The sequence below is a fragment of the Bactrocera dorsalis genome, chromosome 4 (genome assembly GCF_023373825.1).
Source record: "Bactrocera dorsalis isolate Fly_Bdor chromosome 4, ASM2337382v1, whole genome shotgun sequence".
NCBI classification, from domain to species: domain Eukaryota; kingdom Metazoa; phylum Arthropoda; class Insecta; order Diptera; family Tephritidae; genus Bactrocera; species Bactrocera dorsalis.
In genome coordinates, this window is record NC_064306.1 from 25,728,286 (window position 1) to 25,855,554 (window position 127,269).

The window sequence follows — 127,269 nt, forward strand, 5'->3', positions numbered from 1 at the left end:
TTTTTGTTTAGCGTCATCACCAACTTATATATCTGAATGTATTGTCGATATCAGAATGACCGCTTTATTTTTTTTTAGGAACGTAGGAACACATGGTAACGTTTTCGTGAAATCCAAAAACTGTCGAATACTGATCCCGTGTCTTATTCGCTCCCATAACACTAGGGATGTAAGGTTTATTCTTTTTTAGCGTGCCAACAATGGTAATATTTCACAGCAAATGTTTAGCAACTGGTACAGTAGTAAAGAAGTTATCCATGCAGATGTTTCTACCACTACCTCGGTACGGAGCCGCCAATTCTTTCACTACTGATTCACGATTCTACGTTGTTATTTTTTTTCTTTAAATTGTCACCGACTATTAATATTTAAAGAAAAAATTGTTTAGAAAAAATTTAGAATTTTTTTTTTTAATAAAAGAAACAAAATTTTTAATACTCAGATCGTGGGTACCCGGGACCCGGTTGCTAAAAGACGTCGGTAAAGTTGGTTACTAACATAAGGGTTAAATTCAAAGAGTCAGTATCAAGAACGAGGACGTCTTCAAAAGGAACATAAGAATGAGCTGAAAATATTTAGAATGCCTCTTCCCATTCTGTTTAGTCGATCACATATTTGCTTTCAATATCTTAACAGTATTTACCTCAGTGTTTAAAGTTTTCGAGACGAACTTCTATTTTAAACGATGGTAGTCTTCTATATCTAACTAAAGTTAAACCTACGAATATGTATATAATGAATGTATTTTATTAATATAACTATTTCACAAATTTATCGACTGTTTTGGTAAAATGTCAAAATTAGACGAGTACGGTGGTTGCGACTCGTAACTAATAGTTGTTGAAAATTTGGCAAAAAACTCACGAAGAATTGATGTATTTTACGAATAGCTTCGCGTTAACGACGCATAATGCTCAAACATAAGTAATTGTTAACAGTTTCCGGTTGGAAGGAATTCGGGTACCACAATAATCGAGGACAACTTTTAACATAACCTTGATTTTTGACTTGCTTCGACGTGGTTTTGTTTCTGGGTCGTAAGCATAGATCCAAGACTAATGGCCAGTAATAACACGTTTCATGATATTCTAGTAAGTCAGAAAGTATATTTTTAGTGATTTTAGAACAAATCGAGCTTTCTCTTTTCTTACGCCAAAACGTTCTTTCTAAATGGTTTGCACTGGTTCTTTCGATATTCCAACGATGCCAGTAAAATGTCTGACACTTAATCATTACTTTTCAAGGACCAATTTCTTTATTTTATTGCCATGTTGATCATCAGTTGCTGTTAATGGTTGTCCTACACGTGATTCGTCGTGAACTGTTATATAGTTAGATGGGATATTTCCATTTGCCAACTGTTATAGGAGAGTAATATGAACATGTTATGGATGTCCAATAGTTTTTGGATAGCGTTAAACGAAAGCTGGTTAAAGAGTTGGTTGATGTAGATAAGGTTGATTGAACATTTTTCAAGGGGTATTCATTAGTCCTTTTAATTTGAGATTTCCTAGCTTTTTACACATGTATGTTCGTAGTAACTGTATAATTAATAATAAATAACTTCATACATACTATATTTATTTATACCTCATCCATATTGTTTCTCGTCAATATGATTCTTCCAATTTTTTTTCCAATAAACTCAATATTTTCCAATCTGCGACCCTCTCAAACATTAAATTTCAGAAAACATATTTTTAAAATAATTTTATTTCCTATAATAACAAAAAATGAACATAATCTCGATATTACAAATTACAACAATTTAATTATTCTTAAAATTACAACTACAGGCTAGCATTTGTGTTCTGATAAGATGTTGAGATATCGTTTATACCAAAATTACAAAATGAAAAAAGTTAAATAATTTTTGAATAAAATATAATTTGCTGATAGATTTTTTTTCACTAAAATTAAAAATGAAAGTAAATAAAGTAACATAATAATATATGCTAATATATGTATGTGCAAGTAATCTAGAGCAAAGTGCAATGAAATTTGATTTTAAATTACCTGTTTAAAACTATTTTGGTTATGAAACGAATGGATGAGAGTGAAATGAAAATAACTAAAAGTTAATGAATTTTTCATAATTTAAAATTTTCAAACACAACCCGTTTTTTCAGTTTTTCTTTTTGTGCAATTAAATTTAAACATATGTGAATGAGTCAAAAATGCATGAAACTCGAAACAAAAATATTTTGAAATTTTTTTGGAATTTTTCTAGAATTTGACCTCTGTGAAAGTTATGTAGAACAAAATTCGGATAAATAAGGTTAAAAGATAGGTTAAGGTTTCCAGAGAAGAAGAAGAAATCATTAGTTATGAAAATGAGTCGTTATTGAAAAATAAACTAATTTCTTGGTATTGTTGTAAACAGAGCTTTCGTTCATAGCATTGCTTTGAAATGCTTCAAAAATGAAAGCTCCATGAAAATTGTGAGCAATAAACGTATGAAATACATATTATGTAACTATATTTGAGCTCGGCTATACTGAAAAGGTTTCAAGTAATATAAAATACGATGCAAAGTGAAAGTGTGATAAATACATTTTCGGCAGTGAGCAAGTTTCATCAAATGATTAGTCCTAAACTAAGGCATTAGCCGACACTAAGTGGTTTCAAAATTGAAATTTTTTTTACTGCCAGCATCCAACTTTAAATGCGCACTCCTTTTCTAACCGTTATCAACAACAATTATGAAACTATTTTGTACAGTGAATGTTATGAAAGGAGAGAAAATAATGATTATGATAACTGCCACGCTCGCCTTAACGGTTTCATGCTCTTCAGCGTGTATTCTGCCAAAGTTTATTTCTTACTTTCGTAGTTTTTGTTTAACTGTATTGCCATCTTTCACTTACTTTATAAATAATGTCATATACTATAATTGGCTTAACCACCCCTACCACTAACAGCTTAACTTAAGGCCAAGAGCGGCTCATAGTCCAGATCTTTGGGACTCGTCTTCTTCTTATACTTCTTTTGCAATTTCGTTTTGGAGAGCTTCGATTTGGATTTGCTCGCTCGTCGCTTCTTTTCCTCCTTCTCCTCTTGCTCCTTCTCGCGATCCAGCAGCTCCAATTGCTCAAAGATGTTCTTCGGACGTGGATGTGTACTTGGCTTGGTTGAATTTTTCGCCGCATAAACAACAACAAATTGCGAAAACGCCGAATCGGCCGGCGTATTTATATCGGCAAAGTCACGGAAATCGGCAAATTGCTCTTCGGGGTAAGTATACTTCTGCACGAATTCCTCGTTCGAGGGGCGTCCGTGTCCATTAGCATCACCGTAGTATTGATTGAAATCGCTATTATCATCGGTGTGATAAGGCATTTCCTCCTCGGGGTAGAAAGTGCCGCCGCGCAGCACGCCAAAGTCGCCGGAACCTAAAATAGTGGGATCAAAGCTGCGTTGTGTTGGACCTAGTGGCACCTGTTCGGGATGTGGCGCTGCGAATTTCGGTATCACTGGGCTGTCGGGTATGGGGAAGTAGGGGCGTGAATGGCCCAGTGGTGGCGCCTCACGGAAGAAAGGTGGGTAGTAGTTTTGTGCAGCTTGTGTGTGTGAGTCAACAGGCGTTGGCTGTGGTGCATTGGGGTGTACATCCGAACGTGCCACGACATGAGGATTGGGTGGTAATGGGCGGAACTGGTAGGTGGGTGGTACGTGGAATTGCTGTTCCTGTGAGCGCAAAACGGTAACTGGGGTGAAGTCATTCGGTTCCATTAGCATATCAGCATCCTCTTCGGGGAATTCAGCTGTTAGGGAGAAAAGAGAAAGGCATATTTGAATGAATGTTGAAAATTGATATTCGGCATTATGAAAGAATTTAATTACAAGACTTTTACAAATATATATGCAATTATCTACTCTAAGCCACTTTTAAAACACATTTGCTTGAAAAAAAGTCGGATTTGTGGATTTATCGCTTCTGGCACACCGCCTCATCAATTCTTCTCAATTTTGGAATTGGAAAAACTTTCACCACTTGTCTTCATTTATCTTCTTATGCTTTTGTTTAACGCTCTGACTTCGTTAACAATGGATTAATTTATATAAATGTGAGCACGAAGCCAGCAGCGACCAATCTATAGACCTTTCTTCTGCTGATATGGCTGCGCAGCATTGCCATTGAATCGCAATAAATATTAATAAAGCGACAACGGTAGTTTATGTACCAAAATGTAAAACATTTAAAACAAGAAAAGAAAAAAATCTTGAACCTCAAAAACCTGTATTGATAATAACCAGCGAGAGAGTGTTGACAAAAGCCATGCAATGACCGAGCAATACGGTGAAAGCGTTGCAACGACCAAAAGGCTGCGACAACCCACATATTATGGTTTGTGGCAATTGAAAGTCAGCGGTAGATCGCTGTCAGCAGGAATTTGGTGCAAAACTTGATTTTTCAGTTAGCGAGTTACGAGCGTTGCGAACTTTTTGCGCTTTTCCTTGTCTGTATTGCTTGTAGCGGGCCAGCGAACAGTAGCGCCAAACTCATACGTACATATATAAATAAATTTATGCATTACTTGTTCACAATAGCAGTTCATGTTATCTATGGCTTTTGCTCTTTTTAGTGTCCCCAAGACAAGATCGTGGTCAAGTGGCATGTTTAAATTGCTCACAGTAAGCGCCCGCCCTCCGTGGAATAATGATATTGCACTTTTTAATTACATGTAAATATAATCGCTTCCAGGTAGTAGCGGCAAGTACGAGGGTTGCCTTTTATATTTCGGGATTAGAGAACAAAGACAAAGATTAATCATTGAATAACGCTTTATTGTTTGTCAAAATATTCTCCATTAAGATCTAGCTTTTGCATGCTTTGGAGGAAAATGCCGAAGCAATTTGAGGCATCTCCAAATCATGCGATCTAAACGTCTCAACATAACTAAATAACTTATGGGCATACATTTTCGTCTTTTGAATCTAGTATTTTTTGAACAAAGTGCGTAGGTTGAATCCTTAGGCTTTTCTGGGTGAACCGTGAAAGCTTACTTGAAGTTTTCTCTGACCAATTTCTGTGATATTCCAAAGGAATTTTGAGTTGACCGGATCACTGTTTCGCTCACAATAAAGCCAGAAAGAGTTTATCTCATTCCTCAAATACGTCATGAAAAAGAGTCTTAGTTTGAAGCAGACCACATTTATGCCACATTATAACATTAATTCATCTGAGATTTTATAAACGTCATATGTTTTACATAAGAAGTTCTCTAAAACTTAAACAATATTTGGTGAAAGGATTAATGGAACCGAAACCTTACCATAAAGGGTAGGTAAATTAAGATGTTGATCATAACGGGGTCTCACTTCGACAGATTATAAGACACTCACAAATAGACAAAGTGCTTTGAGCCTAATACAAATTGGATAAGACGGCTAACATGAGTTTTGGCTATGGCTCATCGTTCAACAAAGGTAAGATTGCTGAGATTTTTCGACTTCAGTTTTGCAAATAACGGGTGATTTTTTTGAGGTTAGGATTTTCATGCATTAGTATTTGACAGATCACGTGGGATTTCAGACATGGTGTCAAAGAGAAAGATGCTCAGTATGCTTTGACATTTCATCATGAATAGACTTACTAACGAGCAACGCTTGCAAATCATTGAATTTTATTACCAAAATCAGTGTTCGGTTCGAAATGTGGTTCGCGCGACAAATTTTGTTCAGCGATGAGGCTCATTTCTGGTTGAATGGCTACGTAAATAAGCAAAATTGCCGCATTTGGGGTGAAGAGCAACCAGAAGCCGTTCAAGAACTGCCCATGCATCCCGAAAAATGCACTGTTTGGTGTGGTTTGTACGCTGGTGGAATCATTGGACCGTATTTTTTCAAAGATGCTGTTGGACGCAACGTTACGGTGAATGGCGATCGCTATCGTTCGATGCTAACAAACTTTTTGTTGCCAAAAATGGAAGAACTGAACTTGGTTGACATGTGGTTTCAACAAGATGGCGCTACATGCCACACAGCTCGCGATTCTATGGCCATTTTGAGGGAAAACTTCGGACAACAATTCATCTCAAGAAATGGACCCGTAAGTTGGCCACCAAGATCATGCGATTTAACGCCTTTAGACTATTTTTTGTGGGGCTACGTCAAGTCTAAAGTCTACAGAAATAAGCCAGCAACTATTCCAGCTTTGGAAGACAACATTTCCGAAGAAATTCGGGCTATTCCGGCCGAAATGCTCGAAAAAGTTGCCCAAAATTGGACTTTCCGAATGGACCACCTAAGACGCAGCCGCGGTCAACATTTAAATGAAATTATCTTCAAAAAGTAAATGTCATGAACCAATCTAACGTTTCAAATAAAGAACCGATGAGATTTTGCAAATTTTATGCGTTTTTTTTTAAAAAAAAAGTTATCAAGCTCTTAAAAAATCACCCTATACAATGGAGGGAAAAGTGTCTGTATGTTTCCTCGTCACCTTCGTACAGGTTAGGTTAGATGGCTGATCAAAGATCGCACGTGGACTGCTATACAAGTATGTTGTCGTTTCTAAACCCATAGAAAAGGAGAACTAATGTGCCCGCTAATTCGGTGGGATGTTTGAAAGCATGTGCTCACAAGTGTCTAAATCTTGACCTCCTAAACGCGGGATAGTCAATAAGGAAGTGTTAAGTTGTTTCCACCTCATCTTCTTCCGTTCAGCTTCTGCAGATGGACGCTAATATGGCAATGGACTATTAAAAGCCCCACATATAGAGAGAGACTAGCCTTAAAAAGATAACTAGATCTCTTGCGATCAATCCTTGGCCAAAAAGACTTTGCCACAGCGCATGTACCAATGGTGGCACAGCTCTGGTGGAGCTTCCAGCTATCTAGTATCCCATTCTACCAACAGCGGTTCTACGATTTATTTCCTTACTAGTTCATCAGCCTTGCAATTTCCTGCGATTCCGCTATAGCCTGGCACCCATACCAGACAAAAACTTAATACTCGATGCTATTGATAGCGAGGTTAAGCACTCCTCGGCCAACCCTGAACGCACTGTTAATGAGTTCTAGGCTGGTATCGCCGCTCTGCTAACTGAGTGAATAGTCACTTTTCTGAAGGAGGCTGTACTCCGGAGCAGTAGATCTGCTGCTTACCTTCATACATACAACTTTACAAAATATGTTTTGGCCTTGCTACATGTATGCATATTGGAAAATGTCAAGTAAGAACTATTACGATAGCAACATTATGAACTTTGCTAAGGGCAAATAGTTAAATAGATCTTTCAGGGGAATCTCTCGGCTTTAGGCCAAAATGATATCGCAGTCGCAAGCGAGTCGCCGTCCAACGCCTGCTAAGCCCAAGCGTGGTGCATAGGTCCAGTACCAAATCGTAAGATGACCACGCAGACCCAACAAGTTCCCACTCCGGTGTGAGCAGCGCAATAGTGGTCTATTCGTTTCAGACAACATACATATGTATGTAAGTTTGCTTGAAAGTAACCACCATCGGATAATGTCTGTATGTAGTGAAATAATTGGTTGCTCATTTGCAGAAATTTTACTAACGTTGTGACATCACAGTGCCATCAATTTACACTAATTAATAAATCATGTCACACATAATTAACTACATACTTAATTGTATCAATTTTGATGCTGTGTTGAAAACGAAATATTTCCACACTGTTATTTTGCGGCGTGTTCATACCATAAAAGTTTTAGCGCACTTAACGACTTCAGTGGCGGATTCAAGCATCACTGTATTTGGGCTAAACTTTACCTTTTCGATTTAACATTGAGTTTTCTGCACAACTTAATATTTACTCATATTCTTAGGTTCAGCAATTTGCCAAACTTGTTATACCTTTTAAGGGTTTTTCACCCTGGCTGTTCAGTTCAACCGGACGCAAGGGGTTTTGCATTCGCAGAACAGTTGCTCTCTGTTCCTTCTTTCCTAAAACCATATACTTGTAGTGAGTATGTTGGACTAATAGCCTGATCGGCAATATCATACAAAATGCTTGAGTTAGGAAAATCCATCTCACCAACCTAGCTTAACTATAGGTCTGAACATGATATTTTTGTTTAAAAAAATTTATGTATTCCTTAAATCTGTTACTTCGACGAAATTTTCTTATTAAATCGTAAGATTCCAACCGCCTCGGAAAGGTTAGGAAATTTTTTTTGTCACACATTTCTATAACGAAAATCCATGCAAACCTGTCGATAACCGAACTCTCTCAAATGTTGCGAAGCGGCATAGGTATGTATTTCCACCAAACTAGCGCTCGACACTCACAAACCCGCCACTGTTGTGGGCGATGAGAAGACAAAAACTTAAGTTAATATTGCTAAAAAGTGCCGACAGCAACAATTAAATCTGACCCATATTTGTAATAGTAATTTCGGTATAGATGAAAGCATACGTTAGCATGGTTTTGAACTCATCTTCCACAGCGCGTCGCAGCAATAATAATAAAATTGTTATGCGCAAGCGCTAACGCCGAAGCAAAAAGTGAATAATGTGATAATAATAATCATGACAAACGCAACCAAACGCGGTTGTTTAGTAAAAACAAAGCCAAATTGAGAAATTGCAATTGCCACGAGCGATTTTAGGGTTTTCATGCCAAAAACGTTAGGCCACAATTAATCAATCACAAAACTCATGTTTGTATATTCAAGAGCTAGACCTGCAAAAAAATTCGCAATAATCAGCTAAGGAGTTTATAAATCAGTAAATTTGTCCTTGCTCTCCTTAATACAGAAGCCTCTACTCTTAATTCCAAAGATAGTACCATGACGACTTAACCTTCGTATGTAGTACATGACTCAAACCGGAGGCTCCGTAAAGATAGTAATACTCTTCAAAGGAATGGAGAAAGATATTTTTTACAACAATTTTTTTTTTGCTTTTCGTTTCCTCATAACTCCAGATAATCAGATCTGAATATATAGCATCATGCTAACAAAATGGCTGATAAAGGTCTCACCTTTCGTTATAAATTATATTATGTCATATATAGTGACTCTAAAAAAGTAGACTGTTAGGGACAGCAAACGACGCCAGATCTTTTCTCGCTCTTTTGACATTAATCTTCGTAAGGTTTGCCATTTCATTACGAAAAGACACACGATCCAACAACGAATTGAAATTATTAAAATTTACTAAGGACATTCGGCCTCAACTTCAAAAGCGCTAAGTCCAAATTATCGGCGTGATAATCGTCATGTCTGATCAAGAATTGAGCGTTCCAGTGGAAAATTTGGAATCCACAAGCTCAGTAAAAAATGTTCCCATGCCAGTGAGTCAAAGAAGTGCCCATAGTGTCAAGAATATTGCTGCCGCCAGCGCATCAATTGAGAAGGACTCAAATCAGTCTTTCACAATTCGTTCTTGGGCATCTCTGTGACGTCGTTGTGGCGAAAATATCTTTGCCTACATCCTTACAAATTCAAATTGACGCAAGAACTGAAGCCGCTTGAGTGATCCGGGTTTTCATTGAAAGATCATCTTCAGCAATGAGGCTCATTTATGGCTGAATGACTTTGTCAATGAGCAAAATATGCGTTTTTGGTAAGGCAGCAATCCATACGTACTTCATGAGTTATCATTGCATCCCGAAAAAGTTACAGTTTGGTGCGGTTTATGGGCCGGCGACGTCATTGGGCCGTACTTCTTCCGTGATAATTAAGATCGTCACGTTACTGTGTATGGGAATCGCTACAGCTCAATGATAACCGAATATTTTTGGCCCGAATTGGATGGAATGGCGGTCGTGTGATTTGACACCGTTTACGAATTCTTCCACAGGAATCCCTGATGTTATTAATTTAAGATTTTGCGGATAAAAAGCAAATGCGAATACACCACATTTACAATGCGCACTTTAGTTGCTAAATTGTTTGCATTCTCACTTATCACGTTTCTATTATTTTTTTGATCTGTTTATTTAGTGAGCTGTCAAAGCGACGCGTGGGCTTGTAAGTACTTGAACGCGCGGCATTTACAATGTAACATCAAAAGAAACTTCATGCCACAATACTAAAAAAAGCAATGAAACGAAAATAAGTCAACTGAAGCCGGCGGGTAACTTTGTAAGTTCATAAACAGCACAACCCAGTTGGGAGTCTATTCTGAGCAGTCGTACTGAAATTATTTGACACCACTTGATATATAAGTAGGCAATGTGTGTTCTCAAGTTGTCAGTTGTAATTAAATACTAATTTTTATATTTATAAGTTTTACAGAATGTTGCTATTTTTATTGAGTACTGTGTAGTTTGGAGTACCGAGTAAGTATTAGAAAAGTTAAGAAGTATCGAAGTGTTTCAGATATTTTAAGCAACACTAAAAGGTTTCCAAAAGTTCTAAATTAATATTTTTAGAGGAACTATCTTTTCTTGACTTTGTCGGGTGCGTTGTGACCATGCTCAAGGCAATTGCAAATTTCAAACCGTCTCTTAAAGGTTGATGGAGGTTGTGGAGATTTCAACAAGTCAGATATATGTACATATGTATAGGTGGACTTAACTTTATATTATATGACGAGATGTTTTCATAAGCACAATGACCACACTAACTAACACATTGGTAGAGGTTTTCAATATACTGTTTTTAAATAGTATGTCTTCTGTATATTTCTTATGGAAGTTTCAGAAATATTTTAATTTATTTGCGATATCCGGATATCGAATAGCGAAACTCACAGGAAGACACGTCATATTTGTTTATTCTAAAATCGATTCTGCCTCTCCAATAAGTCGGAAGACTAGAACTTGCAACAGAGAATGTATTCCATTGAGAGTTGTACACAATTGAAGTCATTCTCAATCTTCCGTATAAAGTTTTACGATAAAACTGTGAATGTGGAAATCTAAACTTATTTGTTTTATAGAGAACTCAGTTAACATTAGTTTATAGTACTTTCACTGTAAACATTTTAACGACTTTGACCCGAAAAGGAAATTAAATCTAATTTTGCTGTTTCCGATCTAACTTTCACTTTATAGACTGATACACATCTTTAATTAATTTTCATTCACACCACTAAGTAAATTACATGGCTGATGACACCTTTTTACTCCATTAGTATTTTAATTTAGCTTTGGCTTTGGACTAAAATACGCCAGACCATACGAAGAGGGAGATGCTTAATAATGGTCGTTACTGTGACCGCAAAAATTGGATACAGTTTAGCTAAAATGGTAGTTTTTCGACGATTTTTCTCTATGTGATACTAATTATATATAATATATATGTATATTAAAGTTTTGACTTAGTTGGTTAAAATATATACGAACATTTGTGACCCCATATTGCCTATTTAATATGACTCAGAAGTAAACTCAATTTCCAACTGGGCTTATTTTGTCATATTAACAACGTGACAGTTGTGTTCATGAAAATAGTAGCGTAACTCTGTTTGTCACAATTTATTATTTGATTTTTTAATTCTAAAATAGTTCTAAAACACATGAGTAAAAATAAATTGAAGAGCTATACTTTTAAAAATAAGCCTGTATCTGCAGAGATGAAATTTGGCAAAATATGGATTTATTTTATAGATACCAAATCAATTACACTTAAAGAAATATGACTTAGAGTGGTTTTCATACATTTTTGTTAGATCTAACCATTTCTTCAAACCATTATTCACGAAAACTTGTAACATATTCACCAGAGACAAAGGTTGATCCATTTTTTGATTGATGTGATGTGAGGAAAGTGGCGCCGTCTTATTGAAACCAAATGTCACCGAGATCACGAGCTTTAATTTCAGGCATCAAATAATCGATTATTATGGCGCGATAATCATTTTGAAAGAAATATGGACCAATGATTCCAGCGACCCACAAACCACACAAAACTTTTTTTTGCTTTTTTTGGGTGAAATGGCAGATCTTGAATCTCTTCAGTATGCTTTTCGTTTCAATGCGGCAATTTTGCTTGCTTACCTACCCGTTGAGCCATAAATGGGTCTTATCGCTAAACAAAATGTGGCTCGAAATCATCGGAGTTTTTTGAAACTTTTCAAGAGCTCATAGAGCAAAGCGAAGTCGTTTAGAAAGGTCAAGCGTCTTCAGTCTTCAACTGTGTTTTGTTAGCTCTCAATTTAAGATATCGACGTGAAATGCGCCAAGTCTTCCAGAATAGAGTCCTATACAAAGTTTATGTAGAAATTTTTGGCGATTTGTTGCAAAAGCAACAAGGGTTGTGTTTAAATAAAGTAGACTAGTGCCTTCTTCCTGTCATAATATTATTTCCGCTATTTTTTGTATATATTTACTGATTTCAAAATAGCTCTTCTTAAAATCAAAATAAGTTCAGTTACATATACCTACTACTTTTATGAATTTTTTACTTTTTAAATGAATTTCTTGCATAAGGGTTACTCACCACGAGCACTACTAGTTTCATGAACATAGCTGTAAACGCTCATACATACGGTATGTACATATATATGTAAAGGGTGATTTTTTAAGAGCCTGATAACTTTTTTTTTAAAAAAAAACGCATAAAATTTGCAAAATCTCATCGATTCTTTATTTGAAACGTTAGATTGGTTCATGACATTTACTTTTTGAAGATAATTTCATTTAAATGTTGACCGCGGCTGCGTCTTAGGTGGTCCATTCGGAAAGTCCAATTTTGGGCAACTTTTTCGAGCATTTCGGCCGGAATAGCCCGAATTTCTTCGGAAATGTTGTCTTCCAAAGCTGGAATAGTTGCTGGCTTATTTCTGTAGACTTTAGACTTGACGTAGCCCCACAAAAAATAGTCTAAAGGCGTTAAATCGCATGATCTTGGTGGCCAACTTACGGGTCCATTTCTTGAGATGAATTGTTGTCCGAAGTTTTCCCTCAAAATGGCCATAGAATCGCGAGCTGTGTGGCATGTAGCGCCATCTTGTTGAAACCACATGTCAACCAAGTTCAGTTCTTCCATTTTTGGCAACAAAAAGTTTGTTAGCATCGAACGATAGCGATCGCCATTCACCGTAACGTTGCGTCCAACAGCATCTTTGAAAAAATACGGTCCAATGATTCCACCAGCGTACAAACCACACCAAACAGTGCATTTTTCGGGATGCATGGGCAGTTCTTGAACGGCTTCTGGTTGCTCTTCACCCCAAATGCGGCAATTTTGCTTATTTACGTAGTCATTCAACCAGAAATGAGCCTCATCGCTGAACAAAATTTGTCGATAAAAAAAAAAATTGTCGAACACTGATTTTGGTAATAAAATTCAATGATTTGCAAGCGTTGCTCGTTAGTAAGTCTATTCATGATGAAATGTCAAAGCATACTGAGCATCTTTCTCTTTGACACCATGTCTGAAATCCCACGTGATCTGTCAAATACTAATGCATGAAAATCCTAACCTCAAAAAAATCACCCGTTATGTATGTAAAGTTATACATAATTTAGCATTGTTTACTCGCGCCTTGGCGTACATTTCACACCTTCGGTTTCACTATCCGTCCCCATCTCCAATTCAATCTCCGTTTTATTTTGAGTGGCAGCTGGGAAGGGCTTTAAAATATGAGGTATTGTAATGTAATGTACGTATGTGTATGTGTATGTGTTTAGTACTCGCATAAAGCGTAATTAAAATGGTTAAAAGGCCATTTTTACGGCCATGCCCCGTTGACATAAAATGCTTTGGCGTACTAAAGTCGTCGGCAGTCGGTCGCGTGTGCTTCTCTTGCAGTTGATACTGATTTGTTAGTGTTGTTGCTTTGAAGACAACATGCGAATTACACAAAAGCATAATAAACAACTGAAAAATTAAAATAATATAAAAGCACTTGTGGAAGTAAGTAAAAAAAAAGATGAAAAAGTAAAACCAAAGTTGTAAAATGTGAGATCACTGACTTCGGAAGACTTCTGCTTTCATTTGCACGTAAAATCTCTTCAAATGAATACACACTCATTGGGTTAAGTAAATATTATCACATGCCTATTTGAGAAAACTATTAATTTTATAAGCGAGTTCAGTTTGGTTTACTTTTCGCTTCAACCCTGTGCGCCTTTGTCATCATTTTTGTATGCCTTAACATTCTGATATACCCGTGCAAGTAGGCACAATGAGACGTATGTTGGGCTCAAGTGAAAGTGAGGGCCACCGCACTCAACATAAAAAACTTTTCAGTGTATCATGAACAAATAATTGTTGTGCTATTTATAAAGCATAATCAAACGATGATAAACACGAAAACGGCTTTTCTATGCTCATTTGAGAGAATCCGTGTTTACTTTAATACTTCGTACGTGGTTAAGTGTACCAACATTGCGACATCTTCGTGATTCGTACAATGTATAATATGTACATAAAAAGCATATTTCCGGGACTCACAATTAAATTGAAGAGGCTTTGAATACACTATCGTTGTTGATTATGACAATCAAATGAAATGTTAGACTTCAAGTTCCAACAAGTCTTGGATTGGTTATATCTGGCACTAGGAATCTTTTCAGCTTTTTATAAATAACAAAAATAGTAAATTAACATAAATTAATTTTGTGTCTGCATCAAGATTTTAATTCACATCTAATTTTGTTTTGAATATTCAGAGCATGCGACCCTCAATGGTTTACACTGCGCTAAAAATATGCAAAATATTGAATTGCCCGGTGACGCGGTACTCGAAATACTACTTAATTTTTTTTGCTACAAAACTCATTTTTACTGTAACAAGTGTTTGTTTTAAGTTCGTTTTTCACAGTGTACTCACAAGCACGCTTACTTTACGCATAATCACGTGCCGGAAAACTACTCACATATCCTCACACTTAACCCATAACCACCGCACTTAAAGTAATATGGTAGGTAAAGTGATTCCATGAACCGTTTTACATCAACTGTCAGTTGCAATACAACCGAAATGTACACTATACTCCATCCGCGAAAACGCATTTCACGCACTTTCCGCGAAAAACTTGTTTTCGTTTGACTTATGCAGACTAAATAACTCTACTCTAATGTGGTTAGACTTACTTATCGACATGGAAATCGATCATGAAAATGTATATTGAGGAAAACGAGCGAACAGCATTTTAAATAGTTGACAGACAAGCTGGTATCTTGATCAAAAAGAGGAGATACAACATGCAGGAGCTTGTAGGAAAATCAAAGTTCGCGTGCAATTGAAGAAATGCGGTTCATATACGTAAAGCCATGGTATTTTACTTGGCAAAACCAAGCAATGGATGAAGAAGCTTAACATGTGCACAATTATTCAAAATTGAAGAAATGTGTTGTTAAAATCTTGGTTATATTTCTTAATATATACACATATGGCATACTTGTTTCCAAATTGAAGTTTGATCCAAAGTTACCATTAGTGCTGAGTTAAAAATATAAATCAAATATATCGTAAGTACTTGGATCCCCATGTTAATATCAATAATTTACTATAAGTGGTTTCAATAGATCGCTGCAACAAGAAGTACAGAGCCTGAAACCATATTTTTGATAATAAGAACTTCCTGATCTTTATACAATAATTAATCGGATCTTTGGGCCTTGATTCTGCGGCTTGACTTCTTTAGACCACTTTAGTTAGAGTATAGGGCATATAACTATTCTATGCTGATTTAAAGCTTTGTCAAGATATTTTCAGTTTCGTAAGAACATTGGTGTAAAATTAGAATTATTTTGAAATTTTATTTTGTTAGAAAAACTTGAATAATGGGTATTTTTAACTTTTCAATCGATTTAGGTATTATGCTCTTACTAAAGGGTGATTTTTTAAGAGCTTGATAACTTTTTTTAAAAAAAAAACGCATAAAATTTGCAAAATCTCATCGGTTCTTTATTTGAAACGTTAGATTGGTTCATGACATTTACTTTTTGAAGATAATTTCATTTAAATGTTGACCGCGGCTGCGTCTTAGGTGGTCCATTCGGAAAGTCCAATTTTGGGCAACTTTTTCGAGCATTTCGGCCGGAATAGCCCGAATTTCTTCGGAAATGTTGTCTTCCAAAGCTGGAATAGTTGCTGGCTTATTTCTGTAGACTTTAGACTTGACGTAGCCCCACAAAAAATAGTCTAAAGGCGTTAAATCGCATGATCTTGGTGGCCAACTTACGGGTCCATTTCTTGAGATGAATTGTTGTCCGAAGTTTTCCCTCAAAATGGCCATAGAATCGCGAGCTGTGTGGCATGTAGCGCCATCTTGTTGAAACCACATGTCAACCAAGTTCAGTTCTTCCATTTTTGGCAACAAAAAGTTTGTTAGCATCGAACGATAGCGATCGCCATTCACCGTAACGTTGCGTCCAACAGCATCTTTGAAAAAATACGGTCCAATGATTCCACCAGCGTACAAACCACACCAAACAGTGCATTTTTCGGGATGCATGGGCAGTTCTTGAACGGCTTCTGGTTGCTCTTCACCCCAAATGCGGCAATTTTGCTTATTTACGTAGCCATTCAACCAGAAATGAGCCTCATCGCTGAACAAAACACGCGCGCGAAACACATTTCGAACCGAACACTGATTTTGGTAATAAAATTCAATGATTTGCAAGCGTTGCTCGTTAGTAAGTCTATTCATGATGAAATGTCAAAGCATACTGAGCATCTTTCTCTTTGACACCATGTCTGAAATCCCACGTGATCTGTCAAATACTAATGCATGAAAATCCTAACCTCAAAAAAATCACCCGTTATATATAAAATTTTTCGATTTGAGGAGTTTCGGTTGAGACATACGCCTCTTTCAACTATAAATATGAAACATTTTCATTACTTTCCTAAGTTCCATTGCACACTTACTTATATAAGTATTTATATCCAAGTTATAAAAAATTTCACTTCATTAATGCGCCGCATGGACAGAAGGAAAAACAAATCGTCGTCAACGAGAAAAAAACTTTTATCAGCGGCAGTCAAATTGGAATTGGAGTATCAACTGCACTAGGCGGAGCATGATGTAACTCCCTGTCAATATAATTTCCTACGTTTGAACAAACGCGTAAAATCCCAGCTCAGGCACCAGAAAAAGATATAATCACTAATAAATGTCATAATTTGATATTGAGATGGTAAAATTAGCGTCAGTTGATGAATGTGAGGCTATAAATACTGATCGTAGACTAAGAGAAATTTAATACATACATGTAGGTGTGATATATAAAGAAAGTTTATTTACTACAGTGTGAAGATTTATGACTTTACGAGCCATAATTACTTGTATAAGCAAACATAGGAGATAAAACAGAGGTTTCGTTTGTAGAGATATAAATGCTTCAGATCTTGCTTTGGTATGATTCATATAATTAATAATTATGGTGTGAAAAAAATTAAAAATATATACATACCTAATATAGCATGGTATGATATAAGACTTATGTATATATTATTGTAAAAATGAGTGAATCAAGAAATATTGTTACTTTACGGGGTTAGGTAGATTTGAAAATTTTAAAAACTCCATTTTTCTGTTTATCTTATTAAATTGTCCTTTATTTTCAAGTTGATCTGAGTAATAGTTTTGGAGACACAGCCTTGAGAACTTGCGCGCTCGAAACTGTGTTTTTAAAGTCGGTGGACACGATTGGTTGACAAGTTATGGACCGATTTAGTTTGAATTGTGTACATGTCTATAAAATAACATTATCCATTTTTTAACCAATAAATGCCGAAAGTTTTTACCAAAAAGTTAGATGTTTTGTTCAAAGCCTGAGAAAATATGCATGGGTTTTTAATTTTAGATGAACCAATAATAAATTATGCTGTGCACGGTGAGAGTACTTTTTTGTAAGACATCCAGGGCGATGAGGTCTCAACGGAATTTGAAATTTCAACATTTTCATAATAATGTTTCAGGAGATATTGTTCAAATATGAACCTTTGATTTGCCATATTTTATTTAAATATATGATTGTTTATATTAAAAAAAATGAGTAAAAATAATAAATTTAGGCAAGCATACAAAGGAACTCGCCCACTTTCCGTGAATGAATCGATGAAACTATTTAAAGGACGAAATGCTATGAAACAATATTGTCCAGTGAAGCTTATTAAAAGAGAATATTATATAAAGTCTAGTGCTTGGCTAACCAAAATATGTAGTTACATAAAAAAAATTGTGGGCATCAAGGCAAGGATTAAAAATTGGAATCAGGTACACGGGCTTTAGTCTTGGAGAAAGAGTCGTATTATCAATGTCTGAAGCCAAATAGGGAGAAAATAAAATGGTTTTTTTGATAATGATTTCACCTCACTTCATATTCTTCTAAAAACTAAAAGCGGAAAGAGTTTACTTGTGGAGCTATTCGCGCTAACCAGAAGTGAAATTCCAAAAACTTAATTGCTTATAAAAAATGAAAGGAGGAGATAGTGACCTTAGATTATCCTCTACTGGCATAAGTTTCAGGAAGTGGATGAGTAAAAAAGATGGATCAGCATCTGCGACAGTTCCAAGAAGAGATCAATAAGGCATTGTCAATGATGTTAATTGTTCAATAGTTGTAAAAGATTATAATTCGTTTATGGGTGGAATTGATCAGGCCGATCAACTGCGAATTGCTTATGGACTTGAAAGGAAATCTAAAACTTGTTGGCATCGGATTCTTGGGAACTGCTAGGAATTGCGGTTGTCAGTAGCTATGTGATTTACTGTGAATCGTCTGCGAAAGTACGCTTCAACAATTCAGGAGATCTGTTTATTTAGGGTTGATGACCCAAAAATATATCAACTTGAAATAGAAAAGCTTGCAAACTAAAGGTAACGGTGGTTCTCCAGACGGTAACTCCAAGAGACGTAGTGGACAAAATGAGTCCGATCGCAAATATGTTCGATTGGGAAATCTCGTTAAGCATATAAAAAGATAACTGTTAAACACAATTCCAATACTCCTCAAATATTTGCATTGTGGCAATCCAACGTTTACAAGATCGTATCATCTGGTTTTATGTTTAGATAGAGAAACATATTGTTTAATATTTCCTGAACTAATTTTCACGAATTTAAACACAAAAGTATCTTTTCGACAGAAAAATTGGTTGGGAAAGCTCCTTTGCGTACTTATTTCAAGCAGGCCACATATCTCTAATGCGTCCCGATTATGTTACTCACTTAATTTTCACATAATTTCAGACATATTATATCGATCGGAATGTGCCCAGTAGCTTATCAAACCATCCAATTAATGATGCAAAAACACATAAAACATAAACACAATGAAATCCGTACACACGATGGCGCAAGTAAGCTATCAAACCCGCGCCCACACACAAAAAGATTCAGGCATAAACGCGATATTTTCGGATAATCGCAAGCGCAACAACAACAATAGCTGCCTTCAATCAAAATCGGCCATAAATCTATTCACTATCTACACTAACAAAGGATTAATAGGCAAAGGTAAAAAATACGTGTAAGTACGTGTGTTTTCTGAACCGAAGACAAAGCCTAAAACGGTTTTCTATTTTGAACATAAATATATGTATGTAGGTATATGGTGTTCCAAAATATGTGCATGTGTTTGTATGCGTGTAATATATCAAAAGTCAAATTACTGCCAAGCCATAACGGTATGTACATAGATACATGTGTTTGAAAAATTATACGGGGCAGCGAACGCGCCCAGTCGCCTATAGAAAAAATACCTCAACGCCGTTATTTGCGATTATTGCTAAGCCACAAAATAATATTTTTTACACTTTTTTGTTTTCGGTAATTGGCAATATGTGGGCACACACCGAGCACAAATGTGAGTATGTGAGTCAGCGACAGCAACATATGATAATAAAGTACAGAAAGGTATCAATTTGAAAACAGAAATAATCAAAGATAAAATTAATCGCAATAATTGCTCAAACAAAATTTGCTCTTTGTAGCCTCGTGCGATTTTTTGCGGTTTGACAGCGGGTATTGCATGTGCACAGCTTGCCTTGCCACTGCCGAATGCATAAATCACAGCAACGTCGGAGCGGAAGGAAAGCGGCAACTACAGCATTCCAATTCGTTTATTAGATTGTTGGCTTGCCACTAATGCCAGCGTGGCAGCAAATTTGTGGACTAATCGTTTCCAGCTTGTAATGATACCAAAACTGGAATGGGCCTACTCACTTCAAAGGGAATTTTGTGTTGTGTTTTGTGTTTGCTGATACTCGTTTTAGTCGATTGGTAATATTTAATAGGAGAAAAACTTGTATATCGGTTTTGAAGGTAATGCTTCCTTTCTGGGGATGTTTAGGGCAAATTTCTCGAAAACAGCCGATATACAGGCCGGGTAGGCCATTTAAAGTTGACCCATCTGGCAACGCTGTAACTTTTAACAGCGCTGACAAATCGGCTAATGTCATACCGCGTTAGAAGCGTCATTCGAAGACAATTTATACCATGGAACAGTACACTCCAAAAGAACGCGCTGAAATTGTTCAGCTTTATATTCAAAATAACTTTTCAATTGTGTTAACTCAACGTGCGTTTCGCAAAAAAAATAAAGTGAAAAGTGCTCCAGTTAAGAACACAATTAAGTCTTTATACGCAAAATTTGTGAACACCGGTAATCTCAGTAATGCCAGTCATGCATCCAGACAACGCACAAGACGTTCTGATGAAAATATCGAAGCTGTACGAGCCAGTATTGAGGAGACTCCATCGACATCGAGTTATCGCCGCTCTCAGGAATTAGACATCTCTCGCACCACTCTCCGACGCATAATTCATAAAGATTTGAAGATGTTTCCATATAAAATTCAAATGGCACAAAAACTAAACCCAGCTGATTATCCGCGACGCCTTAATTTTGGCAAATGGGCCATCGAAATGGCTGAAAACGAACTTGACTTTTGGCGAAAACTCATCATGTCAGACGAGGCACATTTCTCGTTGAATGGAGGCGTAAACAAGCAAAATTATGCCACCGAAAATCCTCAATTAATTGAAGAACAGCCTCTTTACGACCAAAAAGTAACAGTTTGGTGCGGTGTTTGCGCGAATATGATCATCGGACCGTATTTTTTCGAAGACGATGATGGAGCCACGACAACAGTCAATGGTGAGCGTTATCGAGCCATGATAACAGATTTTGTGATACCCATTATTCGCGAAAATGACATGGATAACTTCTGGTTTCAACAGGACGGGGCTACATGCCATACAGCTCGACCAACAATCAATTTATTGCGACCATTTTTCCCCGGGCGATTGATATCGAAAAATGGTGATGTTGACTGGCCACCGAGATCACCAGATTTGACGCCACCAGACTTTTATTTGTGGGGTTATTTGAAATCCAAGGTATACGCTAATAAGCCAAAGACCTTAGCTCAACTGAAAGCCAACATTCGACGTGAAACAGCCGCCATATCATCCGAAACATTGGCCAAAGTCATGGAAAATGTCGAAAAAAGAGTGCATTTAGCTGTCAAAGCTAAAGGTGCCCATTTACGCGATCTAATTTTTAAATATTAGCTGAAACAAATCCCCTTGGACCAAAATAAATTATTTTTGAAATGAACAAAAAACATTGTTTTCTTTTGTTCTTTTTTTTTAGAAACAAATGGGTCAACTTTAAATGGCCTACCCTGTACTTAAATGTATTATTTCATTTCGGTTATAAAATGTCGAATCGAAAAACTCTTTATGAGCATAAAGTCATCATTGAAAACTGCAGCACGGATTTACACTTTATTTTTCAACAGAAAAACCATCAGTGGAAATCTGATTCTTAGTTCCTTCAAGTAAAGTTCACTTTGAAATATGCCAATAGGCTTGACAAATAGTATTTCTTTTAACAATATGTGAACTATATAATATAATGAATTGTGTGTTCAAAAAAAAGTACATTTAATAATAGACAGCGCATCGGCCTTTCCTAGGTGGAATTTCATAACCCAGAAACTAGTAGGTATCACACACATTGCACGCTCAAAGATGAGATAAGGTTTTGGATGGCTGTAAAGTGATTTTACCTTAAAAAAAATGATCTAATACCCTAAATATATCAAACGACCGATCTGAACTCAATGCGCGATCGCACAGACGAGATGCCCAGTGTTTTAAATTAATTAAAATGATGTCTCGACTCCTTCAAAGTGATCCATCTTCGGCGGTTGGTTTTCTTGATTTTTTGAAGGATAAATGGCGAACTGGTTGTATATCACTCAGTATTTTCTATTTTGTGATCTAGTGGTATAGTTATGATATATCCAGTTGTTCCAAAAAAACAGGAAACCATTTGCTTAGAAGTGATTCATAGTCGAACAGTTCTTTTTGTATTCTGTTCTTTTTGAAACACCTATACAGTCGACTGCTCTTTACGTTAGCGCGCATACGCATAAATCCACGATTCATCACCATTCACGATGTCATAGATTTGTTCCGAAGCACTGAGCTCGTATTTCTTTAACTATTCTCTCGACTTCGATTGGGCGAGCCTTTGTTTGAGCGATCGACAAATTGTGTCGTCTACAACGTGAACAAATATATTTTACTGTCTGTGCAATATGGAATGTATGTTGGTCACACTAATGCCTATAAGTAGTTGTCTCTAGCTCACAATAGGTCACATGACGATTTGGCTAAATCATTGCAAAAAAAAAGCAATAACTATTTTTATGCGACGTTCCCGAAATTCGTATTGTTGTGATCTACGACCTCGATTGAATTCACCATACCGTCCCTAAACACTGATATTTGATGAAGCTTCATCGCCAAAAATTGAATTAAGTTCATCAATGCACTGTTGCTGAGTTAATTTAAATATGAAGTTGTAAAACATAATCGCGGGAAAATATTTATGATTTAATTCAATTTTTGGGCCGAGATGAATATTCCAAGTTACTGTAAGCAAAACAAGTAGTGGCCGAATGTGTCAAAATGTTATAAGTATGTATAACATCAAAAATTGCCAATTAAAATGTCATTTTAGGTTTTTAGCTTAGGTAAAATACTAAGTACTGTGAAAACTTTCTTTCAAGGATGTGTCGAATATGAGTACTTCTGTTATGCTGGTTAGAGTGACAAGCTGGGCTTTATAAACTGATATTTGTCAGCAAATACCGATTAAATCAGTGATCAACTTTTATTAGTCTCCATATTTATCTATGCAGACTACGGTATCTCCGTCCTTATTAGATAGTGGAATGTTAGATGCGTCTCATGATGGATATTGACTTGAAGTTAACTTCATTATTAGTATTTCTGACTTGATGATTTCATTTTGCATATATTTATAAGTAGGTATATTTATTTAACAATATACATATATTTTTTCACTCTTTCGACGAAAAATCGCCATGCAAGGCAACAGCAAGAAAGCGATTCGGTCGAAACTTCAAGTTTACGTTTGAGAACACAACAAAAGTCACGCATTAATATAATTTGAAAGCAACGAGTGCAAAAAACTAGAGCAATATATGCATAGCCATGCAAATATCAGGCGTTTCACAACAGCACGCCGGCTACGTAGTGTGCCATGCAACACACCAGCACGTGCCACCGGAACGAAAGCCAATTGTGGCAAGCAGACAAAAAGTGCAGACAAGTTCAACACAAAAAGCTGCAAAATTGGGAAATAAAAATCAAAAAGTGAATAAGTGTGAACAGCTTTTAGAATGTGCAATACACAGCCATATACCATACATACATATGTATGTATGTATGCTTGTGCGCATGCGCATGCGATTTCCTAACAAACTGTATGCTTGAAAAATAATATATTATATTTGTGCATGCGCATATAAAAATTGTAATAAATCATGGCAGTTCACAGTTATTAGTCGAAAAATAAAAACAATAGGACCAAGGTACTGAGGAAATCGAATAAACAAAGGCGCAAAAGCATGAGTAAACCGCAGCTTATTGTACGAGTATTGTGTAAGTAGTTCTGTTTAATGTCGATTGCTTAAGTGCGATTTCAACACATTCAGCGCGCACAGAGCGACAAAGGCGTCAAACGCCACTGACCAATCACAAAACCACTCAGCCACATTCAGTCAGACAAAGTATGGTATAGTTCATGCTATTTGCCAGACTCAGTCGCCTAATTACAAATGCATTTATTTGACTACATAAATATGCAGCCAAAGTGTCTGCAGGTCGCTACCGCCACATCAAGCGGAACCAATGGTACTGCATTTAATCGATTTATGTTAACCCTATGATACACATATGTAAATAAGTCTGTATGTACATATATAACTCGAGCTTTGTTTTCCTACCAGACGTCTGATAGACAAAGCATGTGGGTATGTACATATATGTATATGCATGCATTTATTGATTATTAAATACCTACATTTACCCAGTAAACAACAAAAAAATATTTCCTCAACTTTTGAAAAAAAAAATTCTAATGTCAATATCGCAAATAATTTTGAACTTGCATTCGTTAGAGTATATTAAAAGTATGGCTAATCTGAGGGTTTTCTCCAGTTAATTTCACAATTCATATAGCGAGGTTAAGTTAATGCAATATTACAATAGTAATAGTACAAAGTTCTTCAAAATAGCATAACAAACAGGTACTTTTTTCTGTAATACTTTTCGCCTTTGTTTGTTAATTTTAATGCATTTATGATTCTATAGTAAAGTCAAATGCATGAAATAAAACTTTTTTATCACCATTAAGGTACTAGGCTAGCATAAGATTTTCAAAACGTGGAAAATACTATTGTTTTTTATCTTAAAGTGTACTGTAGGGTCCAAAACACATTATTCCGGTGTATGTTGAACAGTTTGGCTTAGTGAACTTCAGCAAATAAATTTTTCTCGAAACTGCGTTTTTCAAATCGGTCGACACGGAGACTGTCGGCAGTATATATTTGATAATTTAACTGTAACTTTGAAGCGTTTCTAATGTAGTAAATTATTTACGATTTTTGTATATATATTTATTGCAACTTTTTGTTTTATGTAAAAATAGTTTCTCGGTACTCTTTGAACTAAAACTGAAGCTTGTTGATCAAGTTTAAAGAATTTATGTATAACTTCCGTATGTAAGTACGTAGTTTACTGCAACTCTTATGTAGATTAAGATAATGTTTTAATTTGTTTCAGGCGGCATGAGTTTCTCAAATCACCACCTATCGTAGAGGGCTCCTGAAGATGATTCCGAGGATTGAACCAGTAGTATTTCGCTAACCTGATTTTAATGTAATCTATGATCGTAAAACGTCGGCCTCTTAAGGTTGTCTTTATTTTTGGAAATAGACAAAAGTCACACGGAACCATGTGTAGCGAATATGGAGACTGGGTCATCGTTATTGGCCAAGAATTTATGAATAAGTTCTTTGATCGTTTCCTTTTAACAAACGACAGCCAATCTCATAAAAAATTGTCAAGGTTAGGCTATTTTTTGATCAACAACAAGGCGTAAAGGAGAATTTTAAGCCTGACTCTTCTACTTTACTAACTATACGGTACAGCCGGATAAATACTTGTACATACATATGTACATCATACTATAGCCGGACTTGTTTAATAAAACTGCGGACGTAAGCTAAATTAAAAAAAGAATATCCGAGAGTGGTACAACCTGTATTATTATCGTGTGAAATTTTATCTCCGTATATCCATTAGTCTCTATTTGGCGGCTGTATGTTTATGACCCGAAAACTTTTTCTGTCGATTTTTATGATGGAAAGATTAAATCAACGAGTATGCTTGCTCGATAGAACCACTGAAATGTAGCAAACGTTTTTGAGGAGTGGGTTTATCAGTATGATATCAAAACTGTCTTATTACGTATCTGGCGAATTGTTCTCCTAAAATAAGTTTAAACTGAAATAGCTAAAAATGGTACTAAAGACCATTCTTGCCGAGACTTAAAACAAGTGTATAAAAAAATTGGAATAATAGTTGTACTTGCACTCAGAGGCCTACTGAAGGCGATAATGAAGGTTAAAGATCGAAATAGGCGAAAATGTAATTTTTTGTTAGTCCAATCATATTTGGCAATGGTTTATACTAAAATATTAATATTTCTTTAAGAAAAATATCTCATTTACAAAAACTTCAAATATTAAATCTTGAATGATAGATTAATGAATAAAATTTTAAGGAAGCGCTCCTGAATTTGAATTCAAAAATCCATTCCGTTTTATCTTCTTAAATATTACAATATAAGTGGGAATATAGATTGGTGGCAACTCCGCCAACGAAGACGAGTATGTTGCAAAGACAGCGAGAACAGAAGCTAAAGTCAGTCGTTAAACGGGTGTCATCGACTTCGATATTACTGATCTAATATTTTCGTTATTTTGTGAAGTAAAATGTAATCCGCACATTACTTTAGCATAATACTTTCAAATATCTTTGTGAGCTGTAATTTTAAACAAAGAGTAATTAAACTGTAAAAACTGAATTCAAAAACTATAATTAACAAACTGTGATTTTGATAAAAGTTAAATAATAAAGTGTATTTCAAAAAACTGTGTAGTGTCGCCATTTAAATTGGAAGCGTGTTGTGGGTGCAAGGTCTCACATATATTTAAAATATTCTCCCTAAATATCAAATCAAATGGATTAAAATTCTACGAGATAGAGCGTTCGATCTATCGCCAATAGCCAAGTAGCACTGCGTGCGATGTCGACGCCACTAACTAATTTTCTGCGTCGTTAGCAATTGCAGAAAGGCTTTAAACTCACTAGCGAGGCAAGTGCTTAATATCACAGAGCAGATGGAAATAAATAATCAACTGCAAGATAATGAAGCAGATACGGCGCAAATATGAAACAACCAGAACCAAGAACTTACTATATAGGTCCAGGAATAGCATATTCAGGCTACAGCAGCTATAACGGTGCACTGGCCATTTGGAGAATACGCGCTAAACATGGGTCTGTCCTATTACAATATTTGCCGCAGCTGCACCCAAGAAGGGGAGTTCAACTCTAGCACAAACCAGACACAGAATACGAGTATTTAGAACCCATCAGGCACCAAACCTTGAATGGCTGTTCACAACAAGTAAAGCGGGTATAAGGAGTTTTAAAGTGATTTGAGAGCACAGCTGAAATGAGATAGCAAGTTTATAGAGGTTGGATGATAGATCATCAAAATTTGGTGGTCACGATTTCTCGTTAAGCTTTCGTCTGAGTTATGCTGTTCATGGAAAGAAAATTTTTTTGGGACGTCAAGGGAGATGAGGGACCAATTTTTAGAAGTTTTGAATTCCAGCTTACCTCTTAAATTTATAATTTGCAAGCTTGATATATATAATAGACATTGAGAGAATAATAGTTAAGTTCAAGTTGGGTACTCCTTTCTGGGCGTTGGTGTCCACTTGCGGTATTGTTAGGAAGTTGGGAGTTTACTAAAAGTAAGATTATACTTTAATTGAAAGTGAAAGCTATTCACTCTTAATTCCTGACATCAATATTTTGATTTTTTAAATAATTATCGACTACATCGAGAGGTGTTGCACCCGCTCTGTAATCGGAGTTTCACATTTAGTTATAGTTATACTCTCATTTAGAGTTTGTGATTTTTACCACTAGGGTTGACTTTGTTCCTTAAGAATCGGTTAATGTGAGATATTTGTATATCAATAAATATTAAATAGGTATGTTTCGCTGAGCATGTGATTCGGTATTATATTTCTGAGCAATAATTTGACACTTTTGCCAAATGAAATCTAATTCGTACGTATACGTAACACGTCTTCAATATATGCCTATTGTTCATCTTCATTGAACCAAGTATTTCATTATTATTGTTAAAAAGTGTGTATGTAATTGTGAGCCTTCTAAAGCTGGAATAAAACCGAATTTCAAAATGAGTGTCTCGTCTCCAGTTTGTTATTTGGTAAATAATTTTGTCTTGAAAATGTGCAATTTTATTTGATTGCTAACGAATTCGGAATTCTCCGACAAAATATGCTAAGAAGCAATGCCACACCACAAAAGAATTACAGAAAGAGCAAAACGAATTTATTCAACTTTATAACAACAACATGCTTATTGGTGCACCCACCTAAAAAGGGGCACGAGAAAACTAAAATGCCACCACAGAGAGTGGCAGATGCCAGCAGTTGCTTTGAAGTTCGAAGGAGATGCATGCCACACCTAACCCAGCGCTTGTTTTGCAACATAATTGCAATAATTCAGTAAAAATGCTTGGAGCGAGCACTCGGCTGTGGGAATTAGAATGTAGCTTGTGATGAGGTTTTTTGTTGAGAAGCCGCTCTAAGGCCTTAAATTCTCACAATTTGGCAATCACGATCGTGCATCATCGCGCAACTTGCCACTCACATGTGAACGCTATCGCTTTGACATTGACTTTTTCGCCTGCAGCACCGAAAAAGGAGATGCACACAACGATCGTGTCTGCGGATTAAAGTCAAGAATTAGTTCTAAATGTTGGCATTTATGGTGGCAAATGGTGATGGCGCGTCGGTGTGTGTCCCACCAACAACCGCTTCCACTTAAAGCGATGCCGTGCATCTTTTGCTTCAACCAACTTTGTCATGCGACTGTCGAGCCATAAAGGTCACATAAATCTTGAAGCTGTTGTCGTGTCGCCTGGGGCATGCATGTTATCTGTGGCATGCCACGCGTGGCACATAAAACATAAATTGCCAATAAAAATTAAATAATAAAAAAATCAGAAAACTGGCGAATCCAAAATTAACATTAACTCTTTCAAAGTGTTCTTGGCCGCGAATATGTTTGTGCTCGCGCCGTTGTGTGTGTGTGACGACAATGTTTATTGACGATGACATGATGCATGTTGCATGTTGTGTGCATTTAAAGTTAAATATGTTGCATTTACGAGCAAAAAAGTTAACCTTACGCGCTTGACATTGGTGGCAGCGAACACACAACGCTTGCCTTTGTCGTTTGTCCGTGCATTTTTAGTGTCCAATCAAGTGGCATAAATCCAATTACTCAAGGGGGCCCAAGCGGATACTTGGCATTAAACTCTTTGCCACCAAAGTAAACGAAAGCGTAAATACTCGTATCGGCACATGCTCGTTTACATATCTGCATATTTTTGCTATTTTTAGTGTGAGTATGTGTGGCAGCGCTCTATCGCTTCTAACTGGTAGCTGCAACTTGACCTCTTCCTTCATGCCTTGACTTTGTGCGTTGTATTTTCATGTCGTGCCGCGCTGACCGTCAACGACGAAGCATTGAAATTGAAAAAAATTACAAAACTGAACAAAAAACAAATCGCAGTAAAGGTAAATAAAAGACATAAAAACTCGTCTAATTGCCTGCAACACCATAAAATACAACACTGTGCGCGCAAATTAACAAAACCAAAGGCATATAGTCGCACAGACCACAAAAGTAAATCAGTTCACATGTGCTTTCATGCATTTAGGCTTCGCGCATGCGCCGCTCACACGACTCACTCGCGCTAATCGTACAAGTCAAATTCATAGGATTTCCCGCAGCACGAATAAAAACGACGAACGCTTAGCGATCACAATCGCGCGTTGTCGCATTCACGCTGCAAGTTCGTATTAACTTGTTCGCTCTTAAATTAAAACAGTTTTATCTCTGCCACAATCGATCGATCGCTGGATCGTTTATTATGATTAGCGTTGAAGCCATGAATTAACTTTGATATTTCTATTTGCGGTAAGCCGCTCCAACGCATAGTACATACGAATGTGATCGTTTTTATACCAAAGACGTGTACCCGATTACATACATTTTGTTACCGTTTATCTTGCATTACGGTATACTGAGAAAAATTGCTTCGGTTCTCATGTGTTAAACTGGGAATTTAAAAGGTCAACTTTTTGCAGCAGAATGTCACGAATATTGATCATTTGCGAATTGTATAGCTGCTTCTACAAAAGTTTTGGACTTAATCTATCTTAGAAACGCAATATCTTTCAGAGTAGAAGACATACTAATCACCATACGTATGTAAGATATATCCGATGTAAGAAAGGTGCGAAGGTCGCGGGCAATTCCTCTCAGGGCCGGAGTTCTCACAGAGGCCCAGTGCTGTACAACAATCAAACATTCAACTTTATACCGAAAATTCACGTTCTGTAAAGAATGTGTTTCGAGCGCTTCGCTCAACTTATGGTCAACATAATCGGCCTACTCAGCGTACTATTCGCAACACCATCACCCATCTTGAGACCCAGCATTCATAACTGAATAATATTTGACCGTATAGACCACGTCCAGCATATCGTTAAGAGAAAATATAGCAGCCGTAGCTGAGAGTGTACTCGAAGACCGTCGAGATCTTAAATTGAAATTTTACAAATTACCGCTTGTGCAAGAACTGAAGCCGCTCGACTATCCCAAGCGACAACTGTATGGACTCTTGAAAGGTTTCAAGAAGATCCGACGTTTTCTAGAAAAATATTGTTCAGAGATGGGGACCATTTCTGGCTCAATGGGTATGTAACAGAGAACTGCAAAAATCACTATTTTCTTGATTTACTCATACGCGAACTTTTTCATTCAACCCAACTCACTGAAAAAAACAGAGTGATGAGTAAAAATCAACTAATTTTGCCATACACATCATTCCGAGGATCTTGAGTCTTCGGTTCAAAATTTCTCACTCAATTCAACTCACTGAACAAAAGTCAGCGTTCAATAAAATGAGCATGTGTTGACCGAATCAATTTGAGTTGATTGATTATGAGTAAACTATTAGCGACAAGACGACACGATGTGAGCGTTACGACTGCATGTACAGTAACAATTTCTATGCAGCTTGTTGTTGTAGCTTGTTTTGGTTTTCGTTCTTTTCACATTTCATCTGTGCAGAAAAAGTGCCGCTTGCTGCGCGCATGAGTAAAATCATACGATTTGATTTTTGCGAGTTGAGTGTTGTTTTTGTTCAAAACAATGATTGTTGAACCGAATGAGCAAGCGTCCGAAATCATTATATTGAACACGAGCCGAACAAACTCGGAGTGAAACAAAAAATCGCACACACCCGAATGAATTTAAAATCAACAACGAAAATGTGAGCGCATGAAAGTTTGATCGGCTGATCCGAACAGTGTGATTATTCGGCTGTTGAGCGCGTACGAATGTTTTTCATTCAGCCGATGCCGTTCTCTGGTATGTAACCTGAAGATATTCAAGAGTTGCGATTTTATTCAGAAAAAACAAAAATTTGGTATGGTTTGTGGGCCGGTGGAGTCATCGGTCCTTATTTCTTCAAAATTTATGCCGATGAAAACGTAACGGACAATGGTGATCCTTATCGCGTCACGATAATCGACTTTTTGATATCTGAAATTGAAGCCCGTGATCTTGGCGCCATTTGGTTTCAACCCTTTCCACACATCGCATCAATCAACGGATTTATTAAGAAAACACTTCGATGATCAGATAATTTCTCATTTTGTGCCGGTCGATAGGCCACCAAGATCCCGCAAAGATATGTAAAGTTTAAAGTCTATTTGGACAATACTGCTTCGACTCTGCCCTTAGAGCAAAACATCACGTGTGTCATTCGCCAGTTACCAGTCGAAATGCTCGAATAAGTTATCGAACATTGGACTCAACGAATGAACTATCTGAGACGTAGCCACGATCAATCTTTAAAAAATAAATGCCAAAAATTATTATTTTGAATGGTTATAAACATTCTGCACTAAATTGGAAGTTTCTGTGTTTTTTCTTAAAAAAAAAAAAGTAGGGAACCCCGAGTGATCTATGATCGTGGATGGTTGTTGCTCTAGCATCTAATGTTTTAAGTGCCTTTTCTAAGGTGATATTTTTACGTGATTAAATTGCTACTGGGTGCTTTCTACATACATACATCCCGTGACATATAATCCAAATGATGGATTCCTCTCTAAATGCTTATGATTTTCAATTTGAAAGTTCATACACTGCGTGAGATCATTTTGTGGCAGGAGCAAGTGTAAGACCTAAAGAAATGCGTGTCTTTGATTTAAGACTTTTCCTAGCATAACTTGAGAAATTTTCAACCATGCCCTAGAATATCCTATTTAAAAAAGAAGAAAAGAACAGTCAGATCAGACCAGAACAGTATTTGATTTGATTTCAAAACTTCGCTTTGACATGAAACGTTCAATTAAATTTACTGCCTGAATATATGTTCGAGTTTTACGAGGACTGTATTGTCTGAGCCATCTATAGCTGTCTCAGGGGCACCAGAGGAAGATTTTCCCTTAAGCCAACATCAAACGGTACACGAGTGTGCTTGTCTATACCGTCTCAGCTGCTAGAAGGAAATAACTTTAATGCTCATTGGAACTGGGATTGAACCTAGGAGAAATAATTGTGTACCCACAAGCATCATTATAGCATCACCACCTTATATCTACATACATATGTATGTATAATTTATTCATAAATGCTATATTTCTCATAGTCTTCTAAGTCTTTTTATACTTCTTCCAACTGAGCAAGAAAATGTGTAGTAATCATTATACAACCGCTATAAAGTAGTTATGCAAGCGTTCGTCTAAATCTGGTGCAGAGTGTGCTACAATAAAGTTGTTCGCAGTGATTTCATATAAAGCATGGAAGTGTGTATATATGGACATGCTTCCATAAGTAATAATGCTTTTGTTTGAGAAAGAATAAAATTACATTTTATTTCAGATTAATTTGACGATAAATGCTGTTATTTATTATTTCAATAAAGTTTAATAGCCGTCCATTGAATATGATTTTGCTTTTAGCCCGCGATTATGCACATATGTGAGTGTGTTTGTGCGGCCATTTGAACGCTGCATGCTACACAAACTCATTTATAATAAATGCATAAATTACGCAAACTCTCTTTTCATTCTTTGTTCTTTTATTGTTGTTTTGTTATTGTTTTTGTTGTGTTTACGCTTTGGTACTCTGCTGAATAATGCATAACTTCTGCAATGCCACGGCATCACCGCTTTTGTTCTACTTTGGTGCGAGTACTTTGCGAACAGTTGCCACATTTTTGATGTGCTGCTCATTAGTCACGTCAAAAATCACGTTCCATGTGAAGTGCATAAATTTGTTGTTGTCGATTTATGAGTGCATATTTGCACACATACCAATCAACCGCTGCGCAAGCCAGAAGTACTCTGCTTCCCAAGATCTAGATTAAGTTCGCCTTTGGCGGTTCGGCTGCTAACTGACTAACTGCTCACATGCTCATGCATTGCTGGCTGCTGATGGTTTCCTTGCTCCATTTGACAGTTTGCGATCTTAATGATTGCTACAAGTTGTGGAATAAAATGTTGATTGCTATCGACATTACTCGTAATTTACATTCATACATTTATTCATAGCCAAAGAGTATTTGCAGCGAGACCTTAATTGGCATAACTGCCAACTGTGCTAATGTTTTACACATTCGCTAATGATTCTCAAGCTGCAATTACCGTTCCATGTCGCAATACCGTTGCACAGTTCCTTTGGGAGTTGTTTGTAGTTAATGTGAACTGGATCTTCTCTGTGTATTTTGTTGATTTTACTGAGTACTGAATGGTCATTTCCTTCGAGAATGTTAAAGACCAAGGAAGAAGGTAAGAATATATAATTATTTGGGCCAATTAAGTTATATACAGGTATATTATATATGGTTTTTATGATCAATGCAATAATAGCAAACTTTGGTTAAACCGTACAAATTTGGTGTATCATATGATATATATCTTCATATCATATATCTTTAGCAGTTCATAAATGGATATTCGCTTCGGAATAAAAGAATTTTAATGTATTATTTCATAAACAATGATATGCCTCCATGATCATAGATCCATGTGTAGAAGTTCACGCAAATTAAGATAATTCTCTGAGCGTCATTCACTTAGAAGCTATCAGAAACGATTCTTTTACATATGGCTCAAGCAGCTTACGACTTCCGATGTTAGACCTAGTATCTTCGGCATGCATGAGGAATATGTGGTCCTTTATTGGGAAGGTGCCGTTGCCCAGCTGGTTAATGTGCTCGTAAGAGTAGAGACTGACATCACCGCCGTCCAAGAAGTGCGATGGATGGGACAAAGACTGAGACGAGTAGGTCCTGGTGACAAGAAGAAGAAGATGTGCACCATAAAACCAAATTAACTTACGGTAGCTGCAAAAACGACGATAGAAAAGTTCGGGTAAATGTGGTGTTAATTAGTGTGAAGAACTTAGTGGAATTAATAATTTCGTTTGGCAATTATAAGTAAATACAGATCTTCTGAGTCACCAAAATATATTGACTAGAAGGAAGTACTGTTTAAAGCGGTCATTATATTTCAATATCTCATCCGAATAAAATTCTGGTCCCTTCTAAGTGCGCGGCCACGCACTGAGCGATGAGCGACTGAGCGACGTCGCTTAACAATTAAAACATGTTCTAATTTTCAGATGACTGCTGAGCGACGAACAGAAAGAATGGACAAATTTAACATTGAAATGCTTATTTCTGAGGTGCAAAGCTACCCGGTTTTGTGGCAGGATAGCCACAAAGACTTCAAAAATAAAAATATCACTGACAACATATAGAAAAAACTGGGAGAAATATGTGGTTGTTCTGGTGAGTGTTTTTTTTATTCATAAAAAAAAATTGATTGTTAACATATTTACATGATAAAATGATTTGATGAGCTTCATTAAAAAAAGCGTTGTTCCGGATCCTATGGATGGGAATCTTTTGGAACCAGAGCAATATCAATGTTGCAATCCTAATTATTCGACTTTGATTAACGATCTACTAAGTGAAGAAGACTCTGTTTTTAAAACTGTTGATATGCCTGAAACCAGCACTTCTGTTTCCACCAGTTGCTCTACAAATGTGCCACCAAAAACAAAGAAAAGAAAGGGAAGAACAAGCGAGTTTGAATCTGAATTTCTCCAAATTGAAAAGGAGCGAATAGAAATTTTAAAAGCTGAGGTAGAAAAGAAGAAAGAAGATGATGATGATCTTCAGTTTTTTAAAAGTTTCTTGCCATTTATGCGGCAGTTTAACAATATTGAAAAATTAGAAGTCAGAGGAGAAATACAAAATGTAATTTTAAACAAATACCGGACATCGTACATATTGAAAGAATATATCTGGAAATTTACGTATATTTTGATATAAATGATTAAATTCACCGATTCTCTATCTTGTTTGGTTTATTGGATGAACACCATACTTTCTTTTTTTTATACGTAGCAAGATTCTATAAACATGATATCTATTTTCAAGTGGTAACATACCCTTGACAACGGCATTTTAGCAACTAATCGCTCAACAACAGTCGCTCAGTAAAAAGCCATACGTCGCTCAAAATCGTCGCTCATCGCTCAGCCGCTCTGTCGTTTTCTGCGTGGCCGCGGCCTAAGTAAGGTTGGGGTGAAGTCATTACTCAAACTCAAGGTATTCCTTATTCAATTGAACTAGAATTAATTAAAAATTTCTAATCATAAACGATTGTAATTTTAGATTAACAGATTTATTATTTTAACTACAGCGAAACGGTTAGGCTGGAACAATTGAATGTCAAAATTCGTCACGAAAGTTAAAAAAAATCAGGAAAAGCCAAGAATTTCAATAGCAGCTCTTCAAAATCTTTAGGAACTGCTAGTATAATACGAAATTTGGGAGCTATTTTAAAGAAGACAATAATTTTAATCTGAATTGCATTTAGTAACTCATGTTACGTTAAAAAAAGTTCTCAGATTTTTGATTGCTTCCTATTGACTAAAGAAACTAGCCTTCTAAGCTGGTATTTACGCCGTACTTTACAATTATTTTTCGATAAAGGCAAAAACACAATCCAGGCTGTTAAAAACAGAATAGTGTTTATCGTGCTGATACTGTAAAAGCCATTCCTGTTACATTTAGCAGGAGCAAAACATTGCACAAAAACCCTTTGGAACCATTTACATAAGGCTGGTTACAACTAGAAGCTCGGTGGATGGGTGCTTGGCAAAATACCCTCATGGACCGAATCCCATCTACAAATCCCTGCTGAACCGCAATAAGTCAATTTCTGAAACGACAACGTCAAGCAACAATGGTAGTGGTAGAATTGCGATTAACCAACGCAAATGGTAGCCCAGTCCGAATTGACGGTTAGGAAGGTTTGGCTATGCGTTTGGTGGGATTGTCAAGCAATTAGAGCTGTACTGCCAACATTTGGACTGTTGGAAAGAAGCAATCGCCTTGAAGCGGACATTATGTTTCATCATGTCAATGATAGGCCACACAACACGATATTAACTATTGATCAGTTCCGGCAGCAGTGATTGCTACCCGTTCCTGTCCGCGGACATTTATTTTGCTAGTGAAAAATTTCTTCAAGAGAAACTTATGGAAATCGACTGCTTCAAATTATTGCTAATACGGTGGAGGGTTCATATGGAATGAAATTGCGAAAAATACGGTATGGTGTTTGACCTAAATCGAATCACCCTAACTATGCTAAATAAAAGCTCAAATTAAAAGCAAAAATAATTGATAATAGGCCTTAAATGTGAATGTACAAGTATATGACTCATAAGAAATTTGTCTTAATAGCGAAAAAATAGCAATTAATAAAACTTAAAAGACGAGTATATGTAACCAAGTGGAGATGAACGGGCTTCTTTCTATAATCGGACATTTATGAAGACATATTCTCTAATACCTATCGAGAAGTAGCCCTCTTAAAACATTTTTCTATTGCCTGAGCAGTATTATTTATATCAAATTAGTGAAATAAAAAATATTATATTAATTCTTATTATTATTACTAATATTATTAACTAAGAACTCACTGAAAGAAGGTTCCGGGACATAAATTATCGGTTAAATAACAAGTTAATCGCATGAAGCCGTTTACATATCTTTAAATGGTTCAAATTTAATTACAGTACATCTGAGTGGCAGCAACAATAAATCAATCTGAAGTATTTATGTAGATTGAAATTGGAGGAAGAAAGCATCTACGGTACTAATACTGAAGGCAGTCGTGCTAAACTGTTATATGTTTATAAATTTAAACTAGAATTGCCAATGGACGTCGGCGGCAAATGAAACCATATGCGGTGCTTGCGTGTTCAGTTGTTGTATGAATATTACATTACAACAACAGCAGCAGCAGCAGCGTCGTGTACATTGCTGCTGACGGTCTTCTGGTCAATGTCAGTTCAATGCACAAATATAAATTATTTCAAGATAAACAGCTTGCGCGCTTAAACTTCGCAGCCACGAGGTGCTCACCGATGTGTATATATGTATGTATGTGATTATTTTTTTTTTTTCAACATAAACTTTTTTGTTCACTATTTTTCATTTGCGCTTCATTACAAGGCGGCGTCTTAGTGAGTTTGCGCATACCTGGTTGCTCACGCTGATTGCAAGTTCGATTCCCACTAAAGGCTGAAAGCTGCAGAAAGAATTCTTTTTTGGATAGAAGAATTTTGAATTTTTTAAATTTAGTTTTTATTTTTAGTAATATATTGCATTCTGAGGGTCTTACATCTGCCGACTAAGCGCAGCGCCTTTTTTCTCGCTCGAATGGCGGCCCTAACCCTCAAATACTTTTGTACTAAATATTCGCAGCCTCATGCGGCTAATTGCAGATACAAAACTCATACTTGTAAATATTTCACTAAACGTAAATACATACATACACATACATTTTTTTTTTTTTTTTTTTACATATGTATCTGTGTATTTGTAGGTATGCCGCACGAAAAGATGCCTAGGATGCAATTGTAGCTGTAGCGACGGCTGTTGGCGTTGAATGATGTGATCACCTGCGCACGCGCATTGATCGCTAGAATCTCTAAGGTGCAGCAGCGACAACAGCAACAGAATCGTTGGCGTTGACGAGTAATTGCTTGAACAATACACATATGCATGATTTTATGCACAACATTGCCGCCTTTAGTTCAATGTTTATGAGCTCTATTCATTTATGTGAATATGAGAAATCATTGCAGTGCTTTGTTTTTGTTTTGTCAGCGCGCATGTTTCGCTTGTTTGTGATACTTTTCGCAACTTTTATCGTTTCTTGCCTACTTTATGCGCTTTGTATTGGTAATTAGTGATTTTATGCGTTCTGAAACGACTCCCCAATGCATTTCCACTTGGAATTCTCAAAGTGTTAATATTGAAAACATATTTTCTATGCCATGGTCTGGGACGTCAACAATTTGTTGCTGTGAGTAGTAGCCTATAAGCAACGGTGGGTGTTCTCTGCCACTTTAGCATGCAACCTGTCTATGTTTATCTCTAAGTTTTAACTTCTTTTTTGCTCAGTCAATACTAAATACTTATGTTCATAACTCTTTGCTGCTTCACATCCAACTGGTCTGCTGCTTGTTCTTTACATACATATAATGTTATGTAAGCCGTTTTGCATGCACTTCTCATGTTGAATATTTTCTATAATTTTTTCCAGCAAATAGTTTATTTAATTCCACATGCAATTAGTGTTTTTAATTTACATCGTGCACGAGTTTGGTTATAAAACATAAATTGCCATTATATAAGACAGTACTGGTATACAATGTTGAAGTGGCGGAATGTCAATGTATCCGATGCAACATTGCAACCAGTTCTGTCATGTAAGGCACAAGATGTCCCATGAGTCATGCCTCACACACACACATATACGCCAAGTGTGCATATTGCAAACGCAGCGCCATAATTGCATAACAATATAATACATTCACCTGCAATGACAATCAGAAGAAGTGACAACCACAGCCAAGAAGTTTTTATGTTCGAAATTAATTGAAAGTAGCAACGTTTATTTATAAATACAAATATAGTAAGTAATTATACAAACATATGTATTACTAAAATGTGTTATAAGTTCTTAATGATTATTATGTAAGGTGATATACTCGTACACTGAGCGAAAAAATTATAAGGGACAATTGTGGTTCACTAACTTAAGGGGCTATACCACTTTGACACTTTCAAAAAAACCAAAAATTTTTTATTTGCTTTTTCGATAGCTTATATTTCCACAAATTTAATATGAAATCGGCAAAGTCGTATCTTGAATAGTTTTTGGATGGCGGCGTTCTAAAGAGCGGTCGCTCGCAGGTATAATAATATATGGGTGAATCTTTAAACGCGTTTTTCTCGAAACGACATGAGAATTGACCGATCGACTTGTAATTAAAACTGAGTATTGTTGAAGTACATTTGATATACAATGACCTACGATCTTTTTAACTGGTTGAAAATTGTCAGTTTGGCATTAAAAAAACGGAAATTTTTTACCAAACAAAAAATATTTTTTTTCCAAAATTGCGTCATTTTGTTAATTGTCGATATTTTTCAATGATCGTAGGTCATTGTATAGGAAATATCTTTAGGTTTAATAAACTTTTCAATTTTTTTGTTTCAGTTACTCATTCGAAAATCATGCCAGCAGTTGGGGCACTTTTTTTGGCCTCTCCGAAGACAGCTCATAACTCCGTTATTTTTCAACAATTTTGTAAAAAAAAAATTTAATATAGCTGAAAATATACTTCATTAGGTTCAAAGAAGTTAAAAATGTTCAATCGCGTACTTTGTCTTAAAAAAATTACGAAAATCGCCTAATTTTTCATGCGTACACTGGTATAGCCCTTTAAAGAAATGGAAAACTTCAAGCAGAAACAGAAAACTCCAAACAGAAACAGAAAACTGCAAGTATGTTGGATATTTTGGAATCCAAGTTACCTATTAAATATTCCAATAAAGACAAATCCAAATGACCATTACTTTAGGATTGCTCTTTTAAACTTCAAAAATGTTTGGTATTGAGCCCCATTGGCATATATTTTGTTAGTTCGAGTATTCTAAAGATTTTCTATAGCATATATGTTGTTGCTTTCCAAAAAACCCCGAGTGGATAAAGCTGTATGGATTGGTGTGTTATTGTGTTGGAAAGTCCACGTTTCATCGTAATTTCGTCACCAAATTCAACTAACACGGTATCTAGAAGCTCTAAGTATTCTTTTTAGATAATTTTGTGCGACATAAAACAACCTAGAGCCTTTCCATGACATTCAAATGCGGTCCATATCATAAGCGATCCTTCTTGATTGGGATCCGAATCGGGATTCTTTCTCACAGCGATTATCACGATAATAATACTGAAAATCGTCAGTTTCATCTAAATTAAACTACTTCCGTTATTACATATCGCTCATTTGCTGCAAGACCGGCATAAGTCAAAAAAATCGATTCTCCAGAAAACACGTTTAAAGTTTTCAACTGACTACAACCTTACACGGTGACTCCAACCTTACACCTCTTCTCAAGCGGAGCATATAAGAGGTATTCATATGAATTTTTCACTCAACATGAAGTATGATATAACGAACCATTCTGCAGCATTAACTCAAAATCACGTTTTTTGATTTATACCGGTCTTGCAGCAAATGAGCGATATGTTGACTTGTCACTTGGTGTCCCAAAAACTGAAATCGCGGTAATTTGCGCTTTCGTCAAAATCTGGGATTTTCACTGCTTTTTTCCGTATCGAATGGTGTTACTTGCTTTCAGTATTTATTGAACCCGTTTGGTATGACTGGAAGAGCCAACTGACCTCGCAGTTGCTAGGCGCTTACGTTCTCATTAACCGCCAAACGCCTGATTTCCTTTCCTTTATTAAAAATGGACAATCGGCATACCGTAGTTCTTGGGTACCTTTAGAAAATTTTTATACTCTCGCAACAAAGTTGCTAAAGAGAGTATTATAGTTTTGTTCACATAACGGTTGTTTGTAAGTCCTAAAACTAAAAGAGTCAGATATGGGGTTATATATACCAAAGTGATCAGGGTGACGAGTAGAGTTGAAATCCGGATGTCTGTCTGTCCGTCCGTCCGTCTGTCCGTCCGTCCGTGCAAGCTGTAACTTGAGTAAAAATTGAGATATCATGATGAAACTTGGTACACGTATTTCTTGGCTCCATAAGAAGGTTAAGTTCGAAGATGGGCAAAATCGGCACACTGCCACGCCCACAAAATGGCGGAAACCGAAAACCTATAAAGTGTCATAACTAAGCCATAAATAAAGATATTAAAGTGAAATTTGGCACAAAGGATCGCATTAGGGAGGAGCATATTTGGAAGTAATTTTTTTGGAAAAGTGGGGGTGGCCCCGCCCCTACTAAGGTTTTTGTACATATCTCGGAAACTACTATAGCTATGTCAATCAAACTCTATAGAGTCGTTTCCTTCAGGCATATCCATATACAGTTCAAAAATGGAAGAAATCAAATAATAACCACGCCCACCTCCCATACAAAGGTTATGTTGAAAATCATTAAAAGCGCGTTAACCGACTAACAAAAAACGTCAGAAACATTAAATTTTACGGCAGAAATGGCAGAAGGAAGCTGTATCCAGGCTTTTTTTAAAAATTGAAAATGGGCGTGGCGTCGCCCACTTATGGACCAAAAACCATATCTCAGGAACTACTCTACCGATTTCAATGAAATTCGGTATATAATATTTTCTTAACACCCCGATGACATACACGAAATATGGGGGAAATCGGTTCACAACCACGCCTTCTTCCAATATAACATTATTTGGAATTCCATCTGATGCCTTCTCTGTATAATATATACATTAGGAACCAAAATAAAATCACTTTATCATGCGAGAGTATAAACTGTTCGGTGACACCCGAACTTAGCCCGTCCTTACTTGTCTATCGTAGTTTTATTCTTTTCATCCTCATGATAACTCTCCGGTCGTTCTATAAACAAAGTTGCATCAAGAGGTCTTAATTCTTCCTCATTTTGGACCTACGAAATTCATTTCGTCTCGTTAACCTGATCATTTCGATACATATAAGTCAATATCTGTCTGTGGGAGTATAAACAGACTAACTACTACAATTCGAAGTCTGTAATCTGTAAGTCGTTTGATTCATACATAAGTGCATACTGCTATCAAAGTACGGTCAGTCCATCAATATGATTGCACTCATACTTTATTCATCTATTTAAATTATTTTATGGCGTAAAAAAGAATTACAGAGAAAAAATTTCGACTTCGCAATATCATAAACAAAATAAGCTGTCAAAAGTTCATAATGATTCTAAACAGAGCCTTTTCACTCATTTCGTTCGTAATGTCACGATACCTTTAGTTGGCTAATGTCATGGATTGACTGTTATATTAGCACCGACCCGCTCTCATTCTACTGAGAGCGGTTCTAGGGTGCCTTTCCTTGATAGCTCATCAGCTTTGCAATTTTCCGCGATTCCGCTATGGTCTGGCACCCATCACAGTCTTATCACAAAGGCCCTCGATGCTATTGAAACTGAGGTTAGGCACTCGTCGACCAACCCTGAACGCACTGTTATCGAGTTTAAAGTTAATATTGCCGCTCGGCTGTCTAAGAGAATGGTCACTTTTCTGAAGGAGGCTGCACTCTGGGCCAGTAGATCTGGTTCTAACTTAATGGCTGCAATCTCGACTTGGAAAGCAATGAGTCAGGAAGTCCGAAGTTGGAGTAAACCCCTCCATCAATCTTCCCCCCAAGCTTTGACCCATCCGTAAAGAAGCTCATTGACACTCTCCTTCAAACGCTTCTTCCCGTCCACAACTTCCTCGTTGGTATATGGGTGAAGAAAGAGCCGCCAGATTTGGTTTGATGTTCTTTTAAGATCCAGATTCTCAGAGTCTGATAGCAACTTTCGCAGAAGACAGATGTCTCCCATTTGAAGTAGCGGTGACACCGTGATCTTATATCTTCGAATAAATAAAACTATCTCGATTTTATTTAGATTGATGGCCAGACCACTTCCAACTACCCAAATTGTTACGACGTTGAGAAAACATACCCTTAAGTTTTACTACAAATATTTTAATTTCCTCAGTGGTTATAAAGGGATAGTTCTGTCAGCCAAAAATCGCAGCGTGGGCACATTTTTATACTCTTCCGCTAAGCGACGGTAAAAGATCTTTTTCTTTCGGCTGAAATCTGCCTTTTAAAATTATAAAAATTTACTTGGAAGTGAATATTTTCGTTCTGTAAATTATTTCGTATTTGTGTTTGACTTCGATTCTTTTCAAATTTTTCAAAAAACTCATCATCATCATATACGAAAAATGCCTTCGGCCTTCCTTTAATCACTTGTTATGTTTTCTGTTATTTATTTAGCACAACAATGAAATTGCTGACATGCATAATTCTGTGTGACTATTTCAAAAATACACTTAAATAACTAAAAACCAAATTTAATAGTAGGGGAGCCCAAGAGGGGATTTTTGCAGTTACTTAAGCGTGTCAGAAAACTATATGGGGAGAAACATTGTACCCTTTTATGTACCCCTACCAAATATGAGCCCTTAATATGGAGGCGTGCGTTGGGAGGGGTTCGTCAGATTAGAGAAAAAAAAATCGATCCTTCGGGAAACTCGAGCGCGTCAGATTAAGAGATGGTATGTTAAATGCATGAAGACGAGTGTATATTTCAATATTCTGACAGTTTGAGGGTGGCTTAGAGAAATAGCAGGGTGACAAATCTGTAAAAAAAAAACGTCACCTTGAAATACTCGAGCGCGATAGATTTTTTTTAATTTTAAAGGTAATTCTGTCAGAATCACGAAAATCATATAATCTGACAATTTCCGTGGGGCGATACAGGTAAAATCGTCGATAAAAGGTCAAGCGTACTAATCACCATAGCGTGGTTGTTGTTAGTAAACGCTTGACACTTTTGTTTGTTTCGTTCGTTTACAGCGATCAGTTTTACATCCATTGTAAAAATGAGTGACGTTAGTGTCAAATGTGTTTACTGTGGCGAAGAAACGTATGAAAAAAAAAGTTTATTCCACAAACTCTAAATTTTTTTTTATTAATATTTAGATCTATTTTCATATTAATAAATTATTCAATTTTCTATACATATACATATGTATATGCATACAATATACATAATACATATAATATTGTATACATATACATATATATACATATGTATACACTGTTTTTATTACATCCTGTAACAAAAAAAGGAACCAAACAGAATTCTTCCACTTTTAAATCGTCAGATTAACGATATGCCTCTATATAATTGTCAGATTATCTTTTGGGAAGACTCTGACATCAAGTTCATCCCACTGTATAAAAATCTGACGCGCTCGAGTATCTCAAGGTCACCTTTTTTTTTTACAAGTTTTAAAATCAATAAATGACCTTTGTCCACGTCGAAATTGTCAGAATATTAAATGGTACACTTTTTAGAGGTTCATTAACATTCGCTTAGAAAATCTGACGCGCTCGAGTAACTTACTTTTTTTTTTTTTAACCTGTCATTACGGCCTTCAACCCTGACTTGATTGTCAGATTAATATATATCGACTATCAGAAATACAATGCGCGTATATACCATAAATGACTGACGCGCTTGAGTATTTTCATGTGACTGTTTTTTTTTACATTTTTGACACCAATTTCCCGCTCTTCTCCCCACTAAAATGGAAAACTTCACCTAGACTTTCTTTTTATTTAAACGTTATCATGACAAACTAGTAATTCTCCATGACGCTCCAGTAACTGCAAATTTAGCACTCCGGGCTCCCCTACTATAAGGTTTACGCAGCCAACAACAATGGAGTTAGGCATTTAGGTAGGGTATTATTAAATGGCGTTTAGGTTTTCTAGACCACGGAGCACCAACAGCAATCGGTTAATTAGTGTTGGTGTGTGTGTGTGAGGTCTGTCGCTTGATGGACTGTCAAAAGTGCGGCTAAATGCTCTTCAAGCGATTTCTAGACCATTTTTCATTTTTAATTAATTGTTTGCGCTTTGTGAGCACGCTGGCATTGCTAAAGTTAATCGCTGAGCTGCGCTGGGCTTTCATTGCCAATGCTGGCAAATAGTTTCGTACGAAATTGTTACAGGCCACATTTGCTCTGCTCTGCATTTGCTTAAGCACAACAACACAATACAAAATGCAATGCGAAAATACTTGTTTGGCGGCCCATAGGCAAAGCTAAGACCGGCAGCATTGCATCCGCGCTTAATTGCCACAATCTCGCAAAGACAATGGCCGAAGCCTTGAATGCAACACACAGCCACAGCAACGCGGCGGCGCCAACCCCTGCTCATGCAACTTTGAATACTCATACATGTGTGTGTATGTACATACATATATTTGTAGCGACGCTTGTGCGATTGTGTAACTAAAGTGGCGCGTTTGCATTTGAAATTAGCCCAGGCTGGCTATAAATCTTGAGGGACTGTGTCCTCTAAGCGACGCGCGGAGGTCTGTAGCTGTGCAGAATCCGAGCTACCAACACTTCGGTAGCTGGCTTGTCTAACGATGTGCTGATTGTCATCGCTGTCGTCAGTCAGCTGTTGTAATCGGCTTGTTGTTGCTGTTGTGTTGCAGATCTCGGCAGTTAATTGGAGCGCACCAAATGGCTAAACGGGCTTTCCAAGCTAAAATTTATACTTATAAATAAACTATATGTTTATAAATGAGTGCACACATACATATATACTGTAATATATATTACATAGATATATACATACATATGTATGTGTGTATTTTATGTAAATATGCTCTGGTACAGACAATTGCCGCGGGTAATTGGCAAGCGACTGGCTTAACGCTGATTTCAACGCTTACCAACGGGCACACTGTCATGGGCAGTTAGTCGTTCCTGCAATTGCAGCAACAACAACAACAACCTGTGGTCAATATTCAACGTTGACGCTTGGCACCCGGAGCACTTGCACCTTGAAACTTTAATTTCTTACATTGAAGTTGAAGAAATAATGCGAGTTTCTATCTTCCGGGTCAAGTTGCAATTGCATAAATACCGTTATAATATATTAAGTAGTTATGTAATAAATAGATACCGCTACAGTATATACGTATATATGTGCTGGAAATTACAATAAATAATTTGAAAAAAATTTTCAAGATTTTTTCAACACAATTTCATATAAACTATACATGTATATATGTATATGTATATGCTAGAAATTATATAAGTATATGCTTGTATGTGAAAATACAATATTTAAACGCTAGCAATAAGCGTCGTTAATCTGACTTAATCCGTTAATGACTAAAACAGCCTCTAAAGCAGCTAAACGTTTGCCCTTTTCGCATTAGCTTAGATTTATAATGATGATTTTGAAAGTAAATTGGACTTGTGTAAATAACTGCAATTAACGCTTGAAAATTTCGTGATCATTTTCTGCGATAAACTGTTGTATGCAAATAGCTTAGACAATTTCAGTTTTAGTTAAAATTATTTTTACCAATTTTATGGCAAATTAAGCGAATTTAATTGTGTTTTTACAAATTGTGCGTACAAGGGCACCGATTTCGTAATATAAAAATGTTGCTTTTAATTTTTATAAATACTTATTTTCTGTTAAATAAAATGTGGCGCTCAGCATTAGATAAATATCGCATTGCTTGCACTTGGCACGCACAGCCACGCTGACCTATCGAATTTCCTCCGGCGCCCTTCACCCGAAAATCGAAATCTTTGCATTGAGCTAACAGTACATGCTTGTATTCACAATTTACAACTACATTGTGAGATTAACGAAAGTAGGTCAATGCGTTTAATTTGGTAGAATTCACTAATTGCTTATCCCCAACAACATATGTTTGTTGATATACAGTTGTTGGTTTGTCAAAGTTTCGGGCTTTATCACTACATATTATAAAACAAAGTCACTTTTTCTGTCCTTATGTCCCCTTAAATGTTTAAATCTTGAAAACTAAGCAACTGATTTTGATGCGGTTTTTTTTAATAGATAGATTGTCTGAAGAGGAAGGTTTATGTCATTATAATGTGAAGAAATATATAAAGGGGGCGTGGCACTCGGACAAAATGTGGTAAAAAACCATACATTTTTTGTTTACACAGCCATACATCATAAAAGAATCCGCCGATTAAAATGAAACTTACTTGAAGTTAAACTTTGAAATATTTATTTTCGTTCTGCATCAAAAAAAAATAGTTGATTCATTTCTTATTTAACCAAAATTGTTTAAACAAGAGCAGCACTTTTTCGAAAAAAAACTGTTTGTGTGTTTGTTCGCTGTCAACCGAATGAAACATTAGAAGTTACGTGGGAAGCTCACCCCACCTCATTCGTGTTGAATTAGATCGTATGGTGAAAGAACTCGGTACGTACACATGTGTGCAAGTACATATGTACATATGTACGAATCTCTCGCATCATTAAATTTCGGACGTATGTATATATGTATTTTCAATTCATGTCGTTATTACCGTACTGAATTCCATGCAATTCGTGTTGTGTTTGAACTCATTTCAAAATTTATTCAAATTACATTCACAATATTTGTCACAATAGCAAACAGCTGATTCGAATATTGGTTTTGCATATGTTCGAAAAAACGCAAATCCAATCAGATTCTGTGACACCATTTAAAATCAGAATTGGTTTGCAATTCTGACAGTTAAGCAATTCTGTCTTGGATTTCACAACACCCCTGATTATATGTACATTAAATGTTTTCAGCGAAATAAACCGCTCTGTTCACGTTCAATAATTAAAATACAGTTTTTGAATAGTTTTTATTGATTCGGAGCGCGTTAAATTTGCTATCGATTCCAACGACTACACCCACAATAACATTTTTTGTCATTTACTTTTTACGACAACTAATAGCTTATTTTCGAAGCGATTTTAATCAATACAGCGTTTATCCTTATCCAATCAAATACCTTAAATACATTGTTGATTTAATATGAATATTTTTGAAGATATTACATCAGTAATTTTCTTATGTTTCTAAATGGTAAGTATTTACATATTTTTTACTGCGGCACATAATAATGTGGCAATTTGTGCGTAGTTAATAATACATACATATAGAACTGAGTAAATTTTGTACTGAAAGTAAAGTCATGTCTGGAAGACGTCGTCGTCGACATAGGTCGAAGTACAGTGAACGCCAGAAGACTACGTTCAGCAAGAGATGAAGAATCGTGAACGGAACGTGAGGCTCGCCTTAGTCAGGCTCGGGATAGATATAGAGCTGAGAGAGAGAGAGAATCTTCAGTAGAGCGTGAGGCTCGCCGCACCCGAGATAGGGATAGACATCGAATACAGAGAGCCAGAGAATTATCAGCACGAGTTACGAATCATCACAAAATGGTGTTGAAAATAGGTTGTCCTGTTATTTTATTAAGAAACCTGAATCCACCTAAACTTTGCAATGGCACGCGTTTGCTGGTAAAATCTCTGAAAACTTTCATAATAGAGTGCACAATACTCACAGGATGTGGTACCGGAGAAGATGTATTGATTCCCCGAATCCCTATGATACCATCGGATTCACCATTCCAATTTAAACGTTTACAATTTCCGGTAAAGACATCTTTTGTAATGACCATTAATAAATCGCAGCGTCAAATCTTCAACGTTGCAGGCTTAGATTTGAGCGTTGACTGTTTTTCACATGGCCAACTGTATGTCGCTCTTTCAAGAGTTATCTCAAGAGTAAACATGTTTGTATTGTCTAATGACAAGAAAGCTGTGAACGTTGTATATACAGACATTCTGTAATATATTAATTGTTGTTGTAAAAATAAAATAAATATGTAAAGTGCAAAAAAATGTAGGGTATGAATTTAGATATTCCAAAGATAGCAAGGAAATCTTCATGGTATAAAGAAAAGGGAATTGTTTTACTCCAAATTAACGCGTGCGGGCCACGGGCAGTAATAAATAAATCAAAACTATGGGATCGATTTTAATCATTTTTTCAGTGAGTGACATAGGCCTTATATTTTATTTCCGTGCGAAGCCGGGGCGGGTTGCTAGTTTAAAATAACGGATATTTGATCACAAATCAACGACAATTTTGTCATTTATAGACTATATTATCACTAATTAAGAAATGCTTTCTTTCCTTAAATGGTTTGGTGTGAGTATGCTGGACCAGTTTCTCCAAGTCCTCACTTTGATCGCTTATTTTGACTCTTTTTGGGTGAAATTAGCAAAGATGCAATTTAAAAAAAAATTGTAAAAAACAGGCTTTTTTCAGATCACGTCACGCTGTCATGTTATTTTTGTTCTGTATTGTTTGGTATTTTATCATAGAAAGTCTTACGTTTAAACAACGTTTACAAATCGTTCAACTTTATTTCGCTTTACACAACTAATGGACAACATAATCGGCCTACTGAGCATTGAACACACCATCACCCATGAAATACCCCGTTGTTCAAAAAGTTTTGCCGTTCGATAAGAGAGGTCGTTTTTATTTTGTTGGTACACTTTTCATATGAACATACATATGTGAAGCTTCATTTCAATCTGTCAATTCATTCTTTGTTTACAACCCATTTAGTGTCGACGTGTCACAGTATTTTTGGAAGGTGTAGCACCAAAAGAAATTTATGAACGAATGCTAAAAGTGTATAATGATTGTTCACCTACAATTAGAATATCAGAAAGATGGGTTGCTGAATTTAAACGTGGGCGTACAAGCCTTGAAGAGGAGCCACGTGAAGGACGTCCAAAAAACGCATCAACACCAGAAATCATAGCCAAAATATGGTATTGATATTTTGAAAGATCGTCGGTTGACTGAGAGAGATTTGGTAGAGGCTCTACACATTTTATTAGGCAGTGTGAGCCTTATTTTGAGTGAAATTTTGGGTTTCAGAAAGCTGTGTGCACAAAGGGAGCCGCATTCGCTAATAATATTTGGAACGTCAGCAACATTTGGAGCGTTTTAAAAAGGATAAAGTGGATTTTGTGCGCCGATTCATAACTATGTATGAGACTTGGGTCTATCATCATGATACTTAATCAGAACAAGAGGCTAAAGAGTGGTGTGAACCTGGATGTTCGGCTTCGAAACGAGTTCGTGTCCGGATGTCGACCAAAAAGGTTATGGCATCTGTTTTTTGGGATGCGAGAGGAATTTTGTTTGGGGAATACTTGCAAACTGGTAGAACCATTAATTCTAAATATCATTGCAATCTTTTGGACCAGTTGAAGGAAAAAATACGTGAAAAAAGATCCGGTTTGCAGAAGAAACAAATTCTTTTCACACAAAAATTCTTTTCTTGTCACAAGAGCATTTTGACAATGGCTAAAAGTACGAATTGTGGGAGCATCCACCGCATTCACCATATTTGCCCACAGCGACGTCCATATGTTTCCAGAACTCAAAAAATGTATGCGTGGCAAGCGTTTTTTATCAAATGCAGATGTCATAACGGCTGTTGAAGCGTATTTTGCAGACCTTGCAGGTATGGGATCCAGAGAACAGGAGGATCGCTGGAGCAAGTGTTTTGATGTTCAGGGAGATTATACTGAATAATAAAGTGTATTTTGAATCATAAAATTGTGTTTTTCTTATGAAACGATTAAACTTATTAAACAACCTGGTATAGCAGCCGTAGCTGATAGTGTACACGAATACCGTTGAGAGTCTTTTCGGCAGCAACTTGGCCTGACGTTCCATACGTTCCATTGGCTCATTTTACGTTGATATCTTAAGTTAAAAGTGTACAAAATACAGCTTGTGAAAGGATTAAACTCGCTCGACCTTCCCAAGCGGTTTCTCTTCGCTCTATGGGCTCTTGAAAAGTTTCAAGAAGATCTGAATTTTTCGTGCGGAATTTTGTTTAGCGATGTGCTCCATTTCTGGCTCAATGGATAGGTTAACAAGTGAAATTGTCGTATTTGTGACGAAGAGCAACCTGAAGAGATTCAAGAGCTGTCTTTTCATTCGAACAGATAAATTCACGTTTTGGACCGTTCAATTGGCCAAAATGCCAAAGAATGTTCTTTCGAAAGATAATTAACATTCCCCATTGAATTTGAAGTTTCTGTGTTTCTTCTTAAAAAAAAAAATAAGTTACCTCGAAATGGATCATGCTTTACTATGGAAATGCGAAAATACTACCAATACTATGCATTAATATTTTTTGAATTCAGCATACATTATATTTTAATATTGGCTGATACAGTTCCCCTTTTCGGTGTATTATTTTCTTACAGAAAAGCCATTACATTATGAAAACGAAGCGTTTCTGATAGTTAGTTAAAGCTCTGTCGAGTGATTTTTGTTTGGGGGTCTTGTTATATTCCTACAACCTTTAGGGGATGCCTGTGGTTCATACAAAAGTTTGTTTCCTGTTTTCTTGAGAATTTAGCTTAGACAGATAAGATTTATTATAAATTTCATTTAGTTCTTTTACTGTTCAATGGGATCGGAATACATATGCCATTTTGAAATGCCCTACGTTCTCTTATCTTCGTTTTTATAGTAAGAACTTTAAAGCAACGCAAGGTTAGTTTTATGTAGCTTAGATTTTAGGAAGTAGTAAGACTGGAACTATGTGAACACAAATGTGATTAGTGATGGGCTCTATACTCGGTCCGGTTAGCTTAAATTCGTAAACTCTCAATAATTGATAATATTATAATTTAAGTCCATCAAACCCCTAATATAGTATGTATATCAGATCGATCCCAATTATTCAGCAAAATGAATCCAAATATCATCTATTGGTAGACTCTGTTGTTTGTTTCGTTATATTTTGCATAAAATAGCTTCCGTGAATATTATATCCAAACAGTGGAGAGGCTAGTAGTTCAAGTGGAAGTACCAGCTGTGATTATTTGACTTTCGCTTAGTCTAGTGACTTCATGATTAGAGGTTTTATAATATAAATTAAAGCAGAGAAATTTGTTTAGTCAGTCGGAACAAGACCTAGTCATTGAAACACCGCTTGTAGTCCCTTGCTCAGAGATAAAAAAATTAACATTTTCGAATGTATTCCAGCTAAAAAGCGGTGTACCACAAAACCAACAGTTGCTTGAACTTCAATTGAGTAGACAAATCCGTTGAAATGTCTGCAAGCAGAATATTGCTTGCCATCCGTATGCGCTGCCACCCGCTGTTTCAACTAATTCAAAAATCGTAAATGTTTATATTCATGTCTAATAATGTTATAACAAATTGTAAAAATAGAATATTGTATGAAAATCTTCTCCAACATCAAACTCCAGCTTAGCGGAACAATTATTTTGCATATCAAAACAGACCTTGAAACTCTAACTCCGCTACAAAAAATCAATTATATGAGTGTATGCTACTAATACAAATTGCCTTTGGCGCAAACAAAAATGCGCATGACTCGTGTACACAATGAGCATAATTATGCGCAAGAATAACGATGGGAGCGTCAAGAATAATTATCTGAAACTTTAGTAGCTAGAAGTATGAGCTATGAAGCATGTTGACTACACCATACGCGGTGCTTGACTCGAAGTTTCCAATTATGTGTGTGTTGGAGTGTAATTGGCATTCAACCCAGTCGGAAAAAAGTTTCTACATAAGTATGTTTAAGAACGTCTTCAGAATTAGGTAACGAGACACAACTCCATTCACGTTCTTAACAAAAAACTGCTTGAAGATTGTTGTCAAATTTATTAAATATTATTTAAGAAATATTCAACACAAACAATGTTAGAAGCAATATTTTTGAAAATAGCACTACAAGAGCTCCCTCAGTTCCAACTTCGCATACTTGTCTTCAAAAGCAAAAGAAGTCATTCGGCGTACCGCCTTACTACATTTTAAATCATACGCATTTTTGTTGGTAAATTATATCTCTTGATCTCTATTTAGAAAAAAGCTACCTTATCGTTTACCGTTCCCACTCTGCTGAACTATTGGTTAATGTGGTACTTATTCTTATGGATGGCCAAACAGTAATTTCTAAGAACTTTTCTTCAAATCAAGAATTTATATTATTATCATCTAGCCGGTTTACATTCACTTGATTTTATTATTTTACAATAAAATATATAGACTATGAAGGCCTTGAACTTTCAGTAATATTTTGGGAGCAGGAGTTTCTTTTTGTTCCAAGGTGAACGTCAGTTTCGGTAGTTAATTTTTTATTGTCGTGACATGTCTTTCTAATGAGTACACTTTTGAGATCTGAGAACAGAAAACGGTCGATGAGGCCAAGATCCTGAAAATATGGCAGATGCGGCAGAAATTAGAAGCCAAACAGATGAAATTTTGAGACACGATGAATCCTTGTTCAATTAGCTCGGTTTTCATCCTTCAATATGCAAACATTTTAAACAGTTTTGATGATTTTTCCCTTTTCTAGAAAGCCAATGAATCCGTTGAAAGTTTTCCTTGATCAAATAGGGGTTTATCAAGAGGGGTGTTATAACCTCATCAACATATGAAGGTACCAATGCGCTTATCAGGACCCAAAAGTGTTAAAATTCATTGCTGAAAACTGCAACAAAGTTATCGATAATATTCAAGATTAATGAAAATAAAAACTTATTTGAGCTCAGAAAACATTTATTGCTTATTTTCAGTAGAACCCTTCAAAATAAGCTCTTAAAAGTTTAGGATAGGTGAATCTGTTAGGTCAATAAGCCACGCATAGACCAGTTTGGTCCTCGGGATACCAGATGGAGTTCACTTGGTTAGTTCGAGGAGAATAGTCATAGTTTGTTGAAAATTGTAAGAATATGGCACATAATTTTTATTTTGATGTTCTGATGGGTAAACGTCGGCACATACCCCACCTCTAAATATCACAAGCGAGTTGAATCTCAAAAAAAAAAAAAAAATAACAAAAAAATATTTAATGTGAGTGCGAGTACGAGTGTTAGCCATGATATTTCGTGTTGTTCATGACTTTAGCCATTCAACAGCTGGTGTGCTGGGGTCAAATGCGTGGCATCGCCATTGGTGACATTAGGTGGCTTCTATGCAACTTTATAGCTTTTCTCATTGTCAATGTACACGACACATACAACACATGTGCGATTGTCATAAAGCAAATGTAGCGGCGGGCAATCATTCATGTCGGTGAGTACTGTTTGGGCATAGCGTGGTCTGTGTGTGTGTTTTTGTTATCTATTTAAATTTTTTCTATTTTTGGCGGCAACAAACAAAGGCCATTCATGCCTACAAAACTGTCTTTGAATAATATTAAACACACACACACACATATGGGCACATATATTGAAACATAATATTCTCACGCAGCGATTTGTGGGCTAAAAACGTGCTGACTCTTAGCTAAACGCTGCTATATATGCAAGTAAATATGCTAAATTGGCTTTTATCTACACAGTCGACGGCGAATTAGAATTTTTGCAAATCTTTGCGAATCTCGCACGTAAACAGTTATTATACACGGTGCAGTAAGTGCATAGAGTTAATTTTGATAAATGTTAGTAATAATTATATAATTTATCATTACTTAACAAATTTAGTCACAACTTTAAAGTTTTGTGGGAATCAGGGTTTAGTAATAATGAAGACATTTTGCGGTGGGTGAGACGATAAGTTCTCTGTTAAAAAACTTAGTAGTATGTGAGCCTTTAAGAAATTAATTTCTGATTAGTCATTTTAGTCATCGGGAATCTAAAATTTCTTAAGGCATCACTAGGGAATGTCATTTTGAAATGAAACAAGAAAAAACGTTAACTTTGGCTAAACCGAAGATATAATTCCCTTCACAACTACGAAAGTTTCCTTACAAGAACCTCGAATTTGTTTTTGTTCAGTTTGTATGGCAGCTATACTATATACTATAGTGACTCGTTCTGAACAATTTTTCCGAAGATTACTTCATTGACTTAAAAATAATCCTGGTGATCTGATAATCTTGGTGAGAAAGGAACAGGTGCAAAGTTTCTTAACGACAGCACAAAAACTGAGAGATTGGATGGAATTTATACAGAGAGGCAGACGGACAGATAGATAACAGTCGTTGTTCTTTATGTAAGTACCTGCCGGCGACGCCCTTACTCCACGGTGTTTAAAAGCACGTAGATCAAAACAATGCGTCGATCAGTGCCCTAAATAATTCTTTTGCTAGTATTCCTTGGTTCCCATTGGTCAGGTGGAGGGTCACCTTTTCCACCCCCGACCACGGTATGATGCCGACCTAAAGCCTCTGCCGTGCTGTGGGTCTGGACCCTGCAGGCCGCACCACACTGAAATGAATTTTAGAGATTTAACCACAGGGTTAAAAGGGTAGATTGGAGCGAATTCCAAAGGCTAAAATCTCCCCGTGTTGAAAGAATTAATCCGTCGGTCAGACACTTGTAGCTTTTGCTACTACCACAACTTATCAAATTCAATGACTGGTGACATTTGTTGCTTGAACTTCAAATATCTTTTCATTAGAAGGAATCTCATTTAAAGTCTATAATATCAGTTCAAGCTGAGTATTATAGCACTATTTCTGAAAATACTATGCTGAAATTTCTAGCCAAGCCAAATAATAGACATAGTGCATATTAGATTTTAGTCGCCTCTTACGACAGGCATACCTAACTGCAGGAAAATTCTAACTCCAGCCCGCTGGGAGGCAGACAGACGGACATGCTTAAATCGACTATGTTCGGGATATAACAACTATCTTGTTCAGGCTATAAAAATGACTTCAAATATATTATTAAATATGTTTCGGTAGTTAACAAGGGGTTAAAGCATGAAATTTCAGAAAATATTAAATTGAATTTTAATACGCAAAAAATCTTAAACAGAATTATCTTGTAAAGTGACTAGTATGGTACTCGGTCTACTAGTCTTGGCTACTAAAACAATATTTTACATTGTATATGGCTACTGATCTTTATGTATTTGACAACAGACCATGACTATGGTGATTATGACTATTAATATGAAAATATTGGTAATTCGTAAGAAAATATTTCAAAACGAAAACTATAAATTTAACTCGTTATTATCAGGAAAATATTATTTGAAAAAAACATTTAGGAGAAGTATTTTTAGGAGAAAAATACTTTTGAAGAAATATTTTAACCCATTTTTCTATGGAATGTTCATAAACAATGAAAAATTTAATAGATATTGCTGTGTGTTGAATTTGTTAATACTTTAAAAACAGCTACAAAACATCGACTAATGCAGTTGTCTGAATTTTACATTTCTCACACGACAAGCAAAGATAGTACCCCAAACAATAGGCTTCTCAGTTGCAATTCATAATCTGAATTTAGGTATCCGATTGTCTAGCGGCAAATACATGTAGCGTTAGTAGCCAAGAGTAGTATTAATTTTGGCTGACAAAAACTATACCAGTCCAACAAATATAATTCTCAAAAGTTGCTTTATTTGTTTGGATAAGTCAGTCTAAAAGTACTACAGCTTATAAAATTTTATTCGGTCAAGTTGCATGCGGTGCAATTAAGGGGTTACATGCGTTTACGAGTTTAGATATAAATATCTTTTTTATTATTTTATAAAATTTTTCAACATCTTTAAAGTATTGTCTCAAATTTTCAAGTTGATCCGAGAAATAGTGCGCACGAAGCTAGCTAGATGCGCCATCTTCGACCGATCTTCATTACATTTTACACAGGTCTTTGAGATACAACTTCTAAAGACTTAGACGAAGGATTTTTGTTCGCCAACAACTATTTAAAAAAATTTAGCGAAATTTTTCTTGAAATTTAAATTTTTTTATAAAAATTTGTGCCAAAAATATTACTTTCAGTTTTTTTTTTCCTTCGTCCAAGTCACTTTAGATGGTCCTGTAAGGAGTTATTCTGCCAACTCGGTCGCATCTTTTTTCCGAGGGTTCACCAGAAATTGCGTCGCAATGGATGAGTTTAAAAGACTTTTTTTACAAAAACGTCAGAATTTATTTGTTAATTATGTATGTTTGTAACAATAAAAAATTCTAATAAAAAATATAATTTTTTATATGAAAAAAGGCTGTGTTTCAGCCGAGGAAACCCATGAAACCCCTTTAAAGAGTATTTGAAAATAGTTTTTTATATGCATTTATGTAAAATATCTCTAGCTCTCGTACATATTCAGTGACTCCATAGAGCCAAACTCTTGTTTGTTCTAAAACTCTCACTAAAATATTTACGCTATACATCTGAAGCTATCACAATCTTTATAATTTACTTTTCTACTTATGTATAAACATCATTATTTTTTCTGTTTTCTTAATATATATTAATTCGCAGCATATATTATGTCATGAAATTATTCGACGTGTAATTATTTGTTTAGAATCTTTCTAGACTCTGTAGCTTCTTAGCTCATTATTCCAGTAGTTCGCTGTGTCTACGCTGACATTGAAGCCGCTAAGCCAGCTTAACGTTCTAGCGCTAGCGAAGCGGCGCATAGAAGTTTGGCATATTTAGCAGCGCATGACTATGTTGGCAATGACAAGATGTGCCACAAATCATCACCAACTGCCGCAACAGCTAGTTTTTCCCCAGCACACATATTAACTAAGTTGTAGCTGGCGGCTAACAGGCGGTATATATTATTCTATTTAAAAAGCTTTTGTTCTTGAGTTGGCATTTTCAAATGATTTGTGCATGTATATGACTACGGTGCGCGTGGATTGTCTATTTTTAGTTTTTTTTCTGAACTTTAATGTCATTAATAATTTTTTTTTTGTAGAAAAAATTATAGAATTTTATGCTGCACTTGTTGCTTGCCACGAAAAAAGTATAATGCTAAGGTCATCATTAAGGTTTGGCGCTGACAAACGCTGCTTTATAGCCAGCAGGCGCTCAATACAATTAATTGCAAATTAAATACATTTCTATAGGAATATTTATTCAGTAATTCGAGTATAGAGGTGGGTAGAATGACATTTGCAATATTATCAAGTCACGGCGAAAATGTTGCAACATTGAAGCGCCAATGGCATAGCCAATTTAGGTGTGATCTCATGCAACCCGGAGTGGGAACAGCAAAAAATTAAAAGCAGATCTTCTTTTATACTGATTGTATGTATCTTTCTAATATATGTACAATTTTATTTATTTATTTTTATTTATTTATTCTAATTCATATAAAATAAAGAGTTTTATTATATATATACATAAACGCAGCTCTGGCTGCGAGGACTTCAGCCGATATGTACAATTATATAGGTGGCGCTAATATTATTCACTCAAGAGTAGTTTTTTCACTGGTTCACTGATGTGGATCGTGATTTATTCAATTTGGAGATCTTAGTTTGTTATTAGCTCATCTCTGAAGATTTGTATGTCAATTAGAAATTTCATATCTAAGTTAAAGAACGACCATATTACATAACTCTATAGTGTGTATCAACAAGAATTGCACGAAGATTTATTTAGTCGAATAATATATCGAAAATTTCAAGCGTAGGCTTTGTTTCACGTATGTTACTTGACTGCTTTTAATTTGGAAAAAATAAATTTTCCGAGGCCCATCACATATTATACACATTAAGCGAACGCATTAAGCCAATGAGGCCATTAACTGTTGATTGGCATGCAAGAACACACGTTAACCAAAATAATGCAGAGTAGTAAACAGCATTGCTGACATTTTCACTATGAACCATCAGTTTGTAGAATACATATTATCCAATAATTATTTTCAAGTTCGTCGCTTAAGTCTTTTGTTGGTGCTGCGGTCTGCATGCGTGACAGGCAAGGATGAATTCATTGTCAACTATGCGGGTACATTAGACTCGTTATCTACCACACATTGGTAATTAATATGCAGCGCTGTCGTAAACGGCGTGTCTGGAATTCACAATTTATTGCTTGAAATCGATCAAAGCTGGTGGTGTTAAATGCATTGTGGATTGGCGCAGAAATTAAAATGTCTCTGAAGAATGTGATTTATGGGTGGTGAAGTAATTTGTTTTTAGCTCAGCGCCGGTTTGCATTCTAAGCACCATTTATAGATTCTCCGCTTTTTATAAGTTAAATAATGCATTGCGGTTGCGTAACAAGAAGGTGCTCCTATAATTGAAGGCAAAACATTACATTGTTTCAAGTTAAATTATGTAATTGTGATTGCGGAAAATTTTTGTTCACTGCTGAATATATATTTCAAAATTTCAGAATGAGTTCTTAACTAGCTTTGTAGAAATTGTACGATTTTTAGTACTCACGAAACTTAGATCTCTTTTGAAAGTGTATAGCTGACTTGTATGTAAGAATATAATTATTGGGTTGTCAAAAAAAACTTGCGGTATTTTTATTGATTTTTTTTTTATTGAAATTGAAATGAATTTTTGATGACTCATGCCAGGCTCTTGACCGATGCTACGGCTGCTCCTATGCCGGTCTCTTTCGACGAATTCAGCGATTTTATCGCAATTTTGGACGACAGGCCCCGATGCGTGGCGCGACTTTGACCACCTCTACACCAGAACGAAAACGTTGAAACCATCGTTGTGCGGTGGAAATGGAAACTGTATCGGGTCCATAAACTGCACAAATTTTATTGGCGGCTTGAGATGCATTTTTGCCTTTATCGTAGTAGTACTGTAAAATATGCCGCATTTTCTCTTTATTTTGCTCCATGTTTGCGACGCTATAACTCACGAACGACTTAAAAGAAACGACAATCAATCAAACACGTGTTATCGCGTGAAATAAGCTTTCCAAAAAGGTATAGCATGATCCGATGCGACGAATAAAACTAGAACTACGCGTTTTCAGCGCCAACTAGCGAAAATACCGCAAGACTTTTTTGACAACCTATTGTATGGTGTATGTGTATTAGTCCGGTTGATAATATTTTCGTTTCGAAAATATGTAAGAGCCTTACTGTTAAATATCAATATGCTTAAATCTAAAAAATCCTGTGTTGCCATGTAAACAATGTTTTTTAGAAGTTTTTTTCGTTAATAACAAAAACATGGAGAAGGAAAAATAATAATAAATACCGATTAAGGTATCTCCAAAACATGCATTCAGGTGTCGAAAAGTGTTGACCTGTTAATTTATTTTTTACGATCGGAGAGAATAAAAAGAAGTTTTCGGTGCCAAGTTAGGACTGTACCCAGTTCTTTCTGTGAGGTGTGATTTGTTTTCAGCGGTTGGTTTTCCTGATTTCTTGAAGGACAACTGCCAAAAAAGTGGTCACTCAGAATTTACTGTTCTGCGTTATTCCAGTGGTATGGTTGCGACATCTACAGTTCTTCCAAAAAAATAGGGCACTATTTGCTTGGAAGTGCTACGTGTGTGATCAACTTTTGCTTGAAATACCAATACAGATGATAGATATGGGTCATTTCATTAATTGGTGACATGGTTTTGTACCCATATTCCGATCAAACAAAAAAAGAACCCAAAAAAAATTTTTCGCGAGAAAAAAAATATCGAATGTAAAATTTGGCTGACATGATCCATATATATTTTATACAGTTTTCGACAATCCTCCTGGGTATTACCAACTTCGTGTCAAACTTAATACGTATATATTCCGTTCAGGGTATAAATATATATGTATATATTTTTTGAAAAAATTAAGACATTTCGTAGATCTTCGTTAGTAATAAATCAATATTTATTTGACAATTTGACCAGAGACCGCCACCGGCTCTAACAACAACTGTACAGTAGCCATTATCAGCGCATAAAATTAGCATAAGTCGGAGTTGAATGCATGCATGAGATAAATGGTGCAAGCGATGGCAATTAGCGGGTGTTTAATTTGCATACAAAATGCGTGGTCACACACGCAAACACAGAACCCCAACAACAAGTAACAATATTTTACTCATATTAAGTAAAATCATAACTGTTGCTTATGAATTGGTAAGAGCGGCTAGAGTGTGCCGCGTATTTATCAGACTTTGAGTGCCCAGCGACAAATTAGCATATAAATTGACTTAGCAGCCACTTTGTGTAAATTAGCCGAGTTAAGCCGAAAAAGTCAAGTGAAATCAAAATGCAGCATAGCGCCAGCGAACAAGCGAAACCAAGACAATGGTTAGACAAACTTAGCGCACACACATTCACACCTTTAAATGGCTTGTTTGTCTCCATCTGTGTTTTGGTGTTTGTGTGCGTTTGTACGCTGGTGTGCGCTGGCTGGTGTCGCCTTGTTTGCAGCGTCGACAAATTGCTGTCAGCGGAAGATTTATGGCAACCACCATGGGCTATTGGCAGTGGCAATCTCAAAATGGCAGAATTAGTTCAATTCATATCTCATTTTGTTTTTCCATCTGAGCCTGTCTTAAGCGCTTAAGATAGGCACACTTGGTTGCTTGTGGTCGCCTTTAATTTGTTTTTAATTATGAGTAATTGTAAGAATTATAAAACGCTTTTAATTATTGGCTTTCCGCATGCCGCACATTCTAATGTCTGCACATATGTTGCAGATCAAAGAGTGTGAGACAAAACAACCCAAAGAGGTAAATATACGCATAATTGATATATATATATATGTATACATATATATAGACAAGCATAACACATATCTACAAATTCTACATAATTTGTGCGCTGTGACGTGAGCATCTTTGCCACTCGCCTGCCAGCTCCGTATACTAGGACGAGTACTTTGGCTTTTTAGCCAAATTATCTCTAACTAATTTAGGCTGACTCTGAAGCGTCAAAATATTACGCGCATATTTTGCTTTGAGCATAAATTTGCTACTTAAACGCTCATTTATCAGCGTAATTGCATGCTTTGTTTGCGAGTGCTTTGTTGTCTCCAGCACTTTGCTTCTTTATTTTTTGTTCGCATTTTTCTAATCGTTTCGACTTTCAAAAAATTATCGAAAATGTGTTTATTTTTCTGTTATCGATTTTGCTGTTGTTTTTATTTTCAAATTTATTTTTTGTTTTTGTTTTTGTTTCCAGCAACCTTGGCAGCAATTTTTTATTTTGGATACAAGCTGAATGTAAGCCGGAGCATCGGAAGGCGCGTCAAGCCACAAAGGCATTTGATGCGCTTTTTGTTAGAACGATTTGTTTATTTACACAAAACTATTTTTCTTTTTTGCTGCGCGGCATTCGAAAATATTTACTCAGTATTGACATTGACAGCTGATGCTGATACGAGCATAATGCAGTTACGATCAATCAATCGGCGGTCGAACGAAGTCGACAAATTTGGCTGCTGACAGCTGAGGTGTTTGAGGCGTTGATTTATTAATGCTGACAATTAGTGGTTTGACAGTTGAACCAACACTTTGGTGGGTTGCGCTTCATTTATTTTAAGCAGAATCACCTCAATGTAATTGCTTATGTTTAGAAAATTAAAAGTCTACAAGAAGACGGTATCGTCTTCGATTGGCAATCGTTCAATATTAAATTGTTCAGGTTTACAAGGCCGCCAGAGTACCTCCATCGCATTCAAAAAGTTTGTAATGGCGCCTACGCTTTTAAAATAAACTGAAGATCACTAGCAGCAAAATAAAATTAAACTTATCCACCTGAGTTTTTGCTTGAGAAAATTTATGGCCAAATTTAGTTAACATTACAACGAACTTCTTAACTGATTTTTGTTTAAGTTTAGTAAGGTCAGTGGAGATTTTTTTACGAAAATTGGTAGGAAACGTTGTATTTGCGAAATAGTTAATAAATAATTTCTCAGTGACCGCTACCGCTAATCAGAGCACGGAAAATAAGAACCCTCCAAAAAAATTCTGGATTTAAGTTATAATTTAGAATATAATAGGACAAATATAATAGTCGAATCGACTATAAGGAGCCAAGTAGTTCAAATATATGTGCATAGAAAACCCAAATATTGCCTGACTGTGGATAATAAGAAGAATCTTTGTGCTAATTTGAACTCTTTTAAGGATATTTTGTTTGTCTAGGAAACGGATTAAAATTCAAAAGTAAGCAGTTTCCATATATCTACATACACATATGTTGAAACACATGATGCAAAAATCACAAAATAAGCACGATAACAAGGATTTTCCAATGTACAAAAGTATACCGATAACGACAGCAAACGACGCCATATTTTTCTCTCATTTGCTCATTTGACATTTCTCTTCAGTAAGGTTTGCCATTTTATCATGGAGAGATATACGAACCAACAACGAGTCAAAATTATTAAAATTTACTATCAAAATTAGGGGTTAGTGGCCTCAACTCAACGGAGGTCTCAATAAGAGCGCTACAAAAGTTTTTTTTTTTTTTTTAATAAAACAAAAACGGTTCGGGATATCTATTCAATTCTTTTTTCTTTGAATGTACATTCATACGTACACCATGAATTGCAATTGCATCACGAAAGAACTACAGTTTGATGATTGAGACCAGCAATTATAACCGAATATTTTTGGACCGAATTGGATGACTTGGAAAATATATGGTTCCCAGGGGCGGTCAGATCGTTTTTTGTTTTATTTAAAAAACGCTTTTGAAAAAGCCTTTATATTTATATGCTTCCAGAAAAGCATTTTATAACTCATAAAATAAGTCTTGGAAAAATTGTAAAACCGCGTTAAACATTACCCTTCCCATATTAGAGATATAGATTAGTATACCAGGTGCATTCCAAAGCAAACAGGACTTTCTGAATCTAGCGGTAGCAAAGTGCACGGGTGGTTTCAACGTTTTCGAAGTGGTCATGAGGAGATAAATGACGATCAACATGTGGGCCAATCAAAATCTGTGATCCGGAAATTCTATCGAAACTATGCGTGAATTCATCAAAAGCGTGAATTCATCAAAAGCCGAAATCATCATTGAAATTCATGGAAATGGAATTGAACATCTCCAAAACATCGATTTATCGCACAAATTGACGGACGACCAAACATTGCTCAGAATCCAACAATTGAAGGACGATTATTTGACCAAAAATCACATTAACCACTCCCCGTATTCACCTGATATGGCACCGACTTCTTCCTCGAAAGGAAAGCAGACGTAGAGGCCATTCAAAAGGCTTGCACCGGCATACTGGCGGCCATAACGGCCAACGAGCTAAACACTCTTTCGACATGCTTTTGGACCATGCAAAAAGCTGTATTGAAGCAGAAGGAGACTATTTTGAATAAAATCCGTAGTTAACCATATAAATTACGAGGGCTGTCTGATAAATAACCGACTTCAACGTGAAGCTAGCGACACATCTGAAAAAAAAGTTTCTACTTCAAATTGTGCATATTATAATAGCTACTCGCCAAAATTTCAGAAATTTATCTTGCGCAATTATCTGTTGACAGTCGTTTTTGTGAGTCTATTTCGGTGATTTCCCCAAAATGGAAAAAATTGAATATCGAGCTGTAATTAAATTTTTATTTTTGAAAGGCAATACTCCTTCACAAATTAAAGATGAGTTGGACTCTGTGTATGGTGACTCTGCCCCATCGTTTACCACCGTAAAATTTTCGGCAGCTGAATTTAAACGTGGTCGCAGGAGCTTGGAAGACGATGAACGTCCTGGGCGTCCAAAAACTGTAACCACTAACGATAACATCGCTAAAGTTCATCAATTGGTACTAGACGACCGCCGGATTAAAGTTAGGGAAATAGCTGAGATTATGAAGATGTCAAAAGAAACTGTTTGTCACATATTAAACCAAGATTTGGGCATGAGAAAGCTGTCCGCGCGTTGAGTGCCGCGTTTGCTTACGCTAGACCACAAACGTGCGAGCATGAACATTTCCAGCGCTCTGTTGGCTCAGTTTAGAGGCAATAAGACCGATATTTGCGGCCGATTGATAACTGTAGACGAAACTTGGATTCATCATTATACGCCCGAAACAAAAATCCAATCTAAACAGTAGATTGAAAAGTGGGAACCAGCCCAAAAAAATTTGGAAGGGTTGCAGAGATGGGAGCATCGCTGGGAGAAGTGTGTGGAGTTACAAGGAGACTATGTAGAAAAATAAAAAAAAAATTTTGAAAAAGTCGCGTGCATCATGGTGAGTTTAGTTAAACCACTGCTGGCGAACAGACTAAAATAATCAGAGAAGTAGAGAAAGACATGACTGTTTCAGCCTGACTTATTCACAAAAGTCTTCAGTTCATGTTTTCAAGCAAACAATGCAGCGTAGACTTAAGAGAAGATTATTTCGACCTCTATTGAACGCACGATTGGGATTTGCCAAAAAGTATTATCAAATGACACCAAGTTTTTAGTTATAGTGGTCTATCAAATCTAGTAATGGTCGAAGGCAAAATGACGGTAGAATCCTACTTACAGATACTGTGTACAAATTTTAAGACCCCGCAGGCTAAAAAATTAGCTTACCAGATTACTATACAAGTATATGTATATATGTATATACCAGCAGAACAACGACCAAAAACATACAAGTCGGGTCGTGAAAGAATATTTCGATCAAACTCTTACCATGGCCTGCACAAAGCTCTGATTCAAATTTCGTATTTATGAAGGTGTGCCGATGATAATCTCGATCGATTTTCTTGTTGTTCCCATTAACGAGAGATTTTCAATTGACTGACGGGCTTTTGGAAAAACATACCTCAATCGCTTCTTCAGAGCTTGGTAGACTGCTTTTAGATATAATTAACCTCAAAGGTGGCAACTGTAAATATTGAAGATCTTCTTCGAAGGTAACCTTAAAATAACAATATTTTCACTTTTCATAAGATAGAATCATTTTGATCTTTACATTAACAGGGTAAACATGTTTTTGACGGGTACTTTATATTGTTAAGTTATTACTTATTTCTAATGAAATAACTTTCATTCCCGCAATGAGTGGAATGAAATTATCTGATCAAGCAATAAATTATTAATTTTAATGTCATATTTCCTTTTTAAATAATTATGGCTTATAATTATTATGTATGTACCACATGTATGAGCAACACATGCTACCTGTATTTGAATTTAAGCATTTAAAGTATTTATATCAAATTACTTTGATATTGTTTTGTTTTTGCTTGTGTTGCCTACACTTTATCATTTATTTGTTATTCCACATGTTTAAGTGCTCGAATACGTTCCAAGGTGCATTCTGTCGCAGAGTTTAGTATCATGTTCACTTTATTGTATTTTCTTTTAAACGCTTTTCGCTAATGTCGCTTTGTGTAGTTTAGTGGTTCACATTTTCGCACGGTATTAAATAGCGTAAACGGCAGTGAACACTCGTGTTACGCCTGGTGTTAATTAAACGTTTTTGACGTCCGCTGACTGCATTCGTCACACCATATATGAGAATATTTCTTTTCACCAAAGTCATTTGCATTTTATTCCCTGTTTTTGCTGGCGTCTCATTGTCGGCTGGCTGGTTCAAATGTCTCAATTTCTCATATGAAATTAATTACCTCACAAAGCTTTAATCTTTTAATTATTTCCTTTGAAAGTTTAGTGCACTTTCAATAGCCTTGAAACAGTGGGACAGACACGATCAAACAGAATCGGTGACCGAACTTTCTTAATGAATTTTAAAAATTTGCTTCTACGCTGTGACTGAGATTTGAAGTCAGGACTCAGCACAATCTTCTATATTGACTAGTTTTACGTATCATCTACTTTTGCATTAAGTGTAACAGTTGTCGGGTCTTACCTGAAATAAATAAAAAAAAGACGACGTTAATCGACTAATAAAAATGAAAGTGTCATTGTGAAAAAGTGAGTGTGTAAATATGTAATCGATATAATCTGCTGGGGTACAGTGGTAGCGTTTCTAAGAAGTAATGAACTCACTAAGCATGAGTTGCCTTCTAATATCAAAAACTGTACATGTAAATACAGCAATAAAGCTAATCAGTCGATATAGGATAGTTTGGCTCATTGTCTGATATTTTCCGCTTGTTTTTTGAAACAAATTTATTTATTAACCTCTGTAATAATGTCTCAAAACAGAAAATTTTTATTGGTCAGTGAATATGATTTTTTTCAGTAGATAATTAGTTTCGTATCATATGTAAGAAACTTAACATCGAACAAACCAAGCTCATTTTTCGAAATTTTGTATGCAAAACTGTTACCTCGAATTCACCATCACTTTAATTCAAAGATAATATTTTCTGATGCTCCATATTTCATTTAAAATATAAAAGTTTGTAAACTGTTTTCATTTAAATTGGTTTGGTGGTATGTCGTATGGGCTTTGAACTCTTTCAACATCATTTTAATTAAAAATTCAGAATACGTAGTTATTAATCATAAGTTTTCCTTTTCTTCTCTAAGTACTTCAAAAATATTGGTAAAATACCGTCTGACTGTGTATACAAATCCTTGTGTGAATGGTGTGTGCGTGTAATGTGCGTGTGGAGTCCAACCCCTGGTGAAAGCTCATACAGCTCTGAACTGGTAGTAGTTTCGGCTACGAAGTTTGGCCGAAGATTTAATTCTGTTACCACGGAGAGCAGGAGCCCTTGGAGTTCGATCCAATCTGCTGCATTGCAACCTGATGCCAGACCCAAAGTACGGCAGAGGTTTTCGATGGGCCTCGAACCCTACCACGGTGATTAGTGTGCCCATTCCCCACTGCCAATTGGTATTTAATATGCTAGGCATTTTCAGAGCGCTGATCAACGCATTGATTTGATCAGCTCTGCTTTTGGGCGCCGTGGGGTAAGGCTGTCGTCACTGGGTATGTACTCACGTTAAACACAACGGACGTTGTACATACGTGTTTACCCAAACTATTTCCTCAAAAGCTTCTTATATATTGGAATTGCCGGTTTCGGACTACTATATGATATAATATGAAAATCTTTTTTATTTGAGGTGATATCTTTACGAAAATTAGCATAGGTTTTTGTTTAGGGCAATGGTAAAATCTTCTTTGTTTACATTGTTGCCATACAAAACCTCCACAATTATGTTCTTGTTAGTCATTGAAGATGAAATGGCGGAAAACCAATACTGAGGTTTGGAGATGTAACGTTAAGGCAACTGTTAAACATGGTGGGCGCATTGTTATGATATGGACATGTACATATGTATGTCTGCAGCCGGCGTTGGAAAATTGGTCTTTCTTGAGAATGTTATGGACAAAACATTGTACCTTAATATATGTATTTATTAAGAGAAAATATAATCCAAAGTGCCAAGAAACTTGGGTTACGAGAAAATTTCAGGTATAATCTGGACAACGATCATAAACACAAATTTTCAATAGTGTTGACCTGGTTAATATGGAATTGTCCATATCTAATAATCTAATTCAAGCTAACCGCCCCAATCACTCGACATGACACCAAACGAAAGTTTGTGGTCTTTAAACACCGCATAAGTAATAAGGAATACCTATAAAGTGGTATTTTGGAAGGGCGGGACAAAACTTGAAGATGAAAAATAAAAAAGTAGGAAAAATTAGCTGAGTCCATGCCAGCTAGACTAAAAGCTGTATTAAAAGCTGTGCTATAAAATTTGTTTACGTTTCTAGTTATTTGTTTATATGTTTCTTATAAGTAATTAAAAAATATGAAATAGAGTTTGAATTATTTCGATATGTGGTTTTGTTGTCAATATATAGCAATTCAAATTTTCTCATTTCAAAAGCATGAAATAAGCTGTGAGCCATACATATGACCGTCAACTGAAGATGTGATTCATAAAGTATTTGAAATAACTGCCAAGATATGCTCAGAGTCACAAATGTTTCTTATTTCCATACAGAAACGTACACACAAGCAATGTAAAGTAAATAAAAGGAAAATTTAAGGAAATTGCGAGTTCTTCGCAATTAGGTTTAGAAATTGCATATAAAACAATACCAAAAACAATAAAAATTAACAAATGCTCTCAATGGTTTCCAACGCATGTGCCATCACTGCGGCGGCTACTGAAATTGAAATAAATCCAAATAACGAAATCACTGTAATTATGGCATTACAATTTTAATTTGATTTTACTCATTATTATAAGATTTTCAGACGTGCGAGCGTATTGTGCAAATCGCAAAAGTCGCGAGATTTTTTCCCATTATTTGCATTTTTCCACTCGCAAGCAATTTGTTCCGTAATTAATTGAACAACAGTCCAACAGCAGCAAACCGCAACGCAGCGCACCGCGCTGTTGCACAACAACACCAAAAAAGTTCACAATTAAACGGCATGCGGCGCACAGCTGGTCCGAATGCGCATAATCAACGTACACACCTTCAAATGTCTATAGTATATATGTATGTAAATACAAGCGCTTACACACTGTTATATGTATCTCTATATGAATATATATACATATACATATATACACATAGAGTTATGTGCTTGTCTCTCTGCGCAGGCGCAGGCGCAGGCGCGTCTACCCCACAAGCGCTTATTTGTTCTTAATTATGATGCCAAACTGTGGCACAGGTACGGTGCCTTTGCTTGGCGGTGGTGTAGGTGAAAGACGCTGCGCATGCGCCGCTGCTGCGCAATCAAATTCGTTTTATTTTTTAGAATTGCTACACTTTTAAGTAGTTTGTGAATTGCTTTTTTCAAGCACTTTTCAGTCACTCACTCAAGGCGCACTCGAGTATTTTATCATTTTGACAGGTGGCAGCGCTGAGTTCACACGTTTTGCTGTGCTTAATTGTACTCGAGCTGAATTATAGTTGAGTTGCTCGCGCAGAACGGCCACTGTATTTAAAAATTAATTATGAACACATTAAAATGACGCAAATCGAAAAAAGAATAATGCTGGCTTAATGCAAATTAAAAATAAATATGAATAAATATGTTGCGAAAAAAGCGAGCGTGGCATTTCATAGATTGTATAAGCATTGAGTGACTCATTGAAGTGACTGCTGATTACACTTGAATAATGTTGAATTGGTAGAAGTGATTTTGTGACTGGTTTGATGTAGTAAGTATCTATCGGTTATTCTGCAAGTAAAGTCACTATTTTAGCGCGATTTGAATGCTCACAACTCCCCGTGCTTCTCCAGCAAATTTCTAAAAAAAATGGCAGCTCGAAGATGAGGATAATAAAATTGAGTAGTTATTTGAATCAAGCGCGAAATCTGATCATGTGGTCCATTTGCTCTCTCGTCACACGCTACTCACTTATAAAAGGAAGCGACTGCCATTGAGCGTGCTTTCAATATACGAATATATCATTTATTTGTTTTATACTACAAAATTTTTCTCCCTCAAATATATGGAACTTTGGGCCTGAAAAAATATTCTCCCTCCTTCTTTAATATCAAGAAAACCTCACCCGAGAGTCATCACATTTTGGTGGAATTTTGTTTATTCAAGTTCAGAATATCCATGTCGTCGAGATAATGACATAAGACTATACATTCCATCATACGAGTAAAAACGTTCGCTCTCAGGTTGCACCGGTTAAGAGCTATTTAGAAAACAGTGGCTGGGAAGTTTTGCCTCACAAGCCTAATAGCCCATATCTTGTCACTTCTCTACCATTTGTTCCGGTTGATCCCGAACGAACTCACTGAAATACTGTTCGCATAAAACTTTGATATTCAAATGCCTTGAGTCATTTTGGCCGCTAAGCCGACACAGTTTTTGGGGTGGAATTCACAATTTGAAAGAAAGAAGGGAATATGTCCTGACCATTTTTGAAGGCTTTGTACTACTTGATAAAACTAAATCCCCGTAAGTCCTTTCCGCTCGTATTTGACATAGTAATAGTAATTAAGGGCAGTTTTACCAACTTAGCAAAATACATTTTGTTTTTTGAAATATCATTTTACCGGGGAATTTAATTGCAATATCCGGTTGTTTTTTGATCACAATGTGCATAGTAATATAAATATCTAAGTCTCATAAGATAAATCACACTTAGGCGCCGTCCTCTCCCATGTAAGTTCAATTTGAAACTGGTTAAAATGAAACCATAAAATAGTAGAACAGATTATAACTCGAGGGTTTCACTACGAACTGCGGGTCCTTCCCTTTATATAATGTTCCGTCCCGTACTCAAGACCTGTATACTAGTATGAATAACTACGCTGAGAGTTGTTGCTCGGCTATGGTCTAGCGGTCGGTCTGCATTTAACGAATATCATGTGTGTTTGTTCGAGAGTATGATAGCTAACTCAAATAACAAACCAATGTCCGGTATTCTAAGTTACATACATATACGATATGCCTTCAGAAAATAGCGAGTACTTTAAAATTTAAAATATCGCGAGTTTGGAGAGCTCGATTTCTAAAATTTTGTTTTACTAAATCTAACGTCCGCAAATTTTATTAGCTTCATTGATTGCTACTTTACTTGTAGCAGCCGCTAAGGTTAAACGTATTTAAAGGAGCGTGTCGAAATGGGAAATCTACCTACCGGAAGCGAATGGGAAGGGTTCAGCGGCTCATTGCGGCGGCTCTTGAACTGGTGCTGTACCTGCCACCTATGCACCACTTCGCTGAAAATTGTGCAATCAAAATAAGCAAGACGACTACTGGCTGCAAGAGAATTTAAATATATGTAAGGTCTGCGAGCATAGCTCGGCGGGTAATGGCAGTTTGGCAACCCCTACTACATGATGCCACTTTTCAACTGGGATACAAGGTTCATAGTAAACAAGGCAATAACCTCGTGTCTTGGGATGGAGGGCAGCAGTGAAAAGTGTTGCCAGAAGCAAGCAACTTCACTTCTACTGGGTGCTAAGTCACAAAGTTATCGAGAATAATGAAATAGTGGACGAGATTGCCAAGAACGGTATACGGCTAACACCCAAAACTGCTAAACTGCAAAAGGCATGTGCGAAGCGATAGATCGGAAGTATACAAAATTCCTACTGGCACTCGATAGAAGAGACTGTAGAAACATGATCAAAATACTAACTGGCCCCTGTCGGGTGGCGACACACGCCCGCAGAATTGGGTTGACAGTTCGAGAAGGAAATGTGTAGACAAGGCACCAGGGAAACAATGGATCTCTTATGCATTGCCAGGACTACGCTAAAAGCACCTGGGATTCCCACGGTATGATACCCTGGAGGAGAGGCCACACAGTCTGCTAAAATTCGCGTCAAGCGCATGCATGCTAAAGGACGGCTACTCCTCATGGACCTAATAAATGAACTCCGCCTGGTATCGCAAAGGACCAAAACTGGTCTGTGTGTGGGTCATTAGCTTACTAGATTAACTTAAACACCATATTCGAGTGGCTGTTTCCTATTTCCAAAACTAAAAAGCATCCGTTGTTTAACAAGATAGAAAGTCTTTGAAAGAACTTAAGGCGAAGTGTTTCGACGATTGGAAGAAGCGCTGGCATAAATGCTTAATATCGAATGATATGGATGAATACATATTTTTTTTGGTAAAACGAAAACTCCCGTTTCTAACACATTTCTTATATATGACGATTAATATAAATACATACATATAAACTTCATATGAACTAGTAAGAATGGACTTAGTTTTGCACGAAAAATTAAACCATCAGCTCTATTGCTTGAATATTGCAAAACTGTTTAAAAAAATGTGATGTGTCATTTGGTCTATTTCGCCATTCTCCTAATGTACATACAAAAAATTTATAGAAGGAAGTTATATTCTAGTAAAAAAATTCTCCCACACGTTTCAAAAGATTTAAATCCGCAACGAAACCGATAATCGTTTTATGCGGTTAAAAGCAAGTTTTGCTTCACTTTCACACGCCACTAATGAATGATCCGCTAATGCGTTGGCTATTGAATTACCAAACAATCGAAAACTCAAAAACACCCGAAAGGGAACAAAGACCGCAACAAAGCTCTTTTAAATGGGTGTAAATTACCGGTGCGCGTGCGTAATTGATCGTTTCGATTTAATGTGCATATAATATGAAAGTACATATGTATGTACATATGTATATTGTTTGCAACTCTTGTGGAAAAAATTAATTGCCTTTTATTGAATTGCTCAATTTTTGGCGGGTATAGTTTCGATGGTACGAGTTATTCAGTTAGAGTAGTTAGGTAGGCAAGAGTGCTGCTTTTGTGCTCAATTAACGCTACCGCATCCTTGTTGTCGAAGATGGAGTCATGTGTAGAAGTTCACGCAAGTGAGGAAAGTTTTCTGATCGCCATTAACTTGGGAGTGGCCAGAAACGATTCTTTTACATATGGCTCAAGCAGCTCACGACTTCCGGTTCTTGACCCTCTGGATAGCCTAAGAACATCCGTGAAGGTGAGCTAAAGTGAGAAGGCGAAACATCCACTCCGTAGGGTTGTGCGCTGGGTTTGGGACCCGCCACATAAAAAACGCAGCCAATGAAAAAGAACAACAAGCCTAGGATGAGTGACCCTCCTTTTGATGACGACCACGGCAAACGAATTAATGATTTGATGGCATGCACCTGGAATGTTCTTTTAATTGGGAAGGTGCCGCTGCCCAGCTGGTTGATGTCCTCGTTATAGTGAAGACTGACATCACCACCGTCCAAGAAATGTGATGAACGGGACAAGGACTGAGCCGAGTCCTTGTGGCATTTACTAAAGTATAAAGGAGCACAAGTTCGGTGTGGGACTCGTGGCGGGAGAGAGACTCCGTCGCCGAGTACTGTCATTCACTCCGGTGGATGAACGTCGAGCCACAATCCGCATCAAAGCGATGTTCTTCAACATATCGCTGATTCGTGCCCATGCTCCGACGGGAGAGAAGGACTATGTGACCAAAGATGCTTTCTATGAGCGCTTAGGCTACACCTATGCGAGTTGTCCCTGCCACGATGCCAAAATCGTACTTGGCGACTTTAAGGCCAGCGTGGGCAAGCAAGGTAATTTGGCGTAACAGTCGGTGAATTCAGACAAGGAAACACCCCCAAATGGGTTGAGGCTAATCGAATTCGCCGCGGCCCGAAATATGGTTATCTGTAGTAATAGATTCTAGCATAAAGAACTTAATCAAGCTACCTGGCTGTCTCCGTATTGAAGTACCACCAACTATATTGATCATGTTGTAATAGACGGAAGACACGTCTCCAGTGTTCTAGACGTGCGTGCGCTCTTGTTGCAGCCAAGATTCGCACCCGCCTCTCTGGTTCGACGTCGAAAAGCTGCAATCACAACAGCCAGGCGAATGGTTTTCTACTCGACTTGTGCTCCTGCTCTCTGAGAGCACTCATCAGCAACTCGGTATAAGGAAACTGTTTGACGGCATTTCAAGCTCCTTACGTACAGCTGTAAATGTAACCATTGGTTTTCGGAAAGTACAAAAAAACAGCTCGTACGATGAGTAGTGCCGTGTCGCAGTGGAGAGAAAGCAGACTGCCTACATCGCAACGTTACAATCGACCACAACAAGTGCGGGATAGGATAGATACCGAAAGTTGAAGAGGGAAGCGAGAATCAGTTGCAGACAGAAAAAGAGAGAAGCCGAAATTCGTTAGTATGAAGAACTTGACAAGCAGGCCGACAAGGGTAATGCTCGAAATTTCAACGAAAAAAATGCGTCGGGTAACGATGTTTTCAAGATTGGGTCATACTCTTGTAGAACCCCCAAAGAGAACCTAGTGACCGAACACTTTTCCACCCTCCTGAATGGCAGTGAGCGTCAACACCAGGAGAAGGCGAACCCGATTCCCCAATCCATGACGATGGAATAGACGTTCCATTGCCGGACCATGAAGAAGCTCGAAAGCAATTACCCATCTGTAGAACAACAAAATGGCGGGGGCCGATGGATTGTCGGCCGAGCTATTCAAATATGGCGGCGAAGAACTGATAAGGAGCATGCATCAGCATCTTTGTGAAATATGGTCGTACGAAAGCATGCCCAACGATTGGAATTAAAGTGTGCTATGCCCATTCCATAAAAGGGGACGCCACAATCTGCGCCAACTATCGTGGGATAAGCCTCCTCAACGTCGCGAATAAGGTTCTATCGAGCGTATTGTGTGAAAGATTAAAGCCCAACGTCAACAAACTCATTGGACCTTATCAGTGTGGCTTTAGATCTGGCGAATCAATAACCGACCAGATATTCTCCGTCCGCCAAATCTTGGAAAAGACCCGTGGAAGGAGAATAGACCGACTTCGTCAATTTCAAAGCTGCTTTTGCCACCACGAAAAGGAGCTGCATTTATGCCGCGATATCTGAATTTGGTATCCCTCAAAACTAATACGGCTGTGTAAACTGACGTTGAGCAACACCAAAAGTTCCGTCAGAATCGGATATTGATATCATCGGCCTCAACACCCGCGCCGTTAGTTCTGCTTTCTCCAGACTGGACAAGGAAGCAAAGTAAATGGGTCTAGTAGTGAACGAGGGCAAGACGAAATATCTCCTATCATCAAACAAACAGTCGTCGCACTTGCAACTTGGCTCTCATGCCACTGTTGACAGTCATGACTTTGAAATCATAGATAATTTCGTCTATCTTGGAACTAGTATCAACAGCACCTACAATGTCGGCTTAGGAATTCAACACAGAATAAGTTTTGCCAACAGGTGCTACTTAGGACTGAGTAGGCAACTGAGAAGCAAAGTGCTCTCTCGATGAACAAAAGCCAAACTCTATAAGTCACTCATCATTTCCTCCTGCTATATGGTGCAGAGGGATGGATGATGACAACATCTGATGAATCAACGTTACGAGTTTTTGAGAGAAAAGTTCTGCTGAAGATTTATGGTTCTTTGCGCATTGGCAACGGTGAATATCGCATTCGATGGAACGATGAGCTGTATGAGATATATAACGTCATTGAAATAGTTCAGCAAATTAAAAGACAGCGGCTACGATGGCTAGGTCATGCTTTCCGAATGGACGATAACACTCCAGCTCTGAAAGTATAGTAGTAAAGGAAGAGGAAGACCTCCACTCCGTTGCAAGGACCAGGTGGAGAAGGGCCTGGCTTCGCTTGGAATATTCGATTGGCGTCACGTAGTGAAAAGAAGAAACGACCGGCTATAATCGCATAAGCGGTTTCTACGCCAATAAAGAAGAAGAAGTTTCCTTTTTGTGCCTATTATACTTTTCCTGGACCTATGTAATAAATTCTTGGTTTTTTTTGTCATAGTTAGTTTCAATACCTGTTTCGTTACCTCCATTATCGTTATCTTCATCTATTAAGCGCTATTTATTGTTGGTATTGTCTCTGCCTCATATTGGTTTAGAGGGGCTCCCGAAAACAATCTTCCTATGATCGGGAACACAAATTATTGATAAGTAGAGTTGACCGCCTGGTTGTTTATGTAAACGGGTCCTTCTGTATCCTCCTGTAGTTGTTCAGGGTTTCTCTATGCTTCTATGCCCAGAACTTCGGCTTGGAAGATGCTAGCTGAGTTAGGTAAACGGTAAGATAAAGAGATGCCAAGGTCTTCGGAGTATTCCCATATCCCTACACCTCATCCAAATTTGGTCCAGTCGGTTTGAATTGAGCTAGTACTGTCCTCCCCTATTAAACCTCTTCTTCTGTAGTCCACCCTATTGTAGTAGTAGTAAGCACATTTATTTAGATTAGTTTCGTGCTGTCCATAAATCTTCCTATTCCAAGCACCTGTCTCCTTAATGCTACATACGTAAGGATTGGTCTAATGACGGCCGTATATATCCAAATGAAAATCCGTGTGGTTTGTTCTTCTCCTTGGTTTTGGTATGAAAACTACCTTCGCTCTTTTCCAGCTTCTTGGGATATATGTATAATAGCGGGACACTGGCCTTTCTAGCCTAAGAACCATAGGTTCCTTTAGCTTCTGTAGCATTATATGAGTAATCCCATCTGGACCCGCCGCTTTAAATTGTAAGAAGCTGTTAATTGCTTATTCTATTTTTTTCTTTGTTGACAATGAGACTGGACTGGACTGGACTGGACTGGACTATATACTTGCAATTAGGGTCATAAGATCATAAAAAGGCTATTTTGTTAATGGAGACTTCATCGAAAAAATTGAACCACCAAAATCCAGCGGCTCTGATCACACTTTATTTTTCGACTTCACACATTTCAACTGATGTTTTTGATGTGAGACGCGTACAAGAGGTCTCGTTCTCGACCAGCACCTTTTGTTATAAGAACGTTGCGTAAAAGTCCCAAAAGATATGGTTAATGCCAAAGAAGTACAAACATAAGTCATTACTCAGTCATCTTACTATTATTTAAATTAATATTTTTATTGTATTAAAAAATGTAAATATATGGCAACCCTGCTGAAACAATAGCTTCTGTATTAAACTTTCTTAAAATTCTTCAGCTGCATCTATTTACTTGTCTTACATTTTTTAAACTGATGGCGTGCATCCCCAGAAATTACATTCAAAAGGAGTCCGCCAACTCAAATGCATGGAATGCTTGATTAATCGTTCGCATATTCGTATTGCGGGCGATAATGAAGATAACCATCTCAAACAATTATTTTTTAACGATTCGGTTAAATTTGATAAGTTGGCAACGGGCTACTCTGTAGATATATTGCCGTTAATTGCAAAAACTAGTGCAAAATATTGTAAGAAGTGTTGTACTAAGTCTGTCAAGGTCAAAAATTACGGTGAAAAACCAATACCACTAATTTCACGGTTACTTCGAACATTTGCACCAATAACGTGGAAACATTTCAAACCATTATGTCTCGTACACTTTTACAATTATCGTTGTTTTCTGCAAGGCAGCCATGCGGAGTATTTGTGTTAAGTTTGATTATATCACTCAAGTAGCGAGGTGTACGCGTTATTCAAAAAATATAATCACGCAGAGCAAACCTCATTTTGCAAAATCGTTATTCATTGGAAAAGGGCAGACAGACACATGTGGGCAACATTCGAATATGATAAATGAGTTGCACTACGCCCCCTTTCACCCAACACTTTTTGCGGATTTTCGGTTTACAAATTTCGGTGTGAGTGTATTGAACTTTTGCTACGAAAAACGATATTCGTATGCGTGTCTACTTTTGGCAGAAATAATGATTCGTCGCTTTTACAAAGTAAAGTGCGTGCTTTTTATGTATTGGTAAGCACGTGGATTTGTTATTTTCTAAAAACCGAATTCAAACTTAATTAAATTCGATTGTCGACTGGATTGAACTAAATGTCCACCGATCAGTTTTTTGCCAAAAATAGTTTGACTTTTAGCGTTCACCAAATCTTTGTACTTTTTTTTAATCGAAATTTTAAAAATTAATATTTTTGTGGTTTGCACATGACCTACAATTTAAACACAGCATTTAGTAGCAATATTGTAATATTTAATTAATTTTTATAATTTCTTTGAATTGTTTAGCTTCATGCCCATAGGCATTGTAATATTATTGGTTTTGCTTTATTTGCATACTAATTTTTATACTCTCGCAACAAAGTTGCTAAAGAGAGTATTATAGTTTTGTTCACATAACGGTTGTTTGTAAGTCCTAAAACTAAAAGAGTCAGATATAGGGTTATATATACCAAAGTGATCAGGGTGACGAGTAGAGTTGAAATCCGGATGTCTGTCTGTCCGTCCGTCCGTCCGTCTGTCCGTCCGTCTGTCCGTGCAAGCTGTAACTTGAGTAAAAATTGAGATATCATGATGAAACTTGGTACACGTATTTCTTGGCATAGGAAGGTTAAGTTCGAAGATGGGCAAAATCGCCCTACTGCCACGCCCACAAAATGGCGGAAACCGAAAACATATAAAGTGTCATAACTAAGCCATAAATAAAGATATTAAAGTGAAATTTGGCACAAAGGATCGCATTAGAGAGGGGCATATTTGGACGTAATTTTTTTGGAAAAGTGGGCGTGGCCCCGCCCCCTAAAAAGTTTTTTGTACATATCTCGGAAACTACTGTTGCTAATTCAACCAAACTCTACAGAATTGTTTCCTTCAAGCATTTCCATATACAGTTCTAAAATGGAAGAAATCGGATAATAACCACGCCCACCTCCCATACAAAGGTTATGTTGAAAATCACTAAAAGTGCGTTAACCGACTAACAAAAACGTCAGAAACACAAAATTTTACGGAAGAAATGGCAGAAGGAAGCTGTACCCAGGCTTTTTTTAAAAATTGAAAATGGGCGTGGCATCGCCCACTTATGGACCAAAAACCATATCTCAGGAACTACTCTACCAATTTCAATAAAATTCGGTATATAATGTTTTCTTAACACCCTGATGACATGTACAAAATATGGGTGAAATCGTTTCACAACCATGCCTTCTTCCAATATAACGCTATTTTGAATTCCATCTGATGCCTTCTCTGTATAATATATGTACATATACATTAGGAACCAAATTATCACTTTATCATGCGAGAGTATAAAATGTTCGGTGACACCCGAACTTAGCCCTTCCTTACTTGTCTTTTTACCTCCGTTTTAAAAATTTAATTTAATTAAGGTTTTATACAGGTAGCAACTTCTCCAAAAATATTTGACGCTGTAAGAATCATAAATATCTTTAGGCGGTTTTCACATTATTCTCAAAAATATCTCCGGTAGACATCTTTGGCAACCATTTCTAAGTGATTTTCCGATGTAAGCTTCTTTGAACTACTGCAGTGTCTCTTAACCTTATATTTTTTTTCACTAACGCAAGCTTTAGTACAATTGTTTTTGTCTCGGTTGTCAGTATCATTTAAAAACAAGAAAAAACGTTAACTTCGGTTGCACCGAAGCCAGATACCCTTCACAGGTACATTTCTGTCAGTAACTACGTGTTCAGTTTGTATGGAAGCTATATGCTATAGTTAACCGATCTGAACAATTTCTTCGGAGATTACATTGTTGCTTTAGAAAATAATATGTACCAAATTTCGTGAATATATCTTGTCAAATGTGCAAGTTTTCCATACAAGAACTAGATTCCGATCGTTCAGTTTGTATGGCAGCTATATGTTATAGTGGTCCGATATCGGCCGTTCCGACAAATGAGCAGCTTCTTGAAGAGAAAATGACGTTTGCAAAATTTCAAAACGATATCTTAAAAACTGAGGGACTAGTTCGTATATATACAGACAGACGGACAGACGGACAGACAGACGGACATGGCTAAATCGACTCAGCTCGACATACTGATCATTTATATATATACTTTATAGGGTCTCCGACGATTCCTTCTGGGTGTTACAAACTTCGTGAGAAACTTAATATACCCTGTTCAGGGTATAATAATCGAGATGAAAATTGAGATATCGTGGTAAGACTTGTTATGTATGGTCCTGGATTCCAAAGGCTTTTTAGTATTATAGGTTCGGATAATGATAATTGAATCAAGTTCTTTAACAATCAATTGCAACCCAATTCAGTAAACAACATTATATTAACATTGATATCTTAAGCTGTGAAAATGGGCGAAATCGAAATATAACCTCACCTACTTCCCCTTTGTATATTCAATCTATTTACTATACTTTGTGGTTACAAAACAAATATCAATGAAGTTATCGGTAGATAACATTATACAAATAATGCCCTTAACAACTTAAACTAAGGTCTTAAATTGGTTAAATTCGGGTCATAAGTTATTGAACCCTAAGGTACTGAATATGTATGCAAATAGTGGTCAAGGTCGAACATTGAAATTCAGAGAGAATATTTTTGTGTTGACATGCCCTTGTGCCGAAAAGGGCAAAATGGTGTCAATACTTTCCTTAACCTCCAGATACCTAATAAAAACATTTTCGAACTTCTGTTTACTTAATACCGCTTCTATCGGGATGCAAAAAATCTCAGTAAAATTTAGAAAGAATCTCCTTCATATTCTCATTGCACAAAATGGATAAAATCAATGGAGTATAGTCCCCATATACCTATCAAATGAATTTTCAAACATCAGGTTAATTATTGGATTTACGTAATGAATGATGTTCGAAAATCCGTTTGTTTGTCACACAATTAAATGTCGATGTCGAAAATGCATAAATTGCTTTTAGACCGAAATCAGTTTTTTCACATCCTGATCCATTACTCAATAGAATTGCATCGTCAAGAATCGCGGATATCTTGTCACTTGATTTAATTTTAGAATTGAAAGAAGTTGGCAGCGCAATGACATATTCCACGACAAGCTTACGCACACATCATTAATTCTTGCAGCGCATGTCACCTTCTGAGACATTTCCTCGTTCTAGTTAAAATAAATTCAATATTTGACACTTGATGTGAATTAAAGCAAAATGTACTGACAGTTATCGGATTTATTCACAAAGTGCCAACAATAAAAAGTAATACCGAGTGGCCGCAGGTAGCACCATACTTGATATACCATATATGAGAGTAACCATGTATATGCAGGTGTTTGTATTTACATTTATAATATAAAATAGTCTACATATATATATGTAAATATATCATGAAAATAAAATATGTCAACAAAGATGTAGCCCGTCGCGATTTGAGGTTTCCATCCATGCTTTCATATAGTGTATGGAAAATTTACTCAATTTTGTTTGGCTAGCTTTTTTAGGTTCTAATGCCCTAAGCAATAATTTATTCCAGAAATACCTATAAATAGTAGATGTCTTCATAATTACTCCGAATTGAGCATTTTTCCACTAAATTTTGGTATCGAAAAATGGAGGATTTATTCTTTTGAAAAGCTTATTATTTGTAGAAATAAAATCGGAGAAAAAAATCTTTAATAAAATATATTAAGTCATATTTTCACAACTTTTAATTTGAAGTAGTGCTCAGTTTTTACCAATTCGGATGGTATTAAGATGTCTCTGGATTACCAAATAGGGATTTGCCTTGAAACAATATTCGAATGCTGTTCCTTACCTCAACTTTAACAAATCACTAATTAACTCAATGAGGCCCTGTGTGTCTAAAAAGATTTTAAGTAAGTTTAAAAACACTGTATTAGACAAGTGGTTTTCAATGAGGCACAACTTTTTTCAAAGTTTTTGTTTTTGACAGCTGTTAGTTGATCCGTACTTCGAGCTATCCCACCCCTCTTTCTTTAAAAAAAAAATCAGTTATTTCAATTCAAATTCGGAAGAATTAAGAAAGTAACATAATATATATTTATAATATTGTGAAAGGAAACCAAGAAAGAAATTCTGGATACGTCACTGCATACCATCAATTTATTGAAGTAAACTTTTGAGCTCTTGCCTAGAATTTGTTCGATCACTTGCCCGAAATTGTTTTTAAAGCATAATACCAAACCGTAAAAAGATAAATTCTTGACCATTATCACATATTTAAAAAAGCACCCTTTACAATGATCGCTTGTAATTTTTATTGCAGACAGACATTAATTATCCAGATATCGTTCCACAGCTCTTTATAACTAATATCAAAATTGAAATCAATTAAAGCTTAATCAATTGCAATCATTTCATTAACATAAGACCTAACATTTATTCGTAGCCACGAAAGTAAAAGTTTTTGCAGTGTCCATACTATTCGTGTAGTGCTCGGCCATTCGCCGGCCGTCAAATAATTAATTCTACCGAATGATAACCCTTAATTTGCCCAACTTTTGGTGGTGTTGAAAACCAATTAATGTTTGCTAACGGCTCCTATTTGTGAAAGTCCATTTACATCTTCGCTGCTCATGCTGAATTTGTTTGCAAATTTGTGCCTTCGGCATCGTAAAAGCTTGAAGCTTTCTGTTTCTCGGCTCGGATGAGTACAAATTCCATTATTTAATTAATGGAAAAGAGATTTATATGTTTTCATTCATGTCGGAAATGTTGTAAGCGGCACGCAGGCAATATTTCGGCAATAGAAATTAACAGCTACAAAAGCAAAAACAACTCAATATTGACCACCGCTTGGTCGCAAGCTAGAAGCGAAAGCAATAAACTCGTAGCGAAAAATACACGCTAGACACAGCCGAGCTCATTGCAACTTTTGCCGCCAACAATGTGCTTGGATGGCCAGTTCGTTATGCTATAACCAGCAATGAAGAGACAATAAATTTCTTACCACCAGCAGTTAAATGTCAACGATTATGCAATGCCATCAATACTTGCTTGGTTTTCTCTTCATTCAGCGATTATGTAAGAAAGTTTGACTGCAAATGTAAGCATATGCAAGAGATGTTGCACCGAGCAGCATTAAGAATCCATGCAGACTTGCTCAAATATGCAATATTTTTATTAGATATTCATGCATGCATTAACTCTTCAGCCATGCATGTGTAAACCGCACCGCCAGGGGACTGAAAAATGATGCTCACTTTGCAAAAAATACTCTTTTTATATGAATAAAACATTCGCTTCGCTGTTTTATAGCCATTGGTGGACACATTTAGTCATCGATTATTGCACATTTCTTAGGCGGATGAGACAATTATGTAATGAAGAAGAATAATTTTGTAATAACATGTCAGTTGCTATTATATATTTGTTGTTGCTACTGATTTATGGAAATATAAAACCAGCAAGAGCTTCAATAAATTAATAAATAAATAGATAACAGTATTTGGCGTGCAATTTATTTTCCACATCGTACTTGTACATATGTAAACATTTTGTCGTTATACTACTAACTACTATGGGCAAAAATAGAAAGAATTTTTAATTTGGATTTCACGCGAAAACATTTTCCTCGAAATATTTTTTTCTAGGCTGGTGTGACTCTCAATGACATTTGTGTCAAAAGTCACATCAGAATAATCATTAGTGTTTAGTATACCATCGCCTTTCTGAAGTACATAAAGAGCATCGAGCGACTTTTACGTTGAGTGGAATTATTCAAGAAAGAAGTTCCAATAAATTTTGTGTGTCGTGCAAATTATTCAAAGAGCGTCGATAACACGTTGACTATGAAATAAAAGAATTGGTGCTTAATAATCGACGATTAGATAGATTTTGAAGAATAAATTAAGAGTTTTAAAATTATGAAACAATCTAACATCTATGAAACAATCCTTTGCGACCATCAGATTGTCATGAAACGTATTATCAAACGATCAATCGCCGAATATCGTGACAAAGGTGAGCCGAAACCGGCAAAACCTCGTCAACAGTTCAAAAATGAAAGCTATGTTGACAGATTTGTTCGATTATCGGGGTGTGGTGTTCTCCGCATTCCTTCTGACCGGCCAAACTATCAATAACGAATACTATTTGGATTTTATGCGTCGTTTGCGTGAAGCTATTCGCAAAAAGAGACTGGAATTATGGTTCGACAACAGTAGGTTTTTGCCCAACGAATATTGCATTGATTCCTTGTGAGTTCCACATTTTCAACCAATATCGTGTTTGAAAATCGAATTTGATAAATGTTGTCGAAATTGAAAGAAGCAGTAGGAATAGGTGGATCATATCCAATGGTGGCTATTTTGAAGGCGACAACAATAATATAGACAAATGAATAAATATTTTTTTTCAAATATAGACGAAAAGCCGATGTTATTTCTGAATATACCTCGTATATTCACGGACGCACAAATGTATTGGGTAGTTGAAAGAGTATTTTCGTATTTTGTCAATAGATGTCGCTGAAGTTGTATGTCTCCAGTGCTACCAATCACATTGTGTCATACCATATAGTGTTGGAAACGTGAGATTTTAAGTTACATTTAAAAAAATTCGGAGAAGTTGAAAAAAAGTTACAGCTGTTCAAATATGAGTGAAAATAATGAAGAAATTCGCTATTCGGTAAACCTCCTACAACGCGGTTTCCTATAACGCGTTTTCGCTTCAACGCGGTTCCCAAAATGCGGACATTTTCTTGCAACGCCACTCTTACAACGCGACTTTTACGAAAAGTTTTTCAAATATTTACTATTGTAATTTGAAAAAGGTTTTCTTGCCCAAATAAAATTCTTTGCATTTTGTCCATACTTTGATTCCGTTGAAATTGTTGATGCGTCACTTAAAGAAATTCGTCCTTCAACACTAAAAGCTTGCTGGAAAGTACTAATACCGGAAATAGATGTTGAGGGCACTGTTTCTACACCATTAGAAGATGAATATAGGAACATAGTGAGATTGGCGCATGCAGTAGAAGGTGATGGATTTAATAAAATAACAATGGTTGATACTCAAGAATTAATTGCGGACGATGAAATAAACGAAGCAGATTTAGTGACAATGACAAATGAAGAATCAGTTGGAGGTAGCACTGGCGATATTTCCGATGTTGAAAATAAAAACTTTTCACCAAAAAATATCGAGTTTTAAATATGGCAAAGCAATTGGAAGAATATATTTTGGAGAACGATCCTTTAAGTGACAGAGCAAAAATATTTTAACGAAATCTTCAAAACAATTTAGCTCCCTATGAAGAAATTTATAAAGATTTGCAAAATAAGAGCAAACAAACTTCAATGCACGATTTTTTCAAAGCAAGGATGCCCGAATCTGATAACGGATCAAGCTCAGATTTTGAACTTCTTAATTGGCGTAGACACCGCTTACGCGATTATAGCATCCGAGGCTGTTTACGATTTTTCATAGGGTGTGTTTTTTTTACGTGGCGGGTCCCAAACCCCGCGCACAACCCTATGCAGGGAATGTTTCGACTTCTCACTTTAGCTCGCCTTCAAACGGATGTTCTTAGGCTACCCAGAGGATACTTGGTCAAAGACAGGAAGTCGTGAACTGTTTGAGTCACATGTAAAAGAATCGTTTCTGGCCACTCCCAAGTGAATACAATCAGAGAACTTTCCTCACTTGCGTGAACTTCTACACATGACTCCATCCTCCAGATTTTGAACTAGTACTAACAAAACGGTTGAAACAAATCATACTAAGTGATGAGAAGAAGTAAAAAGTTATCGTTCTATTTAGGCTTTACTTTATTAAATCTTTCAACTTGAATATTTTACGTAGAACTGAAATTTTATTTTATTTTGTTTTGTTTTGTTTCTGTTTAAATAAATGGAATATATTAAATAACATAATATGTATGTTCTTATGACTCAACAAATAAATACACAAAATTATATTAAGCACATATTTTTACTATACAAATTTCAATATTTTATTGAAAATTGTTTTCTTTTGGAACCAAACCCTGATTTTTGTATGGAGTTAGAGTCTCCTACAACGCGGTTTCCTATAACGCGGAGTTTTTCAGGAACCTATTCACCGCGTTGTAGGAGGTTTACCTGTATTTTGAAATTTTTGTTTAAAAGGGGAACAATGTCATGCAAGCCACCAATGAAATTTGTGAAGTTTACGGATACGGTGCTGTATTAGTTCGCTTCCTTTCTGGAAATTTCGAAATTTCGATTTACACTGATCCAATAATGTCTCTAGCGGGAAAATGGCAAAAAGAGGTCAACCAAAATGGTACATATTTTATATTTATTTATTAGTATAAATAAAAAAACAATAAGTTGAAGTTTGAATAGAAATATGAAAAGACTTTTTCGACTACACAATAATATTTTGAATGACGAAAGCTTTCATATTTTGTAAAAATTGTTGAAATATAATTTTGTATGAAAATGCTACTGTTAACTAAAAATTATGAGGACGATTAAGACTACTGCGCTAGGCGTATTACCGAGTGAAGTGCACGCGAGTACCGAAATCAAAGCTTGAAAAGTGACAACAATCAATTGGCAAATTTATTATGTCCAAATTTGGTGATATATAAATATAAGTAGTAAAATGAATCGCTTATTTTGAAAAGTGAAAATCCGTCAATTGCAACCAGATAAATGACGTTATTGGAAACACCGTTGACGAAATTTTGAAAATAGATAAAATGGCCTGCTTCTGCTGAAAGACATTAAAACAGCAGAAATTTGAAGAAAGCCAATAGAACAGAGGGCTTTCAAATAAAGGAGTAAATAGAACTTTATCTATTACATCGGTTGTTAGTCATTGTTTTGTGCATTTGTAAAATTTAGGACTTCTTCACGAATATTTTGACAGACAGCCAGAGAATTTGACGCTATACTCACCGGTACGCACAAAAGTAGTTAGCGATTGATGATTGCAAAGTGTTTTTGATGAGACTCATATTAGTACGTATGAAATTGTGAAGCTAATGAGGGTTTCCTTTCATTCTGATTTTTTTGGTTCCATATCATAATCGGAAGAACGTGATAGTTACCAAATTATTCACATATATATGCATATAGTAGGAGAAATCGCAATTTTGGTTTGTTAGAGGATATTGCGGGTTATCATTATTATCAACAATCACCCGCCTATAACTACCATTTAAAATTCTTTAGAATGAATTACGGTTTTTTTTCTTTACTTTCACCCTTCTCCGATATCTGACAGCCGCAGTATGTAACACGATGGATCAAACAAATTGCTTCGGCTAAACGACACTCAGTTCTTCTATTGTCTTTATCAATTATGTCTAGCACTACTAGGGCGGGAGCACCCTTTGGCGGCTATTAGTTTCTAAACAAACAAGACAGACAGGAGCTATCTGCTACCAAATTACTTGTATATGGTACTTAGATTATAATTTGCGTAAAAATCGAAAAGTTACTTTAAATATATTCAACAAAAATAATAAAATTCTTAAATAAAACTTTAGTTATTCACTAATTTAGTGATGGCTGTGTTGAAAATGTATGCCCGTCAATGTTTAAAGTAATGGTCTCTAGATCGTGGTCAGAACTAATTCTGTTTTCTGCTCGGAAAGTTGAAGTTTTGATGCAATTAGCCAGTTTTTAATTTTCTAGGATGTAGATACACAAACAACTCCTTGGCTAATATTGCCACAGCAAAGTCGGCAGCATATCTGATTATTTTAGCCACTTTCGGTAGAGGTAGCTGCAATATTCCATCATACAACATGCTCCATAACATTGGGCCAAAATCGATTACAGTAAAAGCGTTTTCACAACATTTTTTAGAAGAACTGCATAGGTCGATGCTTGACCACAAACTTTGGACATGATCAGCTTATGCACCCCGACCCAAGAATTTTCGTCGAGTTTATTGCAAAGCTCTTTGAAGCCCGTAGCTGTGCTATTTTTTATAGCTTTTTCCAGTTCCTTGCGCTTGGTCTTGAAAATTTCACTTAGATTTGCATCTTCTGATTGATTAATATCTTCATTAAACACGAGTTTGAACAAATCCTCATCCTATGATGGGAGCTTAAGTTTACTATGTGTACATAAGTATACCATAAGCATCATTGATATCCATTGCAATATTTGAAAGGAATGTATCAATTCATATTGCCACACCCCAACATGCCCAGCTTAATATAATAATGGCTTAATTAAGAAAATTCACATCAATCCTCAAATACACAGCTTTACAACAAAACTCAAAAAGTTGTCAAAAAAAGAAGCCACAGCTCATAAGTCTGTACTCAAAGTATTGAAAGCGCAAAAAAACAAGCAAATATTGCGAAATTCAATTATGAAACGGAGAAAATTCACATCATTTACAAATCACAAAATCACAATTATTTATGTGCATAATGAGACCCTAATGAAGTCAATTCAAGCGATCGTGCCAGCGAATAGATGTAACTTAGCATGTGTGTTCATAGGCATTTGCATGAGTACTCATAATCACGCTCATGTGCACGGACATGCGCATGCGCGTCGCTTTCATGTAATGACATGTCTGTCTGTATATTTGTGTAGGTGCAGGAGCGCATGATATTAGGCTCATAATATATATGTATTCGTAGATTTCGGTATTGTCCTCGGCACGCAAGCCGCACGGTTCGGCTGCTGGGCGCCTTGGCGCATGTGCAACCAACCACAGCTGGCGCAGCGCGTTTACACACAGACGCACATGGTATTTGGCAGGCATGAAAACAATGAGACGCTATCTGCCATCAGAGCGGCGTAAAGTAACGCAATCATTTGTCAATTTGGGTTACTGCGGCTGATGTGGGGATATTGTGTCAGAGTTGATAGCAATGCATAGGTGTATGCATGTGCGTGTGCCAGTGTGTTTCGGCTGCTAACATTGCCTATTACTCACCTACATATCCACATGACATATATGCATGAATTCACATACATTTCGGTTTAGATGCTGGCGCGGCAAGTTGGCAGTCACGGCATCCCACTGTGTCTGCTGTGACGGCGGCAGCCACCGCTTGCGATTGCCTGCTGTTGTTGTCACTCGCATTGCTGCATTGCGTGCTCAGTGAGCTTTAAAGTGATTTATAAATTCAAGCATACCAACATATGTATAATAAATGCATGTGTAAATGCAGTGTGTGAGTGCTATTAAGCATTCATTGCCACCCGCGCCTTCTACTTCCTTAAGCTTTCAGCACTCAATTGAATATTTCTTGTTTGAATTTCTTAAAAATATTTAAAATAATGCTCCACTCAATTGTGAAATAAAGTGATTGTAACGGGTGATTTTTTGAGGTTAGGATTTTCATGCATTAGTATTTGACAGATCACGTGGGATTTCAGACATGGTGTCAAAGAGAAAGATGCTCAGTATGCTTTGACATTTCATCATGAATAGACTTACTAACGAGCAACGCTTGCAAATCATTGAATTTTATTACCAAAATCAGTGTTCGGTTCTTTTCTTTTTATCGACAAATTTTGTTCAGCGATGAGGCTCATTTCTGGTTGAATGGCTACGTAAATAAGCAAAATTGCCGCATTTGGGGTGAAGAGCAACCAGAAGCCGTTCAAGAACTGCCCATGCATCCCGAAAAATGCACTGTTTGGTGTGGTTTGTACGCTGGTGGAATCATTGGACCGTATTTTTTCAAAGATGCTGTTGGACGCAACGTTACGGTGAATGGCGATCGCTATCGTTCGATGCTAACAAACTTTTTGTTGCCAAAAAAGGAAGAACTGAACTTGGTTGACATGTGGTTTCAACAAGATGGCGCTACATGCCACACAGCTCGCGATTCTATGGCCATTTTGAGGGAAAACTTCGGACAACAATTCATCTCAAGAAATGGACCCGTAAGTTGGCCACCAAGATCATGCGATTTAACGCCTTTAGACTATTTTTTGTGGGGCTACGTCAAGTCTAAAGTCTACAGAAATAAGCCAGCAACTATTCCAGCTTTGGAAGACAACATTTCCGAAGAAATTCGGGCTATTCCGGCCGAAATGCTCGAAAAAGTTGCCCAAAATTGGACTTTCCGAATGGACCACCTAAGACGCAGCCGCGGTCAACATTTAAATGAAATTATCTTCAAAAAGTAAATGTCATGAACCAATCTAACGTTTCAAATAAAGAACCGATGAGATTTTGCAAATTTTATGCGTTTTTTTTTTTAAAAAAAGTTATCAAGCTCTTAAAAAAATCACCCTTTAGTTTGAGCTGTGGAAAAATTGCATTAAAGACTAAATAAAGAAAAGAGTTTAAGTTTAACTATAAATATTGTTTTTTTGTTTTTTTGTTGCTCTCAACTTTTTTTCAAATTATTTCAAAATTTTCGAATTAATAAAAATAAAAATTTTGTAAAATATTTCAACACTTTTTTAACAAAATTAAAAAAAAATTTACTGCAAAAACTTTTACAAAAGTTTGCCTTTGTCGCATTTCGACACACCACACTTCCGCCACCAGTGACCACAGCTAAAATCGTGTTGTGGTTAAGTGCAGTTTTTTCATTTACCTGCAATTATATTTTTTCGCATTTTCAATTATCTTGCCGCAACATTTGCCAATGCTGCCAGCCGTGAAATAACTTAAACTATGCAATAACTAATTCCGAAAAATGCAAATATTTCAAGTGACTTTGAGAAAAAGTTTGTAAAGAGTGCGGCGTGATCCCAGCAATTAACTGCATGAACTCTCACCTAAATATTTTTGCATTGGCGCATTATTGAATATTACTCAAACTCAATATTTAGCGTTCAGAATCAGCCACTGGTGCTTTTGACGGGTTAATGACCGGTTGCCATCGTTTAGTGAGCCTTTGGTTGTGATGTTCTGTCGTCTAGCTGGCGGGCTTCTTGGCTGTCGAACTTCATTTTTAACGGTATGTATTGCCTGAAAATTGTGCGTAGCACACAATGTGGGTCAAAATTTTTAGCCCGCAATTAATTTTGCCCTTTTCTGTGTGCAAGTTCGGCGCTTAAGTCTTTTGTTTGCTCAGTGAATTTCGATTTTCTTTGCAAACTCAGTGCCTTCAACTCAAGCGGCGCATACTTTAGTAAGCTGTGTGCAACCAGCAGCCGTGGCAAGCGCTGAGGATTGCACAATGCGCAGTAAATGCATGAAATAAGTGCTGGAAAATGTGGGGAAAGATAATTGAAAGAAAACCCAGTCAAGCAGATTGCAAAGCGAATCTGCCTGTGCGCTCTTTGTAATGGTGTGAGTCAGTTGAAGCGTGTGAGTGAAGTACTCTTTGCAACTCCATTGTTTTATTAAATATTTTTTATTGCATGTTTATGCATGTGTGTGTGGCATTGATTGCAAAATAAATTGCATGTGTGCTATTTTACTTTGTTGTAGAGAAAAAGCAGAAGTCTGCCTATTGTTTGCCACAATTTCATAGCAACAAACAGTGAAAGTGCAGTAAATCAGTAAATTCAAAGCGAAATTCATGCGATTCCATTGTGCTGGAGCGGTATGTAGATAAAGATTAGAAATACAGTAGGCAAACAATGGCTCAACTGCTTCGCGAAGCGCCTAACACATTGACACATTAACCAAGAGGTACAAGGCGGCACAGTTCGCTGGAAGGGGGACGATGTGGCAACAATACGGTGGGGAGTGGGCGGCAAAGATCGTAAATTATTAGGCAGCGCATAGCTCTGGGAACAGGCGGCGTTTGTGGAAGTTTGCTGCCGCAAAGCAGCACTCGCTAGACGCCGTTCGCGCTGCCAAATAAGAAATTACAAAGGCTGACGCTGTTTGTTGTATTTTTTGGAAAGGTAATTATTTGGTAATAAGGAAGCGCTCGGCATATAAATAAGCAAACAATTGGCTCAATAAAAGGTTTATTTTACAATTGGTTGCGCTTAGGATTTAGTGGCCAGCGGTATGTTGTAAATAATGTCCAGTATTACAATGTAGTTATTTATTGGCAAAGTGATTTTTACAGTTGTTTAAATAATCAATTATTGTTTAATCAACTTCTGAAACTAATATGCTTGGCTTGGTCCAGAGCTAATTTAGCTATTAAATAATTAAATTTCTTTATATCGATTTGTCGAAATTATGACTAGTTATTTTATGGCTTTTTAATAATTTGCAAAACAATTAAATATTATTATTGTTATTAATAAAAATATTATGTACATATATACAATAATTAAAATTTAGTAGTCAAAGAAAAAAAGTGCACAGAGGAGTCTTGAAAAGATTATTTCAATTCAATTCAGGTTATAAATTTTAAAAAATTTTCTATGAGCTATAACCATAAAATATGTAGATATTATTGCTGCTTGGAAAAGACAATTGGCGTAGGATGAGAGTTTAGGTGTAGGTTGTAACATCTTTTTGCTCCGATGATAATTGATTAACCTTAATTTATTTTTGTCATATGGTGTTGAGATAATATTTAAGAATCCGCTTGCTCTTATTATAAATTTAACCCTTAAATGCATGGTTTTTCCTTTTTAAATACCAAGTGTGTATTTGTAAGTGGCGCGCCCAGCTGTCAAATTATTAAAATTAAAAAGTGAAATGTCATATCATGAAAGTTTGCGTTCAAAAACCAACACAGATATTTTTAGCACTTAATAAAAGTAAAAAGTACTGTGTTTGAGTTACCGTTTAGAAATTATGTAAGGAAGAAACACTGATGTATATATACATCATCATGCATTTAAGGGTTAAATAGCGTGCTTGGGCATATAAAAAGTCCGCTCGTAAACAGATCATTATAGGTTAAGTAATCCATGCATACAACAGTTTTGGTCCTTTGAGATACCAGTTCAATTACTGGATCCATAAGGAGTAGTCATCCTTTAGGACTCTTGCGTTTGAGATGAATTTTAACAGACTTTGTATACTGAATACTCATACACACATATACATACATATAGGTGGACTTTTATAAAATCAATTCAATATTCAAGGTGTCTTCCGAAAATAACTAGAATTTTAATATTTAAAATTTTGCGGGCTTCAAAAGGAACGCAGGCATAAGTGCTAATATCGACTGAGCATATAATGAATGAACATATTTTTTTTTTCTAAAAACGAAAATTCCCGTTATATTTTTAACATTTTAAGAACTCTTATATACACTTGTATTACGGTCTATTGTCTCTCAAGTAAATAAATAATAAGTGAACTTGCCTTGCGCAACTAAGTTCCTGCTTTTCGTCAACACATGGCTCCAGTAGTTAGTGGTAATCGATTTTAATATATACAAAACATTATAAACTTCAACTAGACATTTGGAAAAGAAACTGCATTTTCACAGTAGTGACTTTGGTTTTGTGTGATAAACTTTTGGCTGTCCAATTTTTTGTCAAATAATCGTCACTTCGGGAGTGTTGATTCTCTTCTTTCAGTCAAAGAGATCGACGGTTGAAGCACTTTGAGAACTGCAAACAGTTTACGGAGCTGCCACCTGAAGCGAAACAACAAGCTTTGATTGGTTTCATCGCTTCAAAGACGGAGATTCCAACATTAACGACTGTACACGTGAACATGAATTGGAGACGTTGCTGGATAAGGATACTTCTCAAATGCAAAAGAATTTGCTTTAGCCTTAGGAGTCACCCGCCAAACTATTTAAAGCGATTACATTCGCTGGGAATGATTCAGAAACAAATAACATGGGTTCCTTATGACCTGAATATCAGGAGAGCCACGAAAAAGTGAAGCTGCTGCATGACAACGTTCGGCATCACATTGTCAAATAGAGTTTTTTCAATAGAGTTTTTTTGACATACCACTCGTGTAAAGCTGTCAGGTTTTTTCTGTTCAGTACTTTTTGGCATTTCAACATGGAAAGATATTCGCCTGAGCAACGTTTACAAATTGTTGAACTTTATTACGAAAATTACGTTCTTTAAAGAATTAGTTTCGCGTGCTTCACTCAACTTATGGTTAACGTAATCGGCCTGCTGAGATAGATAGATAATAAAAAAATAAATGTAAAAGAATGTTCTTTCGAATGTTAATAAACATTCCCCATTAAATTTGAAGTTTCAGTGTTTTTTCTTTGAAAAAATAAGGAATCTCGAAATGGATCACCCATTAGACAATATGTACATTACTTGTGCTGGAACGGTTTGCTTCACAATTCAGGAAACCATTATTTAACCGTCAGGAATAGTTTTGTATCAGAACACTAAATTCACTTCCTTCATTTTTAAGAAAAGTAACGTGATAGCATCACTCTGAGAGCAATATCTTGAGCATTGTTCGATGCAATGTCATGGTGCAAATGTTAGTTACTGGTGTAAGTTTAGAAAAGATATTTCAAGTTTAGTGCAATCATTTTCCGCTGCAACGATTTTGATATTTTAGTAGCAACTTTTTATACTCTCGCAACAAAGTTGCTAAAGAGAGTATTATAGTTTTGTTCACATAACGGTTGTTTGTAAGTCCTAAAACTAAAAGAGTCAGATATAGGGTTATATATACCAAAGTGATCAGGGTGACGAGTAGAGTTGAAATCCGGATGTCTGTCTGTCCGTCCGTCCGTCTGTCCGTCCGTCCGTCCCGTCCGTCCGTCCGTGCAAGCTGTAACTTGAGTAAAAATTGAGATATCATGATGAAACTTGGTACACGTATTTATTGGCTCCATAAGAAGGTTAAGTTCGAAGATGGGCAAAATCGGCCCACTGCCACGCCCACAAAATGGCGGAAACCAAAAACCTATAAAGTGTCATAACTAAGCCATAAATAAAGATATTAAAGTGAAATTTGGCACAAAGGATCACATTAGGGAGGGGCATATCTGGAAGTAATTTTTTTGGAAAAGTGGGCGTGGCCCCGCCCCCTATTAAGTTTTGTGTACATATCTCGGAAACTACTATAGCTATGTCAACCAAACTCTATAGAGTCGTTTCCCTCCGGCATTTCCATATACAGTTTAAAAATGGAAGAAATCGGATAATAACCACGCCCACCTCCCATACAAAGGTTATGTTGAAAATCACTAAAAATGCGTTAACCGACTAACAAAAAACATCAGAAACACTAAATTTTACGGAAGGAATGGCAGAAGGAAGGTGTACCCAGTCTTTTTTTAAAAATTGAAAATGGGCGTGGCGTCGCCCACTTATGGACCAAAAACCATATCTCAGGAACTACTCCACCGATTTCAGTGAAATTCGGTTTATGATATTTTTTTAACACCCTGGTGATATGTACGAAATATGGACGAAATCGGTTCACAACCACGCCTTCTTCCAATATAACGCTATTTTGAAATCCATCTGATGCCTTCTCTTTATAATACGAGTCTGTATATACATTAGGAACCAAAATAAAAAAATATGTAAATGACGGATAATGAAATCTTGATTATCCCCTTATCATGCGAGAGTATAAAATGTTCGGTGACACCCGAACTTAGCCCTTCCTTACTTGTTATACCTAAGTAGCTGACAAGAGAACATGATAACAAATACTTACTCCAACACTTTTCAGTAAATATTTGCGAGTTTCATATTTTTTGGTTTTTCGTGTGACATCAAAACTTTCTTTCTTTCTTATTAATTGCTGGCTTGTTTTGAACTCTGCTTATCATTTAGCTAACCCCAAATCGATGCAAATTTTTAACATATTTCATACATACATATGTATATTATATACATAGATATATATATCCCCTTATATACCTTAAATAAGTTTGTGTGCTTCGTGACAGCATGTGGCACACTTTGTATGGGTTGCCAGCTGACTCTCGAATGGGCAGTGCGTGCCAAAGCATCCGCCGCAAACGTTTATGGTAATGAGAAGAGGAAATACGAAAATGTATAAAAAAAATTAAATAAAAAGTCAGATGTGAAATGGCAGTAAGATAATAAACTGGTTTTCCCGTTAAAGCCTTTCAAAAGCAAGTAATCAAAAGCTTAAATTGGACTTACATGAAATTTACTGTGTAAATTACTTTAATAAATAGAAAATACTTAAAATTTTATGAAGAATTGTATTAAATTAAATATCTCGAATCATATAGGGGTTTTAACTTGTATAGTCTCATAAAATTATAATTCATAAAGAACCGAAAGCCGAAATATAGTTGCGTAAACTCATTTTTGTACGTAATCCAACAATAATTTTTATAAAGAAATTAAAAAATTATGATTATGATTTTACGATGTGTTATGACAGATTTTAAGTCCCTAATAAATTTCTTTTCATTTCATTTTACATTAACACTATAAAAACTACACACAAATCTACAAGCACCAAACATATTTCTAATTTTTTTTCCAAAAGGCCTTGTCTTCCTCTTCTGTTTCTTCACTATCAATCGCCATCTCACCCAAGTTTAAGATTATTTTTCAAATCAGCAAATGTCTTCCTTTTGAATTCAAGTTTTTTATCACAATTTTGCATTCCGCTTTCCCACTTTCTCCACACATTTTGATGGAAGTTTATGTGCTAATTATTCATTTAATGAATCGCTATAAATGGCTAATGAAGTGATGCGTTTTTAATGAAGTGCGTTTTACATAATGCGATTTGCATTTATAATAGCTTTTATTAAGGAAATTGATTTATGTCGAAATATTAATACTTTATGTGTCTTTAATTGACATTTATTCCGTTTATAATTACTTAATTAGTCACAAATGTCGGTAAGTGGAGCAAATTGCAATACGTTCCCAGCGGATGGTGATTAATGAAGGCGGACGTTTGCTGTTCGTATCAAGACATGGATGATTTTCAAAAATTTGATAATTTACTGGCATTTTCTTATCTTTACTTATTTGCTACTCATATGTTTGCAGAAATGATGGACAGCTTAAAATAAGTATACATTTAGATATGGTACAAGACGAAAAATATTCATATAAGAACACTATTCAATACTGTTATAGTAAATGTACAAAAGTGCAAATTTATTAGTAAGACAGATCATATACATATATATATATATATATAATATTATATATAAGATATACATAACATATAAGATACATATATCATTCCTACTATTAGACAAATACAAAAATTAAAATATGGGCGTGCTTCCACATGTTTTTGCGTCCAAATATGTATCCTTCCTACTACTTAATTGAGTTCATTTCCATTTCGTTTTATAATAGGTTACCCAATTTTTTATAAGGATATCGAAACAAAATAAAGCACTTATAGTATCCTCATAAAATAGATGCTATGTGGGAGGAGCACACATCTTACCTAAACTAACCCAACCTAACACAAATCTCCTCAGTGGCAACTCAGTTTTAAAAGTGGATGAAGGGAGTACGACACGATCCCAAAAGTGAATCTATCGTTTCTAATAGCCTTATGCACCGTCCCATTGTCCGTTTGTCTTACAGTTATTTAGCGAACTAACGTAAGAAAACTAGAGTGTCATTTTAGTTTTAGAAAATCGGATTTTGTTGTATCCTTTTCCAACTATCTTAGATTAATTTCCTAGAAAATTTCTTTCACAAAATGTTGACACCAATTCTTTTTTAAGAATCTCCATTTTAAAAAGCCGTCATTTTTCAAAATTATTCAACATATTTTAGGGTTACTCGATGTTTTCTGAGTGCTTCGGCATACCAAGCAAAAAGTAAAAAAATGCACAGCAAAACATTACGATCGAAAATTTCAATTATTCTATCAAGAATAGAATATGGAGAATCAGAAAAGATATTTCTGTTAATTTTAAGACTGTTTTATAGAAACAAAATTATATGTGCTATTTTTCGAAGTCGTTTCACTACGCCATAAAGTAAAATTGATTTGTTTATGACTATGGACCAAACCTCTTTTTTCGAGAGATTGCTTTATAAGGAAAAGGTAATATCTCCGTTTTTGAAAAATTTGCCTTCGAATTACCAATTGTTAGTTTTGAAAAAAAAAAATCAAAATAATTGCAATATATAGGGGTTTCATATAGTCTCATAAAGTTATAAGTTACAAAATACCGAAAACATAGCTAGGGCACTCACAACTTGTCATAACGCATCGTAATATCATAAAATCATAATTTTTTACACTTGTTTAAAAAAATTGTTGTTGGATTTTATTTATGATTTTACCAATATTATTCTATTCTAATAATGTAAGTACTAAAAATATGGAGATCATCTTTTTTTCCTCTTATTTCAATGGCATGTATATTCGGTCGAACATCTATGACAAAAACTTTAAGGTTTCAAATCGAATGTTCAAAATAAAAATTTTATGTTTGAAATATACTACTGTTTCCAAAAATAAGGTGAAATTTGAATTTAGACTGCGCGCATCGAAGGATTTGGAGAACTATTTTGTTTTTTAGGTTGGTAGTACTATCAGTCATTTATATCAAATTTCATGTCAAAATATTCATTAGTGTTTGAGATACGTGTCGTTTTCTGAGCTACTTAAAGTGAGTTTTTCGTTTTTTGCGATGCCGAAATTTGTTGAGCAAAGAATTTGCATTAAATTTTGTTTACGGAATCAATTTTCTACTGCGGATACGTTGAGGATGGTGCAGAAAGTCTTTGGTGATGAGACTATGTCTAAAAAAATGTTTACAAGTGGTATAGTGAGTTCCAAGCCGGCCGTGAACGTGCCGAGACGAAGAGCGTTCAGGGCGACCATCAACCTCAACCGACGAAGCTCACGTTCAAAAAATCAAAGATTTCGTGTTGAAAAACCGTCGATTAATAATTCGGGACCTTGCTGATGAAGTTGGCATATCGAAAGGCTCAGCCAATACCATTTTGAAGGATGTTTTGGGCCTCAAGCCCGTCGAATCTCGACTGGTACCGAAAATATTGAATTTTTTGGAAAAAATTCGTGATCATTTCGCCAAAAACTCAACCCATATCGTTCCTCTGGCTTTTCACCACGTTCAAAAGACCGCTCTGGGGACACCGATACGATAGAGGAGATTCAAGCTGCCGCGAAGACGGAACTGAAGGTCATCCCGGGGATGAATATGATTTGGAAGAATAAAAAAAGAATTTTCAAAATAAATAAAATGTCACCTTATTTTTGGGGCACATTAGTATATACTGTTTCTACTTTGAAACTAGTTTAGTTGTGGAAGAGAATACTACAAGTATTTCAATCTATATGGGTCCAAAATGAACTGCGGAGTAGGGACAATGCTATATTCCAAAGATCTTGATATCTTTCTTTTCATCCGTACACCAAAGTCTGCTAGCATCTTTTAAGTGGAAGTACTGCGCATGAAGAAGACCTGTGGAGTTCTACTGTATAACTAAATGGAGTAAACAGAGAGCTAATATGCACAGATAGGTCGTCACTAAAAGTAAAATTCAGTGTCAAAAAATGCGGGAAAGCTTTAAACTCACTAGCAGGTCAACTCGACCTTGCCATCATTTGGATTCCCGGTATCAATAACATTTTTGACATTGAAAAAGCATTCAAGTTGGCCAAGTGAGGAATCTCTGTAGATGACTTCGAGGCGGAGAAAATACCCTGCTTGCTAGGAACTATCAAGAGAAAGCTCAATACACAATTTGAACAAATTGTTAAGAAAAGATGGAAATACATATATAGCAAAATGCAAAATAGCGAAGCATATAAAGCCAAAGTATGTGCAGACAAGAACCAAGAGCCCTTAAAAATAATTTGTCACAATACCGCACACAAAGGACATGTTGTGTATACGCAACAGGGAAATGATTTAACCCATTTCATTTCTCTGTTCAGATCCTACGTCCATGAAAAGGGTTTAAAGACTTACAGCTACCATAACGGGGCATTGCCAATTTGGATAACATCCATCAGGAAGCAAACCTTATCTCTGAGAATTTAATGACCATCTGAAATCCAAAGTACTGGTAGTCAAAGCAATGCAAATGATTCTTATTTGAATTCTAAAACACGGTTAAGGAATTACATGGGTTTACGGGTTTCAAAAAATCGATTTTTTTTTAATATTGTCCAAAATTTTCAAATTGATCCGAGTAATAGTTTCAGAGATACAGGCTGCAGAAATTGTACTCTCGACGTCAGCTGAGCTAAATCGGTTGGGAAGATTTCTCGAGAACTACTCAACCGATCTTCATGAAATTATACACAGGTCTTTGAGATACAATTCTTAATGACTTGAACAGAGGATTTTTTCGACTCGATTTCTAAGTTAACTGAAACACATTTTTCCTACTTTAGATGACCTCGTAAGGAGTTACCCCGTCAACGCGTACGCATCTTTTTACCCAGGGGTCACCGGATATGGCGTCGCAATGGCGAGTTTAAAATATTTTTTTTTTTTCAAAATTTCAAAGTTTCTTTGTTGTTAATGTATGTTTGTAACAATAAAAAATTACAATAAAATATGTAATCTATATACATATATAAAAATCAATGCCACTTTCTTTGTAAGGTCATCACTCATAAACGGCTGAACCGATTTGGCTGATGTTTTTTGTTGTATTTGTTATTATAAGGAGAAGGTTCTTATGTAAGAAAAAATTACGAAAGTTGCCGGAAAGCCCCTAAAAACAGCCCTTTTCTTTTTCCCATACAAACGTTTTATTTTGTATATACATACATACATACATATGTACATATGTAAGTAAAAATGATTGTTTGTTTGTTAGTAACGCTAACGCTCGAGAACGGCGGAACCAATCTTCATGAAATCAGAAGTTGTTCGCTGTGGATCTGGAAAGGGTTAGATATAAAAAAAATCATTTACTTTTCATAAGGAAACGTCGAAAAATTGGAAATTTCCAAAAAGTAACTTTTCATACAGTTCTTTTTTGTTTTGTTTTTCAATATTTTGATTTGTAAATTATTTGAATCGTTCAATTTCGGTCGCTTACTTTTTTATTCCGGAAAAATTATTGAAAATTATTCAGTGAAAACTTTATGTGTGTTTCAAACGAAGTGAACAATTACAGATTGAAAGTTGTTACGAAGCAACGAAGACATCGCGCTAATATCGCTCTTTTTGCCATCAACGTATGGCAGCCCAAGACAAACGAACTACATGAGACTCCCAGGATGCGATGACATATGTGTGGAATTATGGATCGCTGTCAATCAGCAAGCGATCATCACGATAATATACTGTATATACAAGTATGGTGCAGTCAGATGCTGGATGTACTCTGTTGAGTTGCAAAAAAGAGGTTTGCCCCACGCACACATTTTTCTTTGAATGGTGGATGGTAGTTACACCAGATCAAATTGATGAAATCATTTCTGCGGAAATTCCTCATGCAGAGAAAGATCCATTATTCTACGAAGCGATGAAAACCAATATGGTGCATGGACCTTGCGGGCACCACAATCCCACTTGCAATAAATGCACGAAACACTATCCACGTGCTTTTCTTTCGGAAACGCAAACTGGAAATGATGGAGATCCACTCTATCGTCGTAGCTCATCAGACGGCAATGGCAGGACATTTACCATTCAACTTAGAGTAGTGAATATCGAAGTCGACAACATATGGATCGTACCATATTCGCCACTATTGTCTAATTCACATTCAAAACCCATGCCAATGATGGATATTGCAGTTTGGTGAAATCGACTTTTCCGACTGTTGTGCATTTCGCAGTTCATTTGGAGAATGGCTAAAGAGTGTTTTTCAACCCAGAGAATACAGTACAGCCAGCGGAAACACTTCCAACAACATTAACATTGACATTGACGAGTTTTTTCTCAAATTGCGTCAGTGATTCGTTTGTGAGAACATTGCTCAATTTGTCAATGCCTTGATATTATGCATGGAATGCATCGCCAAAGAAATAGCTACGCAGAAAGCAAGGCCAACCAATATATTGTCATCCAGGTGTGTTCTCAACTAATTCCTTAGGACGAATTTACATAATCCACCCGAAAAACGACGATTGCTAATACCTTCGGTTGCTATTGATAAATGTACGTGGTTCAATTTCATTTGAGTCAATGCGCACTGTGAATGGTAGAGTGTGTGTAACATTTTGAGAAGCATGCAAGCAATTACAATTGCTGGAACATGATAATAAATGTAATCAAACGATGGACGATTCGATAGCTACTTCGCATGCCACTGAAGTTCGCACACTTTTCTCGATGGTCATTTCGACATATCAGCCTTCAAATTCGCGTCACTTACGGGATACGAAAAAAATTACATTGCCGATGAGATTTTACATCGTATTCGCTACGGATTGGAAATGGGCAAATTCCGATCGTCTTGACAATGACACGAAGTCGTAAATTATCCAGTGGAATTTCTAAATTCTTTGGAGAGGCTTGGTATGCCGCAGCATCATTTGCGTCTCAAAGTTGAACCTGTCATTATTATGTTTCGCAATCTTCATGCGCCGAAACTGTGCAATGGAACCCGACTGATTGTGACGCAGCTATCGACTACAGGGGGGCAGAATGCTTGATTCTACGAATTCTTTTGAGTTCCAACGATTTGCCATTTCAGTTCAAACCTATTCAGTTTCCAGGTAAATTGCATTTGAAATGACAATCAACAGGACAGAAGGATAGTAGCTAGAAGAGTGTGGGATAAATCTGGAAATGCGTTTTTCACACGGCCAGATATGTATGCGTGGCGTGTTCATGATTTCGAAACCCATCTTCTCTGAACATTTACGCACCAGAAAAGAAACCAAAAAAATTTTGTTCATCAAGCTGCGCTACGTTAAAAAAAAAATTAGAAAAATCGCAAATAAATGATTTTCAACACAATATAAATTCAACTTTCTTTTCATTTCAAAACATATAATTTCACGCAGGAAAACGGCTGCGGGGTCAGCTAGTATTATATATAGGAAAAAATTGTTTAACCAAGGAAAGCAATGTAACCTTAAACAAAACTAATTTTAAGGCTGATAACTATGACTGGTGTATATCATGGTTAATATTTTTTTCGCAAATTACGAAATATAAGGCAAATGATTTCAGTAAGCAATTATCTTCAGTAAATAATTTAAAAAACTCACCTTTCTTTGCATCATCTTGCGCCTCCTTTACAGCTTCTTTAACATCGGCTTTGGAGGATGTGACGGTAACAGCCGAGTGCAGCAAAAGCAAACACAGGCCAATGATGAAGCGTTGTTTTTGAAATGCCATTTTTAAATTACTTGAAACAGTATTTAAATTAATTGCAAAAGTCACAAGTGAGAGCAGAGTTAATTCTCACGCCGAAGAAGAAATGTTGTACGAATTTTCGCCTTTTTGTTAATTAATTTTCTCTTCGTTGTTATTTTAGTTTTTTGCTGAACAAAAATTTAAATTTATGCTTGTTTTAACTAAAAAATAATAGGAAATAATATTTAAGACAACACAACGCCAATAAACAGCCAAAGCAACAGCGGCTACAGACATTGATAAATATAAATAAATAAATAAAACAAAAAACACAAAGCGACCGCAGGTGAAAATTGGAGAAATTTCACTTTTGTAAACGGGAAAAGTTTAAGCAGAAATTAACGTGATCGTGACGCCGCTGAAATGCCAGCATCTACTTTTCCTTTGTTTTTGAGCAAGTTGTTCACAGCGCTGTGGCAGCTGGCAGCTGGCGGCTGGCGACTGGTTGTTGCTTTATTTTTTGTTTTTGTGCATTGAGTTTAGTTTTGTGCGAGTGTGTGTGTGTGTGTGAGTGTTGACTCCAATATGCGATTTGACGTGTGTGGGGTCAGTGTTGCGGCCAACGCACTGTTTTGCCATTGACTAACGGTACAGCTAGTAGAAAACGAGCGAGAGAAAAAAGTGCGGCGGCGGTGGCTACTGTGCGCCAAACCAATAATTACGCGCAGGAAAAGTCGGTTTTATGGCTGTCGGCGGCGCTCGAGTTTCGTATTTGGTTTCTTATTTATGTGTTTCTACTGCGCATGCATAATTTTGTTGTAATTTTGAAGTTATTAATAAAATTTTATATAATTTTTTTTTCATAGAAACTTCAAATGGAATTAGCAAAATCGTAGCCGCGTTTCGTAATTCAGGCAGTCAGTCAAACAGAAGCCACATAAAAAATGCAGAGGAAAACATGCGCAGAAAGTGCAGAAATAAACCAAAAATAAACTAAAAATAAACTAGAAAAACGAGCTTCGATAAAAAATAAATAAATAGTGGCGTGTAAAATTATGAAAACCGACACTTTTCGCGGCTTTGCAAACTATTAGAGCAGAAACTTATCGAATTCAATGCGATCGCGTGCAAACTGGAATGCAAAATAAAAATTAACAAAAAGAAAAACCAAAAATTATAAAAAATATAAAAAATATTAATTGAGAAGGTAACACTACAAAAAGTAGCAACAAAATAATTAAAAAAAAAATATTTTTTTAATTTTTCTTCAATTTAGAAATAAAATGCGATAAATTGTTTTCGAACCAACGGTTGTTTTTAATTAAAAAATTTAAATTATGTTTGAAAACGTTATGAGTTTGGCGGATTTTTTATCAGTTTCTCCTTTTAAACATTTTTGTTTTGCTTATTTCGTTTTCTTTTTCCTTTTTTGTTTTTAATTATTTATTTTAGATTTTTTTCCTTTTTTTAAATTGTTTATTTTGCTTTCGTGCGCGCTTTATTGCGTTGTATTTATTCACATTTTCTTGCACACGGAAATCAATAATTTTGTCTTGCTACATAACGGCAATGCACTTGCCACATTATTCATGAATAAACGTTAAAATATAAATTATTATGCAAACACATGCAGACACATTTCCGCCGACACCAGTTTTTGTTTTGTCACTCATTTGATCACTCGATTTCAGATTTACATTTCGTTTCTGCAAAGATCAACGATCAACGAACACCGATCACCGATCAAAGATCAACACTAATCGCACTTTAATTGCCGATCAATCACTTGTTACTATTTTTCATTTCATTTTATATTGTTTTGCTGTTATTTCTAAAAGGCGATTGCGTCGTTTGCTCACAAGTCAGTTATATTTGTAGCGATCGTGCCCCATTGGTAACAGTAAACAGCACTTTCGATTTTCGACGCTGAAGCGCGCTCGAGTCAACAACTTTGCCAAAACACTTATTTCGAAGCGTTGAAACAACAGCGACTGCAGCACTCACTCACTAATGACGGTGATGATACTATAATGGCCGACTGATGCTGATGAAAGTCAGCGTTGCGCTGTGATTTATCTTACTGCAGCTGCAACGAGCACTACATATGCATGCCCGAGTATGCGCAGTTAGACGCGTGTGCTGCAGCGACAGTGCCGAAATTCGTGCGCACGACTTTTCCCTTCAAAAGACACGTTTTTAAAGCGAAATAGCTGACATGTTGTCGAAGCGTGAGGGAAAACTAATATTCATATTATAACGGCATCACTAAGTATTGTCAACAACTTTTCACAGTTTTTCTTTTGTAAACAAATGTTTTACTTCACTCGTTTTCCACTTTTCAAACACACATCGTTCTACAACAAGGCAGCAAAGTGCAACACCGTTTTCAATTAAGTACGCCAGCGCAAAATCGCTATAAGCATGTTTTGCCAACAATTTACCTCACGAAAACAATGAACGCGTACGCTCTTCACGAACGCCCAACACCGTTTGTTCGCTGCTCCATAAAGGTGGCAGTGTTTTAAGCTGCTTGCTAAATCTATTGGCCGGGCTGTGCTCAAATTTGACCTGCGACTCTCTCGTTCAAATCGAAATGAACGATCTGAGGAGAGGATGAATTGGCTGATAGCAATCGGTGACTCCGGTTTTTATGAATGAAAATGAACACCGCACCTTAACATATGTGCGGTTGTGTTTAGTGTATGAGCCGTGGTTTTTGTTTACAATGCCTTTCGTGGCACACCTGGCACGCTCGATCAGCTGTTTCGAACCGGTAGTTTTAGTAAGTGACCGCTCGATCGCTCGTATCTGCCTGCGTACGAGCCAATTCTCGTATGGGTTTTTGTTTATGCGAAACTTACGGATATCAACGAATGAAAGAGCACGTGGTGGTCATTCGTAATTACCGCTACTCGACCGAATGCTTTTGACCGTTACTGCTTGCTTTAGCCATTCTTTACTGACAAGAAATCTCGGATAAAACAGTAAACTAGTTTAAAGCTTTTTTTTTTGGTATAAAAGAACTCGACTAGGTTTTAATACTGAAATAAGCCAGGAGTGGTTCTTGTTAGCGAAAGTTAGTTACTCGCAAGTTGCGTAGGCTTAAGGCGGATAATTCTTTTCAGAAGTTGGCTGAATTTAGTATTCAAAATTGCTGCAAATGAATACAAATTTCAATTTTCTGAAGTCTCAAATTGATTACAATAATAATTGAGTTTATATTGACTTATTAACTTTTATTCATATCTTGACCTAATGCTACATACATATTGCTTCTTCTCCGAGATATTTGTGTTAAAATAATCGAATTTAGGGTAGGTTATATTGCCAGGCTGTCATTTTACGGTCCTTTGTAATACGAAATGAGTGTTCAGTTTAATTCGTGCTGAAGAGTCCTCATGTTAACATCAACGATTTTTGCGTAGTTTACTAAAGGCTCAAATCTAATTTTGACTCTTTATCTAGTCTCTTGAACGTCGATGATATATAGTATATTTACAGTTGTCATAATCGTCCTGTCAGATCAACAATTGAGCGTCTAATGAAAAAATTTGAATCCACAGGCACAGTACAAAATGTTCCCGTGCCAGTGAGACAGAGAAGTGCCCGTAGTGTCCATAATATTGCTAGCGCATCAGTTGGGGAAGACCCAAATCAGACTCTCACATGTCGCTCTCAAGCGTTGGGCATCTCTGTTACGTCGTTGTGGCAAATTTTGCGAGAATATTTTGGCCTACATCCTTACAAGATCCAATTATGGCAGAACTGAAGCCACTTGGCCACCAAAATCGTCGAATGTTCGTGAATTGGGCTGAGTAACAACTTGACCCGGATTGTCGTCTTCAGCGATGATGATCATTTCTCGGTCATACGATTTGACGCCGTTAAACTATTTCTTGTGGGGCTAAGTCAAGTCTATGGTCTATGCCAAAAAGCCAGCGATGATTGATGAGCTTCGGGTTGGGTTCAGCGTCTGAACTTCTGCAAGCATGCCGATGGTGGCCATGCAAAAAAATCGAGCTCCATACATAATGGCATCGAATGTACTTTCGCAGCTATAAGACATTTTTGTAATGTTTTTATTGTATCTACACCTCGTTATAAGATGAATTCTATACAATTTTCGGTTTTTGGAAGCAAAGGCGGTATTTCAGCAACTCTCTCATGCATATTTATGTCCCCTCCACTTTCTGTATGTATGACTATATCTATTCTCTCCCTGCTTATAAGGACATCCACTGATGTAAAACGATACGAGATTAATTGCCACTTGACTTTGGCATAAATATATATGTATTAGTTTTCTCAGAATATTTGCGGAAGCTTGAGAAACGCTAACTTAATTTACATTAAGAGATCTCACTAGTTGACCGATATTTTCAGAAACAAGCCAGCCAAGAGCACTGAAGTTTTCAAAAAATATCGATATGCACGTATATGTATTTATTGGTCATTGATTTAAATATTGAGAGGTAAAAGAATCAGGAGTGTGTCATAAAAAATGTAGGCGTACTTATAGTCCCATTTCGCACATTTTCGAACTGTGATGGGATGCCAAAATAATGCTATGTACCATATATGCACAGATATTCGGGTATCAAGTTTTTAATGGTACATACATTTTTAATCAGTTTATCGTTTGTACGGACCAGGGGACGGACTGGCAAACAGACATTTGACATCAATGTACATAGGCCATCCCCGGTGATGAAAAAGTGATTCTATACTTAGCGTCCTTTCCAGAGGTTTAATAGATATGGCTTGAGACAAATGGCGTATAAGTTAAATATTCCTTAATAAACTTACGACCTTGAGAACTACACTACTGTAAAAATTCAAACAACAAATCTATATATATAAAAGAAAGTCGTGTTAGTTACATCACTTATAACTCAAGAACGGCAGAACAGATTTGGCTGAAAATTGGTAGGGAGGTAGCTTAGAGCCAGGAGACGGACATAGGATACTTTTTATCTCTTTATGTCAAAATTTAATACAACTCATAAATACAAAAATTATATTTCAAATCATAAGCATTTGTTCAAAATTCATGTTTGTAGGAATCATTTCAATATTTCATTTATTAAAAAAAAAAAAAAAAAACAATAAAAACAACCTTACATCTTCGTCTATATAAATATGTACATATGTATGTAAAAATGAATCGCCAAAATGTATGTACACTCATAACTTTAATACGACTGAACGAAATTTGATAATTCTTTTTTTAAATGTTCGTTTGGGTTCAGGGATTATTCGAATAATTGCCGGAAAACCCCTAAAAAACAGTCCTTTTCTTTTTCTCATACAAAAGAATGAATGTTTTGTTCGTTAGTAACGCTAAGAGAACGGCTGAACCAATATTGATGAAATTTTAAGAGGTTGTTCGTTGTGGATTAAGGAAGGTTTAGAAATAAAAACATCTTATAGTTTTCACGAAAAGTCGGCAAATTGGATAATTCCAAAAAGTAACTTTTCCAAAAACATTTTTTTTCAATTTCTGTTTTGTTTTTCAATATTTTGATTTGGAAATTATTTGAATAGTTCAGTCTCGATCGCTTGCTTTTTTATTCCGGCTATTCAAGAGAAAATTATTACTATTACGATTTACGATGCTTTACGACAGGTTGTGAATTGAGCAATTGAAAATTATTCAGTGAAAACTTTACGTGTGAAAGATCCAGTATTATATGAAGTGGTGGAAAGCAATATGGTTCATGGTCCTTGCGGACACTACAATCCCTTTTCGGTTTATATGTCTAACAATAAATGCACGAAACACTATCCGCTTGCTTTTCTTTCGGAATCGCAGACTGGAAATGATGAATATCCACTCCATCGTCGTAGCTCATCAGACGACCATACAACTTAGAGTAGTGAATATCGAAGTTGACAACATATGGATCGTACTATATTCTCCACTGTTGTCTAATTCACATTCTAAACTCATATCAATGTTTAGTATTGCAGTTTGGTGTAATCTATAAAATACGTTTGTAAGTACGTCACCAAGGGAAGCAACATGGCGCTTAATGGTCTTAAACGATACTGTCCATACGTGAACTGCAATAAGCGCTTTGTAGGATATTTACTTTTTGCAATTCATGAACGGTTTTCCGATTGTTGTGTGTCTCGCAGTTAATATGGAGATTGGCCAAAGAGTTTATTTCAGCCCAGAGATTACATTACAGCCGGTGGTAACACCGCCAACAACAAAACTAACATTGACGAGTTTTTTTCTCAACTTTCGTCAGTGATCCGCTTACGAGAACATTGCTCTATTTGAAAATACCTTGCATTCATGGAATGCATCGTCGAAAAAATAGTTACGCTGAAAGCAAGACCGAACAGTAGATGGACATTCAGGTGTGTTCTCAACTAATGCATTAGGATGAATTTACACAACCCACCCAAAAAAACGATGATTGCTTCTACCTTCGGTTGCTACTGATTAATGTACGCGGCGTATTGCGTACTGTGAATGGTATGGTGTGTGCAATTACAATTGCTGGAAACACGATAATCAGTGGAAACAAATGTTGGACGATGCGATAGCTACTTCGAATGCCACTGAAGTTCCCACACTTTTCGCGATAATCATTTCACCATATCAGCCTTTAAATCCGCGTCAATTATGAGATACGAACAAAAATGACATTGTCGAAGACATTTTACATCGTATTCGCTAAAAATTGGAAATGGGTCAATTCCGGTTGATGCTTCCGGTGATTTGATATCAATTCCATCTGCGGTTTATCAATTCACGAAAGATGAACTCATCACCAATCTTCGGACATTGGCCAAATTATCTTAACTATGATTCCTTAAATGCACGCGCAATATTAACTGCCAAAAAATACAGATGTTCTTGACTTAAACTGGAAGATTCAAAGTCAAATTCCGGAAGACTTGCGCTCATACAAATCGACCGATCGTCTTTCCATTGAAGACGTCGCCGTGAATTATCCAGTGGAGTTTCTAAATTCTTTGGAGAGGCTTGGTATGCCACCGCATCATTTGCGTCTCAAAGTTTGATCTGTCGTTATTATGTTTTGCAATCTGCAAGCGCCGAAACTATGTAATGGAACCCGACTGATTGTGACGCAGCTATCGAATACAAAGGGCTGAATGCTTGATTCAACGAATTTCTTTGAGTTCCAACGATTTGCCATTTCAGTTTCCAGCGAAAATTGCATTTGAGATGACACTCAACAGGACACAAGGATAGTCGCATAGTGTGTGCAATAAGTTTGGAAATTCTATGTTTTTCACACGGCTAGATATACGTGGCGTGCACACGAGTTGGAAAGCCACCTTTTCTGTAAACCGGAACAGAAACCAAAAAATTTTGTTTATCAAGCTGCGTTACATTGAAAAAAAAATGAAATGATAAATTCAACTTTCTTTTCATTTCAAAACACATAATTTCACGCAGGACAACGGCTGCGGGGCCAGCTAGTATTATATAAAAGTGGTTAAAAGAGAAAGACATTGAAAGCTTTTGCTTGGATTACTGTGTTAATTTTGCCGATATCTATTACAGTTATAATTTTATCCAACAGAAAAGCACAGTATTGCTTCTAACAGCTCAATTGAAGAGTTCCTACCATAAATCCACCATAGTAAAACCAAAATTCATCGTTTGCAGTATGCTCACATGGCTGTAGATTGGACTCCAATGTGAAATGATGGAACTATATTTTGTCCATTGTCACATATTGACGCAAAAATCTGGATTTATTTCGCTTGAATATTTTTAGACACTGTCCCAAATTATCAATTTGTGGTTGTTTTTGGTCAAAAGTGAGCACTTTACGGTCATCCAAAAATAGTTTGGGGATCTTTTTGAAGCTTTTGTCGGAACAACCTCTTTTCGGCGTCCATAGCGCCTTCGGTACACATTTCAGCTCGTCTAACTCAGCATGCCAATCCTTGATTGCTAATTTCTCTGATGCAATGTCCGGAAACTCGGCATCAAGCCAAGTTTTTGCCTTAACTGTATGGTTTCCTTCAAAAAGCAAATATTTTATCAACACTCGAAATTACATTTTATCCGTTTTTTTTTTTCACAATAACAAAAGTTGCTTCAAATTTTTACACCCGCCTTCTCAATTGACCTGTTTTGTAATGTTATGATACTAAAGACTGTAATTAAATTGAAACCATTAGGAATAACAACCAGATTGAAATCTTTCTACTATACTTTTTTACTACAATTATTACATTCGAACACCTTTAAAAATTAGTAGCACAATTTGCTCACTTTTTGAAAGTAAAAATTGTTTTAAAACCAATTTATCAGAAGTAAATTTGTCACAAATATAATTTGACGGTAACAAAAAGCGTTTGAATTCCAAGAAAGCACCGAACTGAGAGCCAAGTGTTTATGACAGGCTGTCAAGTTGCAATGGAGCACTCAATGTTGTTAACAAAAATTTTACGTATACGCAGTCAAATATATTATATGTAATGTAATATGTATGTATGTATGTATGTACATACATAGGCTTTGTACAAAATATCACAGAAAGTAAAGTGTAGAGAAATTCGATTAATCACAAGATGTGATAGTGTAGAGTAGATGATTTTTCAGCAGCTTCAGCTTTTCTCGTGTTTACTCCTTTATACAACATATTTTTGTTTGATCTACTAGTATGCGAGTATAAGTACGTGCTATACTGTATTAATTATATGGAAAGATAAAAAGTTAATTACAACAGCAAATCTTCTGAAAATCCATTAAAGCATGTAATCTAGTTTCAATATCGCAATTAATTGAACTGCTCTAATGAACAATTTCCATAAAACTACTTTATGTGTCGGTAATATTTAATTTTTAAATCACACATATATTCATATATGATAGATCCTTAAGACTTCAAAAGTAACACTACGTGAGTAATACCACGGCTCAGATTGTTGTTAGTCATGCATGACAGTCAATCAGATTTTCTTCGATTTGGCAGTGGCGAATTTGAAGCACGAGTAGTTACAATTAATTCAATAGCCTATCAACCCAAATATTTTTACGGGACACACCTAAATTTTCAATAAGTATCTAAATATACTTTTAACAATTTTGTTCGGTTTACATTTGTTTCGTAATGCTGGAAGCAGCTTTATTTCTGAACTGTTATGTAGAAGCATATTCCTATTAGAAACAAGAAGAGTGCAAGCGAAGAGAAATTGCTCTCTCAAATAGCGAAACATTGGAAAATAAACTATCGAATACATGTGTGGTGTTCCGGCAAATTGGATCATTGCCACGTTCACCAAATGTCATTAATCTAACGATAAAGCCAAAACTTGGTTGGTTTTCCTAATTTCTTGGATGACAATTGATTGCGTAACGCTCAAAATTTACTACTTGTATTCTGCGTTATTCCAATGGTAAGATTGCGATATGTTCAGTTTTTCCAACCAGGCAACCAATTTCGTGGAAGTACTTCATGCACGAACAGCTTTTGTTGGATTCAGCTCATTAAACACCTATACAGGCGATTGCTATGTACTTCTGGGCTCATAGTTTCAAAGCATCGCTATCGTATTTCATTAACATTTCTCTCTACCAAAAGACATGAGTCTTTTTTTGAGCAGTCGACAAATTGTGTGGGATCCCACGTAAACGAATTTTTTTACAGTCAAATGCTCATGAAATTTCGAATCTATGCTGGTCCCAATAATGCCTATAGTTGTCTCAACCTCGCGATAGGCCACACGACCTTCTTGCAAAATCAGTTTGCACACATCAATAGTTTCCGGAGCAACAACTGATTTTGGACGAACCTTCCCGAAATTACAGCGTGGGCCCGAATAACTGTCGCACTTTTTCGAAGCAACGTTATGTTCGCGTAAGTGTACAGAATTTTGTTACCGTTACATTTTTGTGTTCCTTATTTAATTGTGAAATTAATTGAGTACTTTTTTGACCTGATCAGTAGTTCTTAAAATTTGTGAGTGATGGAAGCAAACAGAGACTTCGTGCAAAAATTACATTTGCAAGGCAAAACGACAGGCGAAATTGTTAAATTGCTGAAAGACATTGATGTAAACCGGAGATTTGTCCAACGCACTGTGGCCCGATTTAAGAGAACTGGAAGTGTTAAAATATCCAAAAAACCTGGACGAAAAAGAAGTATAAGAACACCTGAGCTGGTGAAGAATGTGCTAGATCAGCTCGAAATCTAGCCAAAGAGCTGAAGGTGAGCCGGAAAACCATCCGAAATGTTTTAAAAGAGGACTTGAGACATAAATCTTACAAAAGGTAGAGGATTCATGGCCTTACGGAGCGTCAGAAGAAAATGCGACGGAAAAGAAGTGGTTTATTGCTTCAGCGGCATGTAAGTTGCAATATTGTGTCAAAAAAGTCACAATCCCCAGAATGATCGCGTGTATGCAACAAGTATGCAGGATATCCCAACAGATAAATTAGCCGTTCAGAGATATCAAAACACAACGTCTGTCATAGTATGGAGGGCCATATCCAAAAAAGGTAAGCTCCCGCTCCTTTTTATTAAGAAAGGTGTCAAAATCAATGCACAATATTATTTGGATGAAGTGCTTGTCAATCATTTTTACCCTCATGCATCTGAGCTATTCGGCACCGAACCATATTGCTTCCAGCAAGACTCTGCTCCGGCTCATAAAGCAAGAATTGTTTAGCGCTGGTGTAAGGATAATTTGCCATGTTTTATTCCGATTGATGAATGGGCTCCATCTTCTCCGGACCTGAAGCCATTGGATTTCAGTATATGGAGATACGAGTACATGCTTGACAAATTAAAAAAATTGAAAAAGTAAGATTGGATCAATTCAAGCGTCTTTTAATCAAAATTTGGGACGAAATTCCAGATGAAGTGGTGCATGCCGCCTGCAATAGTTTTCAGAAACGTTTGAAGCTGGTAAAAAAAATCAAAGGTGAACGATTTGAACTTAAGCAGTCCTAATGTAAGCCAACAGTCTTTATAATAAATAAAATTGTTTATTGGTTTTCTGAAACTAAAGAATTAAATACTTGATCATGCATATTGATGTTACGATGATTACCTGTAATATCAAATTCGCATTTCTTGCTCAGTTACTCACTTTTCTATTGCTAGACTTATGTCGAAGGATACCTTTAAAATTAACAATTCACCATTTTATTATCCATTCTGTCGTTATTTCTGCTGTCCGACTTACACTGACCAATCTGCTGGTATTTAAATATCATATTGAGTAATTTCCGTTTACACGATTCTCAGTTTCTTGTGTTAGCAAAAACAGCAGCAAACTTAGAGACATTCTTCTTACTAACAGAGTAACTTTATACATTTAATAAAGGGATACGCTTTACCTCCATTTCATTCGAAAATCAACACAAATAATCAAACTTGGAGATTAATTACTAATGTCTCTTAAGCAAAGCAGTATATGCACAACAGCTAATTTTGAAATCGATCAATCACCATTAAGTCCTTCTAAAGATTTCGTAAGCGATTGAATTAGAGACAATTTTGACATATTTCATTGTGATAACAATGACAATATTTTATCTACGAAAAATCGTAAAGCAGCACTCATAAGCAAAAATAAATACTCGTATAATAATTGTCAATGGCAAAAGATTTAATTGCCAGTATGAGTGCGCAGTGATTGGAAGTTTGCACTTAAATGAAAGCAAAGCCAATCAAACATTCAGCGAAACGTACAAGACGCCATTCAGCGATCGTGTCTACGGGCTGACAGTCACACGTTCACCACAAACGCAATGTCAAGTTGCATAATACCATTGCTCACTCTTGTTGGCTTAAAAGGCGGCGCAAAACAGTAGTTAGCCGAAACTATGTTTACTTTAAAAATGTCAAGAAACATTAACAAAACAAGTTTCAATTGCAGATTATTGTAAACGGTTTGTTAAACAATAGTTTAAGCAGCCAGAGACGGGTAAGTGTGTACACTAGGTCCTTTAAAGAATTTAATTTTAATCGGACAGTTTGCATGGTTTAGTGACTCGATTTGGAAAATTTCTAAAATTGGCACCGTTGCCTCAAAGAATAATACATGCAGAGTTTCGTGAAGATATCTCATCAAATGAAAATTTTTTCTCTTCATCACTTGATTTCGACTATTCAGATTGTATGGCCAGTATATGCTACAGTATTCAAACATCGGTGGTTCAGATAAATGAGCAGTTTCTTGGAGAAAAATGGCCATATGAAAAGTTTATATCGAGACCTTAAAAACCCCAGAAACTAGTTCACGTATAACCGAACATACGGACATGACTACTTCGACTCAACTCGCCATGCTGATCAGTTACTTATTTTATAGGGTCTCCGATGTTTGCTTCTGGGTTTTTCACACTTCGTAGAAAACTTAATATGCCATGTTAAGGGTATAAAGCATTTATATTATGGTGAGAAGAAAAGTGGAAAGTGATTTGAAAAAAGATTGTGTAAAAGGTGAGTAAGCAGATGGACGTAATCGGACGTATGAGACGCCCGCAAAATGTCATTGAGAGAAAAGCTTTCAAGTACTGTGATCAAGGTTTCTAAGGTTGGTCTTATGCAGTCAATCTCTAAGAAATTGTAAAGAAATGCCCAGGGTAAAATCTGTTCAGAATTTCCTTTAACCCCCATATCTCACAATGTAGGTACATACCTACCTGTGTGAGATAGCTTAGTAAAATAAATTTAAATTGGACCGTTCACTAAGTAATTCCAGTTTTTAGAGCAATTTTTTTTTATTGTGTTAAACATTTTATGAAATTATATATTCACCAAGAGCCCCAACCGACACTCTAAAATAGATGAAATCGGGTGATAACTCCGCCCAGTGCCCATATAACGGTTCCGAGCACGACAAATCAATAAATAAATACTCAGAGGCATTAAATTTTACACCCGGAATGATACAAGACGGTTATTAGAATAGAATGAGCAATGGGCATGGCACTGCCAACACTTCGGTGAGAAGCCATATGTATCCTAGGTTCTACTCAACTGATATCGACCAAATTTGGTATATAATGTCACTTTGAAATTCATGCAAACACAGCAAATAGAACTACAACCACGACTAATTCTCATATAACCCAATTATTAAGTTCCATCTGATTCAATCACTTCCTAGAATTCAAATTAAAAGCTTTGTCCGAATAGAGCGCTTCATCACTTTATGATCAAAACTTGTCCAATTCGAATCGAAATTATTTAAGTCCCCATATACTGAATATGTGGATCCCAGTTCCGATTGCGACTTTTTATCGAAAATATCGATCCATCTGTGAAATATATTATGGTAATTCGGAGAGAATCCTTTTTTAACAATAGTATTAATATTAATTAATATTTAATAGGATCAATATTTTTATTTCCCCATACACCTAATATAAAAATTTTCGAACTTCCAGTTGACTTTGTACCGCATACTATAAATAGGCAAATGTATGAGCTAATTTAATTAAATTGAGAAACGTTTTTTTTTTTTAATAACTTTACATCTTTATGTCCATTATGGATTATGCATGAACGAAAACTTACCCAAGACCCCATATAATATACAAACTTTATCAACCTGAATGTGTTTCCTTGGCTTTGATCCTGGCAATTGCAAGAGAATGAAATATTCGGTAACACCCAAACTTAGACCAAGATTCCTTGCACTTCATATTCTTGTAAACAACCTTCTTTTCGTCGCCAGTAACAATGCGCTTCGTTTTGTAAGCACATGAGAAACCCATATGTCAAGCTTCGAAATTAGTCGTAAATGTGTCATGTGCTTGTGATCGGTCGCGTCAAACAAATTTAATTGTTTAGCAATTTCTCGAGTTATTATTCGGTGATTTTCATCGACTAACGACTTTATTTTGTTCACATCGTCTTCAAGAGTCCTTCCAGAAAGTGGTACACCCTCAAAATCGAAATTGCCAGAACGAAATTTTGCAAACCAATTTTGACATTGGCGTTCGATCAACACATCTTCTCCGTACTCTGCTTTTTAATTGGCGTAGCACCGCTTACGTGATTATATCCGAGATAACAACAGCACGCCAGTCGTTCTACCATTTCGCAATGTTGCGCCAATTCGAGATACAAAGTGTAGACAGGTCTTTCTCCAGCTGGTCTTTCCAAAGGATGGAGGGGTTCCTCTTCCTCTGCTTCCCCCGGCTACTGCGTCGAACACTCTCAGAACCGGACTGTTTTCATCCATTCGGACGACATGACCAGCCAGCATGGCCACTGTCTTTTAGCTCGCTGAACTATGTCAACGACGTTGTATATCTTTTACAGCTAATCGATCCATCGACTGTGGTATTCGCCGTTGGCAATGGACCATAAATCTTCCGCAGAACATTTCTCTCGAAAACGGGTAATATCGACTCATCAGATGTTTATATCACAACGGGAATAATGAGTGACTTACTTTACTTCTCTTTTGCCTGCTCAGTCCGAAGTAGCACCTATTGGCAGGAGTTATTCTGCGTTGGATTTCCAGGCTGAAATTGTTGTTGCTGTTAATGCTGGTTTCAAGATAGACGAAATTATCTAGGACTTCGAAGTTATGACAATCAACAGTTACGTGGGACCCAAGTCGCGAGTGCGCCGACTGTTTGTTTGATGACAGGAGATATTTCAACATGGAGAGAGCAGAACTAATGGCGATGTCATCGTTGTACGTCAGTAGTTGTACACTTTTGTAGAAGATTGTACCTTCTCTATTCAGATCTGCAGCTCGAATTATTTTCTACAGGAATAGATGGAAGAAGTCGCAAGAATAGGGGTCGCCTTGCCTGAAACCACGTTTGGAATCGAACGGTTAGGAAAGGTGCGCATTTGAAGTTTTTTCGAATACAAACGAATGCCTGAGAGCGTAAACAAATATATTTATTGGTGGATCTTTTGAAATAAATCTTATACTATATAGAGGCAGGGTACCCAGTGCTATGCTTGGCCTGCCATTAAAATACTTAACAGTTATTGCTATAATTAAAGAACTAATGGATATGTGCCTATATATTTATCTATCCAGCTTTCCTCGTTGTGAACTGGTTAATAAAAGGCAAAAGGCGTTTATCCAAATCCGATAGAAAAGTTCATAAACTAGACATCATAAAATAATTAATTACAAAGTTATAAAAATGCAATTGTAATGAATAACGGCATAATCGCTGGTTAAGTAATTTCGCTTGGAGTTTCGTTTAATTTTTGGCTTGTTTATGCGCCAAAGCAGGATCTGTAAAATGCGAAGCGACGTGCGCGCAATCGGCTTCATCACCCGACAATCTCAATGACCGCCATCAATATAACAAGTGTAAAGCAGGAAGACACCGCATGACTTTTTACATACAATTTAGCCATTTTGCACTATTTCACACAGCTTAAGAGAAGTGCGTACGCGCACAATTCATTACTGAAATCTGGCCGCGTTGCGTGTGTGTGGCATAATAGCTGACCACGGGCAACAACAATATGTTCATGCTGTGTGTGTGTGATTGCACAAAGAAACCGCCACAATTGTTTTGAAATACATAAATTAGTGCCACAACAAGTGCGACAAGCACAACAACAACAAAAGGCAACAATTGCGCCAACTGAAAAGCCGACTTTTTTTTATTTTGCGCAGAGCGAAGTCGTCGCAGCGGGAAATTGCAAATGATGCTTATAAATATTGAACGCTCGCAGCGGCGTGGAACGGCCAGCAACTAAGGAAATCGGCGTTATCGCGAGACACGGATATGCAAGTGCGTGCGCCCCAACAACAACAGCAGCAACAACTGCAGATAAGTTGTGGAGAAAACCCGACCGATATACATATGTAGGTTCGGAGCGGAGCAAAAACAAATCACAGTCGAAACAAAAAATTGGAAAATATAAATTTACAATTTACGACAAATTGACCACGCTCGAATGAGTTTGTCTCACTGGCCAACTGCCCCACTTCATACTTATTGCGGCTGCCAGCAATATATTCATACTTACGGACATACACATAGAGGTTTTTCGCGCGGAAAACTCTCAATAAGCAAACCCATAAAATGAAAATGTGAACTTTTTTCACAAAGTGGTCGAACGATTAACGATTTTACGTAGTTCAGGATTGTTAAATAAGACAAAAAACATCTGTAGCGAGATATGCTACCGGCTGGCTTCGGGAGAAATTGCCGGAAATGCGATAAAAGTGTAGCAACTCAAGGCAGCAACTTTTCTTTGGGCAAAAACAAAAAGTCGTGCAAAATTAACAACTTGCGCTGTCAAACGCAGTCGAGATCAATAAATTAACAGAAAAATGTTTTATGTATAAACAAAAACCAACGCTTTGATGGGCAGCCGGTGTACTTGGGCAGTGATCAGCAACGCGCCTGCGAAAATAGTGCAAAACAAGCAGGAAGCCTTTGCACGCAACATGAAGTGTGACATTTTTCATTGACGTCGCTGGGACGGGAAGCGGCTGAGAAATAGACGGCTCACCGATGATGTTGTCCACCATAAGCTTAGTGGCAGGTACATATCAGTTACATGCTGCCTGCCAAGTTATATGTAGATAATTACCAGTTTAAGAAAATCTCAATTAGCCGAAATGGTGAACCATGTATGTATGCATAACACCCGAAAATCAAGTGAATCTTTGCCGTTGTTAATAATCCATATGATATTTCCAGAATTTGTGTTCATTTTTAGACTATTCTATATTTTATTCCCTCTCTTGAACGGTGGCTTGATAAACTTATATGTCATTTAGCATTATGTATCGACAGTTGGTAATTAACAGCCGAGAAGCTTTCGTTAGATTGTTGCAATGGAGGATGGAGTCAAATCTTTTGTTATGACTTGTACTATACTAAATGTAAACGGATTTTTTATCAATCATAGTATATAAGTAACGAAATATTGTTATTCAATTTATCATGAAATCAGCAAGTGAACGCTTTAAATACTTGGGGCCCCGCCGCATGAAACGCTGGAAGAGATGTCAATAGTGTGACCGTAAAACTCAACTTCTCATAAACTACTCAACGGCACATCATCTGCCTGGCATAAGGATAGGACTGGAGAAAGAAGGGCTGCTTTCGTAAATACTGTGGGTGATTCAGAAAATATATAGGTGATTCGACTCACAACTAGCATGAGCAGTCTAAATGCATCCCAGATGGATGAAAAGGCTTTTTAAAGAAAAACAGACAAAAATCTCTCTTATTTTTAACTTATTTGCACTCGAGAGCGATAAATCAATCATAGCACTTATTTAAAATTTTTTATTTTTTTTATTTTTTTGTTCTCTGTGATTTCCTTTTCATTGTTTTTATTTCTTTCCAGCATTCAGTTGAAGCCTGAGAACTGAAAAGTTTGCTGGCGAGTCAATTCAAATTCATTCAAATTTATCATCGCTTCACGTAGTGTATTATTTGGTGTGAACAGAATTTTCTCTCTCTTGAAAGCGACAGTTTTCCGGCGATTTAATTATCAAATATTCCAATAAACTATTCAATAGCCGCTGTTGTCAATTGTTATCTTGCGTTCCAGCATTGGACCTCGCACGCGCTTAACAGCCGATGGTGGATGACCCGCTTCTGTGTGACTCCGATAACATTTTAGCTTTCTGCAAGATCTACTAAACTTGCACTTAACAAAGTCCATCTTGCTGCAATCGTAGCTAGGCATTGTCCAACATGCATTTACGCGGCAAGGCCAAAAATCTTGTCGGATGTTTCTCCTCCATTGTCTTACCTTTACATAACTGAGGTCGAAACATCTCGGCAGTCAAACCTTTGGCTAACCAGGAATCATGGACGAAACTCATATCAGCCCTCTTAACGAATTTGTGACACGTTCGAAACGCTTTGCTTATTTGTAAGGGTTTAATGAATTATAACTATGTATAGTAGATTTAGATTTAGCGATCCGCAACGGATGGGCGTTCTATGCTCTCCAGGGGAAATCCCAGTTGTGATCGACCTTTTAACCGACCCTGACCTAACCAACGTAATTTCGCCCATTAATATTAATTAAATATTTCCTTCAAGATAACCGGAAAGTTCAACAAGTAAGGAAGACCTAACTTCGAATGTAACCAAAGCATAACGTCACATTCGCCAACTTTTTACGAGGCACTAATTGGATGTATCGATTAAATGTGCTTGGATATTTTGAAACTGGCACTGTGCGTGACAGTCGAATCAATCGTGGTCCTTTAGTAGGCATGAAAGAAATGAAGAAGAAGCCAGGACAACATTCGATTTTGTATTCGACAAAACTAATAATGTGTATATTAGCAGTGCGCTGGACATTATCCAGATTTTTAAACTATTCCATTCTATGACTCCTTTTTGATTGTTTTTTTATATTCCACAGGTAGTAACATTGATGAGTAACTTTTTGGTACATACATACACAAACGAACCAGATCGTGTAATGCCGTCCTCGACAACATCAGCGACCACCAAAGTGAAGGAAAACCTCTGTTTGGTTGCAGAAAATGTTGGCGAGGGCTTCATCCCAAACAATGCTTTTTTGACTTCCATAATAGATTACCGCCTTAGCTTATAAAGGGTGATCCAGTCGAGGTTCCCTACTTTTTTAAAGAAAAACATAGAAACTATAAAGGTAAAGGTGAATGCTTATTATAATTCGATGAATGGTAACTAGCGAATGACACGCGTGATGTTTTGCTCCAGGCCTCAATCGAACTGGGTTTGTCCACATAGACTTTTAACTACGCGTATCCCCACAGGAAAAAAGAAAAACCTTGCGATATCACACGATCTTGGTCTTGGCCAATTGACCGGTATAAAACGTGAAATTATCTGCTCACCGAAATGATTGATGCGATGTGTGGGAAGAGTAGCCGTCTTACTGAAACCAAATACCACTGACATCACGAGCATCAATTTCTGGCATCAAATAGTCGTTCCACCGGCCCATAAACCACATAAAACCGTTATTTTTCTGGATAAAATGGCAGCTCTTGCATCGATTCATGTTGCTCTTTGCTCCAAATGCGGCAATATTGCTGGTTTACATACTCAATTAGCCAGAAGTGTACCTCATCACTGAACAAAATTTGGCATGAAAACGTCGGATCGTCTTGGAACTTTTTAAGAGCCCATAGAGCGAAGCAAATTTGCTTGGGAAGGTCGAACGGGTTTAGTCCTTGCACAAGCTGTTTTTCGTACGATTTCAATTTAAGATCTCGAGGTCAGTCCGAGTTGCTGCGAACGGTACGGCACGACTCGGGCGTGATCTGTCCAAAAAAACTTTGAAAAAAGTACATCTACTTGGATCACCCCTTATAACCAGAAGATATTAAGAAAAACCCATGGTTGAGGCAACATTTTTTGTTTCTGATTAGGTTAGACTTTGCGGGAAGTCTGCAAATACATATACTTATAAACTTAGAGAGACCATCATTTCCGCACTTTCGTTGTTCGTAATAAAAAATTGTATACGATATCAAATATTCAATATGTAGTAGATACAATTTTTGAATTTAGTACATTATCTATTTTTCCTCTGGTGAGATTAGCTTCCATTTACCTATGCTCTTATCGTGGACGCCATTATTTTAATTAACGTAGAATTAAAAGCTTTTGTGTAGAAATTTTCTTTTTTCATTCTTCGATTCACCAAAGGATTAAACAATTAAAACAAAATTTCAAACAAGTGGCAGCATTCTCTTTTTAACATACATTGAAGAAATCACCGAATGAATACAAAAGTAAATATTTTTCTTTGAATGAAAAAATCCTACAAACCATAACATTAGTAAGGGATGGAGAGTTATGACGGTTGAATGTGTCAGTGAACTATCTTTCGCTCTCCGTAAAATGCTGAAAAATAACTGAATATTAGACCTCGTATGCAACAAACACCACCATGTGATTAAACTAGGAAGCCTTAGCAGTCATAAGCAATCCATCAGCGCTAAACCCAAGCACTTAAAATTGTTTAATAAAATTACAAACTAAAATGCAATTATGTTTAGTTGGCAATGTCTAATGTATCAACATACCTGTCAAGCAATTTTAAATAATAATTTTAATGATACGTAAGAAAATGTGCGTTGTCGCGAAACAACTTGTATCTGCTGTTTGTGTCGCATCCAGAGCGACGCCACATAAATTCAAACGGTTTGAGGAAGCAAACGCATGGTTTATTTGTGTTTTCTTTCATTTTGCTTTCTACTTAACGCATATCTTTCTTGTGGTATTAAAAGTGGTTTCTCAATCGTCTGTACAGGTGCAGGATTAATTGCCAAGCTGACACCAAGAGACGCAATTAAGCTCGGCACTTTGAGCAATTACTCGGTGAATTCAAGAGGCTGGCGGATTGATAGTAATGCCCGCTGCAACTCTTATGTCTCACTTGTTAATACAACTCATTCAACTGCACTTTCTATCGAAGCAATTTTGTAATTACCTCTATGGTTGCCAAGTGACCATTAGAATTGGTTCACACTTTTTAAGACCTTAGATAGAGCAACTGGCCGGACTGCTATTGAGAGGTGACAACCTAGCAAAGTTTAGAGATATGATCCACATTCCTCGAGAGAAATTTCCTCGCTTTGACGCGCTCTATACTGGGCACTGCGGGCTCCAGAACACACTTGTCCAACATAGGCATCGCCTCTTGTGCAGGAAACTGCAGAACACCTGATTCAGGACTACCCAGCAATTTGTAAAAGCTGGCTCAAGGCTCTTGGATCCATCTAGGTGGACAGGGATCACATCATCTCCATTACGCACAGCCAGCTATTGGAATTGTTCAGAGTTCTAAACCATATGCCACTATATGTGATGTGAGATGTCACAATAGATAATAGGTCGCAATGTAAAACCTCAATTAATTTCTATCTATCTACCCAACCAGAGAGGCGAGGTCGATTGAAATTTCAAGGAATATCTGTATATTGTATCTTATATCTTTGTTGATAAGAAAAATATTTTTTGGCACTGTTTTATCAGAATTCTCCATTGTATCCTGCATTTGAAAAATGGTTGCTTACCTTGCTGAAATATACATATGTAGGAAAAAAAGTAATTCCGTCGTCGTGATGGCAACCATCTGCCTATTACACGTAAAATCATATTTCATAATAGCTATTATACTTATGCATAACATATGGAGATATGACACTTATCATTTAGTTGACAGCGGCGCGCTAAAGTTAAAGCAGCTTATACACAAACAAGCTCAGACTCAAGTTGTATGACTAATTTTGAATATGATTTTTGCTATCTCAATCATTCATCTTTGTATGAAAATTTGCTTTTCTCTTTTGTTATCGGTATATATGTTGATAAAGCCTCCACAGTTGGTGTATTTGCCCCAAAACTTTCATATGGTTATCCGCTACGTACTATTATTTATTTAGGATTTTTTTGAGACTATTGAACATAAGAATCTAGCTAACATTTAGCAATTTTTTCGTATATTTTAAAAATGATAAATACTTACTGCAGAAATCAATCGTTGTAGATGTACGAACGGTACGGCACGACTCGGGCGTGATCTGTCCAAACAAACTTTGAAAAAACTTGGATCACCCGTTATAACCAGAAGATATTAAGAAAAACCCATGGTGAGGCAACATTTTTTTGTCTCTGATTAGGTTAAATACAATATAATAAGAATAACTTCGTAAACTATTCAAGGATCAAAGTTTATTTTTATACTCTTGCAACATGTTCCTACAGAGTATAGTAGTTTTGCTCACCTCACGGTTGTATGTGTTACTAAACTAATCGAGATAGATATAGGGTTGTATATTAAATGACAAGGATGACGAGATAAGTTGAAATCTGGGTGATTGTCTGTCTACCTGTCCGTCCATCCGTCCGTGAAAGCTAGAACTTGAGTAAAACTTAAGATATTAATCGATGAAACTTGGTACACAAGTTTGATTTTCATATGGCAAAAAGGTTAGACGTAGATGAGCGTAATCGGACGACTGTCACGCTCACAAAACGTCATTAATCGAAAACGTATGAAGTGCAAAAACTAAGTACTTAATTAAGTTATAGAACCTTTGGCACAAGTGATCGTAGTGGCAAGAAGCACCTGTGAGCTAAAAATTTTGAAGAAATAGCCATGGCCCCGACCTAATTGGTTTAATATAAATATATCCTTTACCCATTAAGCTACATTAAGCAAATTCGCTGAGGACAAATTCCTTTAACTTCCCTATCGGCACTGTAAAATAGATGAAATCGGAAGATAATCCAACCACCATCAATAACTAAATATGTCAGACACATAAAAATTTACAACCGAGATGGTATGGGAGGGCTATACGAGTTTATGAGCCGTCATCAAAACTGAGCGATGGGCGCGACACCGCCTACGTACTCACATATCTCAGCACCTGATCCACCGATTTCGACTAAATTTACTTCGTGAGATTCTTCTCACATTTATATGTCACAATGCGAAAATGGGCGGAATTGAGATCACACCCGCGCCTACCTCCCATTTAACACAATTTTACATTCCACTTGATTCTTTCACTTTCCACTACACAGATAAAGAATTAATTAATAAAAGAGGATACAATTTTGCAGTAATAATTCGTTTAAAATATGCTACCTTATGACCACAAATGTTGCAAATCCAAGCAAAACCAACTCCTAGCTACCGAATATGTGGACCCCGGTATCTATAGTACTTTGGACCGAACAATGAATCGATGTACAATTGAAGTTCAGAGGAAATCTTTTCCTGATAGTAGTATATCTGAGTGTCAAAAATGGGTTGAATCGGGTTAATACTTACCTAGCCCCCATATAACCAATGGCAGGACTTTTGAACCTTCGGCTGACTTTACTGCATATGATTGTTAATTGTATGTGTGGGACCTTAATGAAACCCAAGGAATTTTTTTTAATACTCGTATGTGGCATGATAACATTTAATAGATAAAATCGGGTCGGTAATGCACTATCTCATACTGTGTTGGTTATTCGTGATCATTTCGCCACATTTTCAACTAACACCGTCCGCAATCAGCGCGTTCGCCTGATTTACCTTTGTGTAACTTCTGGCTATTCAGCAAATTCACGCGACCACTAAGAGGGCACCGCTTTGACTAAAGCTGAATCGAAGAAGTCGTGACGGAGGATTTTTCCAAGTACTGTGATGACTCCAAAATTCGTTGGCATAAGTGTATTGCAGCGGGAGGTGATTACTTTGAAGGAGAAGAAATGTACAAAATTCACCTTTCAATTTGATGAGTACATCTCGTCAGTATTAGGAAGCAAAATGCTCAAGAACAACAAAAAACTATATGTTTATATTTTTAATGACTTACTTATAGTTACTTAAGAATATTTTACACATCTGAGTTTTTATTGTGCAATATTTTCGAATGATTGATAAGTGCCTTCATTCGTGTATATATGTATGTAGGTATTTATATATACACATACACGTACATGTAGAGCTACATATTTGTATAGCTAATATTTCCTTTGTTATTATTCGAATTCGTAATGCTGGAAATATATATACATACATATATGCACTAATATAAGTTAAAGTATTTCAATAATTAAGCCTATTATCTTGTTATCTCGCATTCTTAAAGAACTAACTTCAACTGTATCGCTTCCGCAATGAGGCCTCATACATTAGTCCAAATGATTAATTGGAATACAAGCGGCTTAATTAAATTGAAACAATTTGGTTTTTTTGAAAAATCGTTTAAATTTGGTGTAAGCTGAGTGATAGAATAACAGCTTTGCTTGCCTCAGTTTTAAAACAGCACTTGAATATCCATGATCATTTATGTAGATCTGGTAGAATTCGGGTATCGAGTCAGCGTGTATTTATTGCGATGCAGCGAAAGCTGATTTTATATTCAATTCGAATAAGGCCGATTCCGGGATTTGTAATCAACCATACTCGTATTACGTGCATTACATCCTAGTTTAAAGTTTTTGAAAATTTGCACGCCTTCTCGAATTTTAAGGTAAATAGCTATTTAACTAGAATATTATGGCAATCTTATGAAATTGTTTGAAAGGTGTAAATCGGATAAAAATAACGTTTTCCTGCTATGTGGTATTGTAGTATCATCAACTTTGAGGTGGAAGCTAATATCCACGATGACAATCCATCGAATTTTGAAAGTGACAACACTCACAAGATGTACTTTATTACACTTTAATGGAAAATAGTCATAGTTCCTATATAGTCTTTCCTATCGGGTAGTCTGGTAGGCCAATGAGCCACGCATAGATCAGTTATGGTCGTTTACGATAACAGATGGAGTTCAGTAGTGTTCCTTTAGGATGCCTGCGCTTAACGCGCATGTCAACAAATTCTATCGATAACTCTTCGAATATTATATTGTAGTCGCTCCAAATGCTTACAGTGTATTCTTGCCCATGCGGGACAAAAGATGCTCCTTTGTTTCCCTAGTGGCAAAGTAGTTACTAGATCGATTCTAAACATTTACATACTCCACAGACTTCGTTGGTCATTCTAGCGTCGTTCCATTCCGCTTTTATCCTTCTAGAAGGCAATAGGTTTCTGATCCAGAGTTCTATAGCAGACTCAACACTTCTTGATACATAAATACCTACAATGTGTCTAAGTGCCAAAATGAAATACAACACTTAAAAATCGCCGCTCGCCTTTTATACCGAATGTATTAGCTTCGGTAGCTTAAAGTCAAACCATCGGTTAATAAGGTTATTCCTAACTTAAAAAATTAGATTTTATGTATCTTCCGGCAAAACGGTAAACCTACGTGCTTCAGAGCATGGTCATTTATATTGGAAATATTCAAGTCTTATGGACACAAATTGTTGGTCAAATATTGATACAAAGATAAAGAGTTTTAATCAAAGAATGTGAAATGCTTATGGGGAAAAGCATAGATATGGAAAAATCTTGATTATATATTAGTAACTTATCTTTCAACAACAAAATAGTTTAAATACTGTACTTTCGAAAGTTTTTGTAATATTATAAATGCAGATTTCAAAACTAAAATAT

The 127,269-nt window shown here is 36.4% G+C and overlaps 1 protein-coding gene across 3 annotated transcripts; it reads right to left on the minus strand.

Annotated features, from left to right (window-relative positions):
• Positions 1-1,914: 1,914 nt before the first annotated feature.
• On the minus strand, positions 1,915-104,857 carry LOC105223234 (uncharacterized). 3 transcript variants are annotated; one of them, XM_011200885.4, is made up of 3 exons: positions 104,737-104,857; positions 102,208-102,516; positions 1,915-3,764 (listed from the first exon to the last, which is right to left on the minus strand). In XM_011200885.4, exons 2-3 carry the CDS (start codon positions 102,335-102,337, stop codon positions 2,923-2,925), a joined length of 972 nt encoding a protein of 323 aa, XP_011199187.2. In that variant the 5' UTR covers positions 102,338-102,516; positions 104,737-104,857; the 3' UTR covers positions 1,915-2,922. The 3 variants fall into 3 exon arrangements, with proteins under 3 accessions (XP_011199187.2, XP_049311958.1, XP_049311959.1); XM_049456001.1 differs by having other exon boundaries at positions 103,993-104,781; XM_049456002.1 differs by lacking the exon at positions 104,737-104,857 and having other exon boundaries at positions 102,208-103,473.
• Between the last annotated feature and the right edge of the window lie 22,412 nt (positions 104,858-127,269).

Excerpts from the sequence above, each read along its gene's own strand:
- LOC105223234 (XM_011200885.4), bottom strand. The coding sequence starts at position 102,337 with ATGGCATTTCAAAAACAACGCTTCATCATTGGCCTGTGTTTGCTTTTG. Across the intron at positions 3,765-102,207 it reads GCAAGATGATGCAAAGAAAG|CTGAATTCCCCGAAGAGGAT; the intron begins GTGAGTTTTTTA and ends TCTCCCTAACAG.